Source organism: Chelmon rostratus, chromosome 4 (assembly GCF_017976325.1).
Source record: "Chelmon rostratus isolate fCheRos1 chromosome 4, fCheRos1.pri, whole genome shotgun sequence".
Taxonomy (NCBI): Eukaryota; Metazoa; Chordata; class Actinopteri; order Chaetodontiformes; family Chaetodontidae; genus Chelmon; species Chelmon rostratus.
Window position 1 is genome coordinate 25,110,536 of NC_055661.1, and position 106,710 is coordinate 25,217,245.

A 106,710-nucleotide genomic window follows, 5' to 3' on the forward strand; every position below is an offset into this window, starting at 1 on the left:
TCAAAGCCGGCAGGATGTTTGATATTTTGGTTGTATTAGCAGCTCTGGCACCAGTTCACCAGGCAGTATGGGGTTCACAGGGGGTGTGTGAGGGGTAAGAAAGGGGCCTGAACCGGTGCATCTATTTTGGAACCTTTGAAGATAAAGATATGGCATGTGCACAGCTGTGAGTTTAGGCCAGGGAGCCTTCCTGGATTTCTATCTGATTCACTACAAAGGCCAAGAGGAAGTCTAAAGACTGACAGCACCTGGATGGCACTACAGACACCTGCCTGGAAGACATATATTGTTACAGTGTCTTCAAAAGCACGCATGCACTTACACACACACACTAATGTTCTCCTATGTCCTTCAACTCCACAGGGTTATTTATTATGACACATGTTGCAGCTTCACAAACACACATGTGCTGAGATTGCCATTAGTCATTTGTGCAGCTGCATGATGCATGATGTGGCCCACAGGGGGTTCTGATGGGGCCCTTTCCACCTGAAATCTCTGTGTTCCGCTTAAATCTACTCCCCCAGCTTCTTAAAAGACAGCTCATCTGTTCATAATCATAGCATCAGATGAGAAGGGGCAAAATGCAAGAATACTATCCTATTAAGTCAAGGGATAATGTGAATGGGCACGTATATAAATTAGTGTGTTGTTTTTTCCCCATGGCAGGGTGACTTACGTGGCGGAGGGGTAAATTCAAAGAGAGAATTGGATGGAGCAGGGAGATGATAAGAAGTAATTCTCTCCTCCTTGGGGGACATCTTAGTATCCACCTGCGATGTAAAAATGGGTATTAATAGCCTCAGTGACAGTGTCTTTGTTTCTCTCTCTCTCTCTCTCTCTCTCTCCCCTCTCGCACACACACACACACCTACCTGAGTATTGTTTCCTTCAACACTGAGAAATCGATGCTTTTCCACTCCGCCACTGGATCCTGGTGGTCCTCCGATCACATCAACAGTAGCACTTGACCGTCTGTTGATCAGGTCATATGATAAAAAGTCTATATCACATCCATGCAAAATGTTGACACAGTGCCAAAAATAGCAGGTGAGCCTTTCTTAAATTCTTTTTCAAATTTACCTTACATAACACCTACATGTGGTTTTGATGTGTACTTATATAACATTTTTTAAAAACAGGACATTACTTTGTCCTAATCTCACTCACTTTGCCCCTACAACAACCCCCTGCAGGTCCATTAACGCATTAAACCTCCTTATCTGGGTCATCTCGCCTTCTTCACAAAACAGCCCTTTACAGTCCTAAATCCCCCACCCCCCACCACCATCAAGCATGTACACACACACAGACACACACACACAGAGAGATGGGACACTAACCCCTTTCTGTCACTAGAACTTAATCAACAGAAGAGAAGAAACACACAGGAAAACGAACAACAACTATGTCTAATGACAACTCAATAGGGAAGTGCTTGGAGCTCCTTAATGTCTCTTCTGCTCACTTCAGCTCTGAAATGCACACCAAATAAAAATTTTAACACAATAGCTTTGTAGCGAGAGAACGCACAGTTTCTTTTACATTCTGAGACTACATGAATTTAAAATAAAGGAAAAACTGTGACTGAATCTCACTCATGTCCCAGAGGACAGCTATACTGCATGGTAGGCAACACCAGTGGAGAAAATCGCACGCAGTTCCACAAATACAGCAACAGCCTCCTTAAGCAAGCATCACATTTTCAGACTGTCAGAGAATGAGACGGCTGCTGTATCAAAGTCTCACTGAGCACATCATCCCCTACATAATAGAGCGCGTGTATTTGTCTCATGCCACAGCATGACTTCCTGGTTCCCCTCTGGTTCAGTGCTGTCACTGAGAAATAGGGAGATGCATGACGCCACACAGCACTCAGATCCACATGACCTCCCCTGAGGGGCAACCTTGCCGATGGAGGGGAACATCAACAAGGGACGAATCTTTAATTAAGTGTCCAGTCCTGCCAGTCAGTTTCCTCAACAGTCACTCGACTAAATGGGAGGAGGGTAGGGGAAAGATGCTGTTGTGTATAAGCAAAAGCACTCACAGGCAAACAGCAGCAGTTCCATTAATAAAAGCTAAATGCATGCTGTGACTGGATCCTATTCACTAACATGACAAGCATCTCCTGCTAATGAGTATACACATAAATGATGGGAGACTGTAACTGGGCTGTAAAGCATCATGGGCCCACTCTAACAGCCCTGTGTCCCACAGGCTTCAGCCAGTTCTGGTGCTCAAAACTTCAGCTTAAAAGCTCCACATTCATGTGAAGAGGACAGTATGCACAGCACTGAAGGAACGGAATAATCTGACAACACAAAGCTGACCCATTTAACTTAGAGAGGTTTGGTTTTTCTATTACCATATTATTCTTATTTTTCTAAATGAATTAAATACGCTAGTTGTATTGAGGAAGTATTAAGATATTTTGTTGAAGTCAAACTAGCAATACAACAATGTAGAAATACTCACTTTCAACTTAAGGTTCTGCATTCAGATATTTTTCAAGGACGACAGTAGTACTATAGTACAAGCAAAATGTACTTAAAGTATCAAAAGTTAAAGTACTCATTAGACACCATAGTAATCCATGTAAGTGTGAATCAGTATTAGTGAGCAGTATTAGTAGTGTTGCAGGTGGTCAAGGTCATATTCATTCTAATCTAGATACTAATATATAACAATACATCATGTTTTATTAGCTGATTATAACTATTAGCAGCTGTTGGATAATTGTAGGAGAGAAAGTGTAAAATTTGACTCTGTAATAAGGTGGAGTAGAAGTATGAAGTGGTATAAAATGGAAATACTCAAGTTAAGTACAAGGACATCAAAATTATACTTAAATACTTGAGTAAATGTACGTTTACCCTCCACCACTGTGAGTGCAAAGTGGTGGTACGATGATGTTGAAAGAAAAAATTTGAATAAATACATAAACATACATACAAATACAATAAAAGAGTAAAACAGGGTCTCATAGACTGAAAAAAAACATTAACTGTAAAACATTGTTCTGCTTAAAGTTATTATTTATTTATTTATTAACAGATGAACATTCGCCTCTGTTTACCTCAACACTTTGGGATCCCTTGCCAATACAGCCCTAATATGCTGAGTCCATCTTAGGATCAGAGGAAACAGATGGCACCAGCCTGATAGTTGTTGTGTCACAAACAAACAGAGGCAACCAGCTGCCAGTTTCTCTAGGCACTGAGCTTGGAGTTTATAGCGAGGAATGGGATATGGGGTGAAACTCAGACAGTAGGTAGAAGCCATTTTACCAACCTGGAAGCTGGTATAGTTGGGTTGCCTGAGGAAGGAGAAGCAGAATAAGACTCTTTTTCTTCACGTCCTGTGTGCCCCTTCTTGACCTGAGTGGAATAACAATAATTTCACACTCCTCCTCTGCTCTCTAATCTACGTATAATTCCTTTATAGTTAAAATGAAACACATTAGTAACATGTTGTCTTACTTTGATTTTATTGTACGATTTTCTATGAGCTGTCAACTGTTTCTTACAGTAGGTGTTCCAGCTTTCTTCATCAAAACCATAATTGAAGTAATCTGAGATGTCAGCACCTAAAAGCAAAACACAAAATAATAATATATACAGGTCTGCATAAAATTACTGACTACAAAGCTGCACTGAATGAGTTTACATAGAAAGACCACTATGGAGAGAATCACCTATATCTACAGGTCAAAGACCACTTACCAGCTTTCCTCCATGGCTTTTCCTCTGCATTTGACTTCTTTACAGCCATTTCTTGGATATTCTTCAAAGCATCCAGGTCTGGTTCTTTAGCATTGTCAACTGTAAAACATTTGACAGGATTCAAGGTATCTGAAACCATCACCACCTCACCATTGTGATATGCGTTATTAGTTAAGGACTTTAATGCGAAAGATTATTATTTATTCATTGTTAATAAGTCCGTGGGACATTTTTTTAAGCATAAAGACATAATTAAACTGAGCTGATGTGCAGTGTTAGGAATGAGCAAAGTCCACTGTTTAAGGTCAAATATTCCCTGGGTCATCAGTCAACTTTGTTCTTTCATAAAAGAGCTGTATAGAAATTTGGCTATTATGAAGAGGCTAAAAGCATGCTCCATGGCTTTTCTAACAATAGAAAAAGGCATGAACTGGGCATTCTTAGAGGCTTGTCAGTTTTTTGTTTAATGAATTACAAAAAGATTATAAAAACCTAGCTCATCTTTCTGTCTTTGTGCTGGGGTTGTGTTAGGTGTGGTCCTGTCTTCTGAGCCATCATTTTCAGCATTCTTTTTCAGATGCACAGGTGTCGGCCCAGAGCTGCAAGAAAACAACAGCCATGCACATTATCAACACAGTTATCTCCATCATCATGACATCAACTTTAACACTGAGAAATTCTGCTGTCGGGGTTGAGCGCTGCTAACCTATTTTCAAATGGAACCTCAACTTGTGAGACTAATATATCACAAAACACCAAGCAAAACAAAACAAAAACAAAAACAATGAAAATATCTCAAAGCTACGTTTTGACAGAAGTGGGTTCCTGACAAATAATGCACATTCATATTATGCCCAACAGGCCAACAAACGCAATAAAAGGCTGAAACATTCAACATTATTTTGTCAGAAGATGGATAGCGAACAGTTACACTCTTGCATACACGGCTGCATAGTTCCACAGAATTCATCAGCACCGTTATTGTCATTGTTTTTTAATCATCTTGGACAGCTTTCAAATGACCCCATATAAAAAAAGAAGCACATGGAAATAATAATAATATTCACTTACATGTCAAAACACAGTTTATTTGGCAGGTGCTGCAACAAAAATACAAAATAATATGCATAGTACATAATAATGAGAGCTGGAGAGTGCAGTGTCGCTATTTTTGGCTGAGTGCTTCACTCAGACTCTTCTTGTCAAGACCAATCACAGGCTAAGTGCCCACTTTTACAGACTCTTTGGGGAATGATATTATGTTATTATAAAAAAAAAATACCAGTTCCATAGCCGGTTCCTTCGTGGCACAAAGGCAAACACGATAAAGCCATTTGAAAAGAGACACATCTTTATTTATGTATAGAGATGGCTTATGTTCTATTGGAAGAGGCCAATTAAATTTAATCTTAGCTTTTCAAATATAGCTATCAACAACTGCTTAAGTTTTGTTTGCAGCCTTGTGGGGTTAGTCATTCTAACCATCATGTATCAGGGCTTTAGGTGAACCAAAAACAAAGACAACTGATTATAATCCTCTGACTATCTCACACATTCAATTTAAATCACATATGCAAAAATAAATAAAGTCTTAACATAAAAATAAGACTATTGAACGTTACAGTAACTTAGTGTAATTGGCAGGTTATGCTACATTTACTCTGAGGCAAAGACAGAATCCAGACCACAGATATTGTCAGTGCTCCACTTGTGTGATTGCTTACATCCACATTTTCCAGCTCACAAATAAACAGTGCTCGCCTGGCAGCAGATCTAATGAGCATCAAATGCTTCTTAATGTTCCATACGAATGGCTGCACATTTCAGGCAGCACACGCGGTGCCGTCACATATGTATTGTGCAACTATAAAAATCACTGTCATTATTGTACTGTGAAAAGCGTATTATATGTGAATGCTTCATTATGCATGCCAGCACAGTTCACTCTGAATCATTTTACCGCTCACTGTCACTACTGGCCTGTCTAACCTGTCTGTTTTGAACTTGTTAAACTTTGCTAACCAAAGTAAGAGAGGTATTTTAGAATTAAGTGAGCAAGGTGAAATAATGGTAATATCAGTCTCATATACTGTATCATATTAGAATTTTCTCATGGTTATGTAAAGAAAAAGAGTGGTTGTATTAAAATGTAGTTTTATGCTTAAAGTGAAAGAGTTATTATCATGTTAAAAAATACAGTGGGAGTATGCCTCAGTATGACTCAAAGTATACACACCTAGGTGGGATCTGAACCTCCTCTTTTAAGTCCTCTTTCTTCATCGTGTCCACCTCATAAATGACTGAAACGCAAGCACACACACGAAAAAACTTACATCAATGCTAGTGGCCTAATTTGACACTTTGACTACTACATTCACCACTGGCAACCATAACAAATAATAATCAGCAGTTATTTCTTTGGATTATCATAATATTGTTCAAACCGAAAAATGGAGACGACAAATATATCCATATACAACGACTGGCCTGCTGAAAATTACATTGATATATTTGAGCCTCTTCCTCATCTTCATCTTCGGCGACAACACTGGAGTTAGACTCCGATGCAGACATTTTCGTGTGGAAAAGGTTGTTTCAGGCTAAAGAAAATATGAGCTAAGGTAACAGTGTGATCCTGTCAGCGTCAGTAAAATTGACAGTTATTGCCGTTTCTATGGAGGCAGTTAGAGGAAGTGACAGCTCGTGGCATGAACCCCATGCTATTAGTCAGAAACCGTCTCGCGCTGGGTTGACCAACAGCTAACGTTAGCTTAACCGCTACTATCAAAGACACGGTTGATATATTTTTAACGACTTATAGGAAATGAGTCTCCCTACCTCTAATTTCTCATTCTTTTTTCCTATTTAGGCTATAAAATGTCGTTGCTAGTATGACAGTGAATTCTAGAGACTCGGTAATAATATCGATTTCCGAAAATTGATCGATAACTCAGTCAGAAAAACTGAATCACACTTCATGTGAGTTGATCGCTGAACGCTGCGTATTGCCATAGCAACGACTTCAAGCTTGCGTGACGTTTTTATGCTGCGACGCGCGATTGCCACGTCACCTTTGAGAGACTTGTATGTTTGTTTTGTTGGAGCTGCTTTAGCTGACATTTCTGATGTTTCTTTGATTGCGTTGTATTTAGCTAACACTGACAACTGGCAAAATGCTAACGACGGAGGATTTTACGCAGTTTCCGCGACAGATGTGGGAGAAGGTGCTGTCGAAGGTAAAGAAAGCTGTTGTTTTTATGGATGACAAGTGTGCAGAGGCTCTGCACTGGAGCGGAGGTGCTGCAGTCTTATTGGAGGCTGGGGCCAAAAATATAAAGGAGTTTTCAAGCTTCGAAGCCTGCGGTGCGAATGAACCGAAAGCCGTGTTTGTGGTGAGCACTTTGTTGAAAGGCAGAACAGTCGACATCATTAAAGACATCATATCCCTCAGTCACTTCCAGTATTGTGTTGTCTTCACCACCGTTGCTCACTCCGTGCACCTGCTCGCCAACAATGTCACGCAAGAAATGGAAGGGAACCCTGTCTTTGAGCAATTTGAAGAAAAGCTGTGTGAGTGGATGGGAAACATGAACTACACGGCTGAAGTCATGCACGCTCCAGTGGTCTTCGCCCCTGTGTCACAGCAGCTACTCCTCACACCCATGTTTGCACACCTGTTTCCCCTGCTCGCACCCGATCTGGAGTCTATAAATGCAAAACGACCAGAGAAGAAGAGATTTGGTGGCCTGGTTGACATAGACATGCACTCTCTCCCTGTTGAACTGCAGCTTGAAATCAAATCCATGGCTTCAGCTTTAAATTCACTGTTTGAAGCTACAAGCACAAGGGAAGAGAGTTTTGCTGTGGGTCCCATGAGCCGCATCATAGCAGGGGAACTTTCCAATCACCCTCAAGCCAAAAACCGAAGGAAGACAGCCCCTAATAAAGCATCTATCATTTTTGTGGACCGAACAATGGATCTTACAGGTGAAATCTCCCTCCTTTTTTCTGCAGAACCCTAATCTTATCACAGTTATGACCCTGTCTGCTTTTCTTTATCGTGTTCCTCGCTAAAACTGCAAAAAGAGTGTTGCGTGACCAGCATCGAGTATGAAAATACACTTTGATGTTGATAGATCACAACTGTGATGACATACTGAATAGATAATGGTAATTTTTGATTCTTCATTTCTTCTCAGGAGCTGTTGGTCACCATGGCGACAACCTGGTGGAGAAGATTCTGACGGTGCTCGAGCCCTTACCTGGTCATGTGACAGATGTACAGGTGGACATGCTGGAGCTGACAAGTCTGCAGCGGACCCCTCACTCCAAGACCACCTTGGCCCCCGGCTGTCTCGCACAGACCCAGTGAGTTCCTCTCTGATGATATCTTTGACCATAGTTCATTCACAGCAAAGGTCATTCTCTTGTTCATTGGTATAATGTACACACACACAGGCGTTATTATCACCTACCTGAGTGATTTGTATTGAAATGACTTTTATTAGTAGTCAGTCATCCATCACATCTCTGTTCAGCCACCATTTGAAACAATTTCTAGCTTTAAACTTGACCCATTAAACAGATAAACAAGTGACTATCAAGAAAATATATGTGTACATCATAGATCAATGAAGGAAAACAACACAATATGCTAAGCAAAGTAAAGACCAGAAAATACAGAAAGAAAGAAAAACACATTTTAGTCACTGAGGTACTGGGTTGACAACAAAGGTTAAAGGTTTTTGCTGAATAGAGAAGTCTGCAGTTTTTCTACCCCTGTACATGCTGTACGTGTATCTATATGTGTATCTTTAAAGTTTCACATATTTTGGCCATGTATTGTATCTGGTCGGTCATTGTAATGCTCAAGACCCAATATGACATTTAACAGATGTTCACAAGGCATAATTTAAGGTCATCTTTTTTGCAGTTTTGTGTTTTGCAAGCATAAGCACCATTTGTTTTTCGAGGGGTGGATGCATCATTTCAATATCACATGCACTGATCAGTGATGTTGTTCCCATCAGAAGCATATGGAAAGTGTGATTTTTAACCCTCTACCAGAGCTGGAGTGATTAGTCAATGAATTGTTTAGTCTGCAACTATATTGATAATCATCAATTTTCAAGCAGAAATACCAAATAATTCATGGTTCTCTTACTTCTCATATGTATGTATGTGCTGCTGAATATTATAGTACGTTTAATACGTTTGGGTTTTGGACTATTTGTCACACAAAAAAAGACAGCTGAAGACACCCCTTTGGTTCTTGGAAATTGTGATGGACATTTTTCTCTATTTTCTGATTTGGTCAAATCATTAATTGCGTAACTAATCGGTAGGTTAATCGATAATGAAAGTTATTGTTATTGGACCTAGTGTAATTATTACCCCAGTAATAATTACACTCACAATTTCACATTGTTTTTAAGTGCAGTCATAAATCCTTTTTTAGAGAAAAACTCAGTCCAAGTTTTTGCACACAAAGAACTGTGTTTCCTGTTAGAAGAGCACAAAAAACTGCTCATCAACTGTAGTGTTATAGTGTTAGCTACAGGTAAGTATGTCTGAACTGTGGCTTCCTATGGCTTAAGTGTAGTGGAAACCATTTATGTCACCTCAGAGACTGCAGTCCCTTTCTTACTGGAAAAGCAAATTGTTAGTCTTTAGTTTGCAACTACTTTGCAATTAGATATTACATAAAATGAGTCAAAACAAAAGAATAACAAGTCAGTCCAGTGTTGGAACTTGTTGGCCTAACGTGGTCTTTCTTTGTGTGGTTTGCATGTTCTCCCTGTTTCTGTGTGTGTTCCCTCTGGGTGCTCAAATTTCCTCCCAAATTTCCATGCATGTCAGGTTAACTGGAGATTCTAAATTGCCTCTTGGTGTCAATGTTAGTGTAAGTAGCTGTCTGTGTCTATATGTATTATGCTTAAAATGCCGTCCAGAATGATGAGTTTGGATACAGAGGAGCGTGGTAAATATTTTGTTGCCCACCTCCCAATGGAATATTATTCTACCTGAATGGGTTTAATTCTTTTCCACCAACAAGAAACCAACTTCCAGCCGGATCTGAAATGGAACTGTTTATTGGAACCCATCCCTACACTGACACCACCACAATCTACACTTTTACATACTTTTCCCACCTGGACAAACACACTAAGGCGCAAACATACACACCAGCCTAGAGCCAGCCCACAGTGAGTTGAATGGCACATGACCAGCATTAGGTGCCAGTTGCTCAGTGAAGCTTGCCTCCAGTCTTGGCTGTGCAGATCCACGTGTTCGGCGCCTGCGGTGGGGCTGTTGTACATGGCAGGGATTAGTCCTACATCATGTGTTCCACTCCCGCATTGCCCCTTCATGTGGTTGCAGGAGGAAAAGGCTTTGACTGAGAAGAAGAGTTTTGTGGCTGGAGCTGTCATGCAGTATGTCTGACTGCATTCATGAATGAGCTTACACAAACGCTGAATGCAGCAGGGACCGTTCTGAGCTAAGTGGGAGGCTCTGTTGTAATGGAACCACTCTTAGATCTTTCTAGTCGGGGCTGTTTAGACAGCATGTACTGTAGAAGATAATGCGAGCACAGCAGGGGCAGGTTGCACCAACCCTCAGATGCAGGCCTCAAGTCTGGGGCAAACGTCAACCAGATACATACATACACCCACAAATGCATGTCTCAAGTCAACAGTGAGTTAAGATCCCAGCAGCAATGTTTGAGATCACAGCTCCTGATCTTTGCCGCAGCCAAACACCTTTATCTCACAACATTTATGTGGCCGATTCAGATATTGCATACAAGTTCCAGCAGTCGCTCAGACACAGGCAGGCAGACAATGAAGTGAAGCTGACAGTAATAAGTTACGTGGCGGGGCAGTATCTGTATGGAGTACGTGTCTGATCCGGGCCAGCAGGATCAGCAGGAGCGTTATTGCTGTGCTATCTTAGAGCAGATGGCCCAGTTGAGCCTTATCACAGATGTAGGAGATTGAAGTGCTGCTGAGGCACAGCAAGAAGGAAGCCTAGAGTTCCCATTTTGTTTAACTGCCTTCAAGTGCCAGATCACCATAGGCAGAGTTTATGGCAATTACTGTAATATGTTCAGGACAGGGCTCTGGTAATGCATGTTTTTAGAGGTCTGCTGCTCTTAACCATTAATCTCTCCAAAAGATACAAAAGCACACATTTCTAAAGTGGATTGTTTTCTTTGCATGATGTGAACTGTGCAAAGGGCTAGACCCTAGTGGCTTTTTGTGGTTTGATTGTCTATATAATAAGTTCCCTCCTACTGTATGTTTATACACCTATGATTTTTTGAGCTATTTTTAGCTCAGACCACCATGTGTTTTGATTGGTTTTGTATTGTGGACCAGCTCAAGCCTTTAAATATTAGGTGCAGACCTAATTTGGACCTTTTGTATGATATTTCCTTCAGTAATTCCAGGATATTTTTATAGATTACTGTGTCTTAAACATTCTGTGGGTGGTTGTTGATTCAAGCTCTCCTGGCAAGACCCCACACTTACTTTGCAATTACTGTCGTATTGTCTTTCATAACCTGGTGTGAATTTTCCTTATCCTGCAACCTGACTTTCACTCTGTGGTTCTAGTAGTCATGCCAGGGGGAAAGTATACTGTCTGTGGATGTGTACGTACACACACACACACACACACACACACACACGCTCGCTCCCTTACTTTGTATGTGCTGTTTTTTGTTCGGCCATTCTTGTCCTATGGCAGTCTTTTTCTGTCATAAAATAGTGCCAGGATGCACAGTTTGCTATATATAAAGGGATGTTGAGTGAAAGTGGCAGTGGGAGTGTTGTTTTATGTGCCTGTGTGTGTGTGTATGTGTGTTTGTGGTCAGGTACCTTCCAGTCCAGTCTGTGTAATTTGCTGTGCTTGGCTGCACAGCCCTTGTGATCCTGGGTAGGACACATGAACCCCATTGGCAGAGGGCACCAAGTTTCCCTCAGTCTCAGACTGAACCCTGCACCCCCGTCATCTGGCCGCCGTCGACCTTGATCCTGTGGTGGGAGTGTGCGCATGTGGGCAGAACCGAGTACGGGTGGCCAAGGTGCTCTGGGCCTGCCTCAGGAGCTGCTGAGCTTGAGCCAGCCAGAGTAACCGACCGCACCCTGCCACGAGAAAACATTGCGAGGCTGCCATCTCCTCAAATCTGCCCAGCAGCTCCTCCATGCATACCACCAGGACGGAGGGAAAACACCTATTTCTGTCCCAGCTGGGAAATATGAGCATGGATAAAAAGCCATGCACGCTTATTTGAGCGCAGGCTGTATGGGAAATGTAACACACACAAAAAAAACAGTGATAGTAGAGTGTGGAGAGAATGACAGACAGCTGAGCACAGCTAACCCTGTTTTTACCCACCAAGAATAAAGCAGGGGTATGAAAAGTGGCCACATTCATTATATGGTGGTTCCTTTCAGAGATTGTTTTACTGTTCTCTACTTAGTTACATTTGTAAAGTCTTTAAGGTGATTCATAGGCTAAACAACAACTATACTCCATCGTTGCTTTAGTGTGAGTTTCCATTCAAGCCTGCCTATTGAGTATATTCTGAAGTTTACACGGTGTGTTTGAACAGTGGTATGCAGACTATTGATTCTGGCCAAACATCAGCTTCCTTACATTGTATCTCGATAAAAACTTAATTCTTACAGTAACTGCTTTTCACGTTCCACTCTCACCATAGCTGAGCCTGCAGCTGATGATAAATGTTACTGTGTGGAAAATTAATTTTAGTGCTTCTACCCTAAGTGTATGTGTCACACCACGCAGGAAGCAGAGGTAGTCATGCCAACAGGAAAGTGCTTTTCGTCTCCAGAATAAAACATTGCAGTCATAGCTATGTGCTTGCCATACCCGAGTGAGAACAAATCTGTGCTTGTAGTTTTCTTATTGCATTATAGAGTCATATGCTTCTGTGGAAGAGCAACACAGTCTGGATGCTTTCATCTAATCATTTATCTCACTGAGTTCATAGCTGTCGATTTTGGTCGTTATGTCTATGAGATGCAGGGATTTAACCATATTTTAGGATTCAGTGAGCTGACTTGTCCCCTGGTCCTTTTTGGATGTTGTGTCTCTATTTCCTCCACTGCCTAATTCTGTTTTCTCTCCAGCGTAGAAGGTATCTCATCCTGAAACCCACAGAACATCAATCACTAGATTGCTTTCACCTGAACAGCTTGTACTCCATGTTCCCATCAAGGCTTAGATAACAAAACCTATTCTGTTTTATATGTCGTCTCCTAATCTGTCATTTGATATTGACTACAGAATAATGCACTTTTTATTTGGGAGAGTGTGCGGATGAAAAGCCCCCAAAGGTGGCAGTTTACATCCCCCAACCCCACTTCTTCAAAGAGCCCCTGCTGCTGGCTTTCATTTGAAATTGTTAACTAGCCAAGAGACATGAGGAGAAGAGACTCTCACATCACCCCCACATAGATCTCAATTCACACCTTCTCCCAGAAGAAGAAAGTTTCTGACTTGTCTTGTTCATTTTCATTTTACAAATGCAACCAAGATCAAATTGTTTGGATTTTTACACACAAACCCTGATTCCAAAAAAGTCTGGATGCTGCGTAGACATATATAAACCAGAATATTATAATTTGCTATTCCTTTATAACATATGCTTAATTACAAACGATACAGATACAATATATTAAATGTTTCGCCTCATCAGCTTCATTGATTTTTGTAAATATCTGCTCATTCTGAATTTGATACGTTTCAAACAAGTAGAACGCTCCAAAAACACCTCTTTTGAACATCTCACAGGTAAACAGGTTGATTGGTAACAGGTGATAGTATCATGATTGGGTATGAAAGGAGCATCCTGGAAAGGCTCAGTGGTTCACAGCGAGGATGAAGCGAGTTTCACCACTTTGTGAACATATGATTGAATAAAGGAGATTAATACATGGACTCAGGAACACATCAGAAAACTGTTGTCTGTAAAAACAGTTTGTTTGGAAATGACTGTTTTTATGTACCTTTTACAGTGTCCAACTTTTTTGCATCTGGGTTGTATTTCATTGGATCTCTACCAACTTTTTACAATAAATACACATAATTCTACTCTATAAATGATACATAAATAATTAAGAAAATATCCTACTGTTGTAAATATCGTTTGCGATAATAACAGATTCTTTTCATTCAAAAACCTAAATTGTAATGGCAAATGTTGTACTTTGCTGTTCTTTTTACGTGGAGTCATCATTGAATCAGAACGGCCAATGAGAGCTCCAGTCCGTGTACTTCTGCGTTGGTGTGTTTAATGTTAGTGTGTATCTCCTCTCCTCCCCTCGCTTCCTGCGGAACTCCTCTCCCTCTTTTTCTCTCCATAAATCCGCCGGGTCATTTGTCCCTCTTGCCAGAACACACAGACACTCAAGGCCAGGTCTGGTTCTGGTCCACCTCTCTCTCTCTCTCTCATGTATCATGTACATGGGGATGTTTACAGGAAACCGACAGTGTGTTTTGCCCCATTAGAAACATTCCATAAATTAGCTCACTGAGGAATGGGGCTGACCTTGCGCGATTCTATTAGGCTGGATCTGTTACTGTACATGTAGACCTGTTGGACAGGACACAGATCATCTGAATCATCTGCACTGGGAAATGGATTATAGTCTGCTTTTTTCTGTCTTGTGTGAAGTTTCCACGCTCTCGATCACATTAAAGATAGCTACATGAATATGCACTGGAGAGCGCTGTAGTTTGGGGATGTTGTTGCTAACAAACTCCAAAAAGTCGGCTGTGATCAGTAGTATGAAGTTTCTCAGCTAGACTGAAGTCATAGACTGTCGAACTATTGCGTTAAAGGCAACCAGGTTTGTTGTTTTACATCTTCTCACTTACCTCCAGTGGTGTCTGCCCAGCCATGCACATGGTTTTGATTATATTTGCAGAGATTTAAGATGACTTTGTCAGAGATTTCTACCTCCACTGCAATACAGTTGGCTTCAGTTTCATTTCATTTGTGGTGCTCAGAACATTTGAAAATTACTTAAAAAAAAAAAAAGTCAACAGCAATGTGCCTTTAGAGAAACAATAAAACAGTTCCATAAAATTCTCAGACATCACATTTTTCTTTGTGTTTGTCTTTCTGCACTAGAATTATTTCCCATGAAAGCTTTTGACACCATCTTAAGTGGATTATACAGAGCGATGAGACACTTTCTGGAACGAGGGGTTGCTGCTGAATTTTTTATGTTTTTTGTTTTTTTTCATTGCACCACAAACAAGATTCCTTTCACCTGCATTGTGTTGCACTGGGACGTATATCGTATCTCAAAGAATGGTTTAATGAAAGAATGAAGCTAGAGGTGAGTGAAAATGTGGGGTTTTTATTTAATTTAATTTGGAACTGACCCTTTAAAGATAGTTCATAATTCATATGAGTGTAGTATGACTCACTTCTGAATCATGCCATGAATAGTAAATTTTGTTATACGCTGTCTTTCGTGTGTGTGTGTGTGTGTGTGTGTGTGTGTGTGTGTGTGTGTGTGTGTGTGTGTGTGTGTGTGTGCGTGTGTGTGTGTGTGTGAGTGGGTGTCAAAGTAAAGAAATAAACACTACACGTCCACATGCATGTTCAACCCGGCGATGAGGGCGCCACAGGATGAGGAGGAAAGTCAGACCGGTTAGAGCCATTCTTTTCTGCTGCATCACACACTTCCAGGAATACTATCCCCCTCCCCCCCGCAGTCATTAATGACTCGGACACGGTCAGAGGCATTTCATCACTTTTAATGGGCACATACGTGTTCATTCTTTCACGTACTGCGCACATCTTTCTGTATGTTGCAGTATTTGATGTTTAACTGCCTTTTAATGGTACGGCACTCATTACACATTTAGTGGAATTTAGTTTTGGGCACAAACGCCCACACGCTCCAAACACCCACTCAGCCTGTCCAAGCAGGCCAGAGAGGTGTACGCAAGTCAAGTGCAAGAGTGCCCCCTTCAGTCTGTGTCCGAGCATCCTTTTCAGCAGACAGAGCCACGCTGCACTTAATGCTCTCCGATGGCCAAGCACCACACACACCCAGCCCCCCTCTCACCCCACCACCCCAGTCCATAGTAGAGTAGTTACTCAACAAAGTTCCTGGCTGGTTATGGAGCCTGTCTCACACCCTGCCAGTATAAACCTCACCCCCCCACACACACCTCTCAGCCCTGCTCGAACCCCCGCCCTTCGTCTGACCAAATGGCTCAGGGAAAGCATCGGGGGGAGTGGGCTGGCGGGTGGAGGGGTGGGGTGCGTGCTGGTGTGGGCAAGTAGCCAAATTAGAACCGTATTTCATCCACACTCTGCTGAGGCCCTCCGTCTTCCAAGAACACACACAGATGCAGGGGGGGTTGTGTGCAAACTTATATACAGATGCACCAGTGCACAAACACACACACATGGCTGCTCACATATGGCCTGGTCAAGTCACACTATTGGCATTTCAACCATGGCGAGTATGTGGGACTTCACGGTTTCTGTAATCGTAGCAGTTCTAATACTTCATCATTGCATGGGAGGTGTTTTTCTGATGGATTAGGAGAAGTGTTTTCTAGAAATGACACCACGTCATAGTCTTGACCAACAACTGCAGCGACTAGATATTCATGTGTTAATCTCAATGTAAGCAAAACAAGAGATTGTAAAAGAGTTTATTTATTTATTTATTTATTTATTTATTTTACTGTATCATTTTGTTACATTAGACTCTCGCCCTGGGCTGAGTCGTGTTTGCCGCTCTTTGTGTCTGGTTCTAGTGTGAGGATGGCGGCCGTCCCAGTGTGAGCCCCTCTCCTCCCCATTTCGCCCCAGCCCAAGGTCTGGAACAGATTACATCTGATATTAAACACATGGCAGCAGTTAGAAAGGAGAAAAGGCGAGAGGAGAAAAAAGTTTAAAAAAAGAAAAAAAAAAAAGAAGAAGAAAAACAGAGTGAATTTGTCAACGAGTTCCCTCCTACCTTCCCTCGCTCCGTCCATAGCCGCGTTTCTCTCTTTGTCTCCGTCTTCGGTTTCTGGTCAGTCCTGAGAGGACAGAGAAGATCATGTCAGTCTCGCTGTCAAAGGCACAGACAGAGATGTAGGCTGTTGATGCCCTTTTATCCAGCCAACAAAGTGTCAGTGCCTTTTATCAGGGCAATCTGAGAGGAGACCAAAGGAGACAGAAATATTATGTTCGTCTCTTGAATTCAGGTTTAGGAGCTGTTTTATAAGAAAAAGTGTCACTCTCTGAGAAGCTATTCACGATGAAGCCCCTCAGCGACACTCTCTTGATTCGTTCTTGGAAAGTCTATTTCCACTGCTCGTGGCAGATGGTGATAGTCTTACACACATGTCTTGTCCTCGCTCTCCCATTAGAGATGTGTATCAGTGGGTTTCATAACCTAGCGGATAATGAGACGAGGGACTGAGATGGTATCAAGAGGAGTCTTGGTCTCCAGACTCTGTTGTTTTGCCACTGATGTAAGGACAGCACCCGTCAGTACAGAGAAATGCTGGCATACAGACGTTTAAGGTGGATTGAGAACATTCCCTTCACTAATTTCAGCGTCTTCCTGTGAGGCATCCCATAGGGGAGTCGCCACCCCTCCAACCAGCAGGCTCTCCATCACTGAGACGAGCACTCGATCACGTCCATGTTGTCCTTCTGTGTTGATACTCAGAGCCCTGCATGCTCTGAGCAAACAGCAGGAGCAGCAACAGTCGCTCAGCTTGCTGAAAATCCCTGTGCGTTTTGTTTTGCTTTTTTGTCCTCGTGACTAAATGATCTGTTTGATGTTTTGTCTACCAGGTCACCTGCAGCGCAGTCACTATGGGAGGCCATGCTGACCAGCAAACACAAAGAGGGGGTGATGGAGGTGCGTCGGCAACTCGTGGAAACAGCCAGCAAGGAGAAGCTGCCAATCAAGATGAGCATGGGTAAGAAGCGGGATGCCACAGATGGACCAAAGTACACATCTCGTTTCCCACAAATAAAACACGAATTCACACCAACTACAGAAAGTAAAATTGAATAAACATGAGCATTCACATCAAGTAAAAGCATCACAAGTACAGTCTCATATTCTGAGAGAAACGTGTGTGTGTGTGTGTGTGTGTGAGTGCTGTGTAATGTTCTGTAGCAGAACCATAGCGCCTCCTACCGAGACCCAACTTCTCTGCCTTGCCGTGTATTTGCCCATGTGGCCACAGAGGAAATCTGAACCACATGTTGGCTCTATGACACACACTCACACACACATACACACATGCTTGCTTGCACACACGCTGCTTTTGAAAACTTTTGTTGTTTGTTAATGAAGCAAAAGCGGCTGAAGTGAGGGATGAAAATATGTGTAGGCACGCAAAAATAAAGTCATTACATGCACAGTGTATAGTGCCCTTATGCACGTTCACCTTTACGTTGCCCCCTGATTCAAATAGACAGTGGATGAACTACACTCACAGAAATACACACACACACACACACACACACACACACACACACACAGCACTAATGTGTGTGTTAGCATCTGGCAGAAAGGAGTTGGGGTTTAAAGGGAGGGACAGTGTGGTCCCTCAGCTCCTATAATCTGTGAGGTAAAGAAGGTCTTGTCTCTCGTAACAAGCAGGTTGTAATATGTTGGAGGTCACACACACACACACACATGCACACACACCACACACACTCTGCCAGGCATCTTGCGTACACATGGTGGTTTCCTTTCACACATTTGTGTGAACCAGCACTCCTTCTAATTCTGGAGGGCTGCTGGGTTGTGGATTTACTCAGACAAATGCACCAACAAGTGTTTGAGCTGCAGAAGGAACAAAGCGATAGTGTGAGTAAAAGCAAGAAAGTATGAAGAAGGTGTAGCATTAAAGCTGCTCCCACCTGCTGACTGAGACTGTTGACTTTATGTCTTCCCTGAGCGAGAGAAGAAGAGAAAAGTGGGGCGAGAGGGGGGGCACTGTCAAACTCCTCACACACTGAACCTTTATACCCCACTGGCAGGGGACCAGATTTCACGAAGCCCCCTGAGCTCCCAGCGCACCCCCACACAGTTCCCATCCTGCCCACCAGCACCACCAGCAGCGTTCTCAATCCATCATTCTCTGCTCATATGAGGCCAAGCCAACCCCAGAAACACAAAACGCTGAGCATTAATACCTATCTGCTCTCTCAGTGCCCACTCACTCGCTAGGAGAGTAGAATTTTCCACTCGCACCCCAACGCGTTCTCACTCTGGTAGATTTGTGCAGATCAGTGGAGAAAAGACTGTTTCGGGATCCTGCAGGCCCAGCCAGCATTCTCACATACACACTGACCCAACTTGGCTTCTTTTCATCTCAACAGGATAAGATCATCCAGAGAGAGACAGAGAAAATAATCCACTTCTCAGAGCCTGAGTATGACCCGTCAGGTTTCTCATAGCACAATGGCATGATGAAATTCCCTCGCCGTGTGTGTGTGTGTGTGTGTGTGATATGTTTGTGGTTGTGCAGAATTCAGTGTTTATCTTTGGTGTTTTTGCTCTTAGCAGGGAATTAGTTAGACAGCTTTGGTTTCATCGTCCGTAAACGTGCGTCTCTCTGTTCATCTGTGTGTGTCTATGTGTGTGCGTGCGTGCGTGCATGCATGCATATGTGTGCGTCACCAGCTTCCACAGTTTGTGTGTATATTACGTGCACTGATACCGCGGTGTAAATGAGATGTGTTGATTGGGCCTTTCTTCCTGTGGTGTAGTTTGGGCTCTTAACAGCGGAGAAGAGTGAGACTCAAGCAGACAATTGATTGCATTCATCATTTCGAGCAGTGAGATTTGGGAGAGCGTAATATGACAATAGTCCTCATATTTTACAATACCATCACTCCCTTTTTAGTCTTTATTTAAATGACAGTCGCAGTGCAGTTTGTTAAATGGCAAAAAGACTTTTCATTTCATCTACTAATTGATTGATCCCTTTTGTTAATGGATATAATTCTATAAGTTATTAGGACAAACGAAAAGCATGTCTGGGGGTATAAAAGGCTTTTTCTCCACTTTGTACAAGAAAATTAAATGAAAATATCATAGATCACAATGTCCGGCCGTTTAGTGGAAAACCGCAACATTTACCGTACTAGCAATGAGTCAACCATTAATGACAACTTTGACAAATGTGTCTTAGTTGGATCATGTAATTCATGGAACAAGTTGAAGAGCCTCAGTAACAGTATGCCGCTATAAAAAAAAACACTAAAAAAATGTCATTTGTGAAATTTGTTAAAACTTGGTGTTGTTGATGTGCTATCGTGCTGTTTTAACTTGGGTCACCAGCACCCCTCATATATAAAGGTGATGTATGATTTTTAGCCTTGCTGGCAGTATTGCTCCAGGGACCAGTTTTTCAGTCCACCGCTTTGGTCCAGACTGAAATATTTAAATAGCTATTTGATGGCTGTGAAATTTTGTACACACACTCATGGTCCCCAGAGGATGAATCATATTGACTTTGGTGATCTCATGACTTTTCCTCAAGCGCCACTGTGAGGTTTAAATTTGTGTTGTTTTTTGACTTAAATGTCTCATCAACTATCAGATGGATTGCCCTGGAATGTAGCACACGTATTCATGTTCCCTTCAGGTTGAATTGTAATTATCCCATGACTCTTCATCTAGCGCCATCTTCAGGTCAGATCTGCGTTTTGTCCAATACTTACCCACAAAACTGGTGACATTCACATCACTGTCAGCTGTCCTTTTTCTTTAGTGCTAATTAGCAAATGTTTGCATGCTAAGCTAAGATGGTGAACATTGTAAACTTTGTATCTGCGTAGCATCATCATGCTAGCATAGTCATTTTACGCATGTTAGCTTGCTGACATTAGCATTTAGCTCAGCGTTGCTGTCTTAGAACAGCCTCACAGACCCACTAGCATGGCTAGTATACAACACAAAAACAGCATGAGCACAAGAACACATCTCCAATAAGATCAGATTTTAGTTGTAAAAATAAAAAAACACAAAATGCTTTTTTGAATTGTAAATCACTTGCATGCATTTTTCACTGAAGCTGAGTCACAGATAAAAACTTCTGGTGAATAATGAATAATGTGGCGGTGTGTCTGCCCTGTTGAAGCCTGTCTTGAAAGGGGCCCCAACATGCATCCACAAATAAAAGATCCAGGACTTTCCTCCTCTTGGAGTGCATAAATAAAAATCTCTCAGCCTTCCTGTGTCCCCCATCTATGTAGAATTACTTATGAGGCTGTCCAGCTCCTGAGGCCGGCCACCACTCAGCTCCAAGCTGACATCAGACATCACTTAGCCTCTGAGCAACCCTGTACACCTAGAATGCAAGTCATCTTCCAGCAACAGAACTAAATCATTGCTGGCCCCTGCCCTTTTTCGCATTGTTCAGGACTTTGATCACGGCTGAGCCTCAATTGCCACTTCTGCACATCAGGCTAAAATGGGCCGCAGCTCAGACTGTTTATAGCATGGGGCTGAGAATGTGATTTGTTTTATTGCCGGTCCCGCAATAAATGCACCCACGAGAACATTTGAATGGCCAAAAGGTTCAGGTTTCTTCCGCCATCTTAGTTGATCTCCAAAGAGTGACACAAACTGGAGTCTTGTGTATAGCTGAAAATCTTTGGGCACAAGGCACTGGTCAACAAAACAGGCACGCTGATTGAGTTGACCACAGTTTAAACTGTAAGTTTAGACTCGCTGGTGTCAGATGGTGTGTCTTTCAAGACATTAGAATGAACTGAAAACACATTAGGTCTACGACATATAATCTGCCCAGCAAAAGCAATTTTTAAACAAACACTAAAACTGACATGAAGTCTGCTCAAGGCACAAGTGCACTTCTTCTAACATTGTCTTATTTAATTGAGACTGAAAAGGAGAACCTTTCCAGTGCTGCCATTACTGCAGAAACACCCAGGGTTGAAACCATAGCTCAGCTGACAGATCATCTCCCTGAGATTCATTTTGCATCTGGCAACAAGGTGCTTGACGAATCACAGAGCTGTTTTGAGGGAAGTTTAGTGGCACAGATAAGAGCTAAGGCTCAGCCAGCACTGTTTGATTGTGTAATGGAGAACAGGCTTTTGTGTGGCTTTCTTGTCTAACGTACTTTTCTTTTGTTTTTTTTCCAATGTCTCAGATTTTCTCACTCAGGCTCATATGAGCTACCCGAGCTGTGCAGTCTGAATCTGTTTGGCCCACAGTGCACCATTCTTTGGTCGCCTATTCTCGGGTGAAATTATGCTTGGCCCTTGCTTTGGATGTATTTCCTGGTTCTGTGCTGAATTATGGTTGGCACACCAAGCTCAGCGAACCTTGGTTATACTGCCAGGATTTTATGGCTGGATATGTTCACAATAGAGCTTTTCAGGATTTTGAATATATCTGGACTGAAGATTATTCTTCATAAACCACTTTAATTTCAGCAAGAAACATAATTCCCTTTTGTGGACACTTACTCCATAATGTGCGTACAGTAAATGCCACACAACACACTGACTCTTTCAGCTCAGCTCGGAAAGTATGTGTCCCAACAGGTGGACTTGCAGGAAACTATTTTGCTGTCAGGTTTACTTATCAGCTGCCCTGGAACGACTTTTTTTGCTAATAGCTTCCATGGATGATTCCCTCTAATTTTCTCCCTGAAAATATTTCGCATTCATAGATTTTGACATCAAGTTTAACAAAGTCCAAAAACGCATTGTCTTTATATTTGCTAATTTAAGTGCCATGACTCTATATTACATCTCATGCTGGAGCTTTCTGCTCTATTTTTTTTTATCCCGCCTGTCTGTTTCTCTTCTAGTCATGTGTTTGGCCCCGCTAAAGAAAACATTGGCCATGTAGTCCAACAGGAAATACTCCCACATCTGGTGCTGGTTCAAAACATCAACATGAAGAAGTAGGCTTTATGGGGAGTTAATGTGTGCCCCCTCTCTATCCCTGCCCCTGACACAGCCCCTCGTACCCCCAGGCCACCCTGCACACCCCCCTTCTAGCCCTTACACCCTTTATGTCGCTCTTCCTGTGTTTCTGTGAATCTTCGCAGGAGGGGCAGGGGGGAGGCAGAGGGTCCTAAGCAGTGTGAGGAGTCTAGTCTCTCTGCTGCCTCTATAAATGTTCAGAGAAAACGTCTGATTTACACCTATTAGTCACACACAAGACGGGCTCAGAGGAGCTCTTATCAGTGTTCCCACACCTCTGCTATATGTAGACACTCTGAAGCACACGCACACCTACAGTGATGTTTAGTCTGAACATATCACTGAAAACTCAGTGCGCATATATAAAGAATATTGCTTCCTGACTGGCACATCCACGCACACTTACACACTTCTCGCTTTCTCCCAGCCTGTGGAGTTTTTGCTCATTAAGATAATATTGTGGTCTGTTTTGGTATCAGTCATTCCCCTCTGCCCTAAGCTGAGTGTATGATAGTTATTAAAAAGGCTGTTATGCTTGGAAAAGGTTGTCTATTTATTCAGTTTCCACGCTCCGCTCTTCCCATCAGGAGGAATAACTGTGTGTGTGTGTGTGTGTGTGCCCCTCGCAGCCTTGTACATTTTTATTTGTTTGTAACAGCTGGCACACATAAGACCATTACGCCAGCAGTCAGAGTACAGTTGTGGATTACATATACTGTACGATGCACTTTGACCAATATTAACTGATGAATTTGTGATGGTTCCAAACATCCCCCCAGATAATAGCATTATATTTTTCCCTCCTCTCAGGCCGCGTGACCCCCGAGCAGCTGTGCTCCTACATGCAGCTGTTCCGGAGCAGTTGGGGGGCGCTAGAGAGTCACTGCGGGGTGCTCCAGCTGGGCCTGGCCACGTCCCAGACGCTCCGCCACCCCAGCCTGCCCCGCTGGGATGCCTGCCTGGCCTTCGAGAGGCTGCTGCTGCAGGTCCGTACTCATCTTACAGAAGCCTATTATCCATATGCATGACAGGCGATGAAAAGCGAAAAGTCTCCTTTCAAAATGAGACATCCACCGCTTCAAAAAATTCTGATTCCAGCTGTGACAGAGAGACTAACAGAAACTTTTTGAGTCTTCTAACAACAAAACAGTATTTCATATGCAAGCAATTCTCAAGGAATGTGGGTCAAATAACTTAAACAATGAACACACGTTTTAAAGTTAACCCAAACAGTGTTGCATTGACAGTTAAGCAAAAAGACAGCACATTCACTGGCAATTTGTAATTAACTTTGTAACCATGCTTTCACATCTTTCCCTTCGGGTAAATATTTTATTACCGATGCTCAGCAGGTAAGTGGGTGCTTGTGGTTCGCTAAATGCTGGCCAGAATGTTGTGTTAAACTGACAGAGACAGGAAAAAACGCAGATTCCTCCCCTCCATGAACAAGGTCAGTTGTGTTTGTAGGGAAAACATTCAGATCCAGTAAACACTGCAAAAAACGCCAGATTTCCATCGTGTTGTTTAGAGGCTTTTTAGTTCAGAGGAGGAAGAGGTCTAGTTTACGGGGGCGGACAGAGGCGGATGTACACGTGTGTTTGACTGTGGAAAGGTCAGAGGGCAAGTTTGACAGAGAGACAGAGGGGAGAGTGTAAGAATAAATCAAAAGCTGGACCAGCCAGTCATCACTTGTTCACCTTTTGCTCTTTAGGAGTGATCAACTGATATTTTAGGATATTTCTCACCAAGCTGTATGGCGCCATACTCTCCACCATGAGCTTACTAATATGAAAGCCGGGTCCTCCTCCTCCTTTCTTACCTTGCTATTTTCATTGAGTCTCTTTATATTCCTCGAGCTGTAAAGCAAGCAGTAGGACAGCAGAGTATTTAGGAACTTATTAAACTAAATCACGGAAAAATAAAACAAGCTCGCAGCGGTGCCCCATGCCAAATTGGAATTTGAAAACAACCTCATAAACCTTGGTCCTCAGCTGGGGCCATCGTTGCATTATTAAATAAAGGAAGAAGACTTTAGGGCTTATAGTTCCAGTATCCATTTGCTTCATGACTCCACTTTGATCCACTCCCCCATGGTTGTCTGCTATACCTGGATAGTTCAAAGTACAGCTTTCTCACTGCTGTTATTTTAGTTTCAGCCTCGTAACTGCCAGGCTTTTAGGTGTGTCCACAGGTGGCACTGGGTCTCATTAAACTGATGATGACTATGTTAATAACAGGCTGTTGTTCAGCGTCAGGATAGAGTATATAGAACTGGGCCCAGGTTCAAAATTGACATTCTTCAAGAATCAAATCTCACAATCAAGCCTTGAGCATGATGTGAGAGCTGGTGTTTGCAATCAAAACGGGCCTGAGTTTTATTGAGGTATTAAGGGAAATGAGTTGTGTGTCCTCTGTGCCCCCTCTGTTTATTTACTTTCCATGTGAGGTTTTTGCTTTGGCTCAATGTGGACAGAGGGAAGTTAATTACATTACAAAATGGCGGGATGAAATGCCTTTCAGCTCTGCCTGGCGGTCGGGCCGTGTTTGCTCTGCCTGAGTGTGTGAGGGCTGCTGTGGGTACGACTGGGCAGCAGAGCTGGACCCTCCATCGCTGCTGGACAGTGTGAGTTCATTCAGGCCAACTCCTCCGTGGTGCACTGGGGCCTTAGAGTGGCCAGTAGCCCGCACTGAGGCAAAGGGCCGTTGAGTTCAGGGCCTAGCCTAGTTCATGCCTTTCCCAACAGTCACACACACACACTTTGACTGTATAAAATACTGTGTAATAGCTACTTTGTGACCTGGAACACTATTCCTGAGCAACAGCGTAGTGTTTTGCTCATGAGGTAATGCTGCTTTTCAGAATGAAACTGTGCTGCAGATTTTTCTTTTTCCTTCCCTTTTCTTGTCTTTACTTGAAAGGCGATATACCCATGAGCGTCGTGCAGCCGGGAGGTTAATAAGATTGGCGCACAGATGTGGTTATGCAGGATGACATATTAGTTGGACTTTGATAAAAAACGTGGTTAGTGTGATAATTGCTGTTGATGCTGCCTTTTACGGAGGCTGCTGGATTTATTACCTCCCCAATATAGTTCTTATATTTGTGTGAGATGGCCAGATATCTTCTTGGCTGGCACTGCCACCCTGCCTGCACCTATACCCTCCTCCCCCGCTGCCCCGGGCCCTGGCTGTCTGGCATGCAACTGGGTTTCGGTCTGAATGGCTCAGATTGAGCAGGCTTGGTCCAGCTCCAGCCCGCAGTTACAGAATGTGTATGCTAGACGTGTTCAGCGCTGGACAGGGGTGGTGCAGCCAAGGCAAAATTCAACAGACTCACTCTTTCACCACTTCCCAGAACATCACAAGCACACTACCTTCCCATCAACAGCCCAGCCAGAGTCTCTACCTCACCAAACTAAACATGTACACTACTACTGTACGTCCCTCCCAGAGAGAGCTGACTCGGGACAAGTTGCAGCCACATTTTTGTGCAATGACAGACTTTTTAAGGCCGGTATTGTCTTTGAGCGTGTCGTGCGGCCTGCTGTCGATTGGCCTGTCACATCCCTGAACATGCTCGTGATGACAGCAGTGCAGTAGAGAGGAGCTGACCTCTCTCACCCCGGCCTGTTGCTTTACTCTGCTGGGATTACCAGGGCATGCCTCTGCAAACATTCAAGCTCCGAGTTATTACTGGTCACAGCGCTGCTCGGACAGAAAGCTGCACGAGGCTGTATGTCCCGCTCTCCCATGAGTCACTCAAGCTGCCTGCCTGGTCCTTATCGCTGTCTCTGCTGTATGTTTGTGTTATAGTCTGAAATACCATGTATGTTAAAATCGAGCTATGATCCCAAACCCCTTGACATTAATTAACAGAAGCGGAAAAACACTGCATATAGAATGGAAATTGGTCATTTGCCCTCATTATTTAAATTATTTAAAGATAAATATCCAAATGAGTTATTCTGAAAATGTCAGCATCTATGGAATGTGAAAAAATAATATTAGCAGGACAACCAATTAGTAAGCCTCGCGGGTCCACTTGTTTCTTGCTAGCCGAGATGTGACATCACATCTGAGACAGCCTGTTTGATTAGGCCCCAGTCTGTTGTCACAGGTCTCAGTTCTGGGTGTCAGTATTGAAGCCAGACCACTACTAGATTTTTGAGTACAATACTAATATCAATGTTTGGGAATTTAAGAAAATCTGTTAAGAATATATCGGCCAATAGTATTTTTTATTACACTGGAGACAATAGAACTGCAAGTTCAGGGGAAATCACATGTAATGGTCCTCTCTTTAACTGCGACTGCTCCCTGATTGGTGGAACATCATGCTGCTATTGCTGTTGATGTTCTCGTTGTATCTCTGTGTTTGGGTGTTCTTAAATTGGGCACATTTTGGTTCAGGTCTAATAATCCTCGGATCATTTCAGGTGGGGTCTGACTGTCTTTTGGAAAGAATAATATATGCACCTCAGGTTTGAGTAGGTTTTTCATGGGTCCATTTCAGATTAAGTCTAGAATTCTGGCCTGTGAGGACCTTCTCCACTTTCATCTTCAAATAATTATACAAGAAACTCTGCAGACCTCCCTGCATGCTGCCGTGTCATATATAATTTTTGCAGATGAATTATAAGACTTTCTTTCAGACTGTTGTTTTGCTCTGTAGCTGTGTGTGTCCATGTCTGCTGTGAGCGTATAGCCAGGTTGGAGCCTGGTGACCCCCCTCCAGTATAGTGTCACTGCGTGCATGACCCTTCACCTCTATCCCTTGACCCCTCCTGGACGTATACTAACCTGTAGATACTTAAACCTTCATGTCTGTAGTATGTCAGTAGCCCGACTATAGAACCTGTGTCATTTTCCTGTTATGTAAAGCCGTAAGAAGGCTCGCCAATCCCCAGAATACTTAACATGCTGTTATATATGCAGCATCTGGATTGTATCATTTCTTATGGCGACAGAAGGAAAAATGTTGATATTGGTCCCAAGCAACTTTCATCTTATCTGAGCTGCATGCCGCAGACAGGGGGCTTTAAGCTTGTAATTGGCCTTTCCCCAGGGTATGGAGCCTGTCCCCACATCCCAGACATTCCCCTTATTCTCCATCTCTGCTGTGTCCCTGCTGCCCCCACAGGAGGGGGGGGGGGGGGGGGGGTGTTTTGTGCTTTGCTGGAGATTGTAACAAAGGGGTGTGAATGACTCCAGGGCACTGCCCTGAGATGTCCAGCACTGACCTTCTCCAGTTCCCCACTGTTTAACAGCCCCACATCTGGACTGACCCGGACTGACCGTCTCCCCATCCATCCACTTTGAGTACCACATTCTCCCTCATCCAGCCCCCTGCATCCTCTCTGCAGCCCCCTCAACCCTGGAGCGACACAGATCCGCTCACAGAATGAGCCACAGGAGGTTCATGATCAACTCCTGACTGTCTCTTCACTGCAAAGACTCAGCTCTCAAAAACAAGAAAAAGCACAATAAAATTGGGAAATATAATGCTTAACAAAAGATTTTTAAAGCAAGTAAAATTTCTAGTCTCATCTTAAAGGGCGTGCAACAGGACTGAAAACAAGCACATTTGTGTGGATAGAAAGAAAGTCTGACTTTGTCAAAGCAGTTTTTTTACTTGTCAGTGTTCATCAAAAGCTTTATAATTCTGGAAGTTCTTCTTCTGAATAGAACCAGTAATAAAATCTCAGTAATAAGTATCTTATTGTGAAAATATAAGGACAAAAAAGCTTGAAACATGAGAAGGACTGCCTCATAAGAAGATATATGTTCTGTGACAAAAAACAAGCACATATTGCCTTGATTTAAGATATTTCATCTGTCTTAGATTTCGCTTTTTGCAGTGTTGACAAAGTCTCTCTGGCTCTCTCACCTTCTGCTCATCCCTTTCTCTCCAAACCACGCTTCATCCTGTTAAATATGTCATGTTTACCCTGTATCTCTGTTATGTGTTCTCCAAACATCACTGTAACATACGCACACATACAGCATGAGCTTCTGTGCTCTGAAGTCCGCTGTATTTTGTCGCATAACAAGCCTTCTGAAACTGGAATAAAGTCGGGTTTATCAGAAGATTGAGTTATTTACCTATCTCTTCCTTCCTGTGTTTAGTTGGAGAGGATTACAGCGAGAGAGAAGATCAGTGATGGAGTTCGCTCTCAGGAAAACCCAGGAATAGTCCCCATCTTAAGCCCCCCCACCCCAACCCTCTCTCAGCGCTGGTACCCTGAGACGGCTGTGTTTACATTGTTCTGCACAGCTCAGGCCTAATGTACTATCTGTTTAATAGGCAGAAAGAGGCCTGTTTATAGAGAGGGACCTTTTTAACAGAGGTGATGGGCTGGTAGGCCAGAGGGCAAGACCGGCTCATCTCACTTCCTGTTATCATTACCTCTCTTCCCTCAGACAGATAGGTGCTTGGCTCGCTCCACTTTCTGCATTACTTATCCCCCAGTGGTCTCGCCATGCTGCTGGCTATGATTATGCTCAATCTGTTGAAGAACACAAGAAGCCTCAATCAAGTTGCCTCATATCAAACCTCAGTGGCTCCACGTCTCAGCTCAATCGTAATTTGCATGTGCTGCATTTTAAGTGTTCTACTAAGCATCTTTTTACTAAATCTATATCTCAGCCCACTGAACTGAAACTTTATAGAAATTGCTTTGCTGTTAATAACTATGGAATTATAGAGCTACAGCTCTCTGAATGTTAAAACTGAGGGCGTCAGATGGGCTCATAAGGGTTTAGTACGCTAAACATTTTGTCTTTTACTTGAAGGAACCTTTTTCTTTTGGCATTGTTCTGTATCGAGTTGCATTCGCTGCATGTGTGCATCTGCGGATATTTTTTGTACTGGTCTCTATTGTTTACTGCGGCTGTTTAACTGTGGAGTGAAAACCCTTCATGTCAGATGGATTTTTCATGTGGCCTGGAGTTTTTTTTCCCCGCGAATGTGTGTTTTTGAGGGTTCTGCAAGATTTAAACTGAATGTTTTTCACAGCCTCGGCAAAAGGTTTTTCTCACACTTGCTCAGACCGAACTTGCAGAATGAAATGGTTGATCTTTCCTGGAGATCGTCCATGCTGCTTTCTCCACTTAGGGCCTCTTTTGGTTATTCAGAACTCTGTTGTACTGAGCTGCATTGTCATCTTGCAGTGTTTGGGTGAGGTGGTCTGGGGAACGTGATCAGAGGGGGCTCGTGGAGCTCCAACTAACACTCTCCATCCCTGGTGAATCAGGTCAGTGTGGTCTGCTGACTTGGACTCTTGGCGTCAGACTTCATTTGAGCATGCTCCAACAAGACACCACAGACTGGGGAAAATCCCACAATGCCCAGCATTCACCCTCGGATTTTTAATAAGGAAGGCCGTAGAAAAAGCTGACCATTCGGGAAGATGCCGGGGGTTGCAAGAGACTCAACAATGACCCAGTGTCCCAGACGGAGCTGGCCAACGAACCACTTCATACCTTTATGTTCCTTTGACTGGCACATGACCCCTTCCTTCATGTTAACATATCACGACACACTGTTGACGTTCCATTTTTTCCATGATGAACTGCATCTGGAACTGTAGCCAGATGTGCTTGCAAGTGTGTGTGTGTGTGTGTGTGTGTGTGTGACCGTGTGTGCATGCATGCATTCATGCATGTGCATCCTTTAATGTGCTTATTCTGGTAACAGTGTCTCAGCTTCCTGTTGTCACAAACAGCCTCTCTGTTCCCTGTAGAAAAGCCCCACCTCAGGACAGATTAACTATCAGGTCATTTGTCACTACCTGCTGAGCACAGGCCAGGGAAGGTCACGGCCCACAGGACATGTGTCTTTGTGTCTGTATGTCTGATCTGAAATGGAGACAGAGAAACATTCCAGGACCTTTCAGTGTCTTCTTTAGATAGTGATTGACCCCTTTGAGCCAGATTACAGATTTTTAGCCAGGCTGAAGATGTCATTGTGATTGATCAGTTAAGGGTGAAGAGCGTATGAGTGGGCAGTAACAAATGAGATGCTCTACCGTTAGCCCTCGCAGGATTAGCATGTTTTTAGCCCTGCAGATGATGGATGATGATGAATGCTCTTCCTTGTGAGCCAGTGGACAGTAATCTCTCAGAACTTGCTTGGCCGGTTTCCTGCTGGCCCACATGTTTTGGGACACCACAGATTAGTACTGCCCCCTACTGTCAAGGATGAGCCAAGACTTGCATTCTGAACACAGAGATGAATGGAGTAATGTGGGGGGTAGTAGCACTGTCCCCCTTAGGTGGTGGAGCAAAGGTAGGACAATGACTCCTCTTTGCCATTGCGTGTAATTGTACCCATCTGAAGGCCCAGTCCACACCTCCTTCTCCTCTCTACCCCCACCCCTCTGTTCACTCATGCCCACCCTGCAGACCACCTTGTCGCCCCAGGGATTCACCCAGTCACCCAAAGGGAACGAGGCTGACCGATCACAATGGTAGCTAAGCAGTCAGGGTCAAACCAGGTCAATCAGAGACAGACTCTTGCCACCTTCGCTCTGTCATTAATTACCCATAGTTCCCTGGGGCGCTGCTCCACATGTAACCACATAGCTCAACAGGCTGGATTCAAGTGATTTGAGTGTATGATCAGGTGGCGCACTGCATTTGTTTCATATGTGTATCTATGACAGGGTCAGTGCGGTCTTAATTACCAGTTAAGTGAGCACACCACTTCTGACGGTGTTTGGAAACCGGTGTGTCAAATCGATATGTCATGTTAGCAGTAATACCTCAAATCTCTCCTACGACATATGGGGTGCTACAGAGACCTCTGACTCTGAAGGCTTTATTTGATTAAATGTTTGAAAAGCTTACAGCAGAGCAGTCGAAGATATGTCCAGCAGCATCTCAGCATTTGATTTGAGCAGCCAGGGCGAACAGACCCCAGTCCGCTTTAACTTTAAACGTCTCAATGTTTATAGGTCATGACAACATTAGCTGCATCTGCTGTGGAGCTCAGCTTTCAACTTCAGCTGGTATTTGCATTTGTTAGGAGCTTTGTGGATGAAAACGCACACAGCTTCCCTTTTTTTTATGTTTGGCAAGATTGCCTTTTGTTGTTCTTGGAATCAGCTTGTATGAGCTAGAAATGAAACTCATCTGTTGAGGGATTTTTGCAGAACGGACCACTCCACTCCCCTCAGAACATGATTGACAACAGTGCGCAGAGAATAGGGAGATGCCCCCCAGGCTCTCTGCTGGGGTCTGGAGGCAGTTAAGTATCCTTCTTTATTTTCTGTCTTGGTTTGCATCTTTCTCCTTGTAACTTGTGTCTGACGCTCTCCTCCCCCAACCCTTTTTACTCTTTCATTATTAATATGATTAGTTTTGTGTTGATTTGTAGAAATGTGCCTCATTTTGTCTGTGTGGTCGTTATTTGGGGCAGAGGGGTGTATCTGTTAGAGCAGTGCAAAGGACTGTGTCCACATGCTAAAACATCCTGAGACTGAAACCAGAGCGAGCGATGTGAACATGTACGCATCAACAAAATATTTGTAAATGGATTTGTTAGAAATGCCTCAGAACAGCTGCCAAAATACTGGATATGTTTAGTGCAATTATGACAAATAGAGACCGATTGCCCACATGCTCGCTGGATACAGCACACAGAAAGATGTATTTCCAATGAGGTACACATGACATAGATACGTAGAATGTGTTGAAGTAACTCAAACATGTGGACTAACGTACAACAGTGGATTTCAATCGGCCTGCAGAGATTTGTTGAAAAGTTTCCACCGCGCCTGTCATGGTGTATACCGGCTGAAGCCAAAACTAAGCCGTTCCAGCCTTCCACGCTACATTTTACCCAATAGGAAAACTTGGTTTGCAAACATGTGAGGGAAAACCTCACTAATTCCTGTGTTTTCCCGCTCTAGCTTTCATCTAGAGTGAACTCACATGCCCCACTTTTCTTCTTCTATTGTTCTTGAAGTACTTGGAGACACATGTGGGGCTGTTTGTCCCGCTGTTGTTTTCATGGAAATGGGAAAAGGAATGAAAGTAACCCAAAATGAGCACCGACGCTGAACCGCTAATTATGAGTGGGAGGAGGGATGGAGGGGCTGGAGGAGGGGGAGGGGGAGACTGGTTCGTCATACGCCCGCCATGTGCCCCCCTCGCCCCCTCCTCCCAATCTCCTGCTCCTTAGCTCTCCATCTCCTCCACCCGACTGCTTTTTTCCTTCTGTTCTGAGTTATTTAAGATGCTGTGTGTTCCCTCTTTCATGTTTGCAGTCGTGATGTGTTCTGTGTTCTGAGCGCTGTGTGTCTAAACAGCTGAGATATCTGCTCTTCCCCTCTCATAACTCCAGGCGTGGGGGGGCGCTAATTACGGCTACAAGGTTTATGGCCTTTTGCAGGCTTTGTTGTGTATGATTGAGAGGCACAATAAATCAAACCCGGCATGATTTGATAAATGTGCGTTCACGTTTGGTGGCCATGTTTGTGTTGAAATTGTCATACGCTTTCAACTAATTTTCAGCAGCTCATGCTGGTTATTAGGGGTTCATAGTCGAGAAAAAGAAGCATTGACTCAAATGACACATTAAGCACATACTGCACATCTGGCCATGCGGATCACAAGTTCACATGTCCTCATTCACACTGCACCAACCACTACGCCACATCCTGCCTAAAGCATAACAGCACAGAGGTTAAACTGCAGAATCAAATTTTTATTTTTGCAAGTTAGCTTTACTGCAGTCCTACAGTTAGCTGACTCGGCTCATACTTCAGTGTTTCTTTTTCACTTCTTTGAATAGACAAAACTTTTACTAAAAGAATTTGCTCCTGTTACTCCTGTTAATTTGATCTGTTACAAAATACAACAATTTTGTACATCACTTACTTAAATAAACACAAATTCCTCAAGCCACAATGTTAGGCAATACAGGCGGCCTGCAGTAAATCTTCCACTTACACAGCACATCATATTCAGTTTGTGTTGAGAAGTGCTAACTCAGCTCTTTGGCCGTTTTGGAGGCTGTAGTGCGTGGAGATGGTGCACTGCATGAAATTATAGTGAAAGTTGTTTGAAATATTATGTCCACTGACATTAATGTCAATGGAGGTGGCTAAACTTCAAACACCTAGTATAGTTAAGAGTTTTAGAGGTCAGTCAGTCCATAAATGTTCAAATTATTTGCAGTTCCAAACTATTAAACTGACATTAAACAACCAATAAAATAATGATAAGAAAATTCACAAATATTGCCTTTGAGCAGAGCTCAAAGTGAACTCACTCACTTCCAACCGGTTCAAACCTCAAAATGATTCAGTTTACTGTCAATTGAGAAGCTGAAACTGTTTTTTTTTTCTTTTCAATAAGTTATTGAAGCAGTCGCTGGCTGATTTTCTGAAAATTTAAGAATCATTGTAATACTATTTAATCAGCTAATCCATTCATCAACTTCATCAACTCATTGTTTAATAAACTATTTCGTTTTTTTGTTTTTTTCACAATGCATAACAATTTAAAAGGTCTTTATATGTTTTATATGTTGAATCATAATTTGCAATATAACTATTACAAAATAGTAAACATGACAGAGCAATGCAGTGAAGAGTAAAAAGTGCAGTATTTCCCTCTGAAATGTTGTGGAGTAGAAGTACAAAGTGTCCCAATAATGTAAATGCTAAATTGCATGAAAGAATTGTGCTTGAGTAAATGTATTTACTTCCATTCCACCACCGCTGTCAGTGTGAGTCCGCTAAAGACCGCTATATGCAGTAGTTGTGGGAAAATTACGTCTTAAACAACCAGTGGTCAAGATGAAGCTGAAATAGAAATGGGTAATATTAGCTGAGTGGTTCACTCCAGCACTCAGACCATCAAGCACACAGCGACACTGTAAGTCTCACGTTCTTCGTGGTGTTTGGAGAAGCGGTGCCTCTTTGCCATCGTGATGTGTTTAGCCCTTGTTTAGCAGCTAGGCTCTGCACTGCATCACAGGATAGACAAACAGACAGACAAGGCATTAGTGATGTGTTTACCATCTGTTCAGGAAGGACGGACATGATGGGAGAAGACGGGGAAGAGAGACATTTTCACGGTGTACGACGAAGGCAAGGGTGGAGGGGGGGGGCGTCTGAGGATTTACTGCCAGACATCAACCATTATTTATCAGGGAGGCCAGTCAAACATTGGTGTACACGCTGTGGCACACTGTCATCCTCAACTTGGAAGACAAGCCAGGGATCGTCAATGATGCTGTCTTCTTTATAATACAACAGCCACCTGGGATAAGGGCGCCAAAGGTGACAGGGAGATAATCACATTGGAAACAGCTGCCAACATTTAGACACCCCCTTCTGAACGAAAACATAGCTCCCAGAAACAACTCTCAGAATCTTACTCCTCACATTAGATGCACTCATACAGCAATTATCCACGCAAACAGAACGCAGGTCTCAGTTCTGGGAAGTGGAGGTGGCGCATTAGACCCAGGGGAGTTAAGGTAAGGGTTGAGGCGGGATGGAGCAGGGTGGAGAAATGGAGTTAACTCCAGCCTGCGTTTGGTGTTGCAAGCCATCCATGCCTCCACTCCTTCTCCAACACTATCTCAGCCCCCAGTCTCGCAAAAAAAAGACCTCAGTGGAGCCGTTATTTGATTTGATATGTGTTATCGTGCTTATGAGTTCTAGCGGTTTTGATCTTGTCAAAGATATAAGTTATGATTTCTCAAAGTTATGATAGTCTTGGGGGATTTCTTTCTATTTTTTATCACGTCAGACGAGTTTAAGAGTCTGTGTGAATTGGCCAGAGCGGAGTTATGCTTTCACAAGCACGGCAACGAGAGGAAGAGAGAGGGATGCACTGGGGAACGGGTGAAGAAATCTGGGAAAAAGACCGACAATAAGAGAGAGAATTATGTATTTAGTCCCGAGCAAAGTAAATAAAAAAGGAGGTGCTGTATTAATGGTTGGAGCTTGTCTCGTTGCCCCTCCTGGTTGTGTTTTTAGCTGAGCTGTGGGCTTAAAGCTCTGGGAATGTTTGCGCAGTAGAAACCCCGGGTGATGTTGTTTGTATTGTTCTATTTCAGCCTGTGTGTCGAACCAGTGTCAGCAGAGCTGTGTTTTGTTTTCACACACACATACACACACATGAAGAGAAATCAGCAATTCACTCATCACTCCATCTGTCTCCATCCAGACCCCAACTCCTAACTCTCCCTCTGCCCAGTCCGTGTTTGCATCTATTGGACTTTGTCCTTTTCATGAGATGTGGTTCAATGCTAAAATGAATTGACACACAGAAACCCAGGTAAGCCCCGCTGATACTCGGAGTGTTATAACAGATGGAATTCATGCAGGGCGATGGGTGTTAGTGTGCAGACATGTAGTCTGCAGAAGGATCGCTGTGTGTCTGTGCTCTCTTTCACTCTAACCTGCGTGTTGTGTCCAGCCCTCCCCATGACACTTCAGTAAACACAAGCATAACACATATACCTCCTGTTGCCTGTATGTCTGCGTGTGTTTGTGTCTGTGTGTGTGTGCTTCAGTCGGACTGGGTTCTTAGTGTTTTGCAGGGGGGACCAGTGTGCTTCCATGCAGCCTGTGTTAACGGTGGCACGTCTGTATGCATGTGTGACAGAGGGCCGCTGTGTGTGCAGAATGCCACCCTGTCTCAGGCCTTAGATTACTCACAGAAAGAGCGTTTTCTTCACGGCCCGCCGCTCTGGCACGCTGAGGCACGAGCCGCTGCGTTAAAATAATATATTTAATCTTACAGCAAGGCTTCCTCTGTGAGCATTTGTGAGGACAGCGTTTGAAAAGGCTCAGATCTCATCTGTGATAAATAAAACTTTTAAGATTGTGGAAAAAGGAGAATTGTTATTATCGCCTCTGAACTTTTATTCTGAAAGTTTCCTCCCCCTGCCCCAACTACCCCTCGCTGTGACTCCCCTGTTTCCTAATTCTATTTTCTGTCCCTTTTTTGTGTGAAAAAGTGTTTCCAGTAAAAAATGGATGGGAGAATATTCCTGTAACTGTTTATTACGTGGTCTTTGCCCCATGATGCCTTCATTTCATTGTGTTTGTGCATTTGTGTGTGTGTGTGTGTGTGTGTGTGTGTGTGTGTGTGTGTGTGCGCTACAGGTCTGTATTTAATCCTTTCTTTGAGTATGTTGACAAAGAGACCGCTCAAGTTAGCCAGACAGTAAATAATCGTGTTGATCATAATTGACTGGTAAATAGAGAATTGGTCTGAGTCACCTCATGAGTGTGCAGGTCATGTAACCAAGCACACTCACACTGCCGTCACTGCACCGATAGGATCTCTCAGTGGCAGTCTTACTACATTTCCTTCCCGCCATCCCAAACTTCCCATATTCCTGTTGTCTCTTATCATTTTTCTTCTTGTTTGTTTATCAAATGCTCCTTAAAATGTTCCAGCGCTTTCTTATTTTGAGCCTAATTGATGTCTACATCCTCCCAGGTGTGTGTACATGTGTGCGTTTTGCAGGGAAATGGAGGGAGATTAGTTGTTTTCCATTTCCCATGTCTGTAATGAGCGTTCTATAAATGTTTAGGGAAGAGCAGCCGCGTGTAGGCGTGTTTGTCAGTGTCCATGATAGAGATACGCGCAGGTTGGGGGACAGTCCAGATTATGATAGACTGTATTTACGCAAAAAAACACACACACAAACACTCTAGTGCGTGCATATGTAAGTACTCAGTCCTCTCTTGCTAAGCCTCAGCGCCCCTTTCCTTTAAAGCAGATGTGCACATTACCTCTTTTTCATTTAGCCATAAATATGGTTACCTCTGTGACCTCTGTGTTAATGTGGAGTGCAGAAAAGAAGCCATGCCTCTCCCTGTATGTGGCACACGCAGTGACACACATACACAGTCCAGGCCCTCATTTAAGAGACAGAGAGCAGTACCAGCTGTACCTCAGAGCAATGACTCATATCACAGCACACTGTCAGTGACACAGCTCTCGGGTTATTCATGATGAATTCCATGTTTTATTCAAACTCCACTACACAAGCATTGCCATGACAGAGCTCTGCATCCACTACAGCAGCACGAGATGACACCCTGCCAGGTTAGAGATGACGGCATGGATAGAGCTGAGGTCAATGATGCAGAATGCAGCCGTGATCCGCCTAACATACAGCTAATAGTTTAAAAATATCCAACACCATGACTCCAGTCCATTTCCTGTCTATTGAAGACTTCTCCAAGACAGAGGGATGGAGTTTTGGAGGGAAAGAGACTGGCCTCGATCCGTGCAGGCTGAGTTCAAGTGTTCCTGGGCTTGACGTGGTGCGACAGTGCCCCCTGATGTCTGTGTCTCCACAAGCCCTGAGACTTAGTTCAAGACTTTAAAAATCTCCCGATTGTGCAAACATGCTCGTATGAACTTAAAAAAATGTGTTTTCTTTCACAAAAATCAAGCTCAAAAGCAGAAAAGGATCAAACTAAGTTGCCAATGCACTTTTGCAAATTTGCAGTCAGCATATTCCCAACCAGTCAAGCGAAACTTTTATTTTGAAAAAGCCTCCTTTGTGCTGGTTAAACTTATTCAACCCCCCCTTCTTCTGTGCCCTCCTCTCCATGTGTGAGACTGAAACTGGAATCAGATGGGCTGCTTTAATCTTTCGCACTACGTGTTTCTTCATTAAAAAAAAAATAAGATACATGAAAAGTGAGCTCTTGTATCATGTCCATTTCACGTCTCTGATTGGCTGCAGTGGAAAATGAGACTGCAAAATGTCAAAACCAGTTGTTTTGCTTTGAATCCCATCGGATAAATTGTGGCTGTTTCATTCTGCTTCGTCTAGAAACCGTCTGTTTACCCCAGGATGTTTTCTCCCTGCTGGAGCCTCCTTAGTCAATTAGTAGTGGATGTAGTGTACTGTCCTTGGCAGTATTAGGGGGATGTGTGTGTGTGTGTGTGTGTGTGTGTGCATGTGCGTGTGTCTACCCATGAATGCGTATGATTCAGTTTCTCGCAGTGTGAGAAAAGTGCGGGAGGTTTAACATGGCCCTGGGGTTTGTGGCTGCAGAGCAACTCTCATCTGGTGAATTACACCATAATCTGTTGCAGCCTATGTGGCGAATATAAAGCCTCATTAATTCCCTTATGTTTCTAAACACTCGGAGTATGCTGCCTTTTCACATTAAAAGCTACGCACGATTTTCACCTCGCTCATTTCTCCTACTAGCAGCGTAGCAAAGAAACTGCAGGTCAGAGCCGGAGTGCGATAAGCAGGCAGGGTGTCGTGTGCCGGGCAGACAGAGTCCAGCCACAGTGGCCAGCATGTGGCTGACTGGCGGTGACAGGGCGGCGTGCGGGGACTGTGTGTTTGTGTCTGTGATTGGGTCCCACGTCTCCTCTAAATTATAGCCCTCAAGCTCTGAGCCAAGCCAACCTTTGACACACAGAGCAGAAGAGAGAAACTGCAGATAAAAGACAGAGAGATGCATGTGGAGACAGTGGCTTAAAGAGGATAAAAGGTGAAAGGGAGAGCGACTGATGTAAAAGCTATTGAAAGCTTTTTCCTGTATTGACAGAGGTGCAGCTGCCCGTCCGTCCCTCCTACAGCAAGCTGACCTTCAGCTGTGTGTCTGCACATGCAGGAGTCCATTGATTTCCCTCCCGGCAGTCCAGCGTGCAGCGCTGCGACCAGGCCGCTCGGCCGGGCAGAAACAAAACAGACTCACCTCACACTCTGTGTGGTAATTCAGGCCTCATTTAAAGCGAGAGATTTATGTCTCGCTGGTCCCACAAACATAACAAGCATCAGGCTGATGGAGCCAGACCAGGGGTCACCTTACCTCTAAGAGCTTTTCCATCCGCTGCACCGCCTGTCATTCCATCTCTCACTTTACAACAAACTGTCCAATCAATCAATCAATCAGATTGTCTTATCTTTCGTAGTTTCCGTTTTTGCTTGTATGCATGTTTTCTATGACATGCTGAGACATGGAAGAGTTAACCGACAGATGGACAAGCCACAGCGTAGTGGTCAGGCTGTAGCGTACAGTCAGTACATTCCATAGTTTACTGAGTATTAATAGATTTGTTGTGAAGAAAATCCTTGTCTGTTTTCCTTTGGCATTCAAGCAGTGTTCTGGATGATGATCATTCTGGAGAGGTGACAGACTTCCAAGTTGAAGTTTCAAACTTGGTTTATTTGGCAATACGGTTGGTTACTGTTGGTAGCAACAAGTGTGGTTAAATTCCACACAGACACTCCTTGAGTAGATACCTTTCAGTCAGAAAGAATTGCAAACACGACCTGGTTTCATGCTGCACACAGCGCGAGTGGTTTTCCACACGACGGCAGGGCACAGTACAGGTGGTTACCTTGCAGAGGAGTCGCAGCTCTTCATCTAACAGCTCTGCTTAAGATATAAAATCGTGTCTAATAAGGTTATTACACAATGCATTTAAAGACTATCACAGAAAAAGTACTGACCTTCAAAAGTAGATTTTATTTCATGAAAGTGTTAAGGATTATATCTTTAAAGCTAAGAACGCACCACAGGATATTCAAGACGGCAGGTAACCACCGCCAGTTGGCAGAAGTTGTAGTTTGTACAATTCAAATCTCTCACCTCGTATTTCAGCATCTGAACAGTCACAATCATAGCAAAAATGAAGTGACTGTGTAGTGTTTGATTAATTGGTTAACTTCAGTATCTGTATGATCCTGCACGCAGACTCGCTTCTCTTTGTGTTTAGAGTCATGTTTCCGCTCTCCTTGTTAAAGACCTGATCCGTTGTCCACACCTTTCACACAAGACAGAATAATGGTTGCAAAAAGAGAGCCAGAGGTAAACTTTATTGTTCCATTCCCGCTCAACTTAAGGCGAGTTTCCGTCTTTTAATAAACAGAAATTTTCCGGTGGAACCGTTCTCGGATTCATCATTGTCATCAGCGGCGGTTACAGTGAGCATATGTCCCTGCTGATGTGCTCTATGTGTGCGAGTGCGCTGGCGGGCTCAGATAAGGCGCACTCATCTACAAAATGTCTATCGAAGCATTTGTTTGGTCTGATTTTTGGTGTTGTTTACATGTTCAAAAATGTTGCCAGTCTCTCTGAAAACATACTTGTTTGTTCTCCAGCTGTTCTACTGCAAATCAATAGTAAGCTTGCTGTACATAATTTAGAGTCAAAGTTTAGTTGCCGTCTTCTAACTTCAAGATTTATGTATTTTGTTTTTAGAAATTTGCTTGTCTCCCTTCCAGCTTTGCGTGTTGTTATTTGTGAATGCAAATTGGATGTGATTACACATCTGCAAATGAAGGACATGTGTGCTTTTCCAAAAGAATGTGAATGGGGTTTTTTATAGTTGCTATGGAAATGATGAGCTGTCTGACATCCATGTAAGGTGACTCTTGTCCAGGGTGTCTTTTGTTGACTACAACAACTGACCTATAGCCAACTTTGTTCATGCTCCCACACGGACCCCCACCTCCAGCACACGCCCCTCCCCCTGCCCTCGGGCCCAGAAAAAGGTTCATTGTGCAGGCAGACAGCGAGGCAAGCGAGGCCTGGTTCTGGTTAGCGCACTGTGCTGCATCTGAAACACTCACCTTCCTCCAGGGTTTGCATCTGGAGCTGGTTTCCTGTTCAGGCTGCACTGGGCAGGGGCGGAGTTTGGCCGGCCTCTGTGATTGGGCGAGATTGAGCCTTTATGGACCCCAGGATGGTTGGAATTGCCAAACAGTAATCTGTCAATCACGTACTGATTCAGACCAGAGCATATTGTAAGAGAGAACTTATGATTGGTGCAAAGGCGTGAGCAAGAAGCCAGTTATGTTTCAGTGATATACCAATAATCCAGTGGCAAATTTAAGCATCAGCCAATCTTTTGAGAGAACAAAGAAGTGTTATGTTCTACATTTTTATCCAAAGTCAGTTTTTCTTTTGGGCAATATTGTGTCAGGAAAAGAAACTCTCAAGTAATTCAAAGTAATGGCTTTATTTGAGTAATTGCAGGCGCTAAAATTAGCATTGTTTTGACAGAGCCATGCCGTTGTTATTCTATAATTGTGTGTAATAGTCACATTAGAGCATGGCAGCAGGACCAGTGCATTCAGTAATGGTGTGTAATAATAATGTTAGCTTCCTGTTATTACTGCAGTAATGCTGTAGTTTGGGCCACGAGCACTGCCCCTAAATCTGCACAGTGGACCATAAACGCCACATGAATTAAGCAGCATTTTTTAGGTCTGTCATTGAGAGTATTTTTATAGGGTTTCCTGCAGAAAATAGGTGTTTGAAAGTTAGATGAATGTTGTGTTAAACCTTAAAAAGTTCATTTAAATACAGTTGGTTTTAGCAGACAACATGCATTTGAATGGGCTCTTTTTAAGTTTTTAGTTATTGATGTATTAACCTGTATTAAGTATTTAAATGTAGTAGGTGGTCCACATGGCGCAAGGTCTCAATACTGGTGGCCCTTGTGTTGTAAATGTGTGTCCTTCAAAGCTGCTTCAAAGGTGAAATGAATCTAATGAAATATAACACATAATATCTAGGTGCATGTCTGTGGTTGTGTTATCCTAAGTGCCATGGAAAGCTTGCTGCATTCTGCTCCATTCTGTTCCCAGAGGTGCACGGTACACTACCTTCCCAGTGAGCCTGTGTGCCAGCGCTGTGAGTCGGGCATTGTTGAGTTTAGCTTCAGTGCTGGAAAGAGCTTTAGTCAGTCTTCCCACTCAGCTTCACTCAGGTCAGTCTCAGTTCTGTACCAAAGACCTCCATTTCCTGCTCTGGCGCCATGGCATGGAGCTGACAGCAGCATTTTCTAGATCTCCTGAAGGGACCCAGTTACAGTGCATGCTTCCTGTCACACATAAAAACATATACACATACTGCACAGTACACATGGCACACATGTGGGGGAAGGTATACTATGGTGCAAAGATGAAAGTAATCGTACAAAGGCACCACAAACCAACAAAGACAAACAAGACATCTTGGGGACAGAAAGAGAGACAAATGATCATTCAAAAAGTATGTTTGTTCAGTGGAATAAGTTTTCCAAAAGTATGTGCTGTTCCTTTAGACACTCTTCCAGGCATATAAAAGACCAAAATGAAGAAGTAAAATTAAATTAAAATCATATTGCCAAAAAATGTGAGCAACCTTATTATCTTACAGCTGTTGGCTATGGAGTGAGCAATGGATAACTAGTTTTCTAGGCCAGTTGTTTCCAGTTTGGGAGTCAAGACTGCCCCAGGTGTGTCCATAAATACATCTGATGGATCATGAGATGATCGAAAAACAGGAGTTAGATATTACTGCATTTTTTTTGTTTTTTCTTTATGACATCTTGGACGCTTCAACCTCTTCATAGATTGATATGCTCACAGCTCATGCTCACACTATGGCCACAACAAATGACCAGCAAGGTCAAAAAGGATAGGAACCACTGTCAAAAATCATCAATTTAGATTATATACGCAGTTCAAATGTGACTTTTTGTCTCTGCACTGTGGTAATACGGTGATGTTTTAACAAGCTTCTTCTGAATATTCAGATACCATCATGATCCTGATGATTATAAATGATTGCAGGCGTGTTTCTGCTTTTAATAAATACTTGTTTTATGCGAGGTAGCAGCAAGATATAACTGCATAATCAAACCAACAACCTTTTTACTATCTGGCAGCTATGCTGAGCAACCTGCAACCTATGAAACAGTACTTAAGAGCACGTGTTGAAGAAAAATACACAAAAAAATGGATGCCCACGACTGAGAGCACATACTGTCGGTGTGCTCAGAGGCCCAGGAGGGAACACTAGTTCAGGTTTGAGAAGTGATGTGGAGGCCCAGAGTCCCTCCAGAGCTCCTCTTTCGGCTCTTCCTCTCTCCACTGACCCATACTGAGAGCTTCTGATGCCAAAGCTACATGGCAGCAGGTACTTCGCTGCTCAAAATGAAAATGTAACTTGCTGACAGTGGGCGTGCTTCACTGGAAGCCCAGGGATCATATGAATGTCCTCCTGACAGCTGTGTAGGCGATTGATGGTTCTAAAGTGAGAGATGAAAGAGAAAGTGCTTAGCCGTTTGCATTTCAACAAGAAACCCTTAACGTCCTTTGTCTTTCCTCCTCACCGCCGTCCTGAGCGAGGGAAAGGTCCCAAACATAGTTTGGCAGTTCGAACGAGTGCAACTCGGAGAGGTATTTGATTTCCCAATCTTTAGGAAGAAAAATGTGTGGTGAGATTGTGCTTGAACGGTCCAGAGGGGCGAGTGGTTGGCTGGGCTCTGAGGCAGGGAGGAGTTGTTGGAGTAGAGTATGTTCTCCTGATACCTCGGATGTTGGGAGGATGTGACTGATGCAGATGTCGCCTTCAGCACGGTCTGTTCGTTCAGCAATGACTAAGTTAACTTTCTATTTATGGTTAAGGACATCACAAATATCATCAGAGTAACTGATCTCGTATTGTGACCGCCGTCCACGAGGGACAGTCGTTTTCCAGGAAGTCTTCTCCTCTGCCATTACTTCATGAGGGGTAGTCAGTCGACTCTGTGGCTTCGGCTCACTGTCTTTGGGTCTGATTGGCTCAGTGAAGAGTTCTTCTGGGTCAGACATAGGATCCCCCCAGTGGGCCCACCACAAGGTCCAAAGCTCCTCATACTCAGAGCTTGTTTGTCTTGGTGAGAGGAATACAAAGCTCCTCACAGAGGAGTCCCTCATTAAAATGAAATATATCCACAGGGGCATTTGTAGCTGTATCCGACACAAACATTCTGTCCTCTGTCAACAGTCATTCCCTTTGTACTATCATCGGAAACTTAATTCCTCATGTAATGTCTCAGTATCTTTCTCCACTCTTTCCCGCTTTATTTTTCACAGTCCCACTCCACTCTGTGACCCTGTTGCCTCCGTTTCCCTCTTTCAGCCCTATTTTTCATTCAATTTTCATGCTGTTCGTAAGACAGATTAGCTCCACACCCTTGTTTTATAGCTCTATGAGCTCACCCTTGTTGTGAGAGTGGCCAGTGTTCTGTAAACGGTCCGGTGATCTGCATGTTGGACTAGAGCGCAACCATCGCGAGGGACTATTCAGACCTGCTCAGACAGGCTCACAAAAACAGGTCACTGCACCTAAACATTGCCCCAAATGTTGGATTTGTGAATACGTGTCTCTCTCTCTCTCTCCCTCTGTGTGTGTGTGTGTGTGTGTGTGTGTGTGTGTGTGTGCGTGTGCGTGTGCGTGTGCGTGTGTGTGTGTGTAATAGAAAGAGAGACAAAACTGTTCAGTGCCCATGCAAATCCAACAAAAGAATGAAACAAAATTAACCGTTACCTCAGCCACTCACAGAGCTGTAAATTTGGCGACTGGAACGATGAGCTCACTCTCACTGTGGTCTTAATTTAAACACGTACAGCATTTTCACCACAGACACGAATATCAACATAGACCAATGAATCGATAAAATTAAATGATGCAAATACAGGAGGACACACCTAATTAATCAAATACAAATTGTTGGTCTTACACTTCAGTTTTTGACTAAACAAAGTTTAAACACATTTATTATTATGCATCCCCCTGCTTTTTATGCTAAGCTAAGCTAACCAGGTGCTGATAGCATCTTCATATTAAGCTTACAGACATTAGAGTGGCACCAGTCATCTCATCTAACTTTAGGAAAGAAAGCCAATCAGCAGATTTCCCAAAATGTCGAGCTCTTCCCTTAAAAGAGTACTCTGTTGATGAAGCATTACGCTGTTTTTCTACTTTGTGAGACTCACAATGTAGAAAAACAAGGTCAAAATCAATGCAGCAGAACCACAGATGCCATCTTTTTATTCCACACGTTGTTCTTCCTTTTCAAAACCTGGTGCCTACATTTCAGGGGTTCCATCGTGGGAAACGTCCACTGACAGTTCAATCAGAGATTCAGTTGTGTTATGTATTAGTGGCCAATGTAGCCTCAAGCCGAGGTGAGGAGGCTACAGAGGTCTGGTAAAAATCACTTCTGTCTTACACCACACCCCCAGATTTTCTTAATTTTAAGACTTCTTCACATCTAGCTGATGCTGACTCAAGTGACATCACTCAAGGCAGTTTATGAGACTTTGCACAGCTCCCTCTAAAGCCACAAAAGGATTTATGCAACTTTTTTCATGCATGCAGTAGTGCTCCAACACCTATGCATAGATTTTGATGTATAAAGGCTGTCTTCTGACCAACCACCTGTTTTCTGCGTATGTTTGTGTCTGCTGGTTGTGTGCGGGTGTCTCAGGCTCTTGGAGACTCTGATTTCCCTGCTGTACTGAGGCAGCTGCTGCCCTTGATGAAGCCCCGTGGAGGCGAGGACAGCGTGGCCTCGGGGTCAAGGTCCAGGGAGGACGAATGCGGGCCCGATGAGCTGATCCTCCTGCTGGTTTACCTGTACTCCCTGGCTGATGAGGCGCAGCCCGCGGACCAGGATGCAGAGGAGGAGGAGCTGGAGAAGCTGGAGAGGGAACTGATAGGAGCGCTCACCCTTGTCATCACCCGAGAGACCGAACTCAGCCCCTTGCTCCAGAAACTCACCGGTGAGAGAGAGTTAATGTGATCACAATTTCATGATTACTTCCAGGAGCTTGCCCAGTGTGCCAAATTTGCTGATGGTCAAAGAGGAGAGAAATGGGGGTAGGAGAGTGATAGTTTATTTCCTCTGTCTGCCTCCAGTGCTGTTAATGGGCAGATTTTTATCAAGGTCTTCGCACCCCATCCCTCTCCTTTTATCCTTGTATCACATTCTTTCATGCACTCACACCTACACATATACATTCTGGTCAGTTTGGCAAGCGGCTACACTAACACTGAAGTGTGGGAATGTCTGAACTTGCACAAGGATGAGTGTGAGAGAGAAATTACCGTTCACTTTTAACATCAACAGCTCCTCTGCCATGACAATGAGACTTACTTGCACAGCATATGCATATAGGAAATGTATTTATTTGTGGTTCAGACTTGCTAATAGGCATCGGTGTGTTTGTGTGTGCACGTGTCTGCTGGTTTCTTTGAATCAACTGTGCAGCACCAGAGTCTTTGCTGGCTTAGCTGAGCTGGTAACAGTGTGGTAGAGCAGATCAAGGACTGCCCTTCCGATGAATTAACTGTCTACCTCCTCACCACAGCTAGCTGTACCTCCCAGAGTAATAGCGTCTTTAACCTTGAGTCTGTACACACACGGTCTCCTCCCCTGCCACATAGTTCATAATTAGAGCTACTTTTAGTTCTGGCCCGCACCATACCTTAGCACACACCCTGAAATAATACACTGCTGTTGGGGTTTTCATCTCATATCGCACGTAGGCTCATATAGTATATATAGGGTCGGTAAATCTGTGTAAAGCACTAATAAAGATTGTTGATCCCTCTTGCTCTTTTTCACTCTTTTCCTTCTCGTACTCTGTCTCTCTCTCTTCCTGTTCCACTTGGCTAAGTGCAGCTTGGAGTTGAGGGGCCTCTTGGCAGGCACAGGCTGAGAGATGTGGCTCATGTTAAAAACCTGACTCTCTGTTATAAACACTTCATTGGAAATTACCCTGTCATAGTGTGCCAGGTGTGTTTTAGGCAGAAAAACTATGTGTGTCTTGCCCATTCAGAGGCGCTCAGGAGTGTGCGCACCCCCCGTCTAGATTTGAGCGTGCGTATGCACATGCACGGGCGTCTGTGTGAGGGTTTTTTATGGCAGTCGATGAAGTGCTTGGCTGGGGTAACATGAGGCGGGAGGTCGTCTCTCTGCATCCAGAGCAAAACACTGATTGTGACATTCTACCCAATTAAAGGACTCAAATGGAAACCAGACGTTGAATGAAACCTGGTCGCCATGAGAACAGTGTTTTTACAAATTCTTCTATTTTGCTCCTTGGCTACAGTGCATGTACAAACGGGGTGCAGAAACACAAGAACAATATACACACACAAGAATGCCAGAAGCAAAGACAAGGAACAAGGGCAAGTGAGTTTAGGACAGGATGCAGGACGATCTAATGCAACACACCCCGACCTCGCTAACTACCTCCTTCTGGGAACTTAATTAAAGAGCATCTTCAGGAAATGGTGTTCCTTAGACAACTCTACACTGTATGTTTGTTGTCTGTTCCATGCTTCCTTTCAGCCCTTTTGGACCTGTGTCTTCTATGGTGCGGTTTCAAACTTCTATGAACACGTTGTTTTTTACAATGAGGCTGTCAGCCGATTTGGCCTGTTGCATAATCCATCACATGGACATTTATGTGTGTACAGTGATATTTTATGGATAAAAGCCTGCTAAAACATTTTAGACATTTAAAACATTTTAGATGCTAGACACAAGCATAATTTCAAGCCAAAATCAGTTCATTCAAGTGGAATTGCCACAATCTGCTCAGTTTATTTGCTCATGAGAGAAAAGTAAATGTGCACACATTTTTTATGTTGATTTCAACTTGGGTGGATGTTGAGCCGCCAATTCACATCGAGCCATCCTGACAGTGCTGACATTGAGGGATCAGAGAGCTGTAGAGTCCACAATTGTGGAAACGATGGACCGAATGCGTCTTCTGAATAAACAGTCTGAACTTAAAGTCCTGTTAGCAACCAAACTGAGCTAACAAGCTCGCTAACTGACCGTGATCAAGCTTGTTAGCACAGAGAGCTTTATTTTCCCCCCTTCAACAACTTTATTGAACAAAGTAGTGAACAAAATGCCAAGGGGGAGTAAAGAGCACAGAACAGAGAGAGCGAGAGAGAGAGAAGAGTTACTGTAATGTGACTGACTATGGCTGGCCCAGCTGGCTAGCATGGTAGCATTTTGCTTGCTATCTACAGCTACAACTATAACTGCATTTCTGTTATTATGATTAAATCCCATGAAAAACCAACATCAACAATGTGTTATCTGTACTTTCTGACCTCTCTACCTTATCTGTGCCCATTGGTTCCTATGACTTTAAAAATGGATCACAAATATATACTTTTAATTGTTTGTGGTAATAAAGGAACATTTCATATCTGTGCAATAATGTAGCTCATTTAAGTGTTTCATGTATAATTTTGGGGCAACAGTGGAACTATGTGAAACATCTGTATCAGGCTCAGGCTAAACAGGAAATACTAGAAATAATACTAGAAAGATTCATTTGTTGTTTGTTTTGGTCTTTTCATGGGATTTGTTGACAATAAGAAAATACAGAATATCACAGAATAGCCCTTTAAATAATGTCTCACCACAGTGGTTCATCTTGCAGCTTCACACAGGGAGGACAGTAGAGCAGCCAAAAACAGACTCCAAGAAATGTCCTAATATGAACTTTGGATTTTCAAGAAGTTTTGCTATGTGCGTATGTTTGGTTTGGGTACACAATGCAACTTTCTCATCAGTGTGTGTGAAATGCATGAGAAATGAGCATTGATACAATGATGTAAAGTGCAAAATGTCTGCATTATTGTGTAAGGGTATGGCTTTGATTAAAGGCTTGAGCAGTATTTATCCAAGAAAATGGTTCCGCTTATTGCAGCCTGGGAAATGAGCTCTTAAACCAAACGCTCCACAGCCAACCACACATGTGGAAAGAGCCGGATTGGTCATGGGCAGCGCCACGAATGGAGAACAGACAGTGTGATTGGATAAGGGACCCACCGCTCTCCTGAAACCTGGAGTCTGATTGGCTGCTGCCAGACAGTCTGTGGTGTACATGGGTGGTGTGTGTGATGTGTGCAGGTTGTAAATAGCTCCGAGCAGTTACTGTTAATCCCTCGTTCAGTTGTGGCAAAAGCGACATTGATGCTGGTAAGGGAGTGAAAATGAGTGTTCCTCAGACTTCTTTATGGATTTGTTTCCTGTCAGCCTTGGTGGATCTTGTTTTTCTTCGGTGCAGAATCAAACCTCCACCCTCTCTTTTCTCATTTTTTCTTCTCTTCTCTCTGCATTGGGGTACAGTAGGCCAAGCAAGAGAGCGGGCCAACCCAAATGTTCCTAATTCTCCACCCCAGGACATGCAGCTCGCTGATGGATCATAGTTTGTCTACACTTATGTCTGTGTGTGGGTGTACAGCTCCAGTAGTGAGAATGTGAAATCCCAGTCCCCAGATGGTGATGATAGTGATTTACTAGCAGCAGTGACAGAAGAAAAGGAAAAAGGTCGCAAAATAAGTTTTTCGAGACGTGAATTTTAACTGAAATTGCCGTGGTTTCATGTCATGTTTCTCTCTCTCTCTGCCTCAGACACACATCGGGTTTGTTATTCATCCTGTCAGTGGGGTGTGCACGGGGCAAGGAAGAGGGGAGCAGTGGGAGAGTCGGACCTCCCCAATGCCGCTGTTTGGGTTGGCACGGCAACACGGGCCAGTCCAGGGACATGAAAGGGATCACACATAACTCTGGCCACCAACTCTCCGTCTGCCTACTTCTTAAACTTTTTTCTTTGTTTTTTTTAAATTTCCTTTTCCATTTCTCTCTCTTTCTCCCTCTTTCTCTCTTTTTACCACCCTGTATTTCCTCCTCCTCTCCTCTCTCTGAGGCCCTAAAGCACCAGGCTGGTTGCAGGGGGAAGTGGAGCATAAGTTAGCCTCATGATCGCGCCTGATTAAGTATATTTCCCCTGTTGTGCTGTGTTTATGAAATTAGTCCCAATTATTTTTAATTGGTGGTCTTCTATACTTCCTCCTCTGTTACACAAACACACACACACATACACACACATACATGTATGAGGTGAAAACCGTAGACCCCAGGGCGAACTAAGCAGCTAGTGGCGTTGTTCTCTCTAGTTCACTTCATCAGATAAGCTGATGACACGGAGCTCAGGCTTTAATTAACAGAGGCTCATCAGCTCCTCACTGCTGGCCCAGACAGGCCTGGTTAACAGGCAGGGCCACACACAGAGGCACGACCCCCAGACTCACACCCCAACCAAGTCTGCTCCCAAGTCAGCACTGTGGTTGGGTCTCCATACTGGCTCTCTTGTTTCCTTGCATCCATCCCACTTTCTGCTTTTTCCTTAGCTAGCTCACACTGATTTAGACCCATGGGGGAGACAGTGTGATAGTCTTGTTAGCAGGTAACAGGGAGGCAAGGCAACAAATGGCAACTCTAAAGTAGAAGAGCAACATGGCAGTATCCAGTAGATGTGCTGGCACAGTATTAGCGCCCTGTTACAACTGTCAACTGTCACCTTTTTGACTGCAGCTGTGACCCTCCATCACAGATGTGCATGCTGCAGAGTGATCACTGCTTTAACTAGCGCATGATTTGTCTCGTCGGGTCATGTTATCTTTTAATGAGCTTTGACACTGAAGGCTATTTCACTACTTTGCAAGAAAATATCAAATGGCAAAATGTCAGATCTTTCTTTTAGAATTTGTTTTTTTCTAAGGAGGTCACAACTTCAAACTTATCTCACGTCTATGTACTGTGCCTTGAATTTATTCTATATTAGAATTGCATGCAAATTGATGTATCCTATCCATCCTCTAACCATCAAAGTATTTGTCTCAGTAGAGATGAATCAGTATACAGTTCCTGTTAATTATGATTGTCTGTTATTCTCTGCACTCTCTGACTGATTAAGAAAGTATTTGTATTGTGCAAACATTTATTTGAAGAGCAACTGATGAGCTTTGAACTTACTCTTAACCACTGAGATACTGACCTGGATTTAGTTTGGAGGCTTTAACCTAACACAGTGGATACATACTCTACACATACAGTCATAGTTTTTCTATTGCAACAGGCTGTACCAATACATTGTAAAACAATGTGATGTGCTGAATGGAAAACTAACCTTAATTGTGCTTAAGATTAAGGTTTTAATTATTATTAAGTGGATGATAAATGGACTGTATTTATATAGCATTTTTCTAGTCTGATGACTGTTGACCACGACCGTTCACACACATGCACACCGATGGCACAGCACCAGGAGCAATTTGGGCTTCAGTATCATGCAAAAGAATACATCAATATGTAGACTGCCGAGGCCAGGGATTGAACGACCGACCTTCTGATGAGTCGACGACCGCAAGAGGAGACAATCACGACTTACCTTAGAAGTTTGTCTGTAGTTAAGTTTTTACCTTCAAACAATGTTTGCTGGGAAGTTTGCCAACACGCTGATCATCATCATCGTCTTTAGAAACTTGATTTAATGAATGAAGTGCACCTGTTCAGCTGCAGAAATTATAGATATCATTGATGGTAGTTGTTAGTTGAGTCCACAAAGTTCATATATGATGATCCACAGTCCACATAATCAAAAAACACATCATAAAACTCCCATGAATCACTTAAGGTAGGACAGTAATCCTAAATGATAATGACCTCTACAACTTCAGTCCAGTGGAAAATTTCAGTTCTGCTCGTCAGTGAAATAGTATGAATCAAAATGGCTTTGTAGTCATTGTGAGGCATTGCATGTGTGGTTTTAAAGCCATTTTTGTCCTGAGACTACTGTTGACAACTCGTTGTTGAAACCTGCATTATTATCTCTCAGAAACAAACCATTGTATATCGCAATAGTGCAGTCAGTATTGTGGTGGTTTGTCGGCAGATTTCACAGATCTGGCCCACGGCGTAGTTTACACCTCTGTTTGTTTTATGGAGTGTGTTAGCGCTCAGCGGAGAATTCCTCTGCTCCGTATTTATGACAGGAAATGCACATCATAAAAGGCTCGTAAGCACTCATATCTCCGCTGGGAATTGGGCTTGTAGAATGAAAAAGGACACTATCGCGATCCCACGCAGACTCGCAAATAGATAAACACGCACTCGCTCAACTAAAGTGCATACCAGACGCACATACAGGCTCCAGAGGGACTCTAACTGAGACAGCGGCCCCTGGCCCCTGCGCACGCGTCAGTGCAGGCGGGGGTCAGCCTGTGACCCTTTGACGGAGGGTCAGCTGAGGAGTCCGGCCAACACGCTCTACCCGCCTGCCTCTCCCGTCCTCTGCAGGCACACTCCTTGGCTCCTCTGGGAAGACATCCCTTTTGATCCGCATGCATACGTTTCCGCTTAAAGCCTGTGCAGCAGAAAGACGAAGAGACAAAGAATTTATAGAAGGTCTTTGTGGATGTTTGTGTATGTACGTGTGAGCAACACGTGTGCCTTTTTGTGTAGCCTTCTATAGGTGGCCTCATAAAGAAATGTCTTGGCTCCAGCAGCAGTCATGAACAAGCATGTGAGCTTGGTAGACTGTGTGCGTGTCTGTTTTTTACCAGAGCCACTTGGTTTTACAGTATATCTGCGTTTTATCTGTTGGTGCGGAAGAACTTATTTACGTTTAGGATTCCAGTCAGCAGTGAAAGATGACCTGTCCTAATTTACCAGCTTTCCTCCCCAAGCTGTCCCCTCGCTCCCCCTCTACCCCCTCCCATCGGCCCGACCGCCGCAGCTTCCTCCGGTTTTTGAATATTATTGGTATTCTCCACCCCACTTCCACCTCACACCCCGTAACAGACGTCCAGCTGTAAACTTTTGGCTGAATCCGCTGTCAATAAAATCCAGTTATGTTGTCATGATTTTTGATGGCTGGAGTAAAAGGAGTGCTTTTGGCGACTACGCCCTCAAACAACAACAGGAACAGGACGGAGCTTTCTGTCTTAACGTCCTGTACAAGCTGTGGGACCGATCTAGCGCTCTTGGAAGGTAGCGTGTTCATTCAGTTCGAGGTTGTTCTGCTCGGTTGTGAGTTGTCCTGGGTGGAGAATTCCTCCACGGCCTCGACACCAGATGGAAGCTCTCCTGGCGCTATGAGCTGGCCGGGTCATTTCCTGTCAGGAGGCCTGGTGTTAATCAAGGCCTGAGCCAGCGGGAACGCCCCCTACTCCCCATCCTCCTCCTCCTTTTTTTTTTTTTTACAGCCCCTCTCCTCTTACACCCCCTCATCTAGCAGAGAAGCTAAGAAATACACATTTTCTCTCCTCCCCCATTTTCCCCCTTTAGTTTCTGTTCCTTTGTCTCCCATACCATACCCCTGCTTTGTTTAGTACATGTCATACTTATGTGGTGGTGTCTGAAGGTGGTCGTAAATCATGCAGACGTAATGGTCTCTGTTATCACTGTGTCCCTATGGAGGACTGCAGGACCAGCCAATAGATAGAAGGAGATAGTGAGGAATGAGGAGAAAGGAGTCTTTCTTTACTTGCAGCCTGGTGTCTGGTCACTTTCTGTTGTGTCTGTTAGTGTCTCCTGCAGTGTGATGGACACAGTGGGAGACAGCCTTATCTCCTTGCTCCTCCTGCTCAGCTGACCTCCGCGCTGACCAGACACAGGCCTACAAACTGGGGCAGTCAGGGAATGCTTGGACTCCTGCTTTGTCTTTCTTAACCGCTTAACGGACTACGTTAACGCTGCCTCAGCTGTGGTTTTTCCGTGGAGATGTTTGCTTGGAGGCTCTGGACTCATGCATGTGCTGCTCATGTACCCTAGTGTTGGTTCATGGATAAAAACATAATTCAGTTAGAGAAAATTCAGTTAAGCTAAGAATGAAAAATACTCCAAGTATGAGACTCATACTTGGGAGAACTTTGGCATGAAAACACAATATTCCATTAGGCTTTGGTTTTTCGCTGTTGCTGTATTATCAGATTTGTGATTTAATTTTGATGACCGCGAGCAGTCCAATCTGTTGCTGTTTTTGGAGAACGTTTCTTTCTCCAAGAAAAGGTCACGACCTAAGACAAAATAAGTTCAGTAAAAACAATTGTGTGAGTGCCAGTTTCAGCAGAATCATAAACAGGGAGGTGGCTGCTAACAGGGAAGCGGCTGCTAACACCTTCTCAGCACCCGTGATTTCAGGTCTCATGTCATTTCTCTGGAGACTGTTGCCAAAACTGCTGTCATCTCTGGATACTGCTGAAGAGTCAATACTAAAGATGGCGCCCCATGTATTCTTATGTAAGTGGCTCACTGGGTGTTTTTTTGGGCTCATAGTGCAGGTGCAGGAGTCCATCTCCAGCCGAGCCTGCTGAGAACATGCACATTCAAGACTTCGGCTCACTTCCTGTTAGCTCCACGCACACATGAATGGGATAAAGTGATTTAATTGTACCACTCTTCTAGACTTTCCAGGTGTTATTGAACCAAATGGATCAAATTCTGATACTATAAAGAGTAAATTTGGAGGGTTGGTGACACCCAAACTTATTCACTGCTTACAGATGCCACTTTTCCAGTGATAAAACCTTTTTGGGCTAGTGTGCATCCCGCGATGATACCAGAAGTTGCAAACCTGGTGTGGCCACTACACCATAATTGCCCTACAGCCCAGCACCACTCCTGGTGGCTATGAACCCGCTAATAAACAATCCAAAATGCCTGGGTTTTTGTATTCTCATCATTCACTATGGCCAAACATCATTGTTATTCTCTAAAAGGAAGGACATGCTGAAAACATTCATGTAACCCACCAATGAAAAATGTAACACCTGCACACTGACACATACCATAACATTTTGTGTAATTTAGTGTGCAGGTGTTACTTCTTTCATTGATGTTGTTTTTCTAAGTAGCCTCACACCTACCTGCCTATAAATACCTCAGTGCTTTTTTCTCTTAACACAAAGCAGCCACATGAGAGCTTTTCCTTAACAGAATGCAGTCTGCAGAGGTCCGATACCCAGTCCTGAATGTAAGGTGTTCCTGTTATTCTGTCCACGCCTGGGTGTGAGTGTTGTAGCTGTGCTGAGTGGAATCAGTCTGATAAAGCACAGATGGGTATCTGTTGCAGAAGATGCTCGCTATCATTTAAGTCATACTATCAATAGAACCTATTTCTCCATCACGTCTTCCATCTGCCTCTCCATCATTTCATCTTATCTTCTCTTAGTTGTGTCTGTTTCTTGGTCCTCTCAGGCTGCCTCTTACACTCACTATCACACACACACACACACACACACACACCGCTCGACTGCTCTTTGATGCTGACAGCTGCACGCCGTCTGCGCTGTGTCTGTGAGCTCAGCACTATCACATCCGACTCAGCCCACTCTCAGTCCAGGTAAACGTCTCTCTCTGATGGGCAGAGACGGAGGGATGAATGAACTGGCTGTCGTAACATTTCCTCCGCAGATGGTGTGAAACATTTTGGCGAAGAGGGCCGTTATCATCGCCATCCACACAGCGTGGGCGTATATTTACGGTGATAATGACTGTCTGCAGCGAGGGTTGCTGCAGTGAGGCCAGTGTAAACTCAGCCCCCCAGAAAATAAACACATTAGAACGCACACATATACACGCACACACCTCCCCTTATAACTGTCGCCCCTTCCCCTCAGGCCGGAGCAGCCCCTGCCCCGGCTGTATACTCCCCCGGTATACCAGCTCCTTCTCTATCGCCCCTGACCCAGAACACACAAACTAAAATCTCCACATTGAAAACACTCACTATTTTTGGCCGTGCTTTAATTTCCCTCTCCGTTATGTTGCGATAGCAAATCCTAAGATCCACTGTAGGGTTTCCAGGATGGGATGTATGGTTTTAATTTTCTCCTTTTCCTGCTCTCTCCTCTACGCCTCCCGTTCCCCTTTTAGACTCACCCCGCATATTGCTGCTGGAAGTGTTCACAGTTCTTTAGTAACATCCCTCCAGAGTTACACAGTTGTACACAACCTCTTTCCCTTAATGAAACACTCGCTCATTTATCGCCGCGTGTTGACAAAATGACATTAGCGCTGGGATGTCTGATTCAGATCTTGGAAGTGGATCACACAGTAAGTTTAAACATAGAGAATTAAGACTGAAATACAACACAACCTGTTGTATTATGAATGGATCCTTTTAGATAATCCTAGAATCAGAGCACAGAAGTGCTTGTAGAGTGTTATGTCCCGCTGAAGTGCTGTTAGACACTCTGATGTGCATTTTACAGCATGACTGTGGCAGGTCTAGGCCTCCGCTGTCGGTCTGTTTAGACACATGGACTCGCACACACACACACACACACACACACACACACACTGAACACTAACATCTGCCTCTCAGGTGGGAGCAGCCGCCCTCTGGTAGGCCTCCTTGCATCACTGCACTAGTCAAGAGGCTTAGCGCACACACACACACACACACACACACACATCTGCTTCACACTTTCACTTGAGCTTGATCTAAATAATTCGAAAACTAACCAGCTTTGTAGTCCAAATGTTTTCAGTTGTGTTGCACTCTGCTGCAGGTCCTGACCCATCCGTGACAGCCCTCCGTTGCGATGTGTGGGAGCGGATTAGCCCGTTGTGTATTTTGAATGATGGGATTATGAAGTTTGTGTGTGTCTATAGGGCCGGTGTGTACGATAGTGTGTTAGCAGGAGCGCAGTGTGTTGTTTGGAAGCCGTTTTTGCATCTTTTTCAGAGTGTTATGCCAAGTTGTCGGCTCTCAGGACAGGAATATGACACACACACACATTCCTCAATTAAAAGCCACATAGACATCGTTAACAGAAAGTTGTGATTCAGCCGTCGAATAGATCACATATTTGTGTGTGTTTGTGAACAGAAGAGAAAAACAGAAGCGGACACTGCAGAGACGCTCCCTAACCCATGGGTGGCGTCACCATATCGAGGTCAGAAATAATAAGTGGTATGTCTGCTAGCGCTCACTGTAGCGCTGGCCTCATCCACCCTATAATCCACTTTGATGTGGACCTCAACCCCACCAGGATGTGATGTTTGTGTAGGATGCCTGCCTGGACGGGTAAGTATATGTATGATCCCGTTCGGCCGTGGGTATCGTTGTGAGAGCTCGTGATGTTGTCCAGCTCAGGGGACTGAAACAGGAAGTAGAGCGGCGATTAGGAGGATCTGACATTTGCAAGAGGAGCTTCCTGTGATAGGAGGCTTCCTCTGTGTCTGTGGGACCCACCACCTTATCTCACCCCCTCCTCTATCTGGCAATGACTTCTCTTACAGTCCACTCCTCTCTCATTCACTGCTGCCCGCACATACCAGCTGCTGGTGTCACACTTCCAGGTTAAAGGGTTAGTTCACATGAACTACAAAAACAGATTTTCTCACTTAGTGCCTCTGCCTCCATCGCAGTACAGTGGAGGTGACTTTAGTTTGTGATGCAGCTACATATTTTCAGAATCGGTACATTTGCATGAAACTAAGAAGTCAGGTAATGCAGGAAACTGGATGCCTTTACATGTACTGTAGTCAGATGGGGCAACACGTTTTCTCTGAACAGCAATAGCCAGTCAGTTAAAAGGATTTATCCCATGTCGGCCAGTCATTCTTTTAAAACATAATCCTTACATTTTACTCCATGACGTGATTCTACAAAAACATAAGTTTCATTTATTTATTTTCACAGTTTTCATTTATTTGTGTGGTGTGTGAATATGTTAAAAGGTTTGTTGTGAGATCAACAGTAATTTAGTAGGAAAATGGCAGGAATGGAAACAGAAACAAAACCACACAACAAGCTGGAAATTAATGATGCTGCCGCTGGAGGAGGCGCATCAGATAATTAAGTATCAGACTGACAAGTGCAGACAATGATTGCAGGTTTGACAATGATTGCAAAACTTTAGCAGCTGATCAATACAGGCTGTAAATCTGTGTACACTGGACATGAAACAAGTCAGTATTCAGATCTCGCTCCCACCCCCCCCCCGATCTCAATGTGGAAGCATTATTTACAACCCTGATTCTAAAACAGTTGTGTAAAACATAAACCAGACACAAAACACAAAACAGAATGTGAGAACTTGCTAATCCTTTTTGACATAAACTCAACTGAAAACAGCACAAAGAGGAAATATTTCATGTTTTTCCTCATCAGCTTCATTGGTTTTTATAAATATCTGCTTATTCTGAATGTGATGCAGCAACCCGTTTCAAACAAGTTTGGACAGGAGCAACTAAAGACTGGGAAAGATGTGGAACGCTCCAAAAACACCTGTTTGGAACATTCCACAGGTAAACAGGTTGATTGGTAACAGGTGATAGTATCATGATTGGGTATGAAAGGAGCATCCTGGAAAGGCTCAGTCCCTCACAAGCGAGGATGGAGCGAGGTCAACACTTTGTGAACACATGATTGTGTAAAGGATGTTACTAAATGGACTCCTCAGAAAACTGTTGTCAGTAAACACAGTTTGTTTACAAATGATTGCTTTCTGTTTTATTTACATCCAAACTTCTTTGGAATCTGGGTTGCATTATAAGTAGTAGTGATGTAATATTATGTGAATGTGTCTGAATTTTAACAGTCCTCAAAATGTTTAGAGACTAAAGTCTAAGTGTTTGTTTCTGAGGAAGATCTGTAGTTTTATCCTGCTGCTCTGCTGTCTGAAGTCTTTGTCCTGCACATGAATATATATGCAGTAAAAAGAATGAGAAACCTGGTTACACCTATACATGGCCAAAAAATTAGCTTGATCCAGGAGAAATATTGCGCCGAGATTCCCAGAAATCTGGTTTTGCAATCCTTGTTTTAGAAATCAGGTTACTGCAGAAAGCTGGCTATAAGTGCTATGAGTGTCCCCGTTACTCTGGAAAAACCACATAGCATTTTTCATCGGAACTACATTCCACTGAGGAAATAGTCCCCACTCACAATGTGTTCCGTGGCAGTTTTTACATTCTCACAAGTATGCCATAGCGTTTTCGCTTCCCAGAATTTTGTTCCCATGATGCCCCTTTACATTCTGTGATCTCTTTGAAAAGGTGAAATGAAATGAGAAATGAAAGGCCCTCTCTTTCCAGAATCAATATCCTAGTTAGTCTGGAAAATCTGTTTTATTTGGAACTTCATTCTAACAAAGAAATAGCAACCATAAAAAAAAAAACTGCTCACAGTGTCTGCTGTGGCAGTTTTTATGTTTTCACAAGTGTGACCTAGTACGCTGCTGTGTTTTAATTCCCATGATTCCCCTCACAACCTGTAAGATCTTTCACTTTTCCCCTTTACTCCTCAGTAAAGCCGTCATCCCTCTGCAGCCTCATCCTCCTCCTCACTGTGGGATTAGACCCAGTTATAACCCGCCCCGCCTGCTGTGTGCTGCTGTCACTTTAAAGCAGCATCAGAAAGTTGTTCCACTCTTACAACCCGGAAATCCAAAAAAAGTTGGGACGCTGTGTAAAAATACACACCGAAAAAATTAGAATGTGATAATTTGCTAATCCTTTCTGACATGTACTCAACTGAAAACAGCACAAGTGCAATATTTTGAATGTTTGACCTCATCAGCTTCATTGTTTTTTTTAAATATCTGCCTATACTGGATTTGATGCAGCAACACGTTTCAAACAAGTTGGGACAGGAGCAACAAAAGACTGGGAAAGTTGTGGAACGCTCCAAAAACACCTGTTTGGAACATTCCACAGGTAAACAGGATCATAACAGGTAACAGGTGATAGTATCATGATTGGGTATGAAAGGGGCATCCTGGAGAGGCTCAGTCGTGCACAAGTGAGGATGTGGGATGGATGAAGGATTTTTTTTGGAATCAGGGTTGTCATAACTTTGAGTTGGTCCAATTTTCTGTTCTTGTGGCGATGAGGCTTTGTTTGCCAGCACAATGGCACCTCATCACTGTCCTGCGTGAAGAAGATGTGACTCATCCCGCAGCACTACAGTGCGTGTCTGAGTGAGTCACTGAGCGTGAGTCACAGTAAAGTGTACGAGTGTGCATGAAACAAAGAGAGCATGTGAGCAGTATATTGTCATCTGATCTGGCTTTGCTGTGGAACTTTGTGCTTTTTAGAGGGAAAAGAAAAAACATTCCAGATTAATCAATCAATCTGTGTGTGTGCGTGTGTGTGTGCTGTGTTGTGCCTCAACATGTGGCTTCAATCTCTGTTCTCTGTTGCGTCCCACCCCTCTTTTACCCTTCACAGAGACTTGTGACCATTGAAGACGTCTTCATGGTTAAAAACAAGTCAGTTCTTACTGGATTTCTCATACAGTCTGTCTTCTTGATGTTTCTACAGCAAAAGAAACAGATCTTATGCAACATTGTCCTGTTGGAAAAGATTGTGCAGGTTAAGATGTATCCCTGTGTGTTTGTGTGTGTGTGTGTGCCCTTGTGGTGTGTTGACTGATGAGCCTGTAAACAGACCCTGCGTCTCAGATATCGGTGGAGTTTATTGCTCCGGGTTCAGATCTGGCAGGCCCGGGTTGTTTATTTGGCTTTCAGGTATCAAATGAAACCCGCAACTCTCTCTCACAATCGCATGTGTATCCCGTCTGTCCGACTGCGCAGTAATGGCTTCGGAGAGTCAATAAACAGTCATGCATGAACTTGTTCACACAAATACACAGCTCATTGTCCAGCACGTATAGAAACTAATCTCTCTCTTCTGCTTTCCCACAGACACACGCTCACGCTCGCTTTTTCTGCCTCTCGCGCGCTCACTTGGACGTACACACTACATACGTGCGTTTCCAAGGCTACTGCGTTCCCAGGCTTTGTGCCAGGTCAGCTCGGTTTCAGAGGTCAACACAGATTCTCCTGCACTCCCCTCTGTCCCCTCAGCGGGTAATTCAGACCAGCAGCGCCCAGGGACCACCAGAGGCTAGGGGCTACACAACCACGCCGACCAACATGTCACCCGCCCATCAAACGTGCGCACACACACTTACGCAAACATACACGGCCACCACCACCAGCCCGCTCCTCCACCTCCTCCTCCCTGCTCCATCCCTGCAGCCATTATCAAAGGATCTGAACAGCGTCAACATTATCTGTCTCCGTCTCCCTCTGGGAGCAGCCAAGCACATAGCACAGTTATCATTCGGCAAGCACGCGCACACACACACTTTCTCCTCTCTCTTCACACACACTCGCTCATACTCTCCAAGACACACACACACACACATACACGATGCAGAGTGAAGATCAAAGGTTAATCGTGCCTTTTCATCAGCTGCACCACCCTCTCCTCTATCTGTCCTCCTCCTGTCTGATGGTTGTGTTTATGTGTGTGTGTACGAGCAGACGGCGTTTGTCTGCAGCTTTGTGGGAGCGTTTCTGTCCTCACTCGTGGACTCTTTGAAAGCCCTTTTTTTTTTTTTGCTTGCACACGGTAAATAAACAGCCCCGTCCTCCTCTTCCATTGTTTTCTTCTATCTCTCTTCATCTCCTGGATGTTTTTTTTTCCCTACGAAACCAAATTTCTCTGTTTACATTAGCTGATTTAATGGGAACCAAGTGTTTCTGTTGCAGCTGTAAAATTGGCTATTAATTTGATGTACGCTCCAATAAAGTCTGTGTAATAGAGCCTTTCTGTAATTTGATAAATGTGTGAGATTTTAGCTGCATGTTTAAGAGTCTGCAAGTGAACTGAAAATCCTGCTCTTGACTGTTTGAGTGTGTGTGTTTTTTTTTCTTAGAGTTGGGAAAGAAAGAGCAAAGGAGAGAATGGGATATAGCAGAGTCTAGCCCCCCTGCGTGAACCCCAACCCTCACTGAAACAGGAAGTGCTTATTCGTTCAGGAGGTGTACATTTACAGAAAACCCTCTGCTGCACCCTCAAATGGAGGTTTGTGGGGGCACAAAATGGCTGTGAAGAGCTGCAGTGCTCAAAACCCATGTGCGATATTCAAGGACCGTGTGCTTTAAGTAGATAATAAAATACATGGTCTTCTCCCCCTGCAGCCTGGTCAGTGACCCTTGAAAAGTCCTCCTGTTCTTGAATAACAGTGTGGATCTGAGTCAGGCTCCGTTGTTGAAGTGTATTATCTTTGCTGCACTGCTGTCTTGCCAACGATTTTTCAAACATCATAATTATCCCAAACCATGAGTTGATATTTAGAAATATTCCTCTGTGAGTGAGTTTCCAGATCAGCACTTCAGGCAGTGTGCTTGTAAAACAAATTAAATAAATTATGCATTTTTGGGGAAGGAGTTGAGAGGATGCAACCAAGTATATTAACAGTTTCATTCTAGCAATTGATTGATATTTCAAGAGTGTTTTACATCCAGTTTGAGTTTAATGTCTCAAAAATGGAATTTGGGCTTGTTTTTGTTATCATAGGCATCGTACGCTCAGTATCTGGATATTGTCCTTGATTGATGTCAGACACAAACCACAAGGAGTCACATTCACAATCGCTTGTTGCGTGGACGTTTCTCAGTGCATTTGGCTCGTCTTCATTGGGAAATCAAGCAGCCTTGGCAGAGAAAATGATATTCTGCCATGAATTACAGCACCCTCGCTCCATAGTTCATTAATGATAACCCCAGCCGTGAGTCTGGCCCGGAGCCGTGCCTCTCCCTCAGCTCCTCATCAGCATGGTGGCGTGGGTTTGGAGAAGCCGGGCTACACTCAGGGCAGCCGGGGCTGCCATGTGCATTATCACATTATCATGCTTCCTGGTGTGTGGGATTGAACTTTTGCCATCAGGCCTCTAAAGCACTTTTCCCCGCTGATCTGACACACGCTTCTAGTGCTTTTGATGACTTTGGAACCTTATAGTTTCATGAATAAAGCAGCATGTATCTCTGAGTCTGGAATGTTGGATATGTTATGGTCCGTCTGGTTGGACATTCAAACAGTTTCCACTTTTCATTGGATAAATTGCAGTGTTTAAAATGGCAGATTTATTGTGAAGTATGTCAAGCAAACAGCCAAGTACAACAGCAAACAGCTGTGTACATTTGCGACAAGGTTTTATTTTATTTACGTTCGTGTTTGGGAATACTGACCCTGTAAGTGTTCAGAAACGAGTGAGTTCAAACGGTGAAGGGATGTTGCTCTTAGAAATTTTGACAAAAATATTTCTTTAGAAAATGACACCAAGCTGGTATTAACGGGCCCTAACAAAGTATATTTATGCAGCTAACTCAATTCAACAAAACAAGCCAGACACCAACTATATATAGAACCTAATAATTGGGTTTCCCCCCTTTTTCTCCTCCTGGAGGATGCTACCAATCCTGCTCTCCTGTGGCTTGCTGCTCATTTTCTCCATTAAAAATCATGTGTATTTCTTGTAGCATACCTCTAGCTCCTCTGGCTCAACCATATGCTGGATTAGTAGATAGATTTTGCAGGGTTTAATTAGGTCTCTTGATAGAGCAAGTGTGATTAAATAGAAGTGGATCATCGTAAAGGTTTGGAGGATGCTTCTGCAAACTTGTGGGGTTTATTTTGCCACTTCCAAACATGGAAGAAGCTTAATGTAGAAATATTAATGCCACTAAGATAGCTGCATGAAGATACAGCTAGCAACCAGTTAGCATAGCTTAGCAAAAACACTGGAAACAGGGTAAAATAGCTAGACTGGCTCTGCCCAAAGCTAACAGAAGTAGCCTCCACCAGCACAGCTAAGATCACAAATTAGCATCGTGCATCTTGTTTGTTTAATTCATACAAAAAGCAAAGTGTTTTGCAGGGGACAGACTGTATTTCTTGGCTTGGACCAATAACTCCCTCCAGTCTCAACTGGTTGGCTGGAGACTGGCAGCCAGGCAGGCTGTTTCCCTCTGTTTCCAGTCATCATGCTAAGCTAAGCTATCTGTCTGATGGCTTTAGCTATGTATTTACTATACAGACATGAGGATGATATAAATCTTATCCAATTCTCAGAAGAAACCAGATAAGCATATTTCCTTATCCAATCCAGTATTCCATGAAAGGTGCTTAGTGGGGTTCAGTGTTTCTTACCAAAACTCACTGTTTGTATCCTTAAGGCCTGAGAAACGTCTTGAATGCATTTACGTCCTCATAAAACATTTGAAAAGCAGATTTTTATGCTTAAAACTGTGCATCGTTAACATCCATGTTTGCAGTCTTTCTCTTCACTAAATTTGTTGGATAAGTGTGAGAATATATCTGCATCTGACTCAGTTTAACATACCGGAGCTCAACGGTAGCTTTCCCGTATCGCTCTCGCACATGCTGCACTGGAGAAAAGTTACCTGTCCATGGCCACCGTCCTGTCAGTGATCAGAGCTCCCTGCTCCTATGCCGAGGCTCTGACGCAGGCTTTGTTGTGAAATTTGTTTCCTTCTCACCTGAATACCTCTGCAGACGTCTGTCACATAGAGACATCTGGCAGCATGCTCACTGTCTGCATGGATGTCAGAACTGATCCTGATAGCATATTTAACTCATTAATTTTGATAGCTAGCTGACGAGGAGCAATATTTGCTAAAAGGTGGGCAGAAAATCTCATAAAACAGTTGAGTTGAAAAATGTGCACTCACATTCGGAGCCTGTATGACAGCGTGGCGCTTGGCTTTAATCTTACATATTACATTTTCTAAGAATCCCTTTTACCTTGTCTTTATCTCAAAGGGTTGGGTCCAGCTGTTTCGCCTCAGTGTCTCCCCCAAATGTCAACCTGTGTCCAGTATGACAGTCTATTAGTGCTTTATGTGCTATTGCAAAGCAGGACAAGCCTCTATTTTCAACCATCATTGCCAGTTGACAGGTCACAATTTCTATGTGAGGCACAGCACCTCCCAGATGTGGTTAGAAAAATGCTGTCCTTTGACAACCCTGTAAGTCACACCCAAGTATTGGACCAGGGTTAATTGTCCCTCGAGTAGTGGTTATGAAGTTTTTGAATGTGCACAAGTCTGGCACAATAAAAGAGAAGATTCGTGTGGTTCTACACTGAAAAGTTTACAGACCATTAATGTGAAACACTAAAATGATTTGATTTGTAGTCGATGGGTTATTTGAGCTTTACTATTGTTGGTTTTCCAGCTTATATCGTGGCTATTTGTACATACATGCATACTGTGTGCATGTGTGTGTGTCTGCATTTTTTTCAAATGTGAAATACATCCGTACTTTACTCCACACAGTTTTTAACACTTGGTTCAAAACACAGTAGATGAGCCCCAGCAAACAGTCAGGAGAAGCAGGAGAAGTTAAAAATGGACGAGAAAACACATTCGGATCAGAGGAGGAGGGAAAGTGGCTGTGTTTTTTTAGCAGGTTTGGAGTTGGTGCCTCACATCTGGGCCACAACCTCACTGTATTATCTGAGACGGAGAAATCGGACAAAAAAAAGACGCTGATCTCCCTCAGGAGAACCAGAGAAAACAGCTCAGTCGTGGCAGCAGTGTGTTGAAGAGTGGGGGCTGATGTTTGTGTGTTAAGGGTACAGTGAGCAGTGTAACAGTGCCCCCTAGTGACCGTGTTGAGAACTGCAGCAGCGGAGGTTCTGTGAAACTGAGGCTGCAGATAAGCTCAGATCTCCTCTCTGTTATCAAAGTACTTCACCGAGAACACATTTGCCTCCAAGTTCTTACTGCACCATCATCACTGAACTCTTATCACTTCTCACAGCACCAAAGAGCCTGAAGCCTACATGTTTTATTGGAAAAAGGAGCCCTGTGACAAAGGCCAGATGTTCTTGCCAAGTAAAATATGTTAGCGCTTACACAATATTTGCTTAAGAGTTGTTTTTGAGCCGTGGATTTCTTGGTCCAATATGTAGTAATACAACACAAACTCCAGCCACAGCAAGAAGACAATTAAGTTGTCCGTCCAGCTATCGGTGTAGACCTGAGACAAGCTTATATCTGACATACACATTCACAGAAGTCAGAGTGCCACAGCAGCCCCGGCATAGGCGACATTCCTCAGGCTGCCTTTGAAGTTTTGTAGTACTTCCGCACCATCTGATAAAAAAATGTGGATTTGACATTTCTACAGAATATGACAATTACATGATACAGCAGAGACACAGTACATCATCTTCAGATGAACATTATCCTTACATTTGTGTGTATGTGTTTCTGTGTGTGTGTGCGTGTGTGTGTGTGTGTGTGTGTGTGTGTGTGTGTGTGTCTGACTGTGCACATGTGTTTATGCGTTCCTCTGCACCGGTGCAGCTTGTAACTCTAACCCAGCGTGTTGCTCCGAGGAACACCACAGATGTTCAGATGTTTCTCCTTGGAAAACAAACAGAGCAGAGGCCATTTTCTCCAGGACAGAGGGACTGTCAAAATAAGAGCTGCCCTGTTTGGACCCCCCCTCCCCAACAGTGACTCTCTCTCAGACAGATCCTGACTCGCTCCCTCTTAAAAACGGTTTTGCAGGATGTTTTTTTTACCTGCGTTTGGATGTAGTAGAGTACATGTGAGTCTCTTCTGCACTCTGTTTTTATGTATGTTTGCACATACGTGTCTGGGCCATCCATTACTCTTGTGGAGCGCAGGGGAGGGGCTTTGAGAGTGATGATTCCTCAGAAGAGATTTAAAAATCCCGAAAACTGAGTGAGGGATTGGGGAAAACATGGTGGGAGAGCAGGACACCCCTGCCACCCTCTCCTCCTCCTTTTGCTCCACCTTTGATTAATGCCTTGCTCCCCACAGTGCATGGCAGAGCTCCACAGGGCCCCGCAGGGCCCCAGGTGAAGACCTCAGGGAGACAGGAATAGAGCAAAAGAAGAGAAACACATGAAGAAACAGTGCTAGCCCATTTGGTTTTTTTTGCATGCTATAGGCCTAACATTTATCTTTTGGCTTTGTAATGATGATAACGGGTTATTTTAACCCGACACACGCATCAGTCTTGCACCTTATAGTGCAATTCGTACTGAAGACGTGAAGCGAAAGCACACGCTGGCACAGAAAAGGCAAGTAATTTGTATCGGCGCTGATAGCAGGAGATGAATGTGACAGAGTCGGAGCAGAGGGGAAGAAAACAAGCTGTTTGAGCTGTGAAATTGAAGAGGATCAAAGTGTCAGTGAGTCATAAATAAATCCCCGTCCCTCCCTGTGGATAGAGGAGCAGACGTTGATATTACACTGACTGGAACAGCACTGTGAGACAGCTCTGCGAGCATCAGGACAACACAATATCCCCTCTCTGAGTGTGTGTGTGTGTGTGTTTGTTAACACTCTCAATACTTAAACAGGAGGCCAATGCCACTATGGTTACTCGTGAAAACTGGGGAGGTGGTCCATTGAAGCCCTATTGGCCGTCCCATTTTCCCAGAACTCTCGTCTGTATCTGTGTGTTTGTGTGTGTGTTTGATGCAGTGTTGGAGACCAGCACTGCTATGAGCTTGTTTCCTCTGGGCCACATGTGCTCTTTGGTGCTGAGCAGGCTCAGAGCGCAGCAGTAATGAGAAGTCCAGGTGCAGGTTTTACCCTCAGGGAGGAAGTCCTTGTTTACTCATATTTAACCTTGCTTCTGACCTCCCTTTTCTTTAGGCTTTTTGACCCTGTAGACATTGTGCTATTGAAGTTGCATTGGTTCAGAAACTGTTGAGACACTGAACCAGTTAAAACCATGTTATTGCATACACAGACAGATTGAAACAGTTACTGCCATGTTTGCCTCAGGCTGGGACAGAAACACAGCGTTATGACATCAACGCAGGTGTCTCAGCATGTAATTTAGGATAAATAACAAATGTATATTCATGTGAAAATCATATAAAACACAATATAATTTCAAATAGTTATGCATAATAGTCATAGAAGCTCAGTAACCAATTTGAAATTTCAAACTACTACATATTAAAATGTTACTGATTGTCGAAACTGAAATCTGTACCTTTCTGCATGCTGCAGCTTTCACAGAGCCAGATTATTAAAGTGATGCTGCCCCTGCAGCTTGTGCACTGATTGTATGAACTGTATGAATGTGTGACACCTGACAACTCTCAGTAGCAGAATACTGGAGCTTCTCTCACCTGTGACATGTTTTTGGTGCTAGTTTTTGCAGTATATTACAGATGGATGCATTAATGATATATACACATTTAGAATATACTCTAACACCTCTGCTATTGATGTTGCTGTGGTTGGGTCAGCGTACATTGATTTATGCTGATTTTAACTGAGCCACTTACTTGAAAGGTCACACTCCATTCCTTTGGCTCAGTCTTTTGTCCAAAGCAACTTACAGTTTTGTCCAGAAATTTAGGGGTTTTTGCTCAAGGACAAGGACATGTGGACAGAAGGAGTTGCCTGACACACATTACATTGTCTATTAAGTTTAGGTGAATGTTACACAGCGGCAGATGAGACAGAGCCCTTGCTGTGTGCTGCTCTGCCTTTGACCAACAGAGGGCTCTCTGTCAGTGGAAAGATATTTACTGGTCTCACAGGCATACCCCTGTACTCTAATAAAGGTTTTCCTATAACAGATACACTGTAATAAAGTTTTATACTTTATAAGAGTGTTGAAGGAGCTGCAGCTGTACTACACACTTCTCATTCAGCTGTATTGTAACTGCAAAACAAGCTGCAGTTGATTCCATTCTAACCATGCAGCAGAGTTCACTGTCTGCACTGTCACCAGTGTCCTTTAGAGGGCGGAATAACACTACTTTGACTAAGTGTGGCTATAGCAAAAGCACTGACTGGCCCATCATCTTTGTGTGAGTAGCAGAGGGAGCTGGTCAACTCAGCACGATTACCTCGCTGTGAGCGCTGTTCCTGTGGAATGGCCTGTCGTCTGCAGCCGCTGACGCCCAGCCTCAGGAATGATGTCGAATTGAGGAGTGATGAAAACTGTCCCTTACCTGTCAGGACACACACAGACGCACACATCCGCGCTTGTGTTGGACTGTGCACACCACTTAATGAAGCGTGTGCACACAACCGCGGCATATTTTGCCAAATTAAAAAACACTCTGTCTGTCCTGGCTTGGCACATACACACACTCAGTCATCGCAGTGCTAATGACATTCTTTCACATGCATGCAGGTTTGATTGCGGAGCAACACTGTGCAGGTTCAGCTGGGTTCAGTGCCTGTCCTACTGCAGAGGCATATTTTTCCTGACTGCCAGCTTATTTGCATGGTTTTTGGATATTTACAACATTCATTAGTAAAATGATGAGTTATGCTTAATAAGGTTATTAATAGATTAAAATGCTCTACTGAACAAATCTTTTTTCCCAACAGTTTTCTCTGACATCCTCACAACATTGTGGCTTTAGGGCTGTAATGAAACTGATGCCTTTACGCTCACTATACAATACATTTCTCAAAAATGTTTTTAAAAAGAGAGATGGGGGTTTAACATATTCTTAAAACTCTCTTGAGGTTTCTTAAAGTTTTACTTTTTGCCAAAAAGGTCGCATTCAGTGGCGTCATTTCATTCTTTCAAACTTATGTAAGAGTTGCTGTATAAATAGGTGTTAGGTTTTTGTCCTTTTTTTCTTCGTTACATAACATTTTCATTGCCAGCCAATTGCATGATAAAATACCTTTGCCTCCTAAAAGGTAATAAAATCTCCCTGAATGTTGACTGTTAATTAAAGCTCTCCAATTACACATATCAGGAAAAGCCACTGCTGGTAATGCAGAACACGCCAGATGCTCGTACACACATGCATGTGTGTATATGCACAGGTAACCCACATGCTGACAGGGTTTAATGCACAAAGACACACAAAGGGAGAGACCCTGAGATTTTATGAGCTATGCTGTGCTTATTCAGTGCAGGCAGCCACTTTGGCCTGTGTGAAGGTATTGGGTTGCCATGTCAACCACTCTCAACCACAGGAACAAATTCGGCAGACTGGCCAGATAAGCACCTTGTGACACATTATATGAACTCAAACACCCTGAGTTCACAAGACCACATCTACTTTTCAGAGCTTTGCTGAAAGGACTTCACCACTGTGTTTTAGCCACTTAACTACAAAGTGTGTGTTCTGTACACTTCAATGAGCATAATCAAGTGCATGATACACTTTCTGATTTTTAGCCCAATCTTTCTTACCATTGGATTACTAGTGTTCAGATTATTTGATTTGGAGTTGTAGGAGGTACTTATCAATAGCCGCTATATTACCTATAGTGGATGGCAGTCTCATGCCCCCAGTTTGGAGAAGCAGCAGAGGTATTGGTGCTGGAAGCAAAGCAATGTAGTGCTGTAGACTGGGGACACAGGCAACATGTATTTTAGCCACCAAAAAAAAAAAAAAAAAAATCAATTTCAGTCTAAGTGTATGCTATATTTAGAATATTTTCGCTGCTTTACCTTGCTGTCAGACAGCCCTTTCAGACAGGAACAGTGATGCTTTTGTCAAAGGAGTCTGGTTTGAATGGTAGTCTTGGAGCGAGAGCGATATTAACAGCATCAGTTCCTCAGAAAAGGCTGTCTGATGGCAAAGTAAAGCGTTGAAATATTCTACACATTATGCATGTTAGCATGATGGATGTGGTTAGCATGCTGCTAGTAGCATTTTGCTCAAAGCGTGCTTGTGCAAGTTCGATTGCACCTTTGGCTCCAGATTCTTTGTCTTGTTTTTCACTGATAGCACCGTCACGTACTTGGACACTGAGAAGGGCCGTGTTTTCACTCACATACCGACCCCAAGCGTCTCCATGGTGACAAAATTCAGACCGCCAGTTTCGTTTGTATGCGCACACACATAGTATGAGTGCAGCATTTGTATGCATGACTTGTGTACATGTATCCAATCAATCTGCTGAAGAAAATGTTGCGGTAGACATGTGGATAAGCACCTGGTGTTCCACTGGGATGCAGTTATGTAACTACGGGAATATTTATTAGACAGGAGAGCTAACATACCAGTCAGCCAGACAGCCACGGTAGAACTGATGTGGAAAAGGGGTTTGTTTAACATCCCAACATTATACACACTGGTGCACACACACACACACACAGACTGCTCCCCCTCGTCATCCCATGTGAAGGAGGGGACTCATGTTGCATTGCGTGCAGAGTCGTAATTTTGTCTTTGTCTGGAGTCGGTGGCATTCTCTGCGCCTTGCCAGATTTCACCGATTTACCTTGAAACAGTGTAACCACCGTGATTATGACACACACCGCCATACACACACACTTATGCACACAAACACACAGCACTGTAATTACAGCGGATCAAAGTGAAATTCAGAGAGTCTGATAGTCCACTCTAATGGTAGACGACAGCGAGGTGAAACACACATCATGAGGAACAATATCAAAGAGAGAACCCGGGATTAACATCAGGACGCACAAGTTGCTTTTACAGCGATGAAAGTTTTCATTTCTGCACTGAAAGCTGCAGCCACCAATGAGTTATTATCTGGGAGAATCAAGGTTTTTGAAATGGAAAAAGGGAAAAATGTGACTTCTTCATGAGTAATTGTTTTAAGTTAAATTTCTGACTTTTTTTCGTGGCTTTATGAAAAGTTATGTTGTGCCTTTTAGAGAGTATGTGGAAGCATTGTGGCAAATTCAAATCTGCAGAAGTGCTCAGACTTAGAATAGGTTTGTGTGCAGCTTTGTTCACACACATGCATGTGTGTGCGCGGGTGTGTGTGTGTGTGTGTGTTAAAAGGCCTTAAGTCAGTCAGGGAAATTAGCGGCTGCCACTCTTTAATTGAGCAGATCATTTCCCTGTGATTTAAGCCTCTGTCCTCACCTTCATCTCTTTATATACACACACACACACTCAAACACACATGTAGAGCTCCCTCATCCACTTATTCTCGTTGGTCATTTATCATAACCACACACAGTCACAAACTCCTCGTTGCTGCGACGAGGTGTTTCCCCCCTCAGTGGGTGAGTCCTACATGCCCGCTGTTTGATCTCCTCACGCCTGTTTGCAGACAGGACAACATCTGAGGGCCCCGTTGCCAAGCCGCTGTGCTGCCCACATGCCCCTCCGCTAACACAACCACCCAGCTGACATGAAAGCACTCAGGAGACAGTGTTTTACAGGCAGATCCCTCTGGTCTCCGCAGCTATGCTGCCTGTGGTCTGCTCCAACCATGAAAGGTTTTCGTGGTAAGCGGCGGTGCTGAGACCGCACCCTCCTCAGCATGTGATTAATCACATCCACTGTGAGTACACAGGCCCCGGCAGCAGCTGGCATGCTGTAGCTACTGTGTGTGCCTTCGTGTGTCCTTCTCGCTTCGCATTTTCTCTTGTCTGCATCCTCTGATGAAACACACAGCCACACTCGGCCCCACGCTGTGTTCACTGCGGGGCCCCGCCAAGTGTCATATCATGGGGGGAGGTTGCAGTTTAAAGTGACTGTTCGAGTGCCTGAGGGTTGTGTTTGTGTGTGTGTGTAGATCAGTCGACGGAGCATTGTTCCGCACTTCCTTTAAGAGCGTATGAAGCAGCCCAGATTAACAGGTCTTGTGTTTTCTCTCAAGTAGGCCACTCTGGATTATGGCTTAACACCAGAATTCAGATAACTGTGGACCCAACTAATAGAGAGCTGACACAGCAAGCTAACTGGTGGCCTCCATTTGCCTCTAGTGAGTGTCTGCCAGCTTTGGCACTGGTTGGCCTTCAGAGGACAATCAGAGGCCTTTTGGCCAATAGAACATGCAGGCCGGGCGTCATGAGCAGGCTTTGAGAAGGAGCTGTTTAACAAGCTGTACGGTCCAGTGAATCAATCAATCAAATCAAGCGGACGCTGACTCAAGTGGCATAATTTGAGGATATTTGTGCAGCTATACAGCTTTCTAAACATATTCAATAGTATATAGATAAGATATACTTTCATTGTCCCTGTGGGGAAATTTTTCCTGGACTCCGTCCAGCTGCAGTTTACAGATGTAAACAGAAAAGAGAGAACCAAACAAGAAAGTACAGCAGCGACATACTTCACAGAAGTAAATATATATATGTATATAAACAAAGTATATTAAAAATATATAAATACACACACATGTGTATATATACATATATACACACATATGTATATACATACATACATACACACCTATATACAAGACAGATATAAACAGATATATATATATATAACAACTGTTGGTTGTTTAGCAGTCTGATGGATGTTGGCAGGAATGAGTTTTTGTAGCGGTTCAGCCTGTTCTGGGGACCCTGAGTCTCCTGCCGGAAGGTAGAAGCTGGAACTCATGGTGTAAAATGTGAGTCGGGTCAGACACAATTTTCTGTGCCAGTCTGGTGACGGACTGCTCATAAAGCAACTGGAGGGGAGGATGATTCCTGACCCCTAAAATCTTCACGGCAGTCCGCACCAGACTGGCAATCTGTGACCTCGACTGCACAGTCAGGTTGCCGTACCAGGCCGCAATGCCGTATCTGATGATGCTTTCCAGTGCAGCCCAGTAGAAGAGCAACATGATCCTCTGCTCCACTCCATAGACCCTTAGTCTGCATAGAAAGTAGAGACGCTTTTGGAGTTTGGAGCAGAGGCTTCCAACATGTACCTTCCAGCTGAGTGTGTTGTCAATGTGGACCCCCAGATACCTGTATGAACCCACCTGACTGATGTGTTGGTTCTTAATGACGACTGGCCTGTGGTCCCCGACGGACTTTGGGTCAAATATCATCTCCTCTGTCTTTCCTACATTCAGCACAAGATGATTTTGGTCACACCACTGGACAAATTCCTCTATTTCTGAGAAATAGTCCAGTGGGCTATCGTCCGCATGCAACAAGCTAACGATAGCTGTGTCATCAGAGAACTTTATATTAAAGTTCTCCCCAACACCGGGCGTGTACAAATGATTAAAGTTCCCCTTTAAAAGTATTAGCTGCAACATTTTATCAGACTCATTTCATATTCTGAGGATATGAGGAAACATTTTAATCAGATTCAAAGGAGTCAGAAAATAGCAGGCACGTGTTTTTGCACCGTGGAATAATAACAAAATCTAATGACGGCAGGACTTAAGTGCATGTTGGAGCTCAGCCGAAGTCTTTGTAACGTGTGTAAATGCGACTTTTAACAGAGGAGATGAGGCAATACGAAGCCTTTCATTAACCGTTATGTCAATCAGCATTATTCAAGATGCATTGTTTTCCAAATCCACGTGAGGTCAAAGTCTAACATTGCAACACACAGCGTGTGGTTTTATTTTTTACCTTCAGTTGTTTGGTTTTGCTCTCAACGCTAAGAAGAATAGCTGAAGGTAAAATGCACTGTAGCTTCTTATGTGCATATTTCCTCAGTACAGCTTTGCTTTACTTGTGTCAACCTCATGGCAGCACACTCATTCAGCCATGATTGTGATTATTGATCCAACGTCATATGAATAACAGAGAAATGCATGTGGAGCCAGACTCACCTCTTTCTTACTCTCCAGTCTGTTTCCAGTGATCAGCACCTCACTACAGTCCTTGGCGTGCTTTACTTTTCTGTGATATTATCTCGTGATTGCGCTACGCGGAAGTGACTTCCTCCTGACCTAGAAATGGCATGGTTGCCATGGTGATCGTTAGCATCATGTAAGGGATAAAGGCCATGGCAGGCATGTAGCTCTGAAAGCCCACCACTTCTCTCTTCTTTCACCCTGAGATACAGTAGCAGAGAGATTTCCCTTCCCAGCATTCCACACAGGATCACCTCGTCTAAACTCGCTCTGAAAATCACGTCCTCTCATTCTTTTCTCAGACCAGAATAGAATTTTTGACCAGGTTTCAAAATAAGCCGGGATATTTATAAGTAGTCTCGTTGTCTGCATTCCACTGATAAGTACAGAGCGATTAGTTTTGATTGTGGTGTCAGGCATAGATGGTGATTTGTTGCAGTCTTTTGAGGGTTGTTGAGGAAACAGACTGTGTTTTTCTAATTTAATGTTCCCTCTGTTCTTTAGCAGAGGTCATGTTTCCTGTAAGCACAACAGTGTGGCAGCAGTAATATACACAGGTTCCTTCTTACTTCAACATTTCTCACACATCGTGTGCCCAGTCGCTGTTTGCTCAACTGTTGTTGTTGCTCGAGTGAAATTCGTTTTCCAACCTCAGTTTTAATTTTAGCATTAAGAGATAAAAAAAAGATGTATTTCCTGTGTAGCCACAGCCTGATCTATGAAGCAACATTGTTCTCCAAAAACACGTCAATGAGCCTCAGCATCGCACTGGGTGATATGTTCCCCATGAGCCTGAGCACTGTAGTGTATTTTGTCTGTCCCTCACACCATCCTGCTGCCTGAAATACTCAACACACAACAAACCCGTATTAATCTTGTATTTGAAAACAGTTGCCACCAAACGTACCGTTTACTCCTGTTAGAGTAACATTTGATAAAAACTACAGTGACCAGCTGTAATTGTTCCGCCTTTTTTAAATGAAAGCACATAGTTTTGATTAATTTTTAATTGCTTACTTCTTCAGTAGGGAGCTAGTGGACTTGGGGCTGAGGGTCCACATATGGAAAGCATTGGTAATGCATTGGTTCGGTTTGTGGATCTTGTCATGGAATTTGTTAACAACAACAAAAATATAGAATGACACCAGCTTTATCCTTTAAAGGCAAAACGCTGATTACAAGTTATTCCTCCTGGTCAGATCGACCTCATCTCACCAAAACATTGCTGATTTTGAAACATTTCAAGTCAACCTTTAAAAATATTTTTGCACATGATAATGTTTATGTTATATTTTTACCTCGTAAAGTTTGCATTTTGCTCAAAGCTTGGCTGAGGTCAGGCAAGTGAGTTATGCTTTTATTTAAAATCAAGTTTGTACATTATTTGTGCTGCGTAATTAATAATAACATCGGACAGTGAGTCAGACAGTGAGATTCAAGCTTGTAGTCCCTTTATGCTGCACACAAAAAACAGAAAACTATTATTTATAGTGGAGTGCAGGGAGTGAATTGTGTTTTTACAACCCTGTTTCCAAAACAGTTGGGATAAAACTTCATATTTAAATTTAATTGTTTTTGAAAATGATGTCCTCATTTAGAATTTGGTGCCAGCAACATGTTTCTAAAAAGTTGGGACGGTGGCAACAAAAGACTGGAAAAGCTGTGAAATGCTAAAAGAAAGCAGCTGGTGGAACATCTCACAGTTAATCAGGTCAACTGGCAACAGGTGAGTAACATGACTGGGTATAAAAAGAGCCAACAGAGAGGCTGAGTGAGTTTCTGAGGTAAAGATGGGGAGGGGTTCACCACTCTGTGACAGGCTGTGCCGGAAAACAGTGCAACAATTAAAGAATGATGTTTCTCAACCTAACGTTGCAAAGAATTTGGGGATTTCATCGTCTTCAGTGCATAATGTCATTAAAAGTTTCAGAGAATCTAAAGAAATCTCTGTACACGAGGGACAAGGCTGAAAACTAAAATACTGGATGGCCGCGATCTTCAGGCCCTCAGACAGCACCGCACTGAAAACACACGATTCTGTAGTGAAGAATGGGAAAACATTCCACTCCTGAATAATTAAATATCTTGTCTTTGTACTGTTTTCAGTTGAATATAGGTCATAAAAATCAGTGCATTCTGTTTTTATTTACATTTACACGACATGCCAACTTTTTTTGGAACCGCAGCTGTAATTTTCTGAAAAAATACATTGTTGTTTGAAATCTGACCCATGATGGTGGTGTCATCCGCAAACTTCACAACAAAGTTCTCTCCATGTCTGGGATTGCAGTCATGGGTGCCCAGCGTGAACAAGGGGGGCTGAGCTCACCGCCCTGGGGGGCTCTGGTGTTGAGCCCCAGAGTGGAGGAGGTGTGACCGTCAGTCTGAGCTGTCTGGAGTCAGATTTCCAGTTGCAGAGAGTGGTGCTCAGGGCCAGAGTGCCAAGTTTGACAATCAGTCTCATGCGAGAGTGATGAAAGCTGAGCTCAAATCAACAAACTAGATTTAAGATAGATTTAAATATAATAGATATTTCCACACTTTGCTGTGCTTGTTTCATTGATTATTATCTCCACATCTGGCGTTCTGAATAGTGAGCAGATGGACCTGGACAGTAATGTTGCTGTCACAAGTTTTAAACAAGGGCTTCGTCACTTCTTCTCTCTCTGCAGTTCTTTATTTTGCTATTTGTTTTAATCCCCACCCAGCTCCTTTCATTCGTGATACATTCCTCTGTGCTTCACTGGTTGGTAGGTTCCACCTTGTCAGCGTCACAGGTTGTGCTCACCTTCTGAGTAAAAATTGCTCACCTCCGGCTCTGTTAGATCTAATTAAGAAAACCCTCAATCAACCATTTCCTGCCTGTGCTCTTATTGGTCTCCGTATCAAGACCAAACTACATTCTCTCTCCGCTTTCTCACCCTCCCTAATCTGTCTCTTAGCAGCACAGTGATGAGTCAGTCTTAGAAATAACTGAATGAGTTGTTGACTGTTAAACTCAGTTGTTTCAGGAAGTAGCTGCGTATAGACGTAGATGGCATTTGGACTCAAAGAGAAACGTATTCACTCATCATTTCCCCTCAGTTTTACAAAGGGCGTAGTCATACGAAGACAAGAAATGATGCCAGGTGGCTGTTAGATAAGCATTTATTATGTTCTTGATTTGAACACACCGGAATCCAGGTCTCATATTTGCGTGAGAGACATCAAACAGCGTGTGGTGTTGTAAATACGGTGTGGTGGTGTGGTGGCGTGGCGGCGGCGGAGCGTGAGAAGTGTTCAGACGCAGGTGTTCAGCCTCACGGCCAAGCTGGATGTTCCAGGATCGGCACCTGGTCCTGCTCCTGCTCGGGATCTGCAGCGCCACGATCAACATCTAAGCCACAGATTGCCTCAGGCGAGGTGTGTGGGGGGGGGTGGGGGCTGCATCCAACGGCCTGCCGCAGCCCCGGACCCGGCCTTGGGCCTGCACTGTATGCTTTCTTTGGCAGCAAGTCAACCGGCTCTCTCACAGCAGACACGCAAGCACTCAAACACATTTACACATCTCCTCCAACCTGACGTTCTAACATATCGAGCCCGCTCCACCTCCAGCTTCACCGGAGCAGACGCACTGATGCAAACATCCAGTCCAGCAGATCATGCATCGAAATCTGCAGCATATTTACATGTTATGTTTCACCATATTCTTGCATCGTAGGGTCTTTTGCAGTATATAAATGCTCAGAGACAAACATCAGATGTCATTTGTTTTGCCTTTCTCCTCTGCGGGTGTCTGGCAAGATAAGACCCACATCTGACTGAGTCTTCACGCTCAGCTCCATCAAATAGCCCTGCTGTTTTTCCCTGTGAGTTTACCTCTCAGCCGGGGCAACGCAGGAGAGCGAACCGCCGGGCCAGACACTTTACATTCCTCCAGACAGCAACTCAAAACAAAGACTCGCTGTGCTAAATCCGATGTCGTCTGTACGAGAGAGAAAAGGAACCGACAGAGAACAAATAACAGAGATTAAAGCCTGACACAGTCAAGCTGTTCGGTGCGCGTTATCTAACTGCCCTGACGCTGATGTATTCCTCAACGTATATAATGTGCCAAATGAAATGAAGCAAAGTATTCATGAAGGTCAGCGTTGGGCCTTGTGGAAGTTATATCGTGTCTTTACAGTCAGAGGGGGAGTGACATAGCTTCTCTAACATCCTATCAGTTATGTTAAGTCAGTTCATCAGTGTGCAGCAGGAGAGATTTTTACCACATGTCCTGTAAATGCTAGATTTTATCTGCAACACTCACATATAACTCACTTAAATGTGTCGGCCTCTGCTTTCATTCCCAAAGCAGGGCTGTTTAACACGTGAGCTCATGCTTTGTTATGTAATCTTGAAGTAAGAGCTTTAATTGAGTTTCCGGGGTTTGACGGTGACCCCGCAGTGGCAGAAGTCATGCATAACCTTTTGAGTCGAGCCTAATTAGTCTAATCAGAGTCGGAGTGCCTGACAAAGCTAGCTGCGTGTTACTGAGAGCAGAGCCTACAGTACTGTGGAGCAGCACAAACCTTGTAAAGCGCTTTATATAAAAGCTGCAGATAATGTAACCTTGTGCTATTATTCTGTGTTACTGAGTCATGAAGATGACCCACTTTGTTCGTATGGTCTGTTATACAATGTATTCCTTTTTTTGTCATTCCTTTTTTACTGAACTTTGACCTTTTAGCCGTGTTATCAGCACGGCGACGCCAGTCTGTTGCTCGGTCCACCACGTTGGTCCAGACCAAAAATATCTTGACAGCTTTTGTAATTTTGTACAGACATTCATGGTCTCCAGAGGATGCATCGCTCTGACTTTGGTGATCCTCCGGCTTTTCCTTTGGCGCCACCACGACGTTGACATTTTTATCTTTTAATTAGGTCTCATATCATGTTTTACGTCTTGTTTTTTAACCTTGACCTGCCGAGAAACTTGAGAGTTGAGTTGAGTTGAGAGATGAGAGTTTCCTTTCAGATAATTCTGGTGCATTACATCAAATGTAACAGTCATGTTTGATATTGTGCACAATCTCCTACAAGTAAACATATAGGTCAGTGTGAAGAGGTGTTTTATACTTGCTGCACCACAGAGCAGGCCAGCAGAGCCCTGAGAGGAAGACATGAAGTGGCTCCTGTAGCTTAATCTTCTTATCCCAGCACCCAGTTCACAGCATCTGACTCGGCCTCTGGATCCTTTCTGTACTGCTTTATAAAAGAAAACACCATCTTGTGTAAATTTGCTGATTTGCAGCACTCATGTTGGAGTCATCAGTGTCCTCGTTAGTTGTTATGAGCCTTGCAGGGCTGGCTGTGCTTTTATATCTTTTATAACACAGCTGACCGTCTTGTTAACAGAAGGCAGCCGCATTCCTGAGCAGCGCGAGGGGGAAGTGCAGGTGCCGGTCGACCTGCTCTGCCAACAGTGCTGTAAACTGCCTGCTTGGCTCCCATCCTTCATCGTCCTTCACGTCTCTCCGTCCTCTCACTTTCTCGCTGTTTACTTCACTTTCTCATTCTTTTGCTCTTTTTCCTGCAAACCCCAAGTCCATCTTTCTGTCACAGCTCCCCGTTTCCCTCCTTTTATCTGATGCTTTGTTATTTTGGGTTTATTTCACAGCAGGTCTTTGCTTCCCTACGCACTTCTCTAGAAATGAGGGAACACTAGCTTTTGATTAGACAGCAGTGTTTTCTGCACGAATAAAGCAGCTCTTGTCCTCTCGCTGCCATGCGTTAAGCTTGATAATTGGTTTCAGTCCACACCCAGCTGAGAAAATTACCTGCAAATCACAACATGTTACATCTTAAGGGCTATTTTTCGCAGATGCAAATGTTTTCCTGCATGTTTAGCTTTCTTCTCGGGTCAGTTTTGAAGGAACATTGGGCGTTTCTGATTTTATGTGAATTTAGTGTAAAAGCTGTCTCACCACAGTCACCCTGCACATGCAAACAGTTGCATATCGAGTGTCCTCTTCTGTGTCACATTCTTGACATTTGGTACTCACCCCTACATCCTGCGGTCCTCCACTTCAGCTATCAGAATGGTAGATGATGAAAATGCAACCAGTCCCCGGTTGAGCCTCCGATTAGCTGTCTCCATCAGCTGGCTATGGGTCAAATGTCTCTGTGTTCATCTTATCTTATCTCAATTCCTAGTTTGGGACACACAAGATCTGGACTTGGTTTTTATTATGTTGAGATGTGAGAACCCTCTCTCACATGGCGCACTGCTCTAAGGCAATGGAAGAGATCATTTAAACACATTGCTGGACATGTCTCACAGTAGGTCACTTGATTGGGTCAAATGTGTTGACAAGAATCGTGTAGACGAGAAAGGTGTAGTAATGACCAATGACAGTTGCTGCTGTCTTCTTCTTCTTTGAGTTTTATGGCAGTTGGCATCCATAGATGTTGCATTACCAGCATGCAAACTACCTGCAAACCCATTCACAACCCAGCTGCTGTGTGGTACGCACAGTCACATTGAAACAACTGACGTTTTGCATTTCTGATTTTTATGTACCTACACCGCTGCCTATAACTTTCTTTGCTTTTAGTAAATGTGTGTGTTTGTGTGTGTTCTTAGGTTGTGCAAACCCTGAGGAGCTGACCACAGAGCGAGCCCATTCTGCTGTGGAGGAGATGTTCGAGACCCTCCGAGGTTTGAGCCACACCAGAGACCACCTGAAGCAGCTGCGCTCCGTCTACACCGCCAGCGATGGAGTTCACCAGGTCGAAGACACACAAACACGACTCTCAGCATCAAAACACGCACACACTTTGTGTAATAAAGACCCACGTCAGCTGCGATCCATCATCACAGCTCCAACAGCATTCCCCAGCACACCTAACAAATGAACATTGATCATTGCAAGCAGCTGGTTTCCCTCATGTTTTATTCACCTATTTTTTTTTTGCACTCCTTCTGTGGCAGTAACACCAGCCCAGATTTAGCAGAGGACCTCTGGCCTTCCTTGCTTTTGTCCCTCTCCAGCTTGCGTCACACAGTCATACAGCACAGAGAAGGAGTTCACCATGAGAGCCTCTTCATAAACTGTCTGCTTCTCACAGCTTATGTAACTCAGAAGGGCCTCTGTGAATCTCAAAGCTTTGTCCTCATGAAAGGCTCTTCATTTTCTTATGGACAGTCAACAGTGCAGCTTCGCTGCCGCTGTCCCTCCACTGTGATTGGTGGCTTTTTCAGAGAGTTATAGGTGAGGAGCATAAAGGTTAGTCAATGAAAGTTCAAGACACTGTTATTTTCTGAGCCAAATACAAGGACATGAATGAAAGTTTAAGCAGGGTCCTTCTCTTTTTGTGTTTTATTGCTCGTGTATCTTGAACCTCCTTCGAAATGTTTTTGACTGATTCTTATGTAATTCATCTGTCCAATCATAAAGCTGTTAGCTACAAAGCCTCATTCTCATTGGAGGAGGGGAGTCCCAGTGTTCAGTTGCAGTAGTTCATCCATGTCATGCTATTTTAAATATTTTAGGCACATACTGTATAATCTATTTTATATTCAGCAATTTACTGTAGTCTTGAATGGAAAAGTTTGATGTTTTGGGAAATATATTAATTTGCTTTTTTGAGAGTAAGATGAGAGGTTTGCTGCAGCTAGCAGCCAGCTAACTTAACTTAGCTCAATGATTAAGACCATTAACTTCCTGGAATGTATGCTGGTTGCCAGGCAACTGGCGCTGGGCAACTGGCGCCAGCCAAGAATTAGTCCAGCACGTAACTCCCCGTAAAATGGCAGTTTGTCGTTTTTTTGTAGTCAGTTTTTGAGCATTTTTGTGCTGTTAAGCTAATCAGCTGCTAGCAGCATATTTAGCCATCAGACATGATCTTCTCAGATAGCTCTCTGCAGGAAAGGGAATAAGCATATTTCCTTTAATTCTGTGCAGCCGTGAGATCATAAAAGCAGTCTGAGTCCATTAAACTTACTCATCCTGTTCAGCCTCAAAGGCAAAAGCCAAATGTGAGCGTTTTTTTCTCTCAAACCCTCAAAAGGTCTTAATGATAACTGTTATAAAGTTTTATGGCAGACTTTCATTATTCACTCGCTCACTAATCTCAATGCGGCTGAATGACAGGGTAAAATAAGATGCCATCTTTGTCATAATGTGTCAGTATCCGTGAGTGTGCGGGTGTTTGTGCATGTATGTGAGCAGCAGTGTGTTTCTGTTAGGACAGAACTGTCTGTCCCCACTCCTGCCCGCATTATGAAAATGATTTCATATAAAAGGAGAACAGCATGTTTTCTGCCAGCTACTGGCTGTGCTTGAGAAACATCATAAATCCATCAGCTTCTCTCAGCATGCATCTCCTCCACCAATGAAGCCAAAACCTGTCGGTCAAGATGTCCTCCTCTCATTGGAAATTTCCTTGAAGTGCAATGCTCTCCTCCCCTGGGTTGGGTGAGATGGTTTGACATGGTCGTCGGTCATTTAAGTTGCTGGTTTTATTTCTCTCTAAGCCTGAAATAAGACTCAGCACAGCAGTGGATCGATGGGAACATCAGCTGCATCCCAGCATGTACCAGTACTACTGAGCACAGTGTGATATTGGCTACAGTAATCAAGCTTTTACTGCTCACATTGGAGGTTTGTATTGAACATATCAAATGGATTTACCAATATTAATGAGAACATCACAGCTTCTCATTGTATATTCCAGTCATATTTAATCAGACCAGCAGACAGCCGCACTCATATACCTTAACTGTCACATCCATACTGGTTTTAGAGCTGCATGAAAATTGCACATTTCCCGAGCACATCATGCTGTGAGTAACTGAACGCTGTAGAATTTCCTGGAAATAATGCATTTATGAAGTCTGAGTGACAGCGGCTATCACAGCTGGAGACTAATGCCATCTATTGACCTCAGCCGAGGGACGGGGCTGCATTTGTCGCTTGTCTGAGAAATCAAGCGGTGGCAATTTAATTGCTGCGAGCATTCACACTGTTATTGAATTCTTTTGAATTGCGAAGGAAGAGGAGAGCATTCGAGAGGAGGGTTACATAACCAATCAAAAACCATTGAAACGAAATGATGCATCCAAGATTTACCCATTCACACCTATGACTGTTTACATGTGGACTGTGTGAAATAGTCTTCTTTGATAAACATTCACTCCCAAATTATATAGTAGCGTACATATGATTACATTAACATGCTTCTGATCATCAACCATAACCTCCTTAGTTGGCGTGCGAATACTGTAAAGCAACAGTAAAAGGGTCAGTTCAATCAAGTTACAAAAAAAATCTCATAAACCCCTCTAATCTAATCAAAATTTTAATAAGGTTTTACAGCGCATCTTATTTCCATCCTTCAAAGGAATAAGTCCTGGACCAGATTTCCATGGAGCCTTGTTGTCACTGTCAGACAACCAACAGGGACTTCAGGTGACTTCTTGGTGTCCTGTTGAGAACCACAAATTGTCATTATAACACTTGGGTCTTATGGGTTAAAGGAGATATAACATGTTAAATTAGCTTTAGAGGACAATGTGCTGTGCTATCTTTAAAAACAGAGCACAGCATTGTGTACTTTCCTCTTTTTTGAATAAAAAAAAGACTTCAGTGCACGCGCTGCTTACAATTTAACACTGTTTTTAAGCACATCATGAGTTGCATCTCATTTAAATCCCTAACTTCATTATAATTTCGTCCGCATTAGTTCCAGAGACATTCCAGCCTGTTCTGTGCTCTGTGTGTGTTTTTGGTGTTGTCACCGTGTTGTTTTGGAACATTAATTTGCTCATCCACCTTGACGCCAAGATAACCTGTGGGGAAAACTGATCCTCACATGTGAGGGTGTGCGTGTGCATGTGAGCATATTTGTGTGTACAGACGAATATTTAAACCCTGGCATTATCATATGACTAATTCTAATATTGTTTTCATCATGTGGGTGTTTTTGTTGGTGATTTAATGGGACAGCTTTTAGCTTTTTTGGAAAGCAGATGAAAATGGAGCGTGCGTGACTGTGGGTTGGATTGGTTGTTTATACCTGCGGTGCTGCTGGTTGTGTGCGTGCGTGTGCGAGCGTGTTATTTAGCCCGAGGTGAATCATTAATGTGTTTACTCCCAGCTTAGTTTGTGCAGGCTGACCCATGCAGCAAAGTCATGTTGATAGAGGTAAATATTAGTTTATATAATTCTTGATTTATACAACAGGATTCCCCCAGACCTAATTTGGCTGCTGCTCAGGGACCAGAGGAGTGGGAGGCATTGAGACGTCAGTTGAGAATGATGCATACTGATAGTCCATATGGAGGTGAGCGGAAGCCTGTGGGCAGAAACACCTGGATGCATGAGCATCGTGCGTGTAGGTGTGTGTTTCTGGTGCTTGAACCAACAGTTCGGTATATGGAGTCTTCTCTGAGTGCTCAGATGTTCCTTTCAAAACATCTAAAGGAAAAGTAATGCTCCTGATCTCCCTCACATTTTGGCACATAGCCTCGATTTGTCACTAGCTTTGGCCTCATTTAAAACAAGACAAGTTTTATCCAGAGTTCCAGTACTGGATGAGATTCAGCCTGTCTATTTTAAGACCATTAAGACTGTGCTTGAATACAGCTCTGCCAAGTCTTATCCGGGTCTTTATTGTTCTCGGAGACAGCAAACTTCACTCCCGCGGAAAAAAAAAAAACATCTGTCTCAAATTCTTGATCCGCTGGCTTCGAGGTCTATAAATGGTATGTTCTGTCCCATGTAGCCGGGCAGAATAAGCTGAGTCCCTGTTACTGCTGAACAGCTTTTCTTTTTTTCCACAGATCACTTATATTAGAATACTTTTTATGAAACTTCTGCAGTTCAGCTCCATGAAGGACATCAGCTTTTTATTGAAACTGCATTTCAGTGTCAAAACGACCTCGAAGAAGTGATGAAATATTGTGCTCATGAAGGCCAGGCAGCTCATGACTATGGAAAAGGAAGCCAGGTGCTGTTGACTGTTTGGTGAAGCAGGTTATGTCATGCGATGGTGCCAGTATGTTTATGTTCAGAGGAAGACTATGACTGTTCTTCATCAGCACAAACACACTCGAGCTTGATCAACAAAAAGCTGAAAAATGGCTGACCTTCAGCATTCAGGTGTGCTTTTCTCAAATGTCAGCATGGTGTAACCATCTTCTGTTGCTAGGAAAACAAGAGTGCAGCTAACCATGCTAGCAGCTCTGTCAGGTTGCACTTCTTCTATTCAACACGCTAACATGCTGATCTTTACCAGGGATAATGTTTACCACGTTCACTGTCTTAGTTTTGTGTGTTAGCATGCTGAAAAGCACAAAACAATGCATGTGATCAACTTTATTCATTAGTAAATTCACACATTCAAGACGATGCACATAGGAAGAGCATCACAGTTACTCCAGGCTCCGTGTGCAAATAAAAAACGGATGAAACATGGATGAAAGCATTCAGAACAACGCGCATGTCTTAGAACAAACACAAAAAGACAACATCTTGCGTCATCCAGTGGTTGTCGAGGCATTTGACTCATGGTGGCGCTGGGAGAAAAGTCACTCAGAGACATTATCACAGAACCATGAATGTGTGGAGAGAATTTCACGTGAATCCGTCTTATAGCTGATGATCAGTCTGGACCAAAGTGTTGGGCCGACTTTGCCATCTCTCGAACCGTGCCGATAGCAGCACGTCTTTTCAGAAACAGTGTCCCCGGCAGTCTGAATAATGTCGAGTTATATTTGAATTTCTGGATATCATGTACTGTCACGATTATATCATAATGGTAGTTTGGATAGTTTTGTTGGGGCCGTTGAAAAAAGATGTTTTCAGATTGAGAGGATTTTCCATGAGTGCCAGGTGTTGATCCTTGATTCATCTCCTTAAACACTTAATAATAGACCGATGTTCTGTTTTTAGCATCATGCAACAGCCAGATTTTTTTCGCTCTGATTGCAGCAGTGTTTAAGCTCCTCTCCCTGAACTGACTCACAAGTTATCGGCCTGTTTGTGCGACCGGAGCTGTTTATAACTCCGCTGTCTCTCACGCCCACGTCCATTCAAGCAAACATACAGAGGCTAAAAGAAGGGCTCTCTGTGGGAAACACACCAACGCCAGCAGCTCTTCAGCCACATTTATACACACAGATTCATATACCAATTGTTTATTCTCAATCACACATGACACGTGTGTATATTAAGATAAAACGGTGTTGTCAGTGTTTTTGGGTGTCAGCTAATCGTCGTATTCAAGTGCGTTATTTGGCGTTTGTGTTTTGCAGGCGACTTATCGTCCTTTCGTGCGGCAGATCCTGGAAGAGGTCTTCCACCCTGACAGACTTGAATGCCACGACATTGAGCACATGTCCGGAGGCCTCACAGACCTGCTGAAGACCGGCTTCAGCATGTTCATGAAGGTCCAACATTGCTCCCAATCACACACACACACGTTTGTATGTAATGGGGTCAGCTCTGTCACATCCTCTTCACCTACCTTCGCCCGCTGTGGAGTGCCTCCTTCCATTGCTTGAACATGACCTGATTTGACAATTTGTTGAGTAAGCGTCTCATATCTGCACGTATACAGTGTTTACCCAAGTAGGACAGTTGAAGCCTCAAAGAGTTCAGTTCTTCAGCTCAACTGAAGGTGTAACTAGGTGTAAAACACCTGCACTGGCCTTTTTGTGTCTGCTACTCCTGAATTACTCACAGTTTCAAAGCAGTATTACCGTTCACTATACCTGACCAAGTGGTGGCGCTGGCAGCAGCTGGTTTGAAGAGGCTTGGTTCTACTTGAGGAATCCAGAGAAAAATAATTTTTCCTGTTCGTCTCATGGTTTATGAGTTTCAAGCAAAAAGTGTTATTATTATTATTAATGGCCGTATGGTGGCGCTGAATATGTCCAGCAGATACTAAGTATGAAACTTTTTATTATAGCAGCAGCTGTGGGTGAAATGACATGAAAGCATCTTCATTGTTCGTATCTACATGTCCCCCAAATTTGCAATCAGATGTTGCATAGCTTCGATAAGGCAGTTTTTATCGATAGGCCAAGCCTCCAGGATGGTAACTATTTATGTCGATAAACAAATGTGTGCATTTGGGGTGATCCAAGTATTATATAAGATAAGATTAAACTTTATTTATCCCCAGCTGGGGAAATTTGGGCATTTCAGCAGCATGTAATAGCAGTGGTAAGAAAAATAGCAACAGAGATAGAGAAATTCAAAAAAGCGAAATACAAAATTAAAAAAGTAGACCATATGTACATGTATTGCCCCAATAACTGTGGAAAAAACAATGTATGCTGCCTTCAGATTAAAAATAATAATAAATAGTGTTAATAATATTGCACAGAAGAATAAAATATACAAAACAGTAAATATGCAATATTGCACAAAATGCTAGGATATGAGCGTATGTTGGCATAAATGACGAGGAAAAAAATATAGAATATATAAAAAATATATATATATATGGACCAAGGTTGGTGAATATCGGATGGAATATGCAGGATAGAGAGTGAAAATGCATGGGTGCAGTGTGGATGTTTGGTAAAGGTTGTTCCAAAACTGCCAAAAAAAGTGGCAGAACTCCAAGAGTTCAAATGAAACTATGAAGCAGTAACAGTAAGCAGCCTAAAGTAGCCTAAAGTTTGAGCCTAAAAAAGTCATAAATACTAAATAAAAAACACATTTGATGTTCATTGATCATCTGAACCACTGAATGTTTAACATATTAGAGCTGTGACATTGAATCCAACAGCAGCTCATCTTCGATTTAGATTCCTCCTGCAAAGATTCTTTCTCATGAAATCACACGTTCAGTCTATTGATTCATTCAGTAACAAATCAATCAATGCGCTTTAGCATGACAGCGGGTCACTGCTTTAAAGGATTACATTTTAAAGCAGAATGTAATCATCAGATTTGTGGTCCAGGCACCTGAGGAGCACGAGAAACGCTGGAAGAGAAACAAATGCTGACAGTAATCTCTCACAGTATCTCAATAACAACAAAACACCTTAATTTCACATTAATCCGCTTTAACCCAGATTTCAGCCTTTAAAACAATGCTGCCGGATTTGCAGAGATCGTTGGCAGTAATTATACACCGTTTGTTATTAATAGGCCTCCATTCACTCATTTAGTTATTCATTCATTCTTTTACAGTTGTGTTTTTCTACGTTTTGAAAGCATCACAGGCAGACAGTACGTTACAGTATGTTCATATTTGAACCAAATGTTTTTCTCCAACAGTCATGTCGTTTTGGGCTTGTGTGTAATGTATATCCACCGCAGAGCAGATCACTATCCTCAGCCTGATTATCCCACATCTGGGCCTGCTTAACGTGATGATTACCCGGGGGTGGAGGAATTAGACTGGTTGTGTAACCGTGGCCTGGTTTTACACAAATTAAGAAACTTGGCTCACGAACCACCAACTCAGACAGACTAAACCTATAAACCTGGACCCGGCTTTCTATAGGAGCGCCGCGCACACCCTTTGTGCAATAAAACGTCTATTTTTAACCACAGAGCCTCCTGTGTTTAACATGCTGGACCCTGCTGTTTGGATTATGAGCAAGTGGCAGCTTGAGCACTGTCGCTGTAACTGTCTGTAACCAAATGGTGTGTTTGTGTGAGTTTTTATCCCATGTGTAGTCTTTGTTCAGACCCTGTTGTACATAACATTCAGCTCCTGATCCTTCAAAAGTTAATTCAGCTGCTGTTCCTCCATCTAACACCAGCACCCAGATATGAGTTATAAGTCCTAAAATCACAGGAAGTCTCTCACTTGCAGAGCACAGTTTGCTGTTTTTCTTACTGACTTCCTTGTGAAAAGGTGTTTTTCATGTGTGCAGCAGCAACTGACAGTGTGACACGTTACTGAGTAACCTTGTGCTCTAACAGCAGGATGAAATGTTTGAAAATGACTGGCATGTTCAGCATCAGGAGGTCCACTCACCTCCTCACAACATGCCAACTGCTGGCTCCTGATGCAGAAATGGGCGCTTTTATTTTGAAGCACTGTTTCCCACCTTCTAGATGAAAGATGGTACTTCAAAATAAAAGCGGTGCTCCACCAGTTCACTGCTGCTGCGAGAAGGTCGCCCACTGACAGGCCCATTGGATGGATGGAAATCATCTGGTTGTGTTTTAAGATCATTTATGTTTGACACATGACTTGATGTCTAAGAGGAAATCTAGACCAGTTAAGAGCCACTGATGTCTCGACTGAGACAAAGGCAGCTCACTGCCTGCAGCTTGACATTTTAAAGAACTTACATCAATAGACCGGAGTGAGCAGCGTCCTAAGAAAGCCTGTGGATGTATTTAATCACTCGGACATAGAATGACATTTTCTTTTCCTCACTTCCACTCAGAGGCACATTTCTCACCTCATCTCTCCACACTTTCATCAGCCCCTTCCTCCCCGTCCATCCCATGGCAGCACACATGGCTCAGACACTCGCAGCTGCAGCGTCTTTGGACCCGGCAAACATGCGTGTGGTGATGTACTCGCACATGGAGGTGGCGTGTCTGCGATGAAACGCCAACCCCGTCCCGAAAACACATAATATAACATGAGCGCGACACACCAGAAGACGTTTGCTCTCACATTTCTTTGCAAAACACATGTTGAATCATCCCTGACACGCTCCACCCCAGCCTGCCGGTGCTTCACGTGTACAGCCACCCTCCCCTCGGGTCCGCCCCCTGCAGCTCCGATTGCTTGGTTAGCATTCACAGGCGGCAGGTGTGTCCGGGCTGCAGCCCGCCAGCCAATTGCGCACAGCCATTGTTCCGTCAGCAGCCAATCACGCTCGGCAGAAACGCCAGACTTTACCCTGCTGTTAACATTCATCTTTAAGTGACAGTTTATAATGTTTTTCACTGTACCAGCATGGCTCAGTCTGTGAGAGCTTTCTGACACAGGTGATTTGGCGACATGTTGTGTGTCCGCATGTGTCATATGAGAGTGTGCGCACCTGTTTAGTACAAGTCCACGTGTCAGCCATCATAACAACAGGGTGAGAGGGCATTGTCTGGAGTGATGTGTCCACTCTCATCAGTATCACCACAATATCACAAGTGTCCAGCTGAGCAGTGACTCAGCACAGAGACACAGAGACAGCCTCCCAGAATAATGTGCAGCGGTGATTAAGTGTTCCCTGGACAAAGCAGGTTGTTTTTCACTGACTGTTCTGCAGCAGGGAACAGGATACACTGACCAATCACAGTCTCCCCATCTTTACTCCAGGTGAGTCGTCCGCATCCCGGCGACAACCCTCTGCTCTTCCTCTTCCTGGTTGGTGGGGTGACGCCCTCAGAGCTTCGCCTCATCAGAGAGGTTGTTACCACGCACAAACCGGGGAGCCAGGTGAGTGGGCGAGAGTCCTGTTTTGTTCTTTTTCCTGTAATGTTCTAGTAGTTCTGTTTTAGTTTGCCTTGCCACATTCTCTCACTCCTGCAATAGAAATAGAAAACCGTGCGTAGCAGAAAAAAGAACAGTTTTATTGAATCTGCGTAACACCTCATTGTGTTTTTAGGTCCCTCTGAAAGTAGTTAATGGAAAGTCTAGGATCAAACTACACATGAACAAGACATCAGCATGAGAAGAGCAGTAAAAGTAGAATCACATTCTTTTAAAATAAGGCTGAAAATATAGAAATATGAAGTGATTCTGATGGTGAAGTGAAGTGAAGCTTACTTTTACATAGCTGACTGCACAAACTGCATGTACCGTGTTGACATGAAGCAAAAGGCAGCAGTGGAACGTAGCTGAGTACTGAACTTGATTACAGTTTTTTAGTTATATTCCATTTATTCTACTTCTACTCCACCACATTTTTAATGGAAACATTACGTTTTTAAACCCACTGCAGCTATAGTTGCTAGTTCCTTCAAAGATTCAGATTTTTATATAAGGCATATGATCAAATAATGAAATATGGCCCATTATTCCAGATATAAATAATATAAAATAATAATATTAGCACCACCTTGGCCAGAATCAGTAATGATGATAAGTCAGCATGCCATTTAACACTGAGAGGGTTGCATAATAAGTACTTACTTACATTTTGCTAATAATACAGTTATACTGATATACTTTTATGTACTTCTCTGATTCCATATTTTAAAGTACGTTTACTTGCAGTAGAGTATTTTAACATTGTGGTATTGCAGCTTTTCCATAAAGATCTGAATATTTCTTGTGCCACAGGCGAGGGTTAACTGAAACAACGTTGGAACTATAGAGATGATGGAAGGTTGTGTGTAAAGCTGCCATTTATTAGGATCTGCCAATGCAGAATGCTGGAAATGTTCTTTTTTTTTTTTGTTCCAAGGCATAAAAATTCAGACAGCTACAGATTATGTGTATATGAATCATAAACATCCACATCATGAACCTCTGTTCTACTCTTTAGACATAAACATCCAATATTCCAGATAAAGGCGAGGAGAGGCTCCGTCGCTGGCACATTTAGGTACCTCTGGCACATTTAGCTACCTCTCAGTGATCTACATATGCAGGTGGCTCAGATCAGGTGTAGAGGCGAGAGTGCCATCTGATCATTACACGCATTAACACGGTAATTGCATACAGGAGATTTTGTGTCCGTCTGCTCGTGTGTTTGGCTGGTTTAAAGTGCTGATTACATACGCAGTGCACACTGACATGCAGAACATGCAGATGAATTAGTTTTCTCTGTGTGAGAGGATTGCCAGGAAGGAGAAGAGGGAGATCAGGCTGGGTGATGTTGGTTTGTCTTAATAAAGGGCTTTGAGAAGGAGGCCAGAAGCAATGAAAGGCCTGGCGAGGATCAAAGCCTTCCATCTGTAATCAGGAACGCCGAATAAAGACAAGCTTATACAATAACCTGCTGGCCCACACACACACTGACCTCAACACACGCACCCTCGAGCTTTAGCATGTACATGCACAACGTGCTGTGTATAGACGAGTGTGTGCAGATGATGGCTGTGGACCAGACGTTGATGAGCAGTTACAGTGAAAACAGCCTGCAAAGTTTTGGTCTTGCACTTGGACTAAATTCCTCTGAAACATACTGACTCTGCCACTAAAAACAGGTCCGTTGCCAATTTTAGGTGCTGACCCAGAGTTAAAGCAACACTGCTGCGGAGACACAGAGCTTCTCTGTTATACAACGTAACAGGATTTGAACTAGAAAGCACTTAAAGAGGGCGAACTTCGACTGAAGTTACTTACTTTTTTTTTTTCCTTCGGCACCAAAATGTACATAATGACAGAAAATCGTGCGATATGTGTGTCTGAGGGTTTTCTTTCAAGTAAAAATGCAGCAGTTAAGAAGAAATGTTCAGTGTTGCACTGCTGGAAGCACATTGAATTCAGTCAATCATTCCTCAGGCCATTGCAAGACTCTCCACATATTTTCACTGATTTTTAAGTGATACTCCAACTGAAATCTTTGTTTTTCGGCGTCAAACCGTCACCGCCTGTTGACTTGACAAGTGAATGTAAAAACCTTGAACCGGTAGTTTCAAGGACTTCTGCACAGCTTGAGTTCCCAGTGGTTACAAACGTATTCAAAAGCCCTTTTCAGACATGCACCTTATTACGTAAATGTGATGGTAAGCTTACATGTTGGTCTCTCGTCTGAATAAGCACCCAAGTCTCTTTTCCATGGTTTTAGCCGTACCTGGAAATCGGTATTGATACTGACTGGATTATCCTGGTAAAATAAAGCAACAAGGACAGAAGGACTATAATCAGACAAGCACTCCCTCCCTGTATTTTTAATTTTCATCCATACAGGCTGCATGGATGTATGACTGAACATCAGGCGAAATTCTTATGTTTGTGCATTATAAAATAGGCATTTTATAGAACAGGCCATAGAATGAGTTTAATAAATTCTTAAATTTATTTGGGGATTTTTGGATCAAAATAAGGCTTCAACAGCAAAATAAGGTTTAAAATCCATCAGTGATGCAGCCTGTGAAAGAGGGAAGTGACAGATGAAGGCCAGCATTATTACCTGTTACCTTTCTGAAAAGTAACACCGACTGGTTTCAGCCCACAATCAATACACAACTTCTGTCTCATTGTGACCTGAGCACATCCTCAAAGAGTTTCACACTCACAAAAGATTTTTATTTCAGTGTCATCTACCCCAAAAGTATCCTAAAAACCGCTGAGAAGGAGCAGGGGCACAGCATGACCTCCATGGCAGAAGTAATCAAATCAAATTAAGAAAATAAACCGGCTGCCGAGCCACCTGATTCATGCACCTTGTTGATTTCCGATTCGCTTTACTCACCCTGACATTCACGTCTGCTTCGTTCCTAAGTGTCGAGTTGCACACCCGACCTGTTTTAACCTCAGCGAGCGTGTTGTGCTCTGCTCCAGGTGCTGGTTCTGTCCACCAGGCTGCTGAGGCCCACGGACGTCCCCGAGCTGCTCTTCGCCACCCAGAGACTGGCGCCCGATATCGGCGTCTGAGAGGCCGGCACGTGGAAACGCACGCACACGTGGAGGGACACGCGACGTCTCCACACCTCAGCAGGTGTGAGTGGAGCTCGACTAACGAGATTCAGCGTGAAAAGCTGCGAGGGGGCTGCGACATTCCTATCCTGTTAATGCCAATGTGTTCTGTCTGTAAACTGTAAAGTAACGATATAAAAGCAGCTTTTGGCTTTATTTTCTTTGAGGCAGTGAAGAGAATTATCTTTTTTTTGTGTGTGACTGACAGCATCCCTCCTCTGCTGCCAAAGACGAGTCTGTCAAAAGCCACTTTGAAGTTTTCCTGAGCGAGAGGTGTAAAATTAAGCGCTGCTCGCATCAAATATTAATAAACCTGAATCAGTGACTTTTCAAACGCGGCCATGCGTCTTTTGTTTGCATTCAGCTCAGCACATCAGGCTCAGCTGTTTTGACCAGGCAGCGTTAAAAGCAGACCACACTGTATGTGTGTGTGTGTGTGTGTGAGTGAGAGATAGAATACACACTCTGCTAGCAGCCATTCACACCTCGCCACATCATATGGTGGCAAATAAGAGCAAAATAATTAACAAGTCGTTTCACACTGTATGCTAAGGCCAGTAATTTGCTCACACCCCGCGCTTGCCTACACTCTCTATTCTCTCCAACATGAATCACCCCGGCTGGAGCTCAGTGTTTTCACCCACCTACACACACCTGAATCCGTCGTGAATACAAGAGTGTCCCACATTTTGTCAAACAGAGGCAGCAAGTGTAGAGATCCGGTGAGTCCAGTGTGTTTTGAGGTACTTCTGAGAGTAACGGGATATTCAGGATTCACTAATTAGGTTCTGGATTGTAAATAAACGGGTCACTGATACAACACAAACATCAGGTTTTATTGGAGAAGTGCTTAATATCATTTTCTCCTCATCCTCTGGGAGCTTGATTCTCAGAAGACTCCATAATGAAAACTAACATGAGCTCTTCCGCCGCCGTCGGCTCAGGCTGTTTTACTGCTTTTTTTGGTCAGATATGTTTTATGGGGTCGAGGACTGCGCCGGGTTTTTGGACAAATCAAGAGCTGAGGAGCTGCAGCACTGTCATGCCTCTATTGTCAGTTCAATGCCGTTCATTAATGCCGTTTTCAAAGCACTTTATTCGTAAATCAGACTACCTTTCTCTGGGTGAGTCATCCCCCTCACAATAGCAGACGTCTTTCGTAGTCTTGTGAAATCAAAAGTGAAGGTTTCGAACTGTGCTGCCTGCATATGAGCTCGTTTCTGCTGTCAGTGAATGAAAACCCAGACACATTCATCAAATTCATCAGTTTATTGTGAGCAAAAAGTTAATTTGCAACAAATAAATAACAGGCCCTTTGGATTATTCCTTTTTTTTTTAATAAAGTGCATCAGTGATAATAACCGCCACATGCTACATACCGTCTGCTGCCCCTCTACAACCCCCCCCCCCCCTCTCATCATGCACAGTTCTGGATGCTGCAAAAAATATACTGCAGCTATTGACATAAAAAAGAGACTGAGTACACACACAGAGCTCTGGCTCAAGTAGCTGCTGTAATGATGGCAGCATTTAGCGATGCCATGTAGTGGCAGTCTGAAAAAAAATGGCCACAATGGGCAACACAGCTAAAAATAAGCAGCAGAGTCCTTGAGAGCCGCTGTTGCCAGGAGAGCTTGATTTAAGCTTTCTGATTTGATATGCAGGGAGTCTGGGGTTCAGTCAGCCTCGCACAGCTGCTTCTGTGTCCTCAGGTGGCGTTTCTCCTCCTGAGGAGAGGATGAACCTCCTCGCTGCGTCTCCTCACGCATGGTGTCCGACAGGACAGACACCTGCCCATTTAGAGGCCACTACCTCTGTAAAGATTCGCCTGCCTCCGGCTATTTAACACCTACTAGAAGCATGAATCTTCTGTCCTCTTTTCCACCTTCGATGCTTTCTTTCTCTCTGTGGCCGCTCTGGACCACTTTCAACTTCTAGCCCCCCTCACACCGAGGTGACGGTCCTGACTTTCGCCGAAAGCGCCTGCTTGAAGCGCCTCTTCAGGTCTTGCATGTTGGGAGACTTCGGCCTGGGGATGAGGGGCGAGCGCCTCTTCTCCGTGGCGGCGCTGGCAGAGTTGTGTGAGGAGTTGGAGGCGGGAGGCGGCTGCTTGGCGAGCTGGCAGCACAGCCTGTGGAAGGCACTGTGCACCTGGCTGTAGTCCTCGCTGGCAGATACTTCATAGAAACAGCAGCCCAGCGTTCCCGCCAGCAAAGGGCCCTGCTGGGAGTCGACCCGCCTCAGGTGCAGCAGGTCCGCCTTATTGGCCAGCAGGATTACAGGGGGCATATTGGCGCCGCCGGTGCGCACAACCAGCTGGTGCAGCTGATCGATCAAATCGAAGCTGCGGCGGTCTGTCACAGAGTACACGAGCACCACCGCATCGGCCCACTGGATGGAGCAGGTCACATGGTCGGGCAGACTGATGCCATTATCAGTCATCTGGGGGGGAAAGAAAAGGGAGGCTGATTAAAACACGAGCAGCAAAACATTTGTCCTAAACACGAATGAAACAGAATTCAGATTAAACGTCCCCACTTCCTGCAACTGATCTTTAGTCATGACTGGAATGCTGACTGAGGCAGACGAGGGCTATAGGGTTACTCCAGAACAGTGAGGTGTGGGCGATTGGGCAGTCTGGATCTGGATCAGGGTATCATTTACCCTGGCCTCAGATATCCATTAGCCTAAATGGGAGATTAGACAGCCAGACTGAATGGCTCTGCTTCAGGAGAAAACATACATACACACTCATCTTTAGTCTTGGACTGGTGCCCAGTCAAGAGAGGCTTAGATGACCTTAACAGCCAGACAGTGAATTAGATTATATCATCTTTGTATTGGATTATCTTCAACGGGTTTAATGTGTTGAACCCTGTGGGCTCAGTTTACTTGACTCAGACCACAGAAAACAAACTGATCTGTTTTCTGTCTGAGGAGAGCTGGAGGGGGGAAAAGGAGGATCTCACCTCCACACCTGGAGTGTCTTGAACCTGGATGGTCACCTGCTCTCCATCCACCTGGACTTCTCTGGAGTAGAGATTACCTGCGCACGCACACACAGGAAGCAAAATGAGTTTTAACACCACGATTTTATAGACTCTCTTTAGCCCACAAACACAAACAGTGAAGCTGCTCAGTTTCTCACCGGCGTTTCTCTCATAGTCCCCGATGAAGCGCCTCGTTAGGAATCTCACCACGAGCGCTGAAATCAAGACAGACGACACAATGTTAGACGATTATAAGACAGAATAAACGACGAAAATAGACCAGTCCACCATCAGGCTGTGAGGAAACTGCTTTTAGTCGTTTCCTTACCGGTTTTCCCAACTCCGCTGCCTCCTATCACAGCCATTTTAATGACCCGGTTGGGGACCGAGTACTCCGCTGCTGGATACTCCGCAATGGTCGTCATGTTGTGGATGAGGCGCATTTCTTCTCCTCGGTTGTCGATTCCGTCCGAGAAAGCAAAGCGGAGACAAACTGTCTTGTCCGAAACGTCTTACGGCGCTCGCGGACAAAGCTTTCAGATAAAAGTAGATCCTAAATCACTCCTGAAGACGCTCAGAGAGGAGAAGTTTACCAACGCTACAGCGGGACAGACGAGGAAGACGCGGCGTATTGACTTGAGTGCCGCTGCGGAGAGACGCACGCGGCTTTTATAGCGCTCGAACACCGCTCACTTCTGATTGGACGCCGGCGAGTCTTCCCCCCCCGCCCTCGTGCGCCCCCGCCTACACGTGTATGTGCGCGCTACACACAAGCGAAAAACGCTCCTGCGACAGGTGGGACCTCCGGCTGGGTGTCCTGACAAAACTGTTTTCTTTTTATTGAGCTTAACAGCAAACTTTTATTGAATTATATTGTGATACAAAATAAAACAAACGCCCCAATAATTAGTCTTATTTTATTGTCAGACATATAAATTACAGTTTCCTCAAATAGTGTTCCTGCATTATTTGAACATTAGTCACATCCTCAACATGCAACTATATTTTTTCCTTACATGTTTTCTGCATCTCAACCATAATGCAAAGGTTTTATCTGGAATTACAGGATGCGGATGGATCCTGCTCAACCTCCCAGTGTTGTGCTGCAGCTGTAACCTGTTCAGACATGCCCCTCTACACTTGTGAATCTTCCACACAGGGGGTTAATGGCTGCTGATGTTGTACAAATACACCCCCCTCACACACACACACACATACCTTACAAGAGCTCATGCAAGCAATCATGCCATGGATGTGAAAGCTACCGGCCCCCGACATTCAGAGTGACACAATATTTCAGCCACTTATCTAAAAATGGCAACAGAGCGGTAAAATAAGTACCTATTTTCACAAGTGTACTGCAACATAAAACATTTGTTGATGCCTTGCATGGCGAATCAATTCAGCAGCTGCTCTCCGCTCTGATTTAACCTGTATCGTCTCTTTGTCCCATTTTCCTCTGCCGTCCCCCACAGGCCTCCCACTCTCATCTTTCATTTGCGCTCATGTGCTCTGAGGTATTTTGGCATGCAGTCCTTCTGTGATTATGGTCTGGTATGTATTTTTGATAAGAGTGCTGATGACAGGCGGCTGCGCTGAAATATGAAATTAGTGCCTGGGTTTCGTGAGCAGACATGGTTGCAAGGTGTGCACACATGCACACACAGAATAGCCCTCGCACCACATCACAGCCGTCACAGTGAACACACCCCGGCGGCGTTGTGGGAAGGGCGAGCCTGTTTTATTGCTAATAGTGAGTAAATACTGCATTTGACGACATATAACCTGGATTCCCTCAGAGCTTGTGAGTGCAAATGATGCTCCTGCCGTTTTAAATGAATGATGTGAGCAAGGTGTCACCGTCCTGTAATCTAAGCCCACGCTGCAAGATATTTGTAATGCAGAAAGATAAAAGGCATTGCAGTCGTTCCCTCCTTTAGCAACCAGGCGAGAGGGCAAATGATGACAGATAATGGGAGGACGCTGCGGAGGTGTTTTTCGGCGGTTTTAGAAATGCTGAGCAACTCACACTGCGAGTCAGAGTGTCGACACAGTGACTTTAAACTAAAGTGCAACATCACTTGTTTTATATCTGAAAGACAAAAGCCTGTGTGGTGATAATGCGTTTCACGCAGCAGTGCCACAACTCTGCTGTCTGTGTAGTTGTGCCTTTAGGCCGGTGCTGCCTTCACTTTCCCTGAGGGTGGGCTGCAGGAAAATTGAAATACCTTTGAGTCAAAACAGACAATCATAGCTGCAGCAGAGCAGAACAAGGCCTGACTCGAGGATCGGATTGTCAGCCACACATAGGTGACAATGGATAGTCAGAGAGGGTAAAATGGTGGTAATCTTTTCGCCGGGGTGTTGCCAATTATCAGGGAGAATTTGGAGCATTCACTGCAAACAGAGGAATGTCGAGTTAATTGGGGGCTGGCAGAGAGGGGGGACCAGGGCCAGATGAATCCAGGAGGAGGAGGTGTTCTTAGAAGGATGTCCTTGTTGACACATAAGTGAGGACTGATTTCCCGAGGTGGCCCCGCCTTTTACAGTGGAGCTGAGAAGGAGCATGCTGCCGTCGCTCGCCCCCTGGGCGTGATCCCACAAAGGACGGTCATTTGGGATATCAGAGAAGCTGGGGCAGTTTGGAGCTGCCCTGGGGCCGAACCTCATGAGCCACGGTCATGTGTTTATCAGCATCATGATAGATGCTTGTCACTCCCATTGCCTTTCATCATTGCATGCAAAGGTGATTATTGGGAGCCAATTATATTACCTGGTCTTAAATGTAGTCATTTTGTAGCTACTTCAAAGCTGTTTGAAAGCTCCAAATTTGGCTTGGTTTTCCATAAAAGTTCCATATTTGCTTTAATAATTTAAAAGATAATTTAATGCAATGAGCATTTGTTCTTATTTTCTCGCAGGGCTGCTCTGCAGATGCACAAACACAAGCCTGACTGTGAAACACAGATCTATTCACACATGTTTTCATACATCTTCTCTCTCATTTGTTTATATCTACAAGCACATTTGCATTTCCACTGACCAATGGAGGCTGTATTGGCCTGCCAGCACAAGCAGCCCATGAGCCACACAAAGGAAGAGAGGTTGTTTTTTCTTATTGAAATGTAAACCTCCCGACATGTTCAAGCATTTGCATGCCTCTGAATGTCAGCAGTAATAGGGGGGTGGCAGTGGTGGTTTTAGGGGGTTGTGTGGACTATGACACTGGTTCTGAATGACAATAGTCCCCTCACACACTTACCACCTCCTCCTACCACTCATGGAATGCCAGCTCAAGTTTTTAAAACTGAAGTTGGCCGGTTAGCCACAGCTAGTCTTCAGAAACATGATGGAAAATATCTAAATCTGGATTCTCCTGTTTACATTCCACAGCTGATCCCTGGCGTAGCATTGGATAATTGGTTTCCAGTCTCATTTCTGAGGAGTGGCATGCACGCTTCAGTCCACAAACTGCTAATGTGTGCCAACATTTGTGACTGCGTGCACGTAGAGGAGACGGAGGAAAAGCAGTAGGTGTAGCAGCATTAACAGAGGATCGGGGTGTTTTCGTCTGGCGTGCATGTGACCATAGACATGTATTTAAATTAAGACTTTAAACTCTGGGATTATCCTGTTTTCACTGATTGAGAAGTTGTTGTTTTTCTTCTCACGTGGAAAACCTGTGAGTGGAAACATAACAAAACTGCACCTGATCTGTGCATATGTTTAAGCATATTAAGAGGAGGATTGAGAGGGAGTTTTAATGTGAGAGGGGAAGGAGGTCATTTTTATTATTTTGATGGAAGAAAACTGTCACGAATCATCTTTAAATACCAATGATCTGTTGCGCAACCAATTATATTCAGAGTTTCTATAATGGCAGGAATTTTTATGTTTTTTGTGCAAAAATGTCAAAGCATTTTGGCAAAGAGGGATTTTCAGCTTTTTACTTCTCATAAAAACATCTGCATAAGAAATCTGCATATTTGTTTTCAGTCTGATGGTAAAAAACAAGTCAACAGGTTGAGGAAAAGCAGATAATTAACACAAACAGCTGCATTCTTCTTAAGAGTTTTTGAGTTTGTTGCATCCTTTCCACCTCACCCATGTGTCTACAGAAGATAATGGTGTCATTAGCACACGTGTGTAGGTGAAACAATAATGAGCCTGAGATTGACCCCTGTGGTGCACCCATTAGACACCAATAAAGGGGTGGGGGGACACAGTATTGACCTAATAGAAAGTTAACAAATTATATTAAAACATCAAATTATTGTTTGTTTTTTAAAGTAGAGGTGGATCGATGGCTTTCCAGATCATCAGCCTCATTCTTTCATGAATTGTTATTGTTCAGGCGTCCAACACAAACCCACGCATCTATTTCTAATGTAATGTGCAGATAAGAACATTTGGAACCGGTTGTAATGAGATAAAGTCATCATTAGTATGACAGAGGCAGACGAACGGACGGGGACGCTCTGCTCTGGACAGATCATGTTGGGACACGGGGTTCACTGGTTGAGATTTATGGTTTTTTGGCCTCTGTCGGTAAATCAGACTTTCCCCCCTGGGCCCTGTCTGTCCGTCTAGCCTCCTTTACGGGCCAGACTGAGCGGAGCTGGAGTTCATGCTGGAGGCAGAGCGAGATTCAGAGCAGGGCCTCTATGGTGCTTTAATACAGACAGACAGCTCCCTTGGGGGGTGATTCTGGGCCGGGGCTGGAGCTCTGATCTGTGGAGTGGCCAAAATGAAGCGAAGAACCGCCTCACATACTGGAAATGATACAAACAGTATGAGAGAGTTTATGCATTGTGGTTCTGTATAATAATGCGACGGATAGAAAGTGAAAGCGTGCAACAAATGGGGAAGCTGAAGTGGCTCTGACTGTGCCAGCTCCGATGTGACTCTTCTCTGGCCTCTTCACAGCCCTCAGCGGGACACGGTGACCTGTCGTCAGCTCACAGGTAACAAGAGCCCGGTGATGAATGGGGATAAAGAGGCTGCTGTGCACGTGCAGCCCGATTCAGGATCAGGTGTAGAGTCCGTGAAAGTAAACATAGAAAAGAGAGCAGCAGCTCCCAAATATTTATTCTGATGATGTTTTCAGTCAGTGTTTAGTCGGACGTCTGTCATCACCGTCATCCTTCCACCATTATCATCATCTTATATCGACAACCTTAATTACCTCGTTATTATCACAGTTTACCTGAGCATCTGTCATCTTTTGTCATCCCAGAGGCAGCTTTCCTGTCAGTCCGGTGTCTTCAAGACTAAATAAAGTTTTGTGTGCAAACTGACAGACAGGCTCAGTCCTGTCACTGCTTCTCACAAGAAGAATGAAGCTGAATACAGGCGGATTAGGCACCTGTGAACACAAATCTGATGTCATAAACAGGAGCACCTAAACCAATAGAAAACACTGAAAAACATGACAACACTAGGATGTAAAAGGGCCTGTTTTAGAGCATGTCCCTTAACATCCTGCACACAGACAGTTGATGGAAGTACAACAACACAGAGGTAGTTTAGGGTGAGCGTGAAGTTTATTGTTTGTTCTATTCTATTTTTTTGTCTTTTGTTCTCGCTGAACCGTATGTTCATTTTTTCCTAAGCAAGTACATTGTTTGAGTGTGGTGTTTAAAGTCAGACTTCTTGTATGTGCACAAATACTTGGCCGATAAAGCTGATTCTGAATCTGATTCCGATTGATAACCTACTCTCTTTCCTTGGGTGAGCACTCTGACTCAGAGGAGCCTTAAAGACTAAAGCAGGGAGGTAATTGCCCGCGTGCTCTCCCCGATGACAGAGATCGTCTTCACCTTGTTCCTGACATTCACACTTAATCACTGCTGCTGATCACAGATCTGCCAAGTCTTGTTTTATCTGGGCTCAGGTCATGGTGTTTGTTCACGGTGAAGTTTACTTTCCTTCCCATTAAAGCTACCAGAGCTGTCCACCAAACCCTTCTGCCCCTGCATGTGCAGACAGACTCAGGAACACTGGTCTCCTCCAGCATGTTCATCATGACAATATACACTCGTGACTGAGTGCCCCACTTTCATTCATATGCACATACACACCCACACACACTCCCATGCTTTGGCATAATCTCAGTGATTATGGAGCATGCTGACACACAGCACAAAGAAAGAAAACACTTTCACATGAACATGTGCACGCCTGATTCAGAGGCAGACTGACATGGTCTCCTTCTGCGTTCTCAAGGACGCCTCTCTCTGCAGCACATGTGCTTTGTGAGGACGCTGAACAGGAAGGGAGTGTGTGAGAGAACAGATGCTGGGCGTTTTAATCAGTGTGTGCGTTAGCGGAAGCAGGAAAAGAAACGCTCGCCACATTTAAACAACTCACCTGTGTGCAGTAAATTTCTAAGCCGAAAGACGTAAGTGAAGACGTGACGTCTGTGGAGATTCTCAGCCGCCCTGGTCATGGTTATCTAAGGTGGGCTGAATCAAGGGCAGCTGGACTTGCTGTAGAAGCTAGAAAACATGACACTTATTCATGATTATGTGGACTTTGCTGAGATTCATGTTTTAAGTCAAATCCTACACTTTAAGTGGTGTTAAAGCAGCCATCCCTGCCTGTGCCTCTCTCTGGTCCCAGCACAGATGGGGCTTTCACTCTTTTCGCCCCCCAGCCTGGCTTTCAGAAACACATTACGTCCGTTGCGGGGAAGAGTTGTGGAGTAGCCGGGCCATTAGGTTGCCTCCGAGTGAGAGAGAGAGAAAACAGACGGGCCAAACTGCCTCAGGCAATAACGAAGGATACGTGTCGGTGTTCTCGAAGGGTACATACTGTACTCTCCGAGAAAACTGGCACCAAATACAATGAAAAAGGGAAAAGATGTGCGTCAGACATCCTGAAGGAGGGGGTACCGCAGCATCATGTGCTCCTTGAACCCCCTCCTTCATTAAACAGAAAGCTGCCTCTTCCTAATGCTTCACACATAACAGACAGAGAGGCTGGTCACTAAGCATGACACTTCAAGTCCTTGAACTGTGGAAGAAAGCTGAGAAAGCAATGAGGTTTTAGCCATTTTACTGATTAACTTTGATGTTCACAGTGCACTTTATATGTTGCATTATGAATATTTTCAATGCAGCTGGCCTCCTCTGTGGTAGATTCCACTTGTTTGACGTGCAAAAGAAACTCAAGGTGAGCGGTCTGCTTATTTTCTAAGGACAAAAAGGCTCACACATTTTTTTCTGCAGCTGCGTCAGAGAAGACTTAACATTTAGTAGAAAAGAAGATTCCTGCACACTGCATTCAGAAAACATACAATATCAGGATGCTTTAACACAAACATACATAGTAGAGATGATGTTCCTTCTCTGGGGTCTGCAGGGACAGAAGCATTTATTAAAGGAAAACTCCCAGGTTTTGCTAAGGCGCCCCCAAATCCCCACATTTCCTCCTGGCTCACCGATTTCAGACCTCACAGCTCAGAGTTGAGTTGCAAAACATGAACAATAAGCTATGAGGAAATTTGGGGGATTTGAGGCCACTGTTGCGCAGTAATGTGATTACTTTTTTGTCTAACGTACTGTATTACAATTTGAAATTCAGTAACTCCGTTATATTACTACTCCCAGCAACACTTTGTTACTTTGACTGTTTGGGGGTTCGATCAGATACCAGAAATGAGAGGGCTGATAAATCAGTTGACAGCACATGTTAGCCTGGTGCAAAGCTGTAGGCGTGGTGAGTTGGATGGCTCCAAAGCTGTCCCTTTTATTACAGTCTGGAGTTCATTCAGAAACCGTCTGGCTTTGTTCTGAGTTGGACCCCTTGCAAAAAAAACCCCTTAAGCTAACTGTTGATGAGGGAATTTCATTATATCTGCCACAAACATACAATTGGACTCAAGGATGAACTGATGAACATGTTTTTGGCCCTAACGGCAGAATTCATCTGCTTATTAGGACAAAATTTCACACAGATGTCTCACAGGATTAAATGATGAAGTGATGACATTTTATATCCGCAAGGTCAAAGGTCAGCTTCACTGTGACATCATAATGTTCTGCAGAAACACTTTTCTGGCCATAAATTTACGCCATAGCTCAGCAGATTGTGACCATATTTCACATTTGGTCAGATACTGAATTGGTGACACTAATCTTGAGCGTCCACCTTGAAACTGTGCTGATTGCGTAGATCTTCTGTGCTGCCAGGTTCAAGATGTGTGTGAAGTGTCCACTTTTTACAAGTTTGTAGCTTCTTTGCAGCAACATTCATATTTGAAGCATTGTTGTCCACCACAAGCTCATCGGTTCTGTTGGTATTGAGCTTCAGGTGATTGTTGTTACATCATGATGAAGCTCTCTATCAGTCCTCTGTGAGAACAGTCTGTAAGTGAAGACAGCATGTTTTTACCTGGAATCATACGCATCAAATAGTGAGAGCCAAAAAAGGCACTTTTACTCGCCTTTGATGAAAACGTGTCTGAAAGAAGGTGAAGAGCACTTCTTTGTATGTGTATCTCTCTGCTGATTCATATGTGTATCTCTCTGCTGATTCATGTGTCAAGGTTTTCCCTGTAACATCAAAATCTCAATCTCAAGCCCGGGCAGCGTAAAGGCAGATAAAGGCTTCTGTAAGTTCGCTTAGCAGACCTCCGGGCTCTCAAGCACCTGGCAGGGCGAATTAATGCGGTTCACAGGACTGGAAAGTGGGTCAAGCTCCAGTGCTTTCTGCAGCCATCTCAGCTCACTGTAGACATTCAGTTATACAAGCAGATCTATTGTTATTGACCATGATGAGGACAAGATGCTGCTGAGCTTCTAGAGGAGAAGAAGGGCAGCTGAGGAATCTGGAGCTGCCATAGAGATGAGAGAAATATGCAGGGAATATGATATATGAGCATATGTGTGTATGCATATGTGTGTGCATGTGTGTGTGCGTGTGGTAGTGGGTTACCTTCCAAATGGCATGCAGATTTCTGATATATCTCCCATTTTAGACCGCTTAGAGGGACAGGATTGTGCTAACATGTCTGCAGCACGAGATCGGGCTCTTCATTAGATTCCATCAGGTCTAAATTAAGAGCCACTGTTCATCCACTTTCAGTTAACTGAATACAGAACACTAACATAAACCCAGAACCAGCCGATAGCAAAGCAAGCCTGCAGATGTCACTCTCCTTGTGCTAATTAGGTGAAAAGTTCAGAAAAACTAGGTCAGTGCTTTATTTATCCTCTGACCCTCTAACCTTCTGTCATAAACTCCACTGTTTAAATAAACATTTTTTCAGTACTGAATAATTACATGAATTGCACGCAATGCACACACGAAGGTATAGTTTCCAGGGCTGCCTGTATTAGAAGACCACAGCCCGCTCCATTCATTGCTTTGTGCAATGAGAACAATACGGCCATTGTGCCGTTGTTGTCACTGTCTCCCTGACTGAAAGTGTTTGTGGAGAACAGGTGCATTCTGGGGTCCATCTGGCTGCGGACAGTGCTGTCACCCGAACACTGCAGTATATGTGTATTTTTAGGATTTTGTTATTG

The 106,710-nt window shown here is 43.8% G+C and overlaps 2 protein-coding genes across 3 annotated transcripts; one reads left to right on the top strand and one right to left on the bottom strand.

Annotated features, from left to right (window-relative positions):
* Positions 1-6,810: 6,810 nt before the first annotated feature.
* Positions 6,811-94,508, top strand: scfd2 (sec1 family domain containing 2). Of its 2 annotated transcripts, XM_041936172.1 has the most exons (9): positions 6,811-7,712; positions 7,925-8,093; positions 17,572-17,699; positions 23,512-23,687; positions 45,958-46,252; positions 81,265-81,410; positions 86,938-87,072; positions 90,921-91,040; positions 94,056-94,508. In XM_041936172.1, the coding sequence occupies exons 1-9, from the start codon at positions 6,899-6,901 to the stop codon at positions 94,146-94,148; spliced, it is 2,076 nt and encodes a 691-aa protein (XP_041792106.1). In that variant the 5' UTR covers positions 6,811-6,898; the 3' UTR covers positions 94,149-94,508. The 2 variants fall into 2 exon arrangements, with proteins under 2 accessions (XP_041792106.1, XP_041792107.1); XM_041936173.1 differs by lacking the exon at positions 86,938-87,072.
* A 1,104-nt stretch (positions 94,509-95,612) lies between these two features.
* Positions 95,613-97,810, bottom strand: rasl11b (RAS-like, family 11, member B). Its single transcript, XM_041935746.1, has 4 exons — positions 97,509-97,810; positions 97,339-97,395; positions 97,160-97,236; positions 95,613-96,632 (listed from the first exon to the last, which is right to left on the bottom strand). The coding sequence occupies exons 1-4, from the start codon at positions 97,621-97,623 to the stop codon at positions 96,135-96,137; spliced, it is 747 nt and encodes a 248-aa protein (XP_041791680.1). The 5' UTR covers positions 97,624-97,810; the 3' UTR covers positions 95,613-96,134.
* Positions 97,811-106,710: the final 8,900 nt, after the last annotated feature.

Coding starts and splice junctions, on each gene's coding strand:
- rasl11b (XM_041935746.1), bottom strand. CDS start 97,623: ATGCGCCTCATCCACAACATGACGACCATTGCGGAGTATCCAGCAGCG. Junction 97,237..97,338: donor GGACTATGAGAGAAACGCCG/GTGAGAAACTGA, acceptor GTGCGTGCGCAG/GTAATCTCTACTCCAGAGAA. Junction 96,633..97,159: donor AAGACACTCCAGGTGTGGAG/GTGAGATCCTCC, acceptor TTTCCCCCCCAG/ATGACTGATAATGGCATCAG.
- scfd2 (XM_041936172.1), top strand. CDS start 6,899: ATGCTAACGACGGAGGATTTTACGCAGTTTCCGCGACAGATGTGGGAG. Junction 8,094..17,571: donor GGCTGTCTCGCACAGACCCA/GTGAGTTCCTCT, acceptor TTTGTCTACCAG/GTCACCTGCAGCGCAGTCAC. Junction 17,700..23,511: donor GCCAATCAAGATGAGCATGG/GTAAGAAGCGGG, acceptor CCCTCCTCTCAG/GCCGCGTGACCCCCGAGCAG.